Source organism: Hypanus sabinus, chromosome 10 (genome assembly GCF_030144855.1).
Source record: "Hypanus sabinus isolate sHypSab1 chromosome 10, sHypSab1.hap1, whole genome shotgun sequence".
NCBI lineage: Eukaryota > Metazoa > Chordata > Chondrichthyes > Myliobatiformes > Dasyatidae > Hypanus > Hypanus sabinus.
Window position 1 is genome coordinate 30187527 of NC_082715.1, and position 144179 is coordinate 30331705.

Genomic DNA, 144179 nt, shown 5'->3' on the forward strand with positions numbered 1-144179 from the left:
ATAGATGCTGCCTGGCCTGCTGTGTTCCACCAGCATTTTGTGTGTGTTGAAAGGAAGTTGAGGACTGCATAAAAACCAAGGAAAGGGCATATAAGATAGCAAAAGAGAGCGGGAGGTTGGATGATTGGGAAGCTTTTAAAATTCAACAAAAGCCAACTAAAAAGCTATAAGAAGGGAAAAGATGAAATATGAGGGCAGACTAGATAATAATATAAAGCAGGATATCAAAAGTTTTTTCAGTTATATAAAGTGTATAAAGAAATTATAAGTCAGTTAGCTTAATCTCTGGTTGGGAAAGTGTTGAAGTCTATTATTAAGGATGAGGTTTTGAGATACTTCAAGAGTAATGATAAAATAAGTCAATGTCAGCACGGTTTCTGTAAATAGAAATCTTGCTTGACAAATCTGTTTGAGTTCTTCAAGAAAGTAAGAAGCAGTGTGAACAAAAGAGAGGTAGAGGATGTCATTTACTTCGATTTTCTGAAGGCATTTGATAAGGTGCCACACGTGAGCCTGCTCAACAAGATAAAATCTTATGACGTTATAGGAAGTATACTGGCATAGATAGAGGAATGGCTGACAGGCAGGACCCAGCAAGTGGGAATAAAAGGGGCATTTTCTGGTTGGCTGCCAGTGACTAGTGGTGTTCCTCAGGGGTCAGTATTGGGACTGCTAGTTTTCACATTGCTTGTCAGTGATTTTGATGGCTTTGTGACAAAGCTTGTGGAGGATATGAAGATAGGCAGAGGTGTAGGTATTGCTGAGGAAGCAATGTGATTGCAGCAGGACTTAGACATATTGGAAAAATGGGCAAAAAAGTGGCAGATGGACTACAGTATTGTGAAATGCATGAAAATGCATTTGGTAAAAGGATCAATAGTGCAGACTATTATCTTAATGGGGAGAAGCTTCAAGCATCAGAAGTGCAGAGGGACTTAGAAATCCTCATGCAAGACTCCCAGAAGTTTAGTTTACAGGTTGAGTCTGTGGTAAAGAAGGCAAATGTAATGTTGGCATTTATTTCAAAGGTATAGAATATAAAACCAAAGAGATAATGCTGAGCTTTTATAAGACACTAGTCAGGAAGCCAAAATGTTGAAATCTGGTGTGCACCCCTGTGATATATGTTTCATGAATATGGTTTCCTGTGTTATGGATTCCAATTCAAATGCAATAAGCAGCATTATGTTGCAGTACTCACAGGGCTGTTATGAACTAAACTCCCAAATTAATTCACTCCATTTATCAAGACGAGTTAATGAAGCCAGTGAACATCTGACACTGAAAAACAGTGTAACCAGCGTGAAGTCAAAATGAAAGAGTTACCCATTTACAACAGTTGAGATGAACTATATTTTTCTTTCGGAATTGTGAGTCTTTGGAGTTCATCTTCAAGTGGCACTGGAAGCAGAGTCTGGATTTTTTTTAAGTTAGGGATACACGCAGTGGTAATTTTATGTAGTGCATCTGCTCATTAATGCAAATATCTAATCAACCAATCATGCGGTAGCATCTCATTGCATAAAAGCGTGCAGACATGGTCAAAAGGTTTGGCTGTCATTCAGACCAAAAATCAGAATGGGGAAGAAATGTGATCTCAGTGACTTTGGCTGTGGAATGATTGATAGTGCCAGGTGGGGTGGTTTGAGTATCCCAGGAGATCAGAAACCGATGATCTCCTGGGATTTTCATGCACGGCGTCTGTGCAGTTTACACAGAATGATGCAAAAATTAAAAAAAAATCTGGTGAGTGGCAATTCAGTTCTAATGAGAGAGATCAGAGAAGAATGGCGAGATTGGTTCAAGGTAACAGGAGAACTACAGTAACTCACATAACCATACATTACATTGGCGGTGTGTGGAAGAGCACCTCTGAATTCACAACACTTGGAAGCTTGAAGTGGATGGAGTTCAGCAGCAGAAGACCACAAACATACACTCAGTTGCCACTTTATTAGGTAGAGCAGGTACCTAATAATGTGGCTACTCTGTGAGAATTGATTCATGCCAAGTTAAGGAATGAAAGATTACTAGGTTTGGTGGAATAGATCACAGAACATAGAAAATCTACAGCACAATACAGGCTCTTTGGCCCACAATGCTGTGCCGAACATGTACTTACTTTAGACACTACCTAGGGTTACCCATAGCTCTCTACTTTTCTAAGCTCCATGTACCTGTCCAGGAGCCTCTTAAAAGACCCTATCATATCTGCCTCCACCAACATAGCCGGCAGACAATTCCACGCACTCACCACTTGCTTTGTAAAAAACTTAGCCCTGACATCTCCTCTATGCCTACTTCCATGCAACCTTAAAACTGTGCCCTCTCATGTTAGCCATAATGTGGAGATGAAGTTAGTATTAGATTAACTATGATTTTATTCATTGATAGAGCAAGTTCTAGGGAGCTGGTTTATATGTGTGGGTTTATATATTCTAAACTTTCACTACTTTCTGTCCCTGATTGGACATCAGAATTCACCTGCTTGTTGTTGATTATTGTTGCTTTTCAGTCCTTGTGATGTTACTGGATGACTGTGGAGGCCAAGTCATTGGGTATATTTATTGCGGAGACTAATAGGTTCTTGATTAGTGATGGTGTCAAAGTTTACAAGGAGAAGGCAGGAGAATGGGTTCAGATGGATGGATAATATATCAGCCATAATGGAATGGTGGAACACACTCGATGGGCTGAATGGCCAAATCCTGCTCCTACATCTTATGGTCTTACTTTTGGAATCACTTTACTAAGTAAATGAAGTTACAGTTCCTTCTCCTGTTCTGTTGGATAACCTGTAGAGGGTGCTGTTGTTTCCTTTTCACTCTTCCAACTTGCAATGCCAAATATAGGCATGGAACATACAAGAGCAAGCCTAAGCAGCTGACAACATTTAACAGTCACACAATGAGGACCTATCTCCTTTTTTGCCTTAAGATCATTATTATTAATTTGACACCATATATTGACGGTTGTCCTCTGGAATAGGAATTGGGTTATTATTGTCTTATGTAGTAAGGTATAATGAAAAGCTTGAGCTGCATAGTGTTCATGCAGATCAATTCATTACACAATACACTGAAGAGGTACAAGGTAAGACAAAAGAAAGTGCAGAATAAAATGTATTAGCCACAGCAAAAGTGCAGTACAGGTAGATAATAAGGTGGTAGATTGTGAGATCAAGAGTCCATCTTGGATTTAGTGTTCAACCTTAAGAAGAAACGGAAAAAAAAGTACTCCTTTTTTTTAATAAAATTTTATTTGTTACACACTGATCATCCCAAACTTCTGCACTCTAATTCCAAATGTATTATAAATATAGAAATAGATCTTCTGATGCTGTAGATTCATGTTTTATTTATAAAATATAGTTTATACATATAAAGAAGCAGTGCTCTAATTTTCCATTGTGTCCTGAATAAAAGTAGCATTCTAATGAGGTGTGCTTCAAAAAACAGGAATTAATAGTATTCATTTTGTAACTTATGAAGTCATCTTAGTGTCCAAGTATACTGACCATAGTTTGGTACCTTGGCCATCATCCTCATTGTGAAAAAGAAACTGGGGTTAGTGTGTCAGTCATTTCAGATCAATACAAAAATTTTAAATTACTTTTCAGATTGCACAACATCGGTGACATAACCATCTCTGTCTGCCATCCTGGACATATCAGCGTACAGGTGCTGTGATAAATTCATCCACAAGCCTGCTTCATCTGCAGAACTGGCCCTTAATAAAGATAGCTTTTAATTAATCATTTAATAGTAAAATTAATGAAGAGTTTCCTTGCAGTTCCTCTTAACAGATCCCAGCTGTGTGGATAGATGGGACTTACAATATGCTTCAGCCAAAGCCATGCCTGCAGGGTGACTGATAACTTGAAGGAATTCCTGGTGGATCTTTATTAACGTCTTTCCTATGTGACTTTTTTCCTTTTTTTTCTGTCCTTCAGTTTTAGAATTCCAACTAATGAACTCAACAGAATGAGACTGGTTAGATTTCTATTTCAGTTTCTTTCCACTGGGCAAGATGTGTAAGAAACATCGGCCCTGCCCACACACTGGGTGCATTGATGGCTTCCAATGCGGCTGAGAAGCCTACTTCAGCTCATCATAAGGAGGGTTTCCAAGCAAGCATTGGAACCTGATTAAGGCTGATCCCCACAATTAATTTGTTTCTCTGCCTGTCACCAACACCTCTGTGACAGTAGAGAAGGCACAGCAGTGTCTGTCGTATCTTTGAAGTTCATAGACAGCAAATCCACCTAAATGTTGCTGGGAAACCTTTACTCGTGTGTAATTGAGAGCATACTGACCTACTGCATGGTACACCTGTGGTGAACTATGTGCCTGTCTGGACATGCCCCCTGCTGACTGCTCCTCTGGCTCCTCCCACAGGCCCCTGTATAAAGGTGATCTGAGGCCTGACGCTCGGCCTCAGTCTCCAGGACATTGTATGATAGACACTCACTCCTGGTTCCTTCTTCCAGTCAATAAAAGCCGATATCTCGCCTTACGTCTCAGTGTGAGTTATTGATAGTGCATCAATTTTATTGACTGGAAGTTTTAAAACATGGAACCCGTTTTGCGTCTGGACCGGTTGGATTTGGACCCTCAAGACCCTGACGCAGCTCTCGCTTTTGAACTCTGGCTTGCATGCTTCCAATCGTACTTGGCGGAGCTTCGTGTGACTGAACAGAATTCGTTATGCACAGAATCCTACTCTCGAGGGTCACCCCCAAAGTTTACTCCATTATCCGGGACCTGCCGACCTACGAAGGGGCACTGGACGCCCTCAAAAGACAGTACCTGCGGCCGGTGAACACCGTCTACGCAAGACATCGTTTAGCTACCTGGCAACAGCGGCCTGGCGAATCGTGCGCTGAGTTTCTCCGAGCACTACAGACACTCGTCCGAGCTTGTGACTGCAAGACGCTCACGGCAGAACAGCATGCGGGGCTGCTGGTGCGAGACGCCTTTGTGACGGGACTGAGGTCAGTGTACATGCGCCAGCGACTGCTGGAAAACTCAGACCTTACCTTAAGCTCGGCGATAGAGACGGCCAATGCTCTGGAAGCTGTGCTGCATAACTCCGACGCTGTCCAGTCACGCGATTCCCCACCGGTTCCGTGGACTCCTCAGACCCCGCCACCGCCGGTTCCCGTGAGCGAATTCGCCAATGCCGCCGCCAGTCACGATTCCACGAGTTCCCCGACCCTGACCACGGCGGTGGCCCGTCAGAAGCCCGTGTGTTATTTCTGTGGCCATAAAAAAAATCCTCGACGACGCTGTCCAGCGCGAGAAGCGACCTGCTCCAGCTGCGGAAAGCGGGGCCACTTCGCCAAGGTCTGTAAGTCTCAACCTCGAGCGGAGTGCAGCGCTGCGGGTGAAACGTGGGGGCCGCCATCTTGCATGCCCGGATGTGGGCGGCCATCTTTGTCGACGTCAGCATGCCCCGCCCCCGGCCCTCCGATGCTTACCGGGTCTCTGGCCACTGTAACTCTCGACCAAAGCGCCCCACACCAGCTTGCAAGGTCCATGATGGACATCCGGGTGGAGGGGCACAGGACTAGATGCCTGTTTGACACAGGCAGCACTGGGAGTTTTATTCACCCGGACACAGTGCAACGCTGCGGACTTGCAACGCGGCCGGTCAGTCGGAGGTTCCATTTGGCTTCTGGGTCGCAGTCCACAGACATCCGGGCGGGTTGTGTAGCGACTTTGGTGGTGCAAGGCACAGAATATCGGAACTTTGAGCTGCTGGTCATGCCTAATCTGTGCGCACCTGTGCTATTGGGGCTGGACTTCCAGAGCCATCTCGAAAGTGTGACTATGGTATACGACGGGCCCCTCCCACCACTCACTGTCAAGAATCCTCAGTTTTGTGGGACTTCTTCACATACCCTGCTACTGACCACACACACACACGGGCACACACATCCCATCCAGAACCAGGCCGACAGCTGCGCTACTGACACCACTTGCAGCCTCTCCACTCTCAAGGTCCCTCCCCCACTGCTGTTCGCCAACCTGACCCCCGACTGTAAACCTGTGGCAACCAAAAGCAGGAGGTACAGCGCGGGGGACAGGGCCTTCATTCAGTCGGAGGTGCAGCGGCTGCTCAGGGAGGGGATCATTGGGCCAAGCTCAAGCCCTTGGAGGGCCCAGGTGGTTGTTGTTCAGACTGGGCAGAAAAATAGGATGGTGGTGGACTATAGTCAAACCATCAATAGGTTTACGCAGCTTGATGCATACCCCCTACCCCGCATCGCGGATATGGTCAACCAGATTGCTCAGTATAAGGTGTACTCGACAATAGATCTGAAATCCGCTTATCACCAGCTCCCCATCTGCCCAGAGGACCGCCCCTACACCGCCTTCGAGGCGGGCGGCAGGCTCTATCACTTCCTGCGCGTCCCTTTCGGTGTCACGAATGGTGTCTCTGTCTTCCAGAGGGAAATGGACTGGATGGTGAACCAGTACCAACTGCAGGCCACATTTCCCTATCTGGATAACATCACCATCTGTGGTCATGACAGGCCAGATCACGACGCCAACCTCCAACGATTTCTCCAAGTGGCCGCAGCTCTGAACCTTACTTATAACAGGGACAAGTGTGTGTTTGGTACCACCCGCCTTGCTATACTTGGGTATGTCGTGGAAAACGGGGTTATTGGCCCTGATCCCGACCGTATGCGCCCCCTGTTAGAGCTCCCTCTTCCCACCACTCTCAAGGCCCTCAGACGGTGCCTGGGTTTTTTTTCCTATTACGCCCAATGGGTCCCCCATTACGCAGACAAGGCTCGCCCCCTGGTCAAGTCTACCTCGTTTCCCCTCTCTGCTGAGGCCTGCGCGGCCTTCAACTGCATTAAAGCGGACATTGCCAAAGCTACGATGCATGCAGTGGACGAGACCGCTCCCTTCCAAGTGGAGTGTGATGCCTCCGATTTCGCTCTGGCTGCTACCCTCAATCAGGAAGGCAGACCAGTAGCATTCTTTTCTCGCACCCTCCAAGGCTCCGAAATTCGGCACTCCACGGTGGAGAAAGAAGCCCAGGCCATAGTGGAGGCTGTTAGGCACTGGAGGCACTATCTTGCTGGCAAAAGGTTCACCGTGCTGACCGACCAGCGCTCGGTTGCGTTCCTGTTCAGCAACCAACAGCGGGGCAAAATCAAAAATGATAAGATTTTGCGGTGGAGGATAGAACTCTCCACCTACACCTATGATATCCTGTACCGGCCTGGCAGACTCAATGAGCCCCCTGCTGCCCTATCCCGGGGAACATGTGCTAGCACACAGCTCGACCAGCTGTACACCCTTCATGCACAACTTTGCCATCCGGGGGTCACCCGATTTTACCATTTTGTGAAAGCTCGGAACCTGCCATACTCCCTGGAGGACATCAGGACGATGACCAGGGACTGCCAAATTTGCGCTGAGTGCAAACCGCACTTCTACCGTCCTAACACGGCACAACTTTGTCAAGGCCACCCGCCCTTTTGAACGACTGAGTGTTGACTTTAAGGGCCCCCTTCCCTCCACTGACCGCAATGTCTATTTTCTCAGTGTTATTGACAAGTACTCACGGTTCCCCTTTGCCATCCCCTGCCCCGACACCACTGCCACGTCCGTCATAAAAGCCCTGCGCCAGCTCTTCACTCTGTTCGGGTATCCCTGCTATATCAACAGTGATAGAGGGTCCTCCTTTATGAGTGAGGAGCTGCGCCAGTACTTGCTAGCTAGGGGCATTGCTACCAGTCGGACCACGAGTTATAATCCCCGGGGTAATGGCCAGGTGGAGCGGGAGAATGCCACAGTGTGGAAGGCCACACTTTTAGCCCTTAAGTCAAAAGGGTTGCCGGTCTCTCGATGGCAGTAGGTCCTCCCTGAGGCACTGCACTCTATCCGCTCTCTGTTATGTACGTCCACCAATGCCACCCCTCACGAACGCCTATTCTCTTTTCCCAGGAAGTCTGTCACTGGGACCACCCTACCAGTTTGGCTGACGTCCCCGGGGCCAGTGCTGCTCCGGAAACATGTGAGGAGCAATAAATACTCCCCGCTGGTAGAGAGGGTTCACCTTCTACATGCGAACCCCCAGTATGCTTACGTGGTCTTACCTGATGGGCGGGAGGACACGGTCTCCATCCACGACCTGGCACCCGCAGGTGCAGCAGACCACTACCCTGAAGGCTCTCCGGTAACTATGAACCCTGCACCAGAAGTGACACCGTGCTCACCAGGCCCTACACAGACTCCTCACGACACTTGTATACCAGGCATTTCGTACGCATTTATACCAGGCGCCTCGCACATGCATGAGGGATCACCAGCGCCTAGTGGACAAGAACAAGCGCAACCTCTGTCCCCTGTGCAATCACCAATGTTGCCGGCATCTATGCGGTCACAGCCGGTGCTACGTAGATCGCAGTGACAGATTCGACCACCTGATAGACTTGACTTGTAAGAAACTTCGCCACATGAGGACTCTTTCAAACGAAGGGGGGGTGAATGTGGTGAACTATGTGCCTGTCGGGACACGCCCCCTGCTGACTGCTCCTGTGGCTCCTCCCACAGGCCCCTGTATAAAGGAGATCTGAGGCCTGACGCTCGGCCTCAGTCTCCAGGACATTGTATGATAGACACTCACTCCTGGTTCCTTCTTCCAGTCAATAAAAGCCGATATCTCGCCTTACGTCTCAGTGTGAGTTATTGATGGTGCATCAACACCAGCTGCAACAAGATCAACCGTAAAGCTCTTCAATGAGTGATTAGGACTGCACAGAACATCACTGGGACATAACTACCAGATATGGAAACTATCTACAAACTCACAATATCTACGGCGGGCTTGCAAAATCGCGATGGACTCATTTCACCTGGTAATGATCTGGTCAGCTTCCTACCATCGGGCAGGAGATCCAGAAACATCTTTGCACTAACATTCAGAATGAAAAGCTGCTTTTCCCCAGGGCTGTCCTGCAACTGAACAATGGCCTCCCCCACCCACCCACACTCTTCGTCCACAGGCATCATGGGCAATCTCTAAGCTCAATACACAGGCATAATTCTTGATGCTATTTTATATTAATCATTGCAAGAGCATGTGGACCGCTTGAATGAGGCACCCACTGATCCTTCTTATTTTAGAGTTGTTTGTTTCTAATTCCGTTGTAACTAGATGTCACTCTAAGTAACTCAAACGTTATTTTAAATTTAGTCATCATGTTTTTAGGAATTGAATTTCCGATAAGCTATTTTGCGCTGAATGGAATAATCTTGTCCTCAGCAATGTCAATAGAACTCTAGCTAACTCTTCCATCGGGCCCATAAATCTTATTCCTCTATAATTATGAGCCCTCAAACTTTCCACATTGCCTCTTTGCTACCCACTGAGTTCCTCTTACCCAGCAATTTGCTCCCACTACCTGCCTAACCTTACATTCCCCAAAATCCTCCTAACATTTCCATCATTGATCCCTTTGATGACCAAGAAATAATTGTTAACTTAACCTCACCAGTTCCCACCCCCAAAGCATTTGATTGCATCCCAACACTAAGCCCCAACAGCCATTCATTGTCTTGAAACCCCTTCTGATACCTGGCCCACAGATCCCAACATTCCACTGTCTCCAGTCCTAGCTCTCCCCCTAACTTTGCGTGATTATCATTGTATGCTCCATGCTGCTGAGGTTCCTAGTCGCAAGGGTCCACCACCATATAGTTATTTAATGTACCTTTTCAAAAGCTGATAACATTTTAACATCAGATTTCCTCCTCTAAGCTTCAGGCTAATTGCCTGATCTGCTTCCTGCTAGATGTTAACGTTTTGGTATTTGTCCCCTCAAACTCAAGTTCACTTATACTGTGGATTCTTGACCTTCATTTCTGGGAGCCCACCATTAAAATATTTTGCAGGGTAGAAGAACAAAAGGACTCCAGATAACAGAGAGTGGTTGATTGATACTTAATTTTATTGGCTGGAAGCACAAGAAGGGAGGAATAAGCACAGAGAGTAAGCTGAACCGCAGAGAGGTGCAAACAATAGAGAAATATCAAATGTTGTTATCCTGTATGAACTTAAATTCAGTTTATTAAAACCAGTACTTTCATTCTGAACTGTTTGGTAACAAAAGCATCTGATTACATTGATGTAGCCATTACTTCAGTACTTTGTATATGTACAGTAGCTTTCCTCACTCTGGGTTTTTGTGCTGTGTAGTAGCAGCATTCATTACAATGGCTTAATGCAATCCAAGCTGTCATTTGAAAATTCATAGCCTGTAATCTTAAACATTTTGGGGAAAAAAAAGTATTTGTGAATGTGAACCTTACTGCCAGGCCCACTAGATATTGTGGCACGTTGGACATGATGTGTTCGTGCTCCCTGAAATGATCAGCCCACCATTACATGATTGGTACCTCCACCTACCTCTCTAATGGAGAGCGTCCGACGCAGGGGCTTAGCTTGAAAACATTACGCTTACAAGCATTATCGCTTTATTTTTCTTTCTTCCAAATTGCGCAAGTTTTAGTCAGGGAAGTTCAGCTGTACAGATGCAGCACTGGAAAGTCCATCATTTTGGAAAAACCACAGAGGGTGTAAATAAAATTACTCTTATGAAAATAGTAATTACAGGCCTCAATGATAAAAGCAAAGAAGTAAAATACCATAGTGTGTGGATTAGTCAGGAAACTGTGATATCTGCCTGAACAGTAACTTTGCTATTCATTCAGTGTCAGAACCATTTTATTAAATGCATTATCTCAAAAGTTATCTCTGTCAAATATAAGTTGACTAAGCAGACCCAAAAGTCAACGTTTTCAAGTTATGAATGCAGAGCAAAGTGAATTAATGAACTGCAGCTACTGCCACTTATGCATTGAGAAAATCATTCTGCAATGAATAATATTACAATATAAATATTTTATGTAGGTAGATGTTCATCTATTAAGCACAGATTTTAACAAATTGTTTGGGCCAATATGAGATTGAATGGGATCCATCACATGACTGTGGTGGTCTCTTGCTGCTAATCGTGGTCTCTTGCAGCTAATAAAATTGATGCACCATCAATATCTCTCAGAGACGGGAGGCAAACGATAGGCTTTTATTAGCTACAAGAGACCACGATTAGCAGCAAGAGACCACCACACAACATCCTGGAGACTGAGGGAGGGGCAGTGTCTCCAGTCACCTTTATACTGGGGTCTGTGGGAGGAGCCACAGGAGCCATCAGCAGAGGGGCGTGTCCAGACAGGTATATGTAGTTCACCACAATGACCATCATGGAACTCCCCTGCCAGACTGTCCATGTTTAAACATTGTTGTTCAACTAGAAATGCTCCCCTTTCACTATGAGCTCTTGACCTTTGAAAATAGTAACCCTTCTACTGCTGAGGTGGACACTGAGACCAGTGTGACAATTCCATCATTTACTTCAGGAGCCATTAGGTGGATGAATGGGCTTCATGGGCTGGTTAGGTCTGCTCTGGAAACGGGGATGGATTGCATCATTCCTTATGACATCATTGCTCATGACTTATAATAAACCAATTATGATCTTTGGCAGAATATTGGTGGATTAATTCAGTCACTAAATATTTTAATACAAGGTCTGATTACTCACCAGGAAGTTATAGAATATTATAAGGAATTAAGGAATTAAATACAGTATTCCTCAAAATTGCTCATCGACAGCATTAATGTTGAAATTTGAGCTCTGTTTACAATTCAGGATGGAATGCCATACTTGCATTCAAAGTTTTCTTTCAACCTTTATACCCCGAGAAACAGATGGGCCAGTTTGCACTATCAAACCGTCAGTCACATCGATATGGCTATGGAATATTCATTGTTTTATGTTTAGAAAGTGTTCACTGAAAATGGGTTATTACTACATTGTCATTGATTGCAATCACTTTAAGTAGCTAACATGGCCGAGCTTAATGTGCATCCAGTATCATCAAATCACTAAATAATTACGCTGCTGGTGTTAGTATTCAGATTATTAAGAATAATAGATTTTCTTTTGATAAATATCTTCCTGTCATGCTAAAGTTTCAATAATATTTATATTGCACATTGGTATTGCTATGTAATAACACTTACATTGACAGAACACTCCTTTACTTAAGAAAAGATATAGAATTTCATAAAAGTTTAGAAAAGTACTATTAAGTAGACCAACAGAACATTACAAATATATTAACATGCATATGTGAAAGATCACACTGTTGTCAGTCTTATAGGGAACAATACTGAGATTCAGAGAGTGTGTAATTCGAGAAAGAACTGTAGCTCATGAAAGTAAGTGAATATTTCCTACACAAGGATACTTACTTGTCTGAGGGGAGGATTTTGTTTTGGTTAAACTGATACACTATTTCTGAAATAGAAATATTTTGCAATAAGAAGCATGGTGGATTTTATAATGTAGTATTCACAGTTTACTTCCAACAATCTATCTTTGCAATATTGCTCAAAAGTTGGTACCAGAAATGTAACATATTGCAATTTCACTGATGATATGGGCTTTTAGCTTTTCTTAACTTGCTGGCGGCAGTCCTTTCAGCTGCCAAGGCTCCTTCCTCTTCTCTCCTTCAAAATACTTCTATTTTTTTTCCTTCGTTCAAGTTTTTGGACAATTGCCCTGATATCTTTTTCTCTGGCTCAGAGTCAAATTGTGTTTCATCGCATTCTTGTGAAGTGATTTGATTATGTTTTTTCTGTGTGGAAGAGATCACACAGATTCAGGCGGCTGCTGTTGTTATCGACATATACAATTTATGAAGTTATTCTTGTCTTTTGCAGAAGCTCGTTTCTCAGTTATTTATAGTAAAAAACTTTGAGGTGCTAATGGCAACAACATTGATACTGTTTTATCTAGTTGCAGTGAAAAACAGTTATTCCTTTTAAAAAACTTGCAAATTAGGACAATTTAAAGTACAGATTTTAACTTGGCTAACCGAGCAATATTAGAGTGATGTGTAGATGAAGTTGAAATTACAGCTCCATTTGTGTATTTATGGGCCATGATACAAGGGTGAATTACATTGCTGAATACAATCAGATCCTCTAACATGCAAATGAGGAAACACTGCTTGGCCAATTATCTCTGACTATGGAAAGGCAAAAGTTTTATAGTATTTTCCTACTCAGAGCCTGGTGAAGGGCTTTGTTCCCGAATAACGTGGGTTGCCATTACTGTTCACCTATTCACAACAACTTCCCCCTCCATTCATGCCCACTCTCCCAATGCCGTTCATGCACCCCACCTGTCTGCTTTCCGGACTTCAGTCTTCCCAGTTCTGAAGAATTTCATTTGGATCCCTTTGAGGCATTACACAGTCAGTGTCACTTAACCCATCGGGTTTATGTCAGCTCCATTATTCCCAGCCTCTCTCATTATCCCTGCAACTTATTCTCTGTCACACATGCCCATGATCTCTCCTTCGATTCTTTTTTGCCATTTACTGACACTATATCCTAACTTACAAAGCCAACTCATTTTCCGACACATCTTTGGGATTTAGGAGGAAACAAGTACATGCAGACAAATCTGACATTGTCACAGAGTGAATTCACAAATTCTGTGGAGACAGTTTCCGAGGACAGGTTCAAACCCAGATCCCAGTGAGACCACAGTGCTAGTTGCTGTACCACTGTGCCACTTCTGATAGTCCTGGCTTTTCAAATGAACATTCTGTCTGCTAGATTCCGTGAATGGAATTAACAGTTATCCCCAAATCATTTTATAGCTGCTTATTGTATTGTAGTATTAGATTCTTTCTTAATGTATAATGGATTTTTGGCGTTTAATTGTCATGCTGCAGAATGTCAGAACTTCTGGTGAGGAATTGTATGTACCACTAGTTATAGCAATGCTGCTGATATTGCTGATATCAACACTAAAACTGTGTACAACATATAAAGGGACATGGCTACAGAGCATAAGGTGCATGCAGTATAAACATTCATTATTAGTCATGTGGTGATTTAATATATGATGCATATTTAAGATTTCCTAAAGTTAGTTAGGTCTATTACATTTGTAGGAGTGAACTGGTAATGGATCCAGTTATTTAGTATATATTTAAATATCTAACTAGGTTAACAATGATTGCAGTGTTCATTAGTTTTCAGTTAATCCATAAAATAGTTAACATTATTTTTAGAATAGCTTTCATTTAATATGCTGCATAGTCTAGAACTACTCATAACGCATCTTTTTTAAAATGGATTATCATGGTATACAGTGAGGTTTATCAAAATTTGACCTGACCATTGTCCTTTCTCCATCCATTATATAAGTTTCTGCAAAGTATTCTGCAAAATACTACTTACACCATTGTTAATTTCCTGGAAGGAATAGTACTCACAGAATGGTACAGAGCACAGAGTCAATTTAGTTTTTCCAATTAGTGTCTCTCACCATCAAGAGGGATGATAGATACAGCTGTCAACAGTTCTATCAGTGTTTGTAACTATACTGCCTGTCTGTAGAAGGGAAGTTAAGAACTTATCTAACTGCAGCCAGAAAGGAACAGATCCAAGCAATTAGCAGATATCTCCACTGGACATAATCACTGTAGTACGTTAGAATCAAAGAAACAAGCAAAAATCCTCTGTTATTCAATGGAATTAACTGTTTAGATGCTTCAATGCAGTTAAAGAATAAAGAGGGATATCATGATGCGACTGCAGTGTAAACAGAAAACTGGAAGTGGAGATGACAAAATGAGAGCAGCTGGATTTAAAAGCTCCAGAATTCCACAATAGGGATCCAATTCACAACTAAACCACTGCTTAATTTGTGAACAGTTTCCTAACTTTGTGATGCCGATGCATTTGTCATTAGAGGACCCAGCCAATGCTAACCGTATTGTTTGTTGATGAAAAAATTCACCAGGGGGTGAGAATTGTTTAATTAGAATCTTGCATTTGATTGCTTACCTGCACTGCACTAACTCTATAACTGTTACACTTTGTTCTACTTTTTAATTGTTACCTTGCTCTACCTCAATGGACTGTGCAAAGATTTGATCCATACATTCTTAGGAAGCTCCCAAAGCAATAATTTGTTGCCTTTGCCACCTGGTTAGTCAAGAATGGAAGGCAGGGCTATTGAGAAGCAATTGAGGAGAACAGTATGGTGAACTGTATGCAAGTCAAGCTTTTCACTGTATATTGGTATGTGTGACAATTATAAACAAATCCCAATAAACTAACAGTTACAATTAGCCTGCATTAACATAAGGTTAGATGGCATTTCTTGAAAATAAAAAGATCATGGCTTAGTCAGGTGCTAGTAGTCATGCAGGAAACAAGTGTAGTCTGGAAAACGTTGAAAAACAGCATAATATAGGAGAGAGCAGTCTGCTCCTGTAACTTTTATAGAAACATAGAAATCTACAGCACATTACAAGCCCTTTGGCCCACAATGTTGTGCTGGCCATGTAACCTACTCTAGAAACTGCCTAGAATTTCCTTACCACATAGCCCTCTATTTTTCGAAGCTCCATGTATCTGCCTCTACCACTGTTGCTGGCAGTGCATTCCATGCACCTACCCACTCTCTGTGTGAAAAACTTACCTCCAACGTCCCCCTTGTCCCTACGTCCAAGCACCCTAAAACTATGCCCTCTTGTGTTAGCTATTTCAGCCTTGGGGAAAAGCCTCTGGTTATTCACACGATCAATGCCTCTCATCTTCTTATACACCTCTATCAGGTCACCTCTCATCTTCAGTCGTTCCAAGGAAAAACGGGCAAGTTCACTCAACTTCTTCTCATGAGGCACGCTCTCCAATCCAGGCAACATCCTTGTAAGTCTCCTCTGCACACTCTCTATAGTATTCACATCCTTCCTGTAGTGAGTTGAACAGAACTGATCACAGTACTCCAAGTGGGGTCTATATAGTTGTAAAATTGTCCCACGGCTCTTGAACTCAATCCCATGGTTGATGAAGGCTAAAACACACCATATGTCTTCTTAACAACAGGGTCAACCTGCACAGCAGCTTTCAGTGTCCTATGGACATGGACCCTAAGATCTCGCTGATCCTCCACACTGCCAAGCATTTTACCATTAATATTATATGCTGTCTTCAAATTTGACCTACCGAAATGAACCACTTCACACTTATCTGGGTTGAACACCATCTGCCACTTCTCAGCCCAGTTCTGCATCCTATCGATATCCCACTGTAACCTCTGACAAACCTCCAGACTATCCACAACACTCCCAACCTTTGGGTCATCAGCAAACTTACTAACTCATCCCTCCACTTCCTCATCCAGGTCATTTATAAAAATCACAAAGTGGAGGGGTCCCAGAACAGATCCCTGTGGCACACCACTGGTCACCGACCTCCATACCTTCTGTGGGCAAGCCAATTCTGTTTCCACAATGCAAGATCTCCTTGGATCCCATGCCTAATTACTTTCTGAATAAAATGCCTTTTACTGAAATCCATATACTCGGTAAACTACCTCCACTGCTCTACCTTTGTTACATCCGCAAAGAATTCAATCAGGTTAATAAGGCATGACCTGCCCTTGACGAAGCCATGCTGACTATTCCTAAACAGGTTATGTTTCTCCAAATGCTCATAAATCCTGCCTGTCAGGATCTTCTCCAACAACTTGTCCACCACTGAAGTAAGATTCTTTAGTCTATAATTTCCTGGGTTATCTCTACTCTCTTTCTTGAGCTAGGGAACAATGTTTGCAACTTTCTAGTCCTCTAGTCCTTCTCGCGTCCCTATTGATGATGCAAAGATCATCGCCAGAGGCTCAGCAATCTCCTCCCTCAATTTCCACAATAGTCTGGGGTATATCTTGTATGGTCCTGGCAACTTAACTAACTTACTACCTTTCAAAAGCTCCAGCTCATCTTTTTTCTTAATGTCTATACACTCAAGTGTTTCAGTCCACAGTAAGTCATCCTCACAGTTTCCAAGGTGCTTTTCACTGGTGAGTACTGAAGCAAAATATCCATTAAGTTCTTCCACTACCTGCTCCGGCTCCATGCACATGCTTCAACTATTGCTCCTGATTGGTCCTATTCTCATACTGTTCATCCTCTTGCCCCACACGTGCTTGTAGATTGCCTTGGGGTTTTCCTTAATCCTGCTCACCAAGGGCTTCTCATGGCCTCTTCTAGCTCTGCTAATTTCATTCTTGAGCTCCTTCCTAGCACCCTTTGCAATTTTCTGAGTTCTAAATCAGTAATCAGGAATTTTGCTTGTTGCATTGTGGTCCTGGCAGTGAATATGCAACTGGAAAGCCTGTCGATACATATCGAAACAGTAGTGTGAGCAGCTTGCTGTGAAGGTCAAGTCCGAACTCTTCAAGATAATCAGTGATCTCATTCATAGCCTCAAGGTCAGTTAATGAATCTACAAATGTCATATCTACAAGCTAGAGATTAATCTGCTCTACAGGCCTTTGACACTGCTCAATACCTCCACCTCTTTTAAAGAGGAAAAATAACCTTTTAAGAAAAATATCTTTAACAGTCTTGCACACTTTGAGCTCTGCAAGCCCCACAACTACAACATGCAGCTTTCGCACATTACCGAGACAGACTACACAACACTCACTGACAGATTCCCCTTAACTCCGCAGGATAAGATGAAAAATAATCTCTGTCTGCAGGACTGTGGAATTTGTGACAAAGTTGGCATTTAATAGCAGGAAACTGCCTCTTATTCCATACTATTGTTAGCCAACATCATAGAGACAGTGGATGTGTTGGGAGAGATCACTTGTTAACACATGGAAACTAATTCCACATTTGGATATGGGAATGCAATGGTGAGCTTGTTTACGATAAAGATTATTTATACATCTTGCATTGTAATGATGCAGGCTTTGCTTTTGCTGTCTGGTTAGTCATGGATGGCGGGCAGACTATTGAGAGGCAATGGAGGAGAATGGTATGGTGAACTGTATCAAAGTCAAGAAGGAGATAAAAGGGAGTGATCATGGGAAAATGTTATTTGTGACTGGTCAGGAGAATTTCTGCACTATGACTTCAGACAGCAGAGTTTCAAAGTAAAAAGTTTCAAGAGATTTTAGATGATCTCAGGAAGAAACAATCTATTCGATTTTTGAAGAGTAACTTTCAGCAATCGGAACATGCTGAATAATTTAGTAGAACAATTGCCTAATTTGTGATAAAATGAAGAACAGAGTAATGAGTTTGAAATTACTTACTCTCCTTTTGAGAAAAACCTTTACTTAGATGATTTCACACAGTGGAATAGGGAAAGAAAAGCCTGGCAAATGCAACTAGGGAACAGAGAGCAGTTATTCAAATTGTGACCAGAGGCATTGAATTTCCATGAAGGACATAAGTCGGCTTCACATGAGCCAAGTAATGAAAAAAAACAAAGGTCCACTATTCATATCATATGAATAATAATTTAAATGTTTTTAAATAAATGGTATTATAAATAGTTTGTGAGACTAAGAAATTTCTCATTATTTAAGTGTCCTGAATAACATAATTTTCAATTCTTTTGCTGTTGAAATAATAAAGTCTATTGCAAGATAATGCTGTCATCATACTTGCATTTCCTATTGCAACTATTGTGACGAAAAGCAGAGAAAAACAGCAGGAGAGAGAATATACCTTAACAACAGAACTATTGATTCTGTCCCAAAACCAGAAAATTCCTGTTAAAATTTCTGGTGTAGAACATTTGTCAATGGAGACAGAATAAGTTAACAATGAAGTTGATGAATCTTCTGTATCTGAAATATTAATTTATCTGTGTTTTACACATGCTTTATTTGATCTGCTGGTTGTTGAGTGTTGACAACAGTTTTGGATTTAATTTCAGAGCTCTACCACCTTTCTTAGCAATTCTTAATTATTTCTTTTAGATCTTTTTAATAAATGGCATGTACATTAATGACTGTTAAGATAATTATTTTCCATTTGAGTGCATCATATTTTGCAAGGTTCATTAAATAATAAGCTAACCATTTTGAAAATTAGTTAGTGGACGTTATTTTTGCAACAAGATGTGTGAACTTAATGAGACTAATAGTACCTTTGCTGAAAGATAATGAATGCACGATCAAAAATATATGGCGTGTAGTTTTTAAAAATCTGTAGTAAAATAATGGCTAATTTCCTCTCACACAGACCTCATGTTTATCAAGTAGACTCACAATCTTCACTGCCCTTTGGCATAGCTACAAGAGGGAAGAAAGTGAGATGTGTTGTCTACTGTAATCAGCAGTAATTATCCAAAATTCACATTAAATTTTAATGCTGTGGAAGACAAAGCTAGTCTTCCTGACACCTTCGTGGAAAACATTGGTGCATAAGGCTTTGCATTGTGAATGTTCTCTTATAACTAGCTTTTTCCCCATTAATGAAATTCTTCATTGATAGTCCTTTTGCGTGACATTCATGCAAAGAGAGTATCTTTCCTGTGCAACACTTCTCAATCTGTCCAATGTTTTTCCATTCCAGTTCAAAGCATCAAATACTGAAGGTGAAAAGATATAGCACGTGGCTGTTTGTACTTAAACCTTCAAATTATAATTGATAATTTACCAATTATTTGTATTTCACTTTTAATGCACCTTTAGTGTTAGGTGGAAGAGATCTGTTCTTTTGAAATCTTTTCCTGATTGTCTGTTTAATGATAAAACTTCGCAGATTTCCCATGCTTCCTTTGTTCTGACCTATTGGCCAGCACAAGCTCTTGGGATTGAAGTAAGCTCAGACCTTAGCAGGGAGTCAAATCACCTGCTATGTGGCTCTGTCTGATACACATTTTTTCCAGTGATATTTTGTTCAGGTGCTCAGACCGTGGTGACATGATCAACCATTCCTGAGTTATCTCGTACCTCCACAGATTCGATCTCCTCTTTCCTTTCTGCACGCTTCCTTTTCTTGTGTCTTTTCTTAGATGGAGGAAAAAATGTTAAAAAAACAGGTAATATTACAAAGCAATGTAGCAGTGTGCAGGTGACTGTGAGGAGTAAGCATTTGAACAGTGTGAAGGTCAAATTCGAAGGCACAAAAAACAGGGGCAGTAACCCTAAAAGAAAACAAATATTACTCTGCAAGATGGCTGCTCCATTCCATTCCAAAGAATTTTTGATACATTCAGTCCTGGTGCGTTCTTTTTCTAATACAAATGTAAAGAGCAGAGGTGCACAGTGATCTATGGCATAGTTCAAAGAGTAGATAAGGCACAAGATTGATACGCTGTCCATATCTACCTTCCATAGTGTCATCAGTCCAACCACACCAAATTCCATTGAGGTCACACTAAGTATCACCCAAACGTTACCCAGTGCATTGATAACCAGGAAAATAGTTAGCAGCAGGATGACCAGGACACTAACACTGGAGTTCAGGACTGGCGAAGTGATTGAAGAACTATATCGATCCATGAAAACAAAAGTCGGGTTGAACACTATGTATTTTATTCGAGAAATGAGGGAGTGTTTCCTCAATGTTTCCAGCAAATCAATCATTTCATCGTGAATATTCTCTGCCGTCCTAGCCACCATGTACATCCGGGAAGCAATGATATCTACTTCCTCTGATGTCTTTGAGAAAATTATGTCATCCATATAGTTTTGAAATTCTGGTTGCTTCAGAAATGAATTGGCCAGAATATTGATGAAATTGCTTTTGGTTAGTACTGTGACGTTGAGTTTTTTTAAGTATTGTAAGTAGTGTTCAATCCACGAAATTCTGATGAACCCCCTGCTGATCACACGCAGATCCTCCTGTATTGTTATGTTCCAGTACTCTATTGGCTCATAGATATAAAATCCTATGACTGGACTGTAGTTGCTGAAGTATTTTTGCTGGGTTATTGTAAAAGAAACACTTTGTGAGTCACTTGCAAGCACATTAAGAAGATTTGATCCATTACTGATTTGTAAACATCCCATAAAGGAAAACGACACATAAATCAGGTACAATAACACAACAAAAGGCTTGACATAGGTATTAATGATCCATTCAGTATAATGCTCCCTCAAAAACCGCTGAATGAAATGTTTCTGGTACGGATCACATTCATGAGAGCTGGGCTGCTGAAATCCGTCATTCATCATCGTTTTAAACCAGACCGGCCTGGAGGCCAGGTACTCTGGTGAAGGAATTCGGCAGCAAAATATACTGTGGTAGCGATTCTGTTCCAGTTGTCCAGCAAATACCAAGCACGAGCCATAAAAGGAGAAGACATAGAAATAGTTCACGAGAACAGTGACGCACATGTTCTGACAGAAGATTTTAACAGATTCAACGTTTGTGAACGGGCTTGCACCCATCCCAAACGTGATGATGTAGAGTGAGCTTGTCATTGTGTAGGACACCATCACATCTGAATAGGCAGCAGCTATTCTTTCCTTGAATGGCAAATCCTCTTTTGTTCTCCGCCATCCAGCGAGAAGCTCGAATACTCCTTTAGTTCCGTGGCCTTTTAGAAAGTAGAAAAGTAGAATTGTTAGCATATGAGGACGTAATGTGAACAAGTACTTATGGTGATTTCATAGATATTAATCCTGCTTGTTTAGTGTGAAAAAAATTAATTACAGTTTTATGCCCTATCCAGATGCGTAAGTCTCAACCATTAGTAATGGTACCGTAAAAAATTGACTAATATCTTCATTGCTTTTAATTTATCTGCAAGAATGTGAATTGCTTAGTTTTTAATATCATAATAGAAAATGAGGAACGAAGCTGAAATGTCAATGTGACATTCCTGCAGTACAACAAATGATATGTTGCCTGACCTGCTGAATTCCTCCGGCATTTTGTGCATGACACAATGGTCTGCACAGATTCTTCCTTGGGACTGGGGGGGAAGGAAACACTTTTAAATAATATTGACCTTAAACTTCTCTGAAGGAAAATTGCTCAGTCACAAGACTGCATGCAATCTTTATCTCATCAGTGTAATCAGGGGCAGTTAATGAAGTTGTGCTTCTTGTAATCAGCAATAGTTATTGCTGGTATTTTTAACCTGTTCAGGTCCTGCCAAGCTCATCTGTGGTCCACAACAAGATCACCAGTCACTATCAAGACATACATATTCGCAATGTGTATGCTTCCTTTACCTACTCACTCTGTCTATATTCTATTAAGGCCATAAAAGCAGAATTATAAAAATGGGAAATTCTGTAGATGCTGGAAATCAAAAGCAACACCCACAAAATGCTGGAGGAACATTGCCTCTCTCCGGTGCTCCTTCCCCCTTTTTTTTCTTTCATAGTCTTCTATCCCTTTCAACAATCAACGTCCCAACTATTTACTTCAACCCAGCCCCTTCTGGTTTCACCTATCAGCTCGAATTCTCTTTCCCCTCCCCCCACCTTTTAAATCTACTCCTCAGCTTTTTTCTCCAGTCTTGCCAAAGGGTTTCGGCCCGAAATGTTGACCATTCTCTTTTCCGTAGATGCTTCCTGACCTCTCTGAATTTCTCCACATTTTGTGTGCATTGCTCGGATTTCCAGCTTCTGCAGATTCTCTCTTGTTTTTGCTGGAGGAACTCAGTAGGTCAGGCAGCATTTATGAAAATGAATAAACAGTTGAAATTTTAGGCTGAGACCCTAATTCAGCAGAATTAGACTATTCAACCTAACAAGACTGCTTCGCCATTTCATCACGACTGATCCATTTCCCTTTCAAACCCAACCTCCTGTCTTCTCCCCTAAGCTTTCATGCTGTGACTAATCAATCACCTATCAACCTCCACCTTAAATGTACCCAGTGCCTATGGCAGTGAATTCCACAGATTCACCACCCTCCTCATCTCTGATCCAAGTCTGTGACCTTCCGTCCAAGACTCCCCCATTATAGGATTCATCCTCTCCTCTTCATATGCACTCTATCATGGTCTTTCATCATTTGATAGGTTTCAGTGAATCTCCCCATTCTTCTAAATTCCAGTGAGTACAGGCACAGAGCCATCAAATGATCCTCATACATTAACCCTTTCATTCCTGGAATAATTCTCATGAACCTCCTCTGAATTCTCTCCAAGGTCAGCACATCCTTTCTTAGATAAAGAGCCTAAACTACTCACAATGTTCCAAGTGTGGCATCACCAGTACCTCAGCATTACATCCTTGTTTTTATATCTTAGTCCTCTCGAAACAAATGCTAACATCGCATTTGTCTTCTTCAACACCAATTCAACCTGCAAGTTAACCTTTAGGGAACCCTGCATGAGGATTCCCAAGGCTTTTTGCACCTCATATTTTTGAATTTTCTGCATATTTATAAAATAGTCTATGCTTTTCTTTCATCTACCAAAGTGCATGCCCATATACTTCCCAACATTCTTCCATCTGTCACTTCTTTGCCCATTATTCTAATCTGTCTAGTCCTTCTGCAGCTTCCCTGCTTTCTCAACTCTATCTGCCCCTATCAGCTGCAAAGTTGGCCACTCAATCTTCCAAATCATTAACATATAACGTAAAAAAAGTGGTCCCAATATTGATCCCTGTGGAATACCACTATGCTGGAAATCCAAGGAATGCACACAAAATGCTGGAGGAACTTAGCAGCTCAGGCAGCATTTATGGAAAAAAGGTATAGTCGACATTTCTGGTCGAGACCTTCGGCTAGTCACAGGCAGCCAACCAGAAGAGGTTCCTTTTATACTCACTCTTCGTCTCCTGTCAATCAGCCAATCCCTTATCCATTTTAGTTTCTTTCCTGTAACACCGCAGGATCTTACCTTGTTAAGCAGCCTCATGTGTGGCAAATTGTCAAAGGCCTTCTGAAAATCCAAGTACAGAACACCCACAAGATGTTGTGGATGACAAAGATTCTTCTTTGTCTAACCTGCTTGTTATTTCCTCAAATAATTCCAAAAGATTTCTCAGACAAGATTTTCCCTTAAGGAAACCTTGCTGACCATGGCCTATTTCATCATCTGCCTCCAGTACGCTGAAATCTCATCCATAATAATCGACTCCAACATCTTCCCAGCCACTTAGGTTAGGTTAACTGGCCCATAATTTCCTTTCTTCTGCCTCTTTCTCTTCTTGAAATGATATTTGCAAATTTCCAGTCATCCAGAACCATGCCAGAAACTGTAGATTTTTGAAGCATCATTACTAATGCCTCCACAATCTCTTCAGCTACCACTTTCAGAATCCTTGGGTGTAGTCCGCCTGGCCCTAGAGACTTATCTACCTTTATGCTTTTCAGCTTCCCAAGCACCTTCTCCCTAGTAATAACAATTGAACTCATTTCTGCCCCCTGACACTCTGAAACAGCCAGAATACTTCTAATGTATTCCATAGTCAAGATGGATACAAAATTCTTATTTAGTTCATCTGCCATTCCCTTGTACCCCATTACTATCTCTCCAGCATCATTTTCTGATATCTCTGCTCACTTCTTTTTTATTCTTACCTTCATATTTCATCCTTTCCCTCCTTATGGCCTTTCAGTTGCCTGCTGTTAGTTTTTAAAAGCTTTTCAGTTCTCTAACTCACCACTAATTTTGCAATTATACACCCTCACTTTTGTTTTTACGTTGACTTTGACTTCCCTTGTCAGTGACACTTACATTATTCTTCCTTTAGAATACTTCTTCTTTGGGATGTATCTACCCTTTGCCTTATGAATTTCTCCCAGAAACTCCAGCCATTGCTGTTCTGCCTTCGCCCCTGCTGGTGTGTGCTTCCAATCAACCCTAGCCAGCTCCTTTCTCATACCTCTATAATTACCTTTACTCCACTGTAACTCTGATACTTCTGACTTTTGCTTCTCCCTCTCAAATTGCAGGGGAAAGTTGATCATATTATAATTACTGTCTCCTAAGGCTTCCTTTACCTTAAGCTCCCTAATCTCAACCATTACTTAGTGATGTCCCCAATGCCATACCTACAAATCTCTAACTGTGCTACCAAATCATATACCTTATTCAATATGCTATAATATAATTCAATATACAATTATAACACATTCAGCCCAGTATCCATCCCCCTTTACGATTTTGTCCTTGTGATACACTGCAACTCATTCCACTGACCGCAATTTTGCCTTATCATCTGCCTGTTATTCCTGACAGTCTCATTGTACACAGCACCCAGTTGTATACCAAATACCCTATCCTCAACATTATCACTCTGGTTTGCTTCCCTCTGTGAAATTAGTTTAAATCCTCCCCAGCAGCTCTAACTTAAGGATGGTGAGTGTTTAAATCCACATCTGTAGTTACTGTAGATATTGCAAGGATATAGAAACATGTTGGAACTTTTAGTTGAAAACTGCAAATAGTACATTATGTGAATTTTCAGGCTTTGAAGTAAGATCAAAAGATATCATCCGGAAATGGATTTTATTGGAAATAATTGCAGATTTTGATGTACAGATGCAGAGCAAAAGTTTGACTCCACTTCACTGATTCATTTGATGCCTACATCCCACCCGTTACCTCTCAACTTGCCCCACAACCCATCCAAATCCAAATAAGTTTTCTTTCTGTGCCAAGCTATTCCATTGAGCTTTGAAGCCTCCCCCCACCCCCATTTCTTTGGGACAGTGAAGGAAGCGGAAAGATGACAGAATAAAGAGGTTGGGGGAGGGGAATGAGGCTAGCTGGAAGGTGATAGGTGAAGCCAGGTGTGTGGGAAAGGTCAAGGGCTGGAGAAGAAAAGATCTAACAGATGTAAACAATAGGTTAATGGGAAGGAGGAGGGAACACAGGGGGAAGTAATAGGCAGGAGAGAAGAACAATAGAAGGGGGGGGGGGGGAATTAGTTCACCGGAAGGAGAAATTGATATTCATACCATCAAGATGGAGTGTACTCAGACAGAATATAAGGTGTTGCTCCTGCACCCGGACACAAGAGGAAGCCATGGATTGACACCGTCAGAATGGGAATGGGAGTTGGAATTAATATGTTTGGTCACCTCAGTGGCCACTTTATTAGGTACACCTGCTTGGGAATGCAATAATATGACAGTAGCTGATTGAGAAAAGTAGACAGACATGGTTAAGAGGTTCAGTTGTTCACATCAAACATCAGTATGGGGAAGAAATTTGATCTAAGTGACTTTGACGGTTGAATGATTGGTGCTAGACAGGTTGGTTTGAGTATTTCAGAAAATGCTGATCTGGGATTTTCATGCACAGCAATCTCTAGTTTACAGAGAATGGTGTGAAAAAAAGAACAGAAAGCATGTAGTGAACTGCAGTCATGTGGGCAAGAATGCACGGCTAATGAAGGGAGAAGTGATCCGAGCTGTCAGGAGGCAACAGTAAATCAAAGAGCCATGCATTACAACAGTGGTGTGCAGAAGAGCATCTCTGAATGCACAACAGCAGCAGAAAATCATGAACATACACTCAGCGGCCATTTTGTTAGGTACTGGAGGTACATAATAAAGTCGCGACTGAGTGCAATTCTACAGCAGCAAATGTAGTTTTAAGTATGAAGCTTTGCCTTTAGCAGATTCTATTCTGGCATTATAGTGGAACATGACAGATAAATCCTAAAAAATAAGCTGAATAGTTCTGCTCTTTTTATTTACCACTTACTGGTGTGACCAAGGAAATGAAAGAGCTAAATGTGGACAATTTCAGGGAAGTTTGCATGGGAATAATTTCTCTGCTTCAATAAGGCTTACAAAGACATTCTCTGGAGGAGGCTGCTGCCTTGATCTATATTAATGGCTTGATCTTCAGTGCAAAGACCTTTTCAAAATTTGCAGATGGCACAAAACTTTGAAGACTGGTAAGAAAAGGAAGCTCATGATACACTTCAAAAGGATATAAATAGACAGGTGGAATGGGCAAACATATGCTTGATAAAATATGAAGTAATATATTTTAGTAGGAAGATGATTGACAATTAAACAGAGAAGATTTCAATTCTAAAGAACTGAGAGACCTGGGAGTACTTGCTTGCGTGAATGACTGAAGGTGGCTGGCAGATTAAAAAGGGAATTAAAAAGGCTTATGTACTCCCTTGGATTTGCAATCAGATGTACAGAAGGAACCAAATGTTGTCTTGATCCACTTTGAAATGTTTTGGCCCCTGCTGAAATGCTGGATTAAACCTCGCTAGAGATCTATGGGCGGTTCCGTACAGATGCAGCAGCATCAGCGGTTCTTTAATTCCATATCTGCCTCGTAAGCTACAGGCTCAGTGTAAGGTGTTGGGGCAGATATGCAGTTAGTCAGGTCACTTAGCTGTTGCATTGTACGTATCCAAGTTTGTAGATCTTCATGGAAAAGTTGTGAAGCAGTCGTTTAATTTTTGACAGTTCAATTGATATCTAGATTTATTCAAAGCATTAATTAGGTTAAAGTATCTTTCATTGCAAAAGTGTAAAAAAAGTCAATGTATTTTATCTGCTAATAAGTGTCACACAGCATTGGAGATGGTTAGGAATGGGGGAGGAGCCACAAGCTGGTGGAAGGCCATAGTTAGGGTGTGTGGGGCCTGGAGTTTGTTCTATCTGCCTGCAGCCTGTGCTCTCTGGTGGAACAGACACGGCAACAAGGTGATGAAGGCAGCAAAAGATAAGTGCAACTGCCAGCATCTTACATGGAGCACAAAGGCTGACTTGAGTATGATCCAGCTTACCATGTCTGCTTTGATATCAGGGCAGACGCAGGGTAGGAGGGAAGAAATGGGAACAGAGACTAACTTGGATTGTCTTCACTTAGAGCCAATCTGACTCAAAGGGAAGTCCTGTAATTATTCCTGATACTACTCAGGATTCCAATCTGCTTTAGCTATATAAGGATCTAATTAATATACTATGGGTGATATTGTTCATTTATCTTGCCTTAATGGCAACTTCAAATATTGTCATATGCCATTATAATTGTAATATGCTGTTAGTCAAGCATGCGATAAATTGGCTTTACAACAGTATTAATGGATAAGAATTGTATTACATAATAAATCACTTCTCTAGTGGAACCTTTTCTAGAATGACAGAAGTGATATACAGTGTATGCAGCATTAGTTGTAAACAATAATTGTCTCTTTAAGGCCATCACTACCGTGAGGATTATATCATGTATAGAAATGTATCAGGTATGACTGTATAGAACGCACCCTATCCAGCTGCATTGGTGGGGCAATTGCTCTGCCTGTGTCTGCAAAAACCCACTGAGAGTTGTGGACGCAGCCAAGCTCCATGGAGTCTGTTTACACTTCTCACTGCCTTAGTAAAGCAGTCAATGGAATCAAAGACCCCATCAACCTGGAACATTCTTCTTCTCAAAGTTCAAAGTAAACCTATTATCAAAGTTTGTATATGTAACATGCTGTAAGGTTTCACTGCTAAGGGTAATGTAATGGCTTCTCTGTAATGTTCCACTGCTGAGGTAATGGTTTCTCTGTAGCAGCAACGTTTGGGTTATGACTAGGGATAACGGGAATTTGAAACTCAGTGGCTAGCCAATGGGAAAAATGTTGTTCTTTCTTGTGTGTCTAGGAGTCGGGTTTTTTGCGGTCTTTTGTCGAGGAGAGATGAAGAGGGAGGATGCATGTGGAGAGAGCTGGTAGACCACCGGACGGAGTGGACTGAGATATGAGGGTCCAAAGGTCGGCGACATTCAGAGGAGATCGATGGGGAAAGCATGACTACTGAATGAGCTCCAATGGGGAATTTGACTTTGGGCTCTTTTTTTGTTTTGTTTATTTTCATTAGTAATCCTATATTCAAGTTAAGATTCATAAAGTCTATCATTTAATTGCTTATGGTGTACTGTCTGGTATTTGGCATTGTGGGTTTGTAACTGGGGGTTACACAACATCCACACAAGCATGATTCCCCAGTTTTGCGGGGTCGAAGGCTGTTTCCCCTTGATGAACACAAGCTGGGTGAGCCTGAGGGTTACATATATATACCATATACTACCCTGAGATTCAATCCTTTTTCAAATATTTACAGGGCAAATATACCAGAATTTTATGAAAAACAGACAAGGACTGACAAACACCAATATGAAAAAGAAGACAAACTATGTAAATAAGAATTATTTGGGTTTCCTCAGCGGCTTGAGCAGGGCATGACTGCGCAAGTGCATGGATGCCAGCTGGTGAGAGCAGCGAGAAGAGTTTAAAAGGAGACATTCTTATAGAGTGGGTGAGAGAGTAGAGGGCGACAGAGTGGGAAGGCTTTAGCTCAATGAAGCGAGGTAGGTTGCCTGAGTAGCATGCAGACAGGAAGTATGAGTGTGAGGCTGGTTTTCTGTGCTCAGTGTCAGATGTGGGAGGTCCGGGAGACTCCCAAGCTCCCGGACAGCCAGATCTGCAACAAGTGTGTTGAGCTGCAGCTCCTTAGGGACTGTGCTAGGGAACTGGAGATGCAGCTCGATGACCTGTATCTGGTCAGGGAGAGTCAGGAGGTGATAGAGAGGAGTTACAGGCAGGTAGTCACACTGGGGCCTGTGGAGACAGATAAGTGGGTAACAGTCAGGAGAGGGAAGGGCAAGAGCCAGATGCTCGAGAGTACCCCTGTGGCTGTACCCCTTGACAATAAGTACTCCTGTTTGAGTATTACTGGAGGAGAATGGCCTACCTGTGGGAAGCAACAGTGGCCGTACCTCTGGCACAGAGTCTGGCCCTGTGGCTCAGAAGGGTAGGGAAAGGAAGAGGATGGCAGCAGTGATAGGGGACTCTATAGTTATGGGATCAGACAGGCAATTCTGTGGACACAGGAAAGAAGCACGGATGGTAGTTTGCCTCCAGGTGCCAGGGTCCAGGATTTTTCTGATCGCGTCCATGATATCCTGAAGTGAAAACAGCCAGAGGTCGTGGTACATATTGGTACCAAAAACATAGGTAGGAAAAGAGAGGAGTTCCTGAAAACAGACTACAGGAAGTTAGGAAGGAAATTGAGAAGCAGGACCACAAAGGTAGTCATCTTGGGATTACTTCCTATGCCACGGGACAGTAAGTATAGGACAGTGAGGTGGAGGATAAATGCGTGGCTGAGGAATTGGGGCAGGGTGCAGGGATTCAGATTCCTGGATCATTGGGACCTCTCCTGGGGCAGGAGTGACCTGTACAAAAAGGATAGGTTCCACTTGCATCCCAGGGGGACCAGTATCCTGGTAGGGAGGTTTGCTAAGGCTATCTAGGAGAGTTTAAACTAGAATTGCTGTGGGGGGGGGGGGTGGTGGGAACCAAACTGAAGAGACTGGGGAAGAGGAGGTTAGCTCACAAATAGAGAAAACTTGGAGACAGTGAAAGAGGGAGGATAGGCAGGTGATAGAGAAGGGACTCGTTCAGACTGATGGTTTGAGATGTCTCTATTTTAATACAAGGAATACTATGAACAAAGCAGATGAGCTTAGAGTGTGGATCAGTTCTTGGAGATATGATGTTGTGGCCATAGAGAGACTTGGATGGCTCGGGGCAAGAATGGTTACTTCGACTGTCAGGCTTTAGATGTTTCAGAAAAGACAGGGAGGGAGGCAAAAGAGGTGGGGGCGTGGCACTGTTGATCAGAGGTAGTGTCACAGCTATAGAAAAGGTGGAAGACCATATAACAATCATAGCATGGAAACAGGCCATCTCGGCCCTCCTAGTCCGTGCCGAACTCTTAATCTCACCTGGTCCCACCTACCCGCACTCAGCCCATAACTCTCCACTCCTTTCCTGTCCATATACCTATCCAATTTTACCTTAAGTGACACAACTGAACTGGCCTCTACTACTTCTACAGGAAGCTCATTCCACACAGCTATCACTCTCTGAGTAAAGAAATACCCCCTCGTATTTCCCTTAAACTTCTGCCCCCTAACTCTCAAACCATGTCCTCTAGTTTGAATCTCCCCTACTCTCAATGGAAACAGCCTATTCACGTCAACTCTATCTATCCCTCTCAAAATTTTAAATACCTCGATCAAATCCCCCCCCAACCTTCTACGCTCCAATGAATAGAGACCTAACTTGTTCAACCTTTCTCTGTAACTTAAGTGCTAAAACCCAGGTAACATCCTAGTAAATCATCTCTGCACACTCTCTAATTTATTGATATCTTTCCTATAATTCGGTGACCAGAACTGCACACAATATTCCAAATTTGGCCTTACCAATGCCTTGTACAATTTTAACATTACCTCCCAACTTCTGTACTCAATGCTTTGATTTATAAAGGCCAGCGTTCCAAAAGCCTTCTTCACCACCCTATCTACATGAGACTCCACCTTCAGGGAACTATGCACAGTTATTCCTAGATCTCTCTGTTCCTCTACATTCCTCAATGCCCTACCATTTACCCTGTATGTTCTATTTGAATTATTCTTGCCAAAATGTAGAACCTCACACTTCTCAGCATTAAACTCCATCTGCCAATGTTCAGCCCATTCTTCTAACTGGCATAAATCTCCCTGCAAGCTTTGAAAACCGACCTCATTATCCACAACACCTCCTACCTTAGTATCATTGACATACTTACTAATCCAATTTACCACCCCATCATCCAGATGACTTATGTATATTAAAAACAACATTGGGCCCAAAACAGATCCCTGAGGCACCCCGCTAGTCACCGGCCTCCATCCCGATAAACAATTATCCACCACTACTCTCTGGCATCTCCCATCTAGCCACTGTTGAATCCATTTTATTACTCCAGCATTAATACCTAACGACTGAACCTTCTTAACTAACCTTCCATGTGGAACTTTGTCAAAGGCTTTGCTGAAGTCCATATAGACTATATCCACTGCCTTACCCTCGTCAACATTCCTCGTAACTTCTTCAAAAAATTCAATAAGGTTTGTCAAACATGACGTTCCACGCACAAATCCATGCTGGCTACTCCTAATCAGATCCTGTCTATCCAGATAATTATTAATACTATCTCTAAGAATACTTTCCATTAATTTACCCACCACTGATGTCAAACTGACAGGTCTATAATAGCCAGGCTTACTTCTAGAACGCTTTTTAAACAATGGAACCACATGAGCAATACGCCAATCCTCCGGCACAATCCCCATTTCTAATGACATCTTAAAGATCTCCGTCAGAGCTCCTGCTATTTCTACACAAACTTCCCTCAAGGTCCTGGGGAATATCCTGTCAGGACCCGGAGATTTATCCACTTTTAAATTTCTTAAAAGCGCCAGTACTTCCACCTCTTTAATTGTCATAGGTTCCATAACTTCCTTACTTGTTTCCCACACCTTACACAATTCAATATCCTCCTCCTTAGTGAATACCGAAGAGAAGAAATCGTTCAAAATCTCTCCCATCTCCCTCGGCTCCATACATAGCTGACCACTCTGATTCTCTAAGGGGCCAATTTTATCCCTCACTATCCTCTTGCTTTTAATATAACTGTAGAAACCTTTTGGATTTACTTTCACCTTATTTGCCAAACCAACCTCGTATCTTCTTTTAGCTTTTCTAATCTCTTTCTTAAGATTCCTTTTACATTCTTTATATTCCTCGAGCAATTCCTTTACTCCATGCTGCCTATATCTATTGTAGACATCCCTCTTTTTCCGAACCACATTTCTAATATCCCTTGAAAACCATGGTTCTCTCAAACCTTTAACCTTTCCTTTCAACCTAACAGGAACATAAAGATTCTGTACCCTCATAATTTCACCCTTAAATGACCTCCATTTCTCTATTACTTCCTTCCCATAAAACAACTTGACCCAATCCACTCTCTCTAAATCCCTTCGCATCTCCTCAAAGTTAGCCTTTCTCCAATCAAAAATCTCAACTCTAGGTCCTGTCCTGTCCTTCTCCATAATTATATTGAAGCTAATGCTATTGTGATCACTGGACCCGAAGTGCTCCCCAACACATACATCTGTCAGCTGACCTATCGCATTCCCTAACAGGAGATCCAACACTGCCCCATCTCTAGTCGGTACTTTTATGTATTGTTGCAAAAAACTATCCTGCACACATTTCACAAACTCTAAACCATCCAGCCCTTTTACAGAATGAGCCTCCCAGTCTACGTGAGGAAAATTAAAATCTCCCACAATCACCACCTTGTGTTTACTACAAATATCTGCTATCTCCTTACACATTTGCTCTTCCAACTCACGCTCCCCATTCGGTGGCCTATAATACACTCCTATTAGTGTTACTACGCCTTTCCCATTCCTCAGTTCCACCCAAATAGTCTCCCTAGAGGAGCTCTCTAATCTATCCTTCCAAAGCACCGCCATAAGATTTTCTCGGACAAGCAATGCAACACCTCCTCCCCTGGCCCCTCCTACTCTATCACACCTGAAGCAACTAAATCCAGGAATATTTAGTTGCCAATCACACTCTTCCTGCAACCATGTTTCACTAATAGCTACAACATCATAATTCCAGGTATCAATCCACGCTTTAAGCTCATCCAGCTTTCTTACAATGCTCCTAGCATTAAAATAGATACATTTAAGATACTCTCCACCTCCTCCTCTCTTTTCATCCCTAACAATGCATTCAAATTTATTATCCTTTTCTTTCTTCTCCCCTACATCTTTGGGCTGAGTGCATCCCTTCTCCATCACCTGCCTTTCCTCCCTCACACACTGTCTATTTACTTGCTCTACTGGTGAACTAACCTCCTCTCCCATAGTTTCCTCAAATTGAGGGATTGTCTATGGAGTCTCTGTGGGTGGAAGTTAGGAACAGGAAAGGGTCAATAACTCTACTGGGTGTTTTTTATAGACCATCCAATAGTACAGGGAAATCGAGGAGCAGATAGGAAGATAGATTCTGGAAATGTGTAATAATAACAAGGTTGTCGTGGTGGGAGATTTTAATTTTTCAGATATTGATTGCCATGTCCCTAGAGCAAGGGGCTTAGATGGGGTAAAGTTTGTTAGGTGTGTTCAAGAAGGTTTTTTAATACAATATGTAGATAAGCCAACAAGAGGAGAGGCTATACTTGATTTGGTATTGGGAAATGAACCCGGTCAGGTGTCAGATCTTACAGTGGGAGAGCATTTTGGAGATAGTGATCACAATTCTATCTCCTTTACCATAGCATTGGAGAGGGATAGGAACAGACAAGTTAGGAAAGTATTTAATTGGAGTAAGGGGAAATATGAGGCTATTAGGCAGGAACCTGGAAGCACAAATTGGAAACAGATGTTCTCAGGGAAATGTACAGAAGAAATGTGGCAAATGTTCAGGGGATATTTGAGTGGAGTTCTACATAGGTACATTCCAATGAGTCAGGGAAAGGATGGTAGGGTACAGGAACTGTGGTGTACAAAGGCTGTTGTAAATTTAATCAAAAAGCTAGGTAATTATAGAGAGCTAGAAGATTATAATGCTAGCAGGAAGGTGCAAAGGAAGAAAGTGGGACAGCCAGAAGGGGCCATGTGAAGGCCTTGGCGGACAGGATTAAGGAAAACCCCGAGGCATTCTACAAGTAAGTTCAGAGCAAGAGGATAAGATGTGGGAGAATAGGACCAATTAAGTGTGACAGTGGGAAAATGTATATGGAACCAGAGGAGATAGCGGAGGTACTTAGTGAATACTATGCTTCAGTATTCACTACAAAAAAGGATCTTAGCAATTGTAGGGATGACTTACAGTGGACTGAAAAGCTTGAGCATGTAGATATTAAGAAAGAAGATGTGCAGGAGCTTTTGGAAAATATCAAGTTGGATAAGTCGCAGGGACCAGATGAGATGTACCCCAGGCTACTGTGGGAGGTGAGGGAGGAGATTGCTGAGCCTCTGGCAATCATCTTTGCATCATCACTGGGGATGGGAGAGGTTCTAGAGGATAAGAGGGTTGTGGATGTTCTTTCATTGTTCAAGAAAGGGAGTAAAGATAGACCAGGAAATTATATGCCAGTGAGTCTTATTTCAGTGGTTGGTAAGTTGATGGAGAAGATTCTGATGGGCAGAGGCATAATATAATTAGTAGTAGTCAGCATGGTTTTGTTAAGTACAGGTCATGTCTTACGAGCCTGATTGAATTTTTTGAGGATGTGACTAAACACATCGAAGAAGGAAGAAGAGTAGATGTAGTGTATATGGATTTCAGCAAGGCATTTGACAAGATACCCCATGCAAGGCTTATTGGAAAAGTAAGGAGGCATGGGATCCAAAGGGACATTGCTTTGTGGATCCAGAACTGGCTTGCCCACAGAAGGCAAAGTGTGGCTGTAGATGGGTCATATTCTGCATGGAGGTCAGTCACCAGTGGGGTACCTCAGGATTCTGTTCTGAGACCCCTACTCTTTGTGATTTTTATAAATGACCTGGATGAGGAAGTGGAGGGATGGGTTAGTAAATTTACTGATGACACAAAGTTTAGAGGTGTTGTGGATAGTGTGGAGGGCTGTCAGAGGTTACAGCGGGACATTGATAGGATGCAAAACTGGGCTGAGAAGTGGCAGATGGAGTTCAACCCAGATAAGTGTGAAGTGGTACATTTTGGTAAGTCAAATATGATGGCAGAATATATTATTAATTGTAAGACTCTTGGCAGTGTGGAGGATCAGAGGGATCTTGGGGTCCGAGTCCATGGGACACTCAAAGCTGCTGCACAGGTTGACTCTGTGGTTAAGAAGGCATACAGTGCATTGGCCTTCATCAATCATGGGATTGAGTTTAGAAGCTGAGAGGTAATGTTGCAGCTATATAGGACGCTGGTCAGACCCCTCTTGGAGTACTGTGCTCAGTTCTGGTCACCTCACTATAGGGAGGATGTGGAAGCCATAGAAAGGATGCAGAGGAGATTCACAAGGATGTTGCCTGGATTGGGGAGTGTGCCTATGAGAATAGGTTGAGTGAACTCAGCCTTTTCTCCTTTGAGCGATAGAGGATGAGAAATGATCTGATAGAGGTGTATAAAATGATGAGAGACATTGATAATGTGGATATTCAGAGGCTTTTTCCCAGGGCTGAAATGGCTAGCATGAGAGAGCAATCGTTTTAAGTTGGGTAAGTGTTTTAAGCAGAGAGTGGTGAGTGGGTGGAATGGGCTGCTAGCGACAGTGGTGCAGGCAGGTATGACAGGGTCTTTTAAGAGACTCCTGAATAGGTAAATGGAACTTAGCAAAGTAGAGAGCTATGGGCAAACCTAGGTAATTTCTCAGGAAAGAACATGTTCTGCACAGGTTTGTGGACAGAAGGGCCTGTATTGTGCTGTAGGCCTTCTACTCTACATTTCTAATAATACTGAAAACACAAGTTGTAAAGACTTCTTGAAAGTGAGTCTGTAGATCATAGAATCAGTTCTTCACCCCCCTCCCCCTTGGGCAGAAGGTACAAGAGCATGTACCACCAGTGGCAAGAATAGCTTCTATTCTGCTGTATAAGACTATAGTCATCCAGTATGGTAAGATGGATGCTCAACCTCACAATCTACCTCATTATGTCTTGAACCACATTATCTACCTGCACTACACTTTCTCTGTCATTTTAACGCTCTAGTCTGCACTCTGGTATTGATTTCCCTTTGCACTACCTCAATGTACTGATGTCATGAAATGATCTGTACGGATAGCAAGCAAACAAATATTTTTACTGTACCTCAGTGTACAAGGCAATAAGAATCAAATTTACCAATCCTCTAATTTAATTTAACCTGTGACAAGCCAGTTTTTGGGTTGTAACAAAATTCTGTTGGAACTTCCAGATGCAGTCTGTGAAGACATTTTATTAAACAATGGAGTTTGAACTGTTGGTGTCTCTTGTGTCTGTGGATTCATTGTTGAAGGGTAAGAACTAATTGAGCAAACTTACTTTACAAATGAAATCCTAAGAACTATCTGTCCAATTTTCTGTCCGATATTCTATTTTACTTCAACTTTTTGTCAACAGTTACCTCAGAAGAAGTTTATTGCAGTTTATCTTCTGAAGTCTATTCATTGTAATTTAATTGAGGACTGTTCTAATAACGTAATTACCAAGTCCTATGTGAGCTTACTTAAATATACTGTTGGCCAGAAAGAACGACAGTCTACAAATAAGTGAATTCAAATGAATCAAGGACAGTGGAAGCAGACAGACTAACTGTCTTTGCTCTTGCCGCGTGCTTGGGGATGGAGGCTGCCATTTTCTGAAGAAGTTCTATTCTCCATTTTGTGAGCTTGACATGCTGGGCTTGATCAATGTTTTAAAGAAGACACAATGATATGTCAGATAATCTGCTAGACTGGAGATCATTTCCAAATAAGAAGTTATTTGTGAGATGTTCTTTGGTTGAATATAGGTTTGTGAATGTTGGAGTTGGTGCCTGCCTGGAGTGATTCCAGCTCATTGCTGATTGAGAACAAACAGCCATAAATTATCGACTGTCACTTGATGGGAAGAGGGCAATAAATGGATCCACGCGTGAATCTGCAGATGCTGCAAATAAATAAAAGCACAAAATGCTGGCAGAACTCAGCAGGCCAGAGAGCATCTATGGGAGGAGGTAGTGACGACGTTTCAGGCCGAAACCCTTCATCAGGAGTGAAGTAACCTGGGATGGTCGAGGGGGGATATGAAGAGGGAGGAGGGATGAAGTAGAGAGCTGGGAAGTGATAGGCTGAAGGGAAATGGGCTGGGGGAAGGTGGAGAATTATGGGAAATAAAAGAGAAAGAAAGGTAGGGCAGGGGGGAGATTATAGTGAGGGGGGAAAAAGAGAGAGAAAGAGAACCAGACTAAAATTATAGATAAGGATGGGGTAATGGGGAGGCAGGGGTATCAATGGAGGTCTGTGAGTTGAATGTTCATGCTGGCAGGTAGGAGGCTACATAGGCGGGAGATAAGGTATTGCTCCATCAACCGGTGTGTGGCCTCATCTTGACGGTAGAGGAGGCCATGGACAGACATGTCGGAGTGGGAGTGGTCTGTGGAATTGAAGTGTGTGGCCACAGGGAGATCCGCCACTGCTGGAGGACTGAGAGCAGGTGTTTGGCGAAACGGTCTCCCAGTCTGCGGCGGGTCTCCCCAATGTATAAAATGGCCACATCGGGAGAACCAGATACAGTATATCACCCCAGTTGACTTGCAGGTGAATAAATGGATGCTGGTTTGGAACAGAGCCAATAACAAGGTGTTAAAGGACAGACGCATGACCTTTACAACAATACTACTTTGGCTTAGCTCTATGTCCATTAATGGTTAACATACAAAATATACCATAAGACCATAAGATTGAGGAACAGAATTACGCTATTTGGCCCATTGAGACTGCTCCACAATTTGAATGTAGCTGATTTCAAAGTTCAAGGTAAATGTATTATCGAAGTACATATATGTCACCATATACAAGCATAAGAAACATTTTCTTATGGACATACTCAATAAATCTATAACGTAATAGCAATAACACAATCAATGAAAGACTGCACCAACTTGGGTGTTCAACCAGTTTGCAAAGGACAACAAACTGCAAATACAAAAAGAAAAATAATTACAATAAATAAATCAGCAATAAATATTGAGAACATGAGAGGAAGAGTTCTTGTGAAACGGAGACATCTCTTTCTCCCTTATTAGGGAGAGAGAGAACCTGTGTCATTTCTGTTGCTTTTGATTGGTGGCAGGTACCGATGCTTTTTTTAACCAGTGGGGGGAGGGGGAATGTTGCTTGCTGCCCTTACATGTGGGAGGGAGGGAAGTTGGGGAGGACATTGGGGTTCTAACATTTAACTGTCATTCATTCTTTGGGGTACTCCTCCGTTTTCGTGGATGCTTGCTAAGATAAAGCATTTCAGGATGTATATTGTATACATTTCTTTGACATTAAACATACCTTTGAAACCTTTTAAAACTTTGAATACGAGTCCATTGTTTGTGGGAACATTTCAATGATGAGGCAAGTGAAGCAGAGTGAAATTATCCCCTTTGATTCGAGAGCCTGGTGATTGAGGGGGCTAACTGTTCCTGAACATGGTGGTGTGAGTTCTGAGGCTCCTTTATCTTCTTGTTGATGTCAGCAGTGAGAAGAGAGCATGTCTTTTCTGGTGGGGTTCCCTGATGATGGATGCTGTTTTTATATAGATGTGCTTGATGATGGGGAGGCCTTTATCCATGATGGACTTATCATTCTCAACCCCATTCTCCTGCCTTCCCCCCATAACCTTTGGCGCCTTTACTAATCAAGAACCTATCAACCTCCGCTTTAAACGTACCCAATGACTTGCTCTCCACAGCATTCTGAATTACTAAATAACTGAGATCTAAGGCGTGACATTTCCCAGGACAGATTTGTCGAAGGAGCCTGTTGGACCTTGAGTTGTGGGGCTTGGAAAAGTGACGCGGAAGACTGTAACATTGGAACAGTGAGTTGCTGATTTTCGCTCTCCTTGTTGCAGGAACGACCTCCCTGTCCCTTGCTGGGAGGGCCTGCCTGAGATAACAAAATGCTGGTTTGGGAATGGTAGTTCAATGGACTTTGGATCAATAGACTCTTTGGTACTTCTGCTGCTGCTCGCATGGTGGGAGAGCTGGTCGTTGCCTCTGCTGGTGTCGATGGCAATGGAGAGCGATCGATTCTATTGCTGCTACTTGTGCAAAGGGAGGGGAAGGGGACTTTGATGTTTCTATCGTTCTGTAGGATTGCTATACTTAGTGAACTTCTGGGATGATGACGAACTTCACATTGTATACTGTATACATACTCTGATATTAAATGTACCTTGAAACCTTGAGTCTATGGGATAGAAAACAGGTCCCAACTTCCACCTACTGTACAAGGACCTGCAACCATAATTATTATCATTACCAGTCTAGATGGGTTTGAAAATAACAATAGGACAGATGTGTTTTGGTCTAGACACTAATATGCTTTATGAAGTTGAAAATTGAGATATTCATCACTATTGCCATCAAGGAAAGAAAAAGCAATAAATATTAATAGGATGTGTGCTGTTGAAAGATCATTGATTTGAACATCAACTTTCTTTCTGTCCCTCTCATTTGGTCATTTGAATTGGGAGCAAGTTACAGCTTGTGATTCAGCTGGGAGCTCAGAGAATTCGACCGTGTAGGTAGGATTTAAGCCTACCTGGTCAATACCTGTGGAGGAGGGGGAACTGCGCAGGCGCGAGTGACGTCAGCGTCGAGCGTGCACTTTAAAAGGCAGGACTTCTTTTCAGAGCGGGCAGCGGAGTCCGTGGAAGCAGAGTCCTGGGCTTTGGCTAAGTGGGCTTCGGCGTAAGGGGACTTCAGTAAGCTTGTGTGATTGCTCGCTGAGGGGAAGAAGGTAAGGTCGCTAGGTGCTTTTTAGACTTATTCTATTAATCCAGTTCAGGTATGGGGGAGACAGTCAGAGCAGTGGTGTGCTCCGTATGCAGTATGTGAGAAGTCAGGGTCAACACAGTTGTCCCTGATGACCACACCTGCAAAAGGTGCGTCCAGCTGCAGCTCCTTTCAGCCCGAGTTAGGGAGTTGGAGCGGGAGCTGGATGAACTACGGATCATTCGGGAGGCAGAGGCAGAGATAGATAGGAGTTATCAGGAGGTAGTCACACCAAAAAACCAAGAAGTAGGCAGATGGGTGGCGGTCCAGAGAGGCAGGGGGAGCAGGCAGAGAGAGCAGAGCACCCCTGCGGCCATTCCCATTAACAATAAGTATACCGTACTGGATACTGTTGATGGGGATGACCTACCAGGAATGAGTTGTAGTGGTCCTGCCTCTGGCACAGAGGTTGAACCCTCAACTAGAAAGGGGAGAAGAGAAGAGAGCGATAGTTTTAGGGGATTCTATAGTCAGGGGGGCAGATAGGAGATTTTGTGGGGCAGATCAGGAGTCTCCGATGGTACGTTACCTCCCTGGAGCCAGGGTCCGGGACATCTCAGATCGGGTGCAGGCTATTCTTGAGAACGAGGGCATGAACCCAGATGTAGTGGTCCATGTAGGGACCAACGATGTAGGTAAGGTGAGTGAGGGGGTCCTGCTTAGAGAGTTCAGGGAGTTAGGAGTGAAGCTGAAAGGCAGGACCTCCAGGGTGACAATCTCGGGATTGCTACCTGTGCCACGTGCGAGTGAGGCGAAGAATAGAATGATTATGCACATTAATATGAGGCTGAGAGCATGGTGCAGGAAGGAAGGGTTCAGGTTTTTTGATAACTGGTCTTTGTTCCAGGGACATTGGGATCTGTTTCGAAGGGACGGTCTACATCTGAACCGGAGGGGTACTAACATTCTTGCAGGAATGTTTGCCAGTGCTGCTCGGGGGGGTTTAAACTAGATGTGCAGGGGGCAGGGATCCAGATCCAGAGGGTTGGTCAGAAGGAGCATGGGGTTAAATGTGTAGAAGGTTTGGGTGATCTTGAGAAGGTCATCAAAATTCAAGGTGCAATTAGCCCGATGGAAGTTCAAGGAGCTGGGTTAGGTACAATAGACAGTGTTTTAAGCAAAGAGAGGAGGAATGGGCTAAGAATTCTATACTTGAATGCGCGTAGTGTCAGAAATAAGACAGATGAGCTTGAAGCTCAGATGAAAATGGGGAACTACGATATTGTTGGGATAACAGAGACATGGCTGCAAGGGGATCAGGCCTGGGAATTGAGTGTACCAGGGTATACGTGCTATCGTAGAGACAGAAATATGGGAAGAGGGCGTGGGGTGGCCCTGTTGGTGAGGAATGAGATTCAGTCCTTAGCAAGAGGTGACTTGGGAACAGGGGAAGTAGAGTCTGTGTGGATTGAGCTGAGGAACAGTAAGGGTAAAAAGACCCTAATGGGTGTTGAGTACAGGCCCCCAAACAGTAGCGTGGATATTGGGTACAAGTTGATTAGGGAGTTAACATTGGCATGTGCTAAAGGTAATGCAGTCGTTATGGGAGATTTCAACATGCAGGTGAACTGGGAGAATCAGGTAGGTGCTGGACCCCAGGATAGGGATTTTGTGGAGTGTCTAAGGGATGTATTTTTGGAACAGCTTGTGCTTGAGCCAACCAGGAATGAGGCTATTTTGGACTTGGTGATGTGTAATGAACAGGAATTGATAAGTGATCTTGAAGTAAAGGAGCCATTAGGAAGTAGTGATCATAACATGATAAGTTTTTATCTACAATTTGAGAGGGATAAGGGCAGATCAGAGGTGTCAGTGTTGCAATTAAATAAAGGAGACTACGGAGCCATGAGGGAAGAGCTGGCCAAAGTTAAATTGGCGGATGCCCTGGCAGGAAAGACAGTGGATCAGCAGTGGCAGATATTCTTGGGGATAATACAAAAGATGCAAAAGCAGTTCATTCCAATGAGAAGGAAGGATTCAAAGAGGGAGAAGGGGCCACAGTGGTTGACAAAGGAAGTCAGAGATTGTATAGCATTAAAGAAAAAGAAGTATGACAGGGCTAAGATGAGTGGGAATACAGATGATTGGGAAAGTTTTAAGGAACAGCAGATCTTAACTAAAAAAGCAATACGGAGAGAAAAAATCAGGTATGAGCTCAGTCTAGCCAGGAATATAAAAGGGGATAGCAAAAGCTTTTTTAGCTATGTGAAGAGAAAGAAGATAGTTAAGAACAATGTTGGCCCCTTGAAGAACGAATTGGGAGAAATTGTTATGGGAAACAGGGAAATGGCAACAGAACTTAATGCGTACTTTAGATTTGTCTTCACCAGGGAGGACACAAGCAATCTCCCAGATGTATGGATGGGCCAGGGTCATAAGATATCAGAGGAATTGAGACAGATTGACATTAGGAAAGAAACTGTGATGAGTAGACTGGTAGGACTGAAGGCTAATAAATCCCCGGGTCCAGATGGTCTGCATCCGAGGGTTCTAAAAGAGGTGGCTCAGGAAATTGTGGATGCATTGGTAATCATTTTCCAATGTTCCTTAGATTCAGGATCAGTTCCTGAAGATTGGAGAGTGGCTAATGTTATCCCACTTTCCAAGAAGGGAGGGAAGGAGAAAACGGAGAACTATCGCCCTGTTAGCCTAACGTCAGTTGTGGGGAAGATGCTTGAGTCCATTATTAAGGACGAAATAGTGGCACATCTTGATGGCAGTAATAGGATTAGGCCGAGCCAGCATGGATTTACCAAGGGCAAATCATGTTTGACTAATCTGTTGGAGTTTTTTGAGGGTGTAACAAGGATGTTAGACGAGGGTAAGCCAGTGGATGTTGTGTACCTAGATTTTCAGAAGGCATTCGATAAGGTGCCACATAGGAGATTGGTGAGTAAAATCAGAGCTCATGGCATTGGGGGCAGGGTTTCAACATGGATAGAAAACTGTTTGGCAGATAGAAAGCAAAGGGTAGCAGTGAATGGGTGTTTCTCGGACTGGCTGGAGGTGACTAGTGGGGTACCACAGGGCTCTGTATTGGGACTACAGCTCTTTACGATTTATGTCAACGATTTAGATGAGGGCATTGAAAACTATATCAGCAAGTTTGCTGACGATACTAAACTGGGTGGCAGTGTGATATGCGAAGAGGACATTAGGGGAATACAGGGAGACTTGGATAGGCTGGGTGAGTGGGCAGATACTTGGCAGATGTCATTCAATGTGAATAAATGTGAAGTTATCCACTTTGGAAGCAGGAACAAGAGGGCAAAGTATTGTTTGAATGGTGTAGAGTTAGGTAAGAGAGAAATGCAAAGAGACCTAGGAGTCCTAGTTCATCAGTCAATGAAGGTGAATGAGCAAGTGCAACAGGCAGTGAAGAGGGCAAATGGAATGTTGGCCTTTATTACAAGGGGAATTGAGTACAAGAGCAAGGATGTCCTTTTGCATTTGTACAGGGCCCTGGTGAGACCACACCTGGAATATTGTGTACAGTTTTGGTCTCCAGGTTTAAGGAAGGCCATTCTGGCAATTGAGGAAGTGCAGTGTAGATTTGCTAGGTTGATTCCTGGGATGGCAGGGCTGTCTTACGCAGAGAGATTGGAGAGATTGGGCTTGTACACGCTGGAATTGAGGAGATTGAGAGGGGATCTGATTGAAACGTTTAAGATAATTAAAGGATTTGATAGGATTGAGGCAGGAAATATGTTCCAGATGTTGGGAGAGTCCAGTACCAGAGTGCATGGATTGAGAATAAGAGGTCAGTTATTTAAAACAGAGTTGAGGAAGAGCTTCTTCTCCCAGAGAGTTGTGGAGGTGTGGAAAGCACTGCCTCGGAAGACGGTGGAGGCCAATTCTCTGGATGCTTTCAAGAAGGAGCTAGATAGATATCTGAAGAATAGGGGAATCAAGGGATATGGGGACAAGGCAGGGACTGGGTATTGATAGTGAATGATCAGCCATGATATCAGAATGGCGGTGCAGACTCGAGGGGCCGAATGGTCTACTTCTGCACCTATTGTCTATTGTCTATTGTCTCTGTCTACAGATGCCGTCTGACCAGCATTGCCCTGTTTTAATTTTAGATGCATAGGGTCACTGATATTACCAGGACCCAGGTCAATGCGTTGTGCCTGCATTGCCAGGAGACCATTTCAATCGGACTGTGCATGAGCAGATTATCAAATATAGAAAGCCCCGGGTCAGGGAAAAATATGCTGCAAGTATTCATCATTTGAAATTCAGAATTCAGCTGCACATATTATATTCAGGAGTGATATTATGTTGATTGATGTCTGGTGGATGATACAGCCTGTTCCCTGCGGTCCATAAATTATGGACTGACCTAGAATGACCCTGAGAATCATGGAGCAGCATCACAGTCAGCCAGGTGCCTCTAAACAGAGCTCTTATATGTATTCACTCACAGGTGCAGACATCACCGCCAAGGCCAGCACTGGTTGGCCACTCCGAATGGGTACATTTCTTCTCAAACTAATCCTTCTTATTACATTCCACTTCCCCCTTAATCCTGATCTTACAAAACACAGATGGAGGAAATGTGTTTTGTTCATTTCCAATATCCAAATGCTCTCCCCACACTCCCACTCCGACTCGTACCTCACGTACCCTTGAGCCTTTCACCTCTCGGAAACCTGGTAGGGAATGGTGAGGAACTAGTAGTGACTAAGTCACATTGTCATGTGGTTTCATATTCTTCACCCGAAGCGTGGGCATTGACACGACAGATAACTCAGAGGAAAACGCTGGGTAAGATGCAAGGGGTGACACAGCAGCGTAACGATCAGCATAACACTTTACAGCAACAGTGACATGGGTTCAATTCCCGCCACTCCCTGTAAGGAGATTGCACGTTCTACCCATGGCCACATGGATTTCATCCTGCTGGTTCAATTTCTTCCCACAATTCGAAGATACATAGGTTGTTTGCGGCAGTTTGGGCTCATTCAGCTGGGTCTGCCAGCACAGCTCCAGAATGGTCCAGGCAGCCAAAGTATTGCTTCAGAATGTTAGTGATCAGCACTATTAGAGTCCGTAGGGCAGTAGCCACTCTTTGGCTAGTCACAGAGTCACAATGGAGCTGCCACAGTGGACTGCCACTAGCTATAGTCTGGTATGATATACTCCCTCTGATGACACCCCAGCTGGCCAGTGACGAAGAGAAGTTCTGCTATAGGGCTGGTGGAAGTTCTAGTGGAGTTTCTGCTATAGGACTGGTGGAAGTTCTAGTGGAGTTTCTGCTCTAGGGCTGGTGGAAGTTCTAGTGGAGTTTCTGCTCTAGGGCTGGTGGAAGTTCTAGTGGAGTTTCTGCTATAGGACTGGTGGAAGTTCTAGTGGAGTTTCTGCTCTAGGGCTGGTGGAAGTTCTAGTGGAGTTTCTGCTCTGGGGCTGGTGGAAGTTCTAGTGGAGTTTCTGCTCTAGGGCTGGTGGAAGTTCTAGTGGAGTTTCTGCTCTAGGACTGGTGGAAGTTCTAGTGGAGTTTCTGCTCTAGGGCTGGTGGAAGTTCTAGTGGAGTTTCTGCTATAGGACTGGTGGAAGTTCTAGTGGAGTTTCTGCTCTAGGGCTGGTGGAAGTTCTAGTGGAGTTTCTGCTCTGGGGCTGGTGGAAGTTCTAGTGGAGTTTCTGCTCTAGGGCCGGTGGAAGTTCTAGTGGAGTTTCTGCTCTAGGGCTGGTGGAAGTTCTAGTGGAGTTTCTGCTCTAGGGCTGGTGGAAGTTCTAGTGGAGTTTCTGCTCTAGGGCTGGTGGAAGTTCTAGTGGAGTTTCTGCTCTAGGGCTGGTGGAAGTTCTAGTGGAGGTTCTGGTATAGGGCTGTGTCGCTTTGTTACATGTACATCGAAACATACAGTGAAATTCGTTGTTTGTGTCAACAAGCAAACAGTCTGAGGAGGTGCTGGTGCTAGTCCACAAGCATCGGGTGTCAACATGAGCAAGCGTACAACTTACTTATCCTAAACCTAAGCTGTACATCTGTGGAAAGTGGGCGGAAACTGGAGCACCCAGATGAAATCCACACAATCACAAGGAGAACAGACGAACTCCCTACGAACCCCTGACCACTGTAAAGAGTTGTGCTAACCACAATGCTACTGTGTTGCCCCGCTCTCCTGGTATAATTAACCACTTGGCATGATTAACTTATTATTATTTAATTATTTATGGTTTTATGTTGCTATATTTCTTCACTATTCTTGGTTGGTGCGGCTGTAACAAAACCCAATTTCCCTCGGGATCAATAAAGTATGTCTGTCTGTCTGTATAACATCCTAATGTCCAAGCATTCCATCTGTCAGCTACCTCTAACAAGGGAGAAAGAGAAATATTCAGATCTCCAAATATTCATTGAGCCTCAGCTTCTTTCCATAAAAATGGATGACAAATAGGTTTAGTTTGATTGCACTAACAAGACCAAAGTCTGTGCTGAGGATCTCAGTATGCTACTAGTGCCCTGGGAATCAGGGCTGCTGAACCTAATTTGTAGTCAGCAGCCTCCTCTGCTCCTTTTCTATCAAGCTAGATTAGTAAGTCAAACTACATGAAATTGATTATGTTCTCTAATTCTTGTCATGCTCCTGTCCCTTGTTTAGTTGCCTCTGTTATGTTAGCCTGTGTTAGGCATTCTTGTAAGGCAGCACAAAGACAGTGATGAGGCATTCAATCAAACTAGCTGAGAGGCATTTCATCGGCATCTGCTCCTGCCTCAGCCCGCTGCTGCATTTTACTGCCAAAATTAACGACTGCATGGACGGGACCAAGACTTGGTGCACATCATTCATCCATGATTTTTATGCTAGTTGCTGTTCTAGTGAATTTGCAAATGAATGAATTAAGCATTTTATATTTCAACCTAGCCAGTGGGTGTAAATCATTTCATTGATGTAAAAGAGGCACTTCTCATCCCTTGGAATGAATATGACTTGTTACATTGTTACACTAAAGCTCTGTATTACTCTGAAGATTACTGTATTTGATTTATTTGTACTCTGGAATGTGGCTGAATATGAATCCTAGCCTAATCACAGGGCAATTTGCAATGACCAATCCTACTAACTGGTACGTCTTTGGACTGTGGGAGGAAACTGGAGCACCCGGAGGAAACCCATGCAGTCACGGGGAGAACATACAAACTCCTTACAGGCAGCAGGGGGAACTGAACCCAGTGTGCTAACCACTGCACTACCATGTCGTCCCAGTCTTGCAGTCCTGCAGTTTCTGCTTGGTGTTGTGGTAAATAACCTAAATAGGCATTAGCTGAGACAATGTGCTGTAGCTTTCCCAGTGTACTTTTTCCTTAAACAGAATGATCACCTCATGAACGTAGCTCATGTTTGTCTTGCAAAAGAAAATGATGGAAATAACTTTGAACTAATTCTGCACGAGTGTCATGGTTCTTTGCTGTATTACCAATAAACTGTTGCTGTGCTGACTGCACCTCATCAATTACAAGACTTGAGCAATGAGTAAACACCAAGTTTACTCTAGTGGCTATACAAAATTTGTGACAAAGCAATTAAGCAGTTATATCACATTTTCAGCAAATTTAATAAATGGATATATATTTTTGATCCTTTACAATAATGCCTTCTAATCTGAAGGTCTTTGGGTAAAAAGACACCCTGTAGCAGTCTTTTATTGAAGCCACTGAAAAATGCGAATTCTATCAGCATTTTAGTCATGCTCCTTTCTGGCAGCAATTCAAGTACTGCAGTGCAGGAGGAAATCAGCACATTCCCAAAGAAGTGTGCCACACAGGAAAGCATACCGTGTTTCTACCAGCACTAATTTCCTGCCAAGATCCCTTCAAAGATACTTTAAATATTACTGATCAGCAAATGAGAATCAATGAAAATGATCATGGATATCTTGAAATACTACTTTGATGACTATCGCAGAGCGTGTTATTGCTAACAGCTGCCATTTAATTTAATTTCATCACAATTCAAGAAGGGATGACAGAGATGACAGTGGGGCCTGTATTCTCTCCTGCAACAATGATGGTTTTGATAGCCCCAAATAATTGCTCTATCTATGACTGAGGCGTTATGGTACACACCATCAAATTTTACTGCATCTTCACTTTTTCATGATACAGAGGCTTCTTCCATAATATCAACAATTTCTCTGTCAAATATGAATACAATGCTTCAAGTCAGTAACCTTTTTAAAGCATCTTTGTAACAGGGATAATGAGGCCAATTATTATTGACATCCTTAATTGCCTTTCAGAAGATGGTAGTGGGCTACCACCTAAACTATAGTGGTTTATTTAGTGAAGTTATGTTTTGGTGCTGCTTGTTAAGCTCTTCCAAGAATTCAATCCAATGTAAATTAAAGATGCTAATGTATCTCCAATTCAGGACACTGCCATAAATTGAGAGGAACTTAGGGGTGGCAGAGTCACCATGCACCTGCTGTTTTTGACAACACAGTAGTCCATTTGGCCCAACAGGTCCATTCTGGCTCACACTATGTGATCACATCAGTTCCACTCTCTCTCAAAGGTTCAGTTATTATCAAAGTACACACTCTGAAATTCTTCAGTTCTCCGCGCAGCCAAGAAACCAAGAAAAAACAATCATCAAACACCAAATCCTATCTCCCCGCAAAAAAATAGACAAAAATGGATCAGGGGCATCAACCCTCCAAAACCCCTCCTCCTTCAGAACAACCAACAAAATGGATCAAGCACATCGACTCCCAAATCCCCTCCCAGCATAAAAAATAAACAAGATTAGGCAAAAAAACATGGAATATAAAAATGAAAAGATTGAAAAATAGAGTCTATAGTCCAAGTCTACAGTCAAAACACAGAAAGAAACCTGGGCAACACTCTCTGGGCGCAGTGGTAGGTTCTCTCCTCTCTGGTACAGAGCAACCTATAAAAAGGCAAACAGCCAGCGTCCCCCCTCTGCACTCGCTTCGATGCTTCAATCTCCCTCGTCACTTTAATGGAAGCTATTATCAGCTAAGTGGGGTCAAAGCTCGGCCCGAGCGGCATCCTGCAGTCTTCTCACCGTGTGGTTCGCTCGCGCTGCCTCTGCCTCCCGGAATCCTATCGGAGACCGCCGAGCGCTGATGCACCCAAACGATCTCCAAAACAAAACACTGGCTCCAACAGTTCCAGGCTCACATTCAAGACAAAAAACACACATAAAAGACATGAACGAAGTGAAAAAGATGCTTTCATGATCTATCCAGAAGATGTCGACCAAAGGAGCATTGCACACAAGTGCCATCTTGACCTTCATTGTACCCTTGCAACTTAATCTCCACACATGTCCATTAATCCCAAGAGATAAGTTACAACAGCCCTTTAACTGGATGAACACAATGATTGGACCATGGTTTAAGAGCCAGGCCAAATTGGAAAGATCTCGTACAGTCTGAATCAAGCCGGCAGAGTCCTGGCCACAAAGTGTATCGACATGAAGGTAATGAGAAAGCTTGGTGCTGAATCTCTTGTTTTGGAGTAGTCTGAATCTGACTGGTTCTTGTTGTTACAATATGTACATGATTGTACCAACTCAGCTGGGCCACCCTGTCCAACCAGTCTGCTACAGGGACTTCCCAGTGTCAAGCTCAACGACATACCTAGTGATCAGCACTTCAAACAGTCTTCTATGAATTCTCTCAAAACCATTGTGAGAACCTTATCAAAGTTTTGGAACTTGTATTCATGTCAAACAAATGTAATTTTAGAGAAGTAATGATCAGCAATTATTTTTGTTATCATTCAATTAATTGTTTTCCATTCAGTGTTCGGTTTGAATATTTTTAATATTGGTTTCTAAGTTTGTATTTTTCTTATTGTTAGAACAGAATTTCACCAAGTGGTTTAAATTTATTAAAATCAATGAGAAGATAGACATAGCGTGAAATAACGTAACAACATTTTTAAAAAATTTAAAAATTAATAATTTTCAAAATGAGGGTGTGAAGAGTGATGGGGATTTTATGCAATGGTTTGAGGAATTCATGTGTTTTACAGGCTAATCATTAGACTCTGAGCTGTAGCCTTAAAAAACAGACAAGACAGCCTCTTGCCTGTAACTTTCCAGAATGAAGAGTGTGTGAAAAACCTTTTGAGTATCAGATTTGTGGGGATGGCGAGAAGATCTGAGCAGAGGCAGAACTGATCATTAGAAACTGGGGAAGAGAAATGAGGTAAAGGATGATACCTGAGAGGAGGAAGCAATTCTGAGGAGTGGTTGGTTCAGTCAAGGTGAAGGTTACCGAGGAGCTCAGGGTGTGATTGCACCAATTAGTGTGTGGATTTGATCAGGGACCATTCAGGATGGAGAGATTCGACTAACTCAGCAGTGAAGAGTGTTGGGAATGATTATGAATACTAACATCTAGAGAAGCAAATAGAGAAGCCTCATAACGTGGGCTAGGTATGGATGGGCACTCGTATAACACTGGAATAATCCTCATTCCTTAGTATCTGCTCTGTTTCAGAGGGAAGGTTTGCACTGTGTGCATGCTTCATATGCAGGCTACATGCTTGCACTAATCCTCACCCAAAGTTGTTAAGCATGTCAAGTGACCTTCCTCAAATGCTCTACCAATGCACAAAGGTCCAAACCGTGATAACGATCGACATTCCAATCTGTAACCTACAATCATAATTGCAGATGGAATACAGCACCGGGCAGTATATAGTCATGCACTTTAGTAGAAAGAAATGAAAGGGTTGACTCTTTTCTAAATGGAGAGAAACTATAAAAATCTGAGGCGCAAAGTGATTTGGGAGTCCTTGTGCAGGATTGCCTAAAGGTTAATTTACAGGTTGAGTCTGTGGTGAGGAAGGTAAATGCAATGTTAGCATTCATTTCAAGAGGACTAGAATATAAGAGCAAGGATGTAATGTTGAGACTTTATAAAGCACTGGTGAGACCTCACTTGGAGGATTGTGAGCAGTTTTGGACACCTTATCTTAGAAAGGATGTGCTGAAACTGGAAAGGGTTCAAAGGAGGTTCATGAAAATGATTCCAGGATTAAACGGCTTGTCACATGAAGAGCGCTTGATGGCTTTGGCCCTGTGTTCACTGGAATTCAGAAGAATGAGGGGTGACCTCATTGAATCCTAGCAAATGGTAAAAGGCCTTGATAGAGTGGATGTGGAGAGGATGTTTCCTATAGTGGGAGAGTCTAAAGCCAGAGGTCACAGCCTCAGAATAGAGAGGCCTCCTTTAAGAATAGAGATGAGGAGGAATTTCTTTAGCCAAAGAGTAGTGAATCTGTGGAATTTGTCGTCACTGGCAACTGTAGAGGCCAAGTCTTTATGTATATTTAACACAGAGATTGATAGATTCTTGATTGGTCACAGTATGAATGGTTGTGGAGGAAAGGCAGGAGATTGGGGCTGAGGAAAATCGAATCAGACATGATGAAATGGCAGAGCACACTAGATGGGCCAAATGGCCTAATGCTGCTGCTATATCTTATGGTCTTATGGGCGTATAATCGTATGCTATGCATTAAATCATAAACACAAGAGGTTCTGCATTTGCTGGAAACCCTGACTGTTTATTCCCCTCCATAGGTACTGCCTGACCTGCTGAGTTCCTCCGGCATTTTCTGTGCATTCTATGCAGTAGACTTGTTAGACCCATTTTATTTAGATTTGTTGACCTCATTCTAAGTTACACACTGCTACTTCTTCCCTGCATGCTATGGACAGAGAGCCTGATTAAGCAATCTGTTAGTGCAGGCAAATTCACAAAGTAAGATGCTTACTGCATAGTGTAACAGTATGGTACCAAAGAAAATACCTAATGCAGGGAATGAAAGTGTAGGTCTTCTTCCATGTCTTCCAGATATTTCTACTCTTCAACAACATGGCCTAGACACTATTTCCTCATTGCATGCTAATAAACGTAACCAATTAAACAATAGACATAGTACTTTGAAGGCTGAAGCTGCCTACAATTTAAAAATCCTAGTGCTACCGAGTATTTCCCATCTTGAGTGAAGTTTCACTATAAATATTAAACTAAGGAAAACTTTCAGCTCAGCCCTACCCCAGATTGGTAAACAAGTTCTATGCGTTATAACAAACCAAATCTAATGCTTCCATTTCCCACTTCAATTGAAAAATACAAGGACATTTTTATCTTCCCCAGCCTGAACACTTTGAGGCACATTAAACACCACAAATCCAGAACGATTGGGACATGTGCAGAGCTCGATTAGTGATTTTGCTGAATCACAGGGGGTTAGATTAGGATTAAATAAATAAGCACCTCTGACCACTGAATGATCAACTCACCCTTTGATAATAAAGAAAAAAGAAATGACAGATGAAAAGCAAGTGAAATTTTTTGAAGTACAGTGCAGGCAAAATGTCTTACAAGTTATTTGTATTTACTTACATCAGAAGCTTGTTTATTGCCACTTCCAAAGTGAAGAGCAGGATTGTACAACTAAGCAGAGTTACATGTCTGAAAGTGGGGAGTCATCAGGATAGTCTTGTGTTTCATCTTGAAAGACAATTGAATCTTCAAGACCTGATGGTGGTGATGAAGTTGGCACAACATCTTCAAGAACTGGTAACGGGGGTGGCAGCAATCTGGGTGAGCAGAAGTTGGTGGCACCGAATTTTCAAGTGTTGGCTCTTGCCTTGCACTTCTCTCAGCTATTTTTGTGCACATATCCTGCAAGCTAACCTGCTTCCTGTATTTTGGTCTTTCTTTCGTTAGTTTTTCTTGAAACGCATACACACTCTTTATTTCTTATTCAGTAATAAAGCTGCATTGCTTGAGGCCTTTTGTCCATTTGTCTGTGTTGTAGGCCTGTTCGGGACTTAAATTTTCATACATACTCTTAGTGAACTCATTAACAAACTCAATAGTTGCTTCCTTGTCTGCTGACCGATTTTCACCACACTGCATGAAATTCTGATGCCAACAGGCTCAATAAACTGATTAGAAAGTCTGGCTCTGTTATAGGGGTCAAATTGGACACGCTGGAGGCAGTGGTAGAACAAAGGCCCCTACAGAAAATCCTGGCAATTCTCGACAATATTTCTCACCCTCTGCGTGCCACCTTGGCTGAACAGAGGAGCACTTTTAATAGTAGACTAAGACTCTGTGCTGCTCCAAGGGCTGTTATATGAGGTCATTCTTACCCTTGACCATTAGGCTCTAAAATGAGTCAACCTACAGTCAGGGAAGTGAAGACCTGCTCCTGTAAGACTCAAAGACAGGATGCTCAAAGAACCTAATATGAATATAGAAGATTAAAGGGTTTTCTAAGTGAGGTGTTTAGGTGACTGCGAAGACTAGCTATTGTTTTCTGGAGGGATAATCCACAAGAGGAACTCATTTCTTTATAATTAGAACTGTACCATGGCAATAGTAAAAGCACTTTTTTATAAAGAATAATGGAAAACAAGAATTCTAATTTCCAGGAAACCATAAATTCAGGAAAGATGCTCATATCAAAATTGAATTTAATGATTTTTTGCTATGCATGAGAACAAAGGGTTAATGTGGATAAATGGATTTAAAGTATAAATCACTCATTATCCAATCCAATGGTGAAATAGAGTACAGAGGCTGAATGTTCTTTTATTATTGAAGTACATCTTCCTTTTTTTTTAAAATGGGTCTGGATCCCTCAGCTCTGAATTTGAAATTACCATGGACAGTATTTTGGTAGCTTCTTTCTTCACTCTCTTGAGAAAACGGAAATAATTGGCAATGTAAACTATTCTATCAACAAAAGCACACGATTCCTGGAAGAGATTACAGAACTGACTGGTTTCCTTAAAACTGTTGTGGCACTCACCTGTGGCTAGTCGCATGATACAATGTTGAAACAAAAAAAATTGAAATAAAACTGGCAAATGCTGGAATTGTTTAGCAGTTATGAAGCGGTTCATACATGAAATATTATGGCTTAATACCATCAATCTTACCAGCTTTGAAATCAAAGTTTCTCTTTGAACAATGCTGGTAGGATTCATAACATTAAAGGAACAGCTACTGTCCTGAAACCAATATTATATATGCGAAATGGCATCTAGAGCTCTTTAACAGTTTTCTTAAACTTTTGAAACACTGGTATAATGGGTATATTTAATACTTTGCATGCAGCAATAATAAATATGATGTTAATTTCCACTGATGCAGCATTTTTACCCTAATGCGTTACAAGGATCTACTACCAAATGAAAAAAAGGGTGACATTCAAGTTCAAAGTTCAAAGTACATTTATTATCGAAGTATGTATACTACTACAATCTTGAGATTTGTCTCCTTATGGGCAGCCATGAAACAACCACAACAGAAACCATTAAAAAAAGATCATCAAACTTATGGTGAACCACATATACCTGTCTGGACATGCCCCCCCCCACTGACTGCTCCTGTGGCTCCTCCCACGGACCCTGGTATAAAGGCGATTGGAGACACAACCCCGGCCTCAGTCTTCAGGATGTAGTATGGTGGTCATTTGCTGCTTGTTCTTTCTTCCAGCCAATTAAGCCTATATCTCGCCTCACGTCTCCGAGAGTTATTGATGTTGCATCAAAACTCCCAGCGTTCAGAAAAGAAAAACAAATTGTGCAAACAGTAACAATAAGCAAATATCACTTAGAGGTGAAGTTCACGAAAGTGAGTCCATAAATATTAGGGTAGATGACCAAATGTTTGATCACCTATGCTCTGTCCGCCAGAGGAAGCAGGATCTCCCAGTGGCCACACATTTTAATTCCACGTCCCATTCCCATTCTGATATGTCTATCCATGGCCTCCTCTACTGTCAAGATGAATCCACACTCAGGTTGGAGGAACAACGCCTGATATACCGTCTGGGTAGCCTCCAACCTGATGGCATGAACATTGACTTCTCTAACTTCCATTAATGCCCCTCCCCTTCTTACCCCATCCCATATATATTTAGTTTTTTTTCTCTCTCTGCCCATCACTCTGCCTGTTCTCCACCTCCCTCTGGTGTTCCCCTCCCCGTTTCTTCCTCCATAGGCCTCCCATCCCATGATCCTTTCCCTTCTCTAGCTCTGTATCCCTTTTGCCAATCACCTTTCTGGCACTCAGCTTCACCCCACCCCCTGTGGTCTTCTCCTATCATTTTGCATTTTCCCCTCCCCCTCCTACTTTCAAATCTCTTACTAGCTTTCCTTGCAGTTAGACCTGACGAAGGGTCTTGGCCCAAAACGTCAACAGCGCTTCTCCCTATAGATGTTGCCTGGCCTGCTGCGTTCCATCAGCATTTTGTGTGTGTTGTTTGGTCAGAGAAGTGGGATTTAATAATTGTTTTAACAAAGGAGAGGTAGAAAGGGGCAGAGGCTTAATGAGGGAATTCTACAATTCCCTTGGTAGCTAATAGAGAAGAGATTAAGTTTGTAGATGATCAAAAACTCAGAAAATTGTGAGAGAACATTATATTACACTAAGAGCCCTTTGGCTCATGGTGTTGTTCCGAACTTTTAACCTAATCCACAATCAATCTAATTCTTGCCTTCTACATACTCAAAACTCACCATTTCTTTTTCATCCATGTGCCTTTCTTTGAGTCTCTGTCTCTGCCTCTCCAACCATACATGTCAGTGCATTCCAGATACCACTCTCTGTGTAAAAAATCACTTCTGACATTTCCCCTAAACCTTTCTACACTGAGCTGTTAGTCCTCTGCTATCAGTCATTTTTGCCCTAGTTAATAAACACTGGCCATACCTCTTATACACCTCTAGAATAGAATAGAACCTTATTGTCGTTGATCAAGACAATGCGATTGCGGTACTACTCCAGTCCATGTAAAAGAGGCATTTTACAATGCATTGCAGTATGGCTAAATTAAAAAAAAATGTATTTACATGCAACAAATGACTTCGATAGTCCATGACACTCAAAGGACATTGGCAAGCCGGAGAGTAGCATTATTCAGCTGCACAGCAACTCTCGGGAAGAAGTTATTCTTCATTCTTACTGTCTTGGGTAAGATGTTTCTGTATCTCCTCCCAGATGGCAGGAGATTGAACAGACAGTGGGATGGGTCTTTAATGATGTTATGAGCACGCCATAGGCATCAAGAGTTGAAAATTGTCTCCAGGTTCGGTAGTTAAGTCCAAGTGATGTGCTGAGCTGCCCTAATCACCTGTTGGACTGCTTTGTGATCTGTCTTGCTGCAGCTAGACACCACTCTACCATTCCGTATGTCAGTATGCTCTCTTTCACACATTGTCAAAAGTTGGCCAGCAAGTTTTGGGCTAGATTAGCTCTCCTTAAGAACCTCAGGGAGTATAGTTGATGTTGTGCCTTTCCTACTATCAAGATCGTGTTGATGGATCAAGAGAGCTCCTTCGTTTTGTTCATCCCAAAAACTTGAAATTGGAGTTCTTTTCTATTATCGCACCATTTGTGAATAGTTGGACTTGTTCAGGACCTCTTACCTTTATGAAGTCAATTATCATTTCTTTTGTCTTCTTGATGTTGAGTGATAGGTTGTGGTTCCTGCACTAATTCGACAGTTTCAGCACTTCCTCTCTATATGCAGATTCATTGTTGTTTGTGATTAGGGCAATTACAGTTGTGTCGTCTGCAAATTTGATGATTGAGTTTGTCACATGAGCATTGTGCCAAGCTTGGCTTTCTAACATAGCGGCTGATAATTCTATAGATCAAACAGTTGTTTTTAAGTAAGCTAAGCTTCCAATCAATATTCTTTGTTTAGCTTCTTGTAAATGGGAGCCAGTCTTTAGTACCCAGTCTGAAACTAAAAGGACATCATTGTACACAGACAGTACCATTTATAGAACACAAACTGCTGGCCCACTGCACCGGGAGGGGGGGGGGGGCGGGGAGGGGACTGCTCAAGAGATGTAGTGTAAGACAATGGGGATATGTTATTTGGCCTGCATCAAACCAGGCAACACTGGCTAAATTATTTATTCCAAGGAAGCGTGTAGACCAGATTGACACCATCACTAAGCACATCATTCTATTAATAGTTGCAAGGTTTGTGTACTAAGAGAGTAAACATTCACAACATTAATATTTGTGTTTTGAAACTCTGTCGCCTAAAGATTTTAGTCCATCTCTATGAAAAGATATCTGAAGAAATATCATATGTGTGTTGAGTAACCCAGATGGAAAAAGCAGACAATAGAAATTTAAGACAGCAGTAAAGCTTGTTAGGAATGGTCAAGAAACATCAAGAAGAATGACAGAATGATAGGGTGAATTATAATACAGTCCTCTGTCTTTGATTTCTGTGATGAACAACTTGTTTATCTGCAACTTGTTGGAAGGTCTTTTAAGCTTATTGTACCTATATTTTGGAAATCCTTTGTGTTTTAGAAATTGTTTGGAATTTGGAAATTTTTAAAGATAGAACATATTTGAGAGCATTAAATGTGTTTTAAGAATTTTGTCTGGATATTAAACATGTATTACTTAAAAATAAATGAACTGTGTTTAAACTACTTTGTCAGCTGGAAGCATCTCCTCCTTGGTAGCAATGGGGGATACGTCACTCAAATAAAGGTTATTGGCAGCTAAACTTGCCATGGAGCATAAACAGGGAAGAGGTCTAGCCATTGAAGAGAAGGTGGCTACTGTATAACCTCCCTTTCGCCAGGCTATGCATAGCTATCTACATTGGCATAAGATTGTTGTTTGTGTTTAGAACTTTGTGGTCAGAAAACCCAATACCATTACAAAGCCATCCTGTCTATGTCCTGTTTTAACCTACAACAAGCTTTTATACTATCTACAATACCACCATGTCACATACAAATTTACTAACCCACTCTTCCACTTCCTCATCCAAATCACAAAGAGCAGTGGTCCCAGAATAAATTCTTGTGGAACAACACTAGTCAGCTAAGTCCAGGCAGTATACACTCCATCTACTACCATTCTCTACCTTCTGTGGGCTAGCCAATTCTGAATCCCCTCTGCCAAGTTTCCATGGATCCCATGTGTCATGAGTTTCTGTATGATTATACAGGTTATTCAGACAATTATACAGATAGAGAATCATAACAAGTCCAGTCCCACTTTGCTTGAAAATATTGAAGAAAAGATCTTCTTAACTCTACCTGTCAACTCTACCAGAGATGCTTCCCACCATGATGCTCTAAACAACTTTTATGTACTCTTTGAGGCATGCAACACAACAACAACAACTGTGAGAGCTACACTTCTCCTCACCTCTTCCAGGTGAACAGCCACTGTCTGTAACAACAGTAGATGTGAGAAGAGTCCTGCAGAGAGTCAACCTCCAAAACGCTGCTGGACCAGACAACATCCCAGCCGTGTACTCAGGGAGTGAGCACACCTGCTCACTGATGTCTTCAAGGACATCTTCAACACATCACTCGTCCAGGCTGCTGTCCCAGATGCTTCAAATCAGTCATCTTCATCTTTGTACCAAAAAATTCTCCAGCTTCAGAACTACCTGGTAGCACTGACACCAATTACCATGAAGTTCTTTGAATGGCTGGTAATGGCACACATCAAAACCTCCATCTTGCCACACTGGACACTCACCAGTATGTTTACCAACAGAACTGCTCTACAACAGATGCCATAGTGTCTGTCATGCACACTGTGAAAACAAGGACACTTTTGTCAGAATACTGTTTCTGGATTTCAGCTTGGCATTCTGCACTACTGTCCCACAGATCTTGGTGAACAAACTCTTACTCCTTGGTCTAAATACACCTCTATGCAACTGGGAGTTGGACTTCCTAACCAACAGTCCTCAGATAATCAGGAAGTACAACAGCTCCTCCCTCCTCATCATCCTCAGGGCTGTGTGCTTAGCCCACTGCTATACCCTGTGCTCAAACACAATTGTACAATTAGCAATCGCACTGATAAGTTTGCTGATGGCACCAGAGAGGTGGGGCTCATCATCAACAATGATGAGACGGCCTACAGAGAGGAGGTGTAAGAGCACGAGGCCTGGTGCTAGGCAAACAGCCTATTCCTCAATGCCAATAAGACAAAGGAAATTGTTACGGACTTCAGGAAAACTCACACCACTCACGTCCCTCTATACATCGATGGTACAGTGTTGAGAATGGTGAGCAGTTCTCTCATCATCCCAGAACACATCAAGAAATCACACCAATCCCTCTACATTCTGAGGAGGCTGAAGAGAGCCGGATTATCCCCATCAGTACTCACAATCTTCCACTAATACTCAGCTGAGAGCATGCTGCGTCACTGCATTGTATGGAAACCACACTGCAGCAGACAAGAAGGCTCTATAACAGGTAGTGAGCACCAGCACCGGGTCTTTCCACCATCATAGATATATACAGAAAGGTGCTGGAAAAACCTGAGAAATATCAGGAAGGATCCCACCCACCCTGTTCATGGAGAGTTTGCCCTGCTTCTATCAGGGAAGAGGTTTTACAGCATTCACACCAGGACCATCAGACTCAAAAAACAGTTACTTCCCCCAATCCATCAGGCTGATCAACACCCATTGTCCCACACCACCAGGACCCACCCCCCGCCACCAATTTATCAGTTCATTTCAGAGTCACCTGTGCCAAACATCTATATCTGTATACAAGTAATCTTAAGTATTTGTACACGTTTGTACATATTGTGTTTTTATTCTGTTTTTTTACGCTTATTGTGATTTTTTTTTTGCTGAATTGGATCCAGAGTAACAGTCTTTTCATTCTCTTTCACACTTGTGTACTGACTATAAACAAGAAACAAAATTAAATGACAATAAACAAACTTGAATCTTGACTCTTGACTTTGAATCTTATGTTTGCTAAAGTAATCAATACCAAGTTCCACAGGAGAAACTCAGCAGGTCGGGCAGCATCCGTTGAGAGAAGCAGTCAACGTTTCAGGTCGAGACCCTTCGTCAGCATCCTGATGAAGGGTCTCGACCTGAAACGTTGACTGCTTCTCTCAACGGATGCTGCCCGACCTGTTGAGTTCATCCAGCATTTTTGTACATCTTGATTTGACCACAGCATCTGCAGTGTACTTTGTGTTTCCACAGAAGAAATTTGGCCAGTCTCCTCTGACTTCCCTCACTAACAAGGCGATTTTGCCCACAGAGCAGATGCTCACTGGATCTTTTTTCTGTTCTTCACACCATTCTCTGTAAACTCTAGAGACTGTTGTGAGTGAAAATCCCAGGAGATCATCAATTTCTGAAATACTCAAACCACCCCATCTGACACCAAGAATCATTCCATAGTCAAAGTCATTTAGATCACATATCTTCCCTGTACTGATATTTGGTCTGAACAACAAATGAATTTCTTGACCAGGTCTGCATGGTTTAATGCATGGAGTTGCTGCCACATGATTGTCTGATTAGATATTTGCATAAACAAGCAATTGTATAGATGTTCTTAGTAAAGTAGCCAGAATATAATTTATTACTTTTTCCTGTGGATGTAAAGTGGGATGTTGTTTTTCCATAGTGCAGCCGGGGCTATTTACAAATTACGGCACTGAGTTATCCTATGGAAAATACTGTTCATTTTTTCCCAGAAGTCAATCAAAGTAAATTATACACATAAGCGCCTGCATAGCCCCATACATCCTTGCATTATTCATTTTCTTAGTGGATCTATAGTCTCCCTCTTTGCATATCAAACAACTCTTTGCAAAATACCTAGCAATATCTGGCTCATCATGGGGAATCTATTATCAAATTAGTTTCTAAAAGGTTTGCTCCACCTTATGATTTGCTTTATCTTGCACCATTTCCTGATTGCGACATTGGGCAAACATCAGTTTCTGCTGCTGTTGCTCTGTTGTCTGTGGTAGGGGTGCATCCTTGGAAGGCAGCACTCAAAGTGGGGATGAGGACACACTCTCGGGTGAGTCCTTAGTCTGAGGTGTGGACTCTGCCTGGGGGTCAGGGCTCAGTCTGTGAGAAGGGGTTTAGATTTGACCTGGTACTGCAAGTGCAGGATAGGATGAGGACACAGCTTGGGGTAGGGAGGGACAGTCCCTTCACAGTCTATTCTGTCCACAGGTGAGAGGGCCTCCTGGAGCAAGGGTTTAATCCCACAGTGGTGGTGGGTGAGGGTTAGTTGGAATTGTAGTCTCGTTCCTCAGGTGAGGGGTCTCTCTGGAGTTGACGGTCAGTCTGCAGTTGAGAGGTTAGTGTAGGGTAAGGGGTTAATTGGTAGATCAGGGGTCAGTCTGGAGCTAATGGCTCAATTTGGAAATAATTCATTAGTTCAACTCCACCCTGGGACATAGTTAATGCATTTAATATCGTAACATTTGACTTGTAACATTGAGTGTGATGCAAATCGTAAGCACAAGATTCTGCAGATGCTGGAAATCCAGAACAATCCACAAAAAAGTGCTGGAAAAGTAAAGGTTTTTATTCTGGTGACTTCCCTCTTTTACTGTAGTCCTGAAGAAGGGTCTTGGCCTGAAACATTGACTGTTTATTCATTTCCATAGATGCTGCCTGACCTGCTGAGTTCCTCCAGCATTTTGTGTGCGCTGAGTGTGATGGTTTGGTTAAGGGTGGATTATCTGGTTGTGACTAGATTACTATGGCTATCGATAAGTTTAATACAAAGCCTCCCTAATATTGTTCCTCTCTCTCCATTCTGGGCTATCACTCCGCTGTTTTAGCATGACTTAGTGCCCCAATTATATTGTGGGCATGGACTCAAAGGGGAATACAAGAAGAAGCATTTCACCCAGAGCGTGGCAACAATCCGGAATTCACTGAATATGTGCATCACTGAGAACTTTCAAAAGGTATTGGGCAGGCAGGAGAGAGTAAACTGCAAGACTGTGGGGAAAACAGCAAGGGATTTGGATTGTATGAATTGTTCCCAAGGGAGATAACGTGCACCTTAAAGACAAGTGGCCTCCACCTCTGCAGTAAGAGTTCCATACTTCTCAATTAGAAGAGAATAACTTATTTTTATAAAATTTCTCTCTATTTGTCATAAGATGAGCTGGCTTGAGCTATTCTGATGTGCAGGAATCTTACGCTGCTAGTTTTGGGTGCTGTCGTTGACCTGCCGCTATCGAGCTCCTGGACAGATTTCACTGATCTGACTCTGCAGCTTGTGGAATTTTTCGGCTCTTCTTCTATGTCTTATTTGTTTCCTCTTTTTTATTACTTGCACAATTTGTCCCCTTTTGCATATTGGATCTTTGTTGATCCTTGTGGATTCTGTTGTACTTCTTTGTTTTATGGGTGCCTGCGGAAAAATGTATCTCAAAATTGTATATGGTATACATACCGTGATAATAAATTTACTTTGAATTTTGAACCAGTGGGCCTTTTATTTCAATGTTGAGGCATGGTGAAAAATTCATTGCTTTGGACAAGAAATGTTTGGTTGTTGGAGTAGTGCTGGGAACAGAATTGGACCGGAGCTTGGTAGGGTGGGTGTTAGTGTGGAGGGATGCTAGTCTGAAGATCTGTTAAAGGGCCAAATAAAAATCTGTTAAAGGGCTTACTTCCATTGCATAATGATTTACAATTTGTTATGGAAAACATTGTAATGAAATCAATCATATGGAGAACAATCACTGAACAATTTTACCTTTAACAGTAGAAATGAGTTAATATTTCATTTCTACTGTTTAAGACTGAAAACTAAAGAAACAGCCATATAACTCATGTATCTTTTCTGAAAGCCTTAGTTTATGAGGAACAACCTGTCAGAAGGAAATACTTCTTAACAGCCACAGTGCTGGATTCCTCAGGTATAGTATAAGATGATAAATGAAGATATTATTCATGTAATATACTCACAGAAAGAAATTCACTTCAGTCCTCCAACTGTATTTTACCCTGTTAGAAGATTATTATCCAACAAGATAGTGCCTTTCTATTCCTCCCAGACATGACTCTTACCTAACAGGCATGGAATTACTTCTTGCTAACAAAATGTTTCAACTTCATATGCCCCATGGATCCACAAAGCCAGTTGCTAAATTGTCACACATCATCTGCACCACTAACATGACGTTGAAGATTGGATTCTAGCCTCTTAAACTAAAGGTACATCTAATCAAATTGAGAGTCAAATAACTGATAAATACCAACATCAAAATTCATGAATATTACTGGCCACAAAAACCTAAAGATTGACAGTAAGCCATTCTTACAGTAAGGAAATGAACCATTCCTGCTTGACCCTGGGTATGATTTCTTTGCTGAGATGCAGTAGGTAAAAACATATATATATAGTATATTCCTTATTTATTTAAAATAAGGCAATATACAGTAGTTTCTGCTCTTCAATGTCCAAGCATACTTTTTGAAATGGTATGTTTTGAGGCAGTTCATGTTTGGGCACTATAGTGTCCACAATTCTCAAAGCATTATCCATAACACAACAGATAATGATGATGTGTGGAGCTGGTAGTTAACTTCAGGAACTGTTAGATAATGCCTAAAGTTTGTTTGCTGGCTTGGTGCAATTTAAATTGTCACAGAATTGTTTTCAGTGCTCTTCAGGGGAATTTTCCTTGGGGTCCTGACTAATAATTATTCCTCAACTAATACCTGAAGCAGATAATCTGCTGATGATCAGATTTCTGTTTGGGGCATCTCGCTGCATGCAGTTTGACTGCTCCCTACCTGGTTACAACTCAACTTCAAAGAGCCTAATTGACTACAAAAGGCATTATAAATATCAAAAACCATTTTTGAATTAAAGTTGTATTTTGATTAAAGTTGATAGTGGGCAAAGAAATCTCACAGCAGTGAAAAGTCAGAAGTCAGATTTCTAGGTCATGCATGAACAGTTTTAGACCATCCCGTTTCACAGGCGGTGAAGAAGGTGTCTGACCTTCAGTCGGGGCATTAAGTATAGGAGTTGGGACGTTATGTTTCAGTTGTAAATTACAGTGGTGAGGTCACTTCTGGAGTATGTTATCCAGATTTAGTTACTCTGTTATTGGAAAGACATCATTAAGATAGAAGAGGATTAGCTGGCCCCACCTGTCCAACAATCCCTTTGATTTGCCCCCTCCCTCACCACCATCAGGCAGGAGAGGCAGGAGAACACAAATGGTTAAGTTGGGAAATGGCTTCTTCCCCTAGGTTGTAAGACTACTGAACTCACTGCCACCACCCAGCCCTCATCGTGTATGAAGTGCCAGTAGCATTATACTGTGCACTTTTTAACTTGTATCATATATGCACCTGGTTATTTGTTCATTTATTTGTGGTAACACTTTATGGGTTATGTCCATGAGTTATATATACTGTGTTGTGTATCTTGGAAGGAGGAACATTGTCTCCTTTGACGGAATACTTGTGTATGGTTGAATGACATTAAATTTGAACTTAAAGTTGAAGAAGATTTATAAGAATGTTAAGGGTTTAAGTGATAGGGAGATCTTGAGTAGGCTGGAACTTTAGTTCTTGGAGTATGGGAGATGGATGGGAGACCTTATGCAAATATATAAAATCATGAGTGGAGTAGACAGGGTGAATGCATGCAGTAGTTTTCCCAAGGAAAGGTAATCAAAAACTAAATGGCATAGGTTTAAAATGAGAAGGGACCTGAGGGGCAACTTCTTCATGTAGAGGATGGTGTATATTTGGAACGAGCTGCCAGAGGAAGTGGATAGCAGGTACAATTACAACGTTTAAAAAACAATTGGACAGGTACATGGATAGAAAAGGGTTCAAGGAATATGGGCTAAATGTCTGCAAATTGGATCTGGTGTTATTGACAACTGCACACCCTTAATGAAGTCCTCACTCTTGCCAAAACAGGGAACAAGCACTTCATACTTCCTGGACAACAGTAATGTTGAAGTCTCCCCAAGACAGTAGCACAGAAGTTACTGCGACACTAATAGAGGTCAGGGGTCAGAGTTTGGAGTTCAATTCCAACAGCATCTGTAAGGAGCTTGTATGCTCTCCACTTGGAAAGTGTGGGTTTCCTCTCGGTCTTCTGGTTTCCTCCCACAGTCCAAAGACATATCGGTTAGTAGGTTAACTGACCTTTGTAAATTGTCCCATGACGAGGCTAGGGTTATGTTGGTGGTTTCTGGGCGGTGCAACTCGAAGGGTTGGAAGGGTATATTCCGTACTGTATCTCTAGATAAGTAAAGTATAAAACAAAATACTCTCTAGATCCTTCTACTTGCCATGTTTGCATTCATGCTTCCCTATGCCTGACCACAAATTAAAGTTGAGGTAATTAATTAAGGGCTGTGTCTTCCCTGGATTGGTGTAACTCCACCAGTATCAAAGCAGCCCACTTAACTGAAACCCATTCGTCTCCATGAGCACTCCCTCACCACCATTGCTGGAATGTGTGTTCTCAAAATAATACATTTACCCTGGCTATGATGACAGCATATTTCAAACTCATCACATCTATCACCAAGAAGGACTCTTGAAGACACCATGACCTACAGATTCACCTCTGAGTTATTTACAAATGTGACTTGGAATCTAATCGACTTCGTAACATGGATGACTCGGGCTGCTGGGCCTGCTTCCATGCTGTATGATTCTGTGGCTCATGATAACTGAGTCTAAATCCTGGACCTGGTGACCCTAACACACAGGGAGTGCCTATATCAGAAGGATCATAATCATTGAATAAGAACTTAATTATGGATGGGTAATAAATGCTGGCATTTCTAACTTCATCAGTACCTTGAGACATAATCAAAAGTAATGTGCAGGCAACATAATTTTGAAGTACAAGCAACATGGCAGCTCATAATTGTATAACATCAAATATGATTATCTAATGAATTTTACACAGGAGAAATTAGAAGGGTTGCCAACTGCTCATCCATGGAGGAAGGATTCAAAGACCAGATAACTGGTGGAAAGAAAGAGAAAGAGTTTGAGACTTTAATTAGGTAAGTCCAAGTAGTTACAAGATTAGGACGTGGTCACTTAAAACTGAGGTGCATAGGAATGTCTTCTTGCGGTGGCAAATCTGTGGAATTGTCTATTCCGTGGGTTGTGGAGACGAGATCACTGGGAGTATATCATTGGAACTATATAAAATCCTTGGAAGCGTTAAGGCTTCAGCAGATTCTTACCATTTCAAGAATTATATATTTGAATTGATTCAAGTTCATTTACATAGTTATCAGCGTGCACAGTTTTTATTTAGGCAAGCTAAGGATTGTCTTCAATGAGTTGCTATCAATACAAATTCCTTCAATAGCATTTTAGAGAACTGATCCCTTTGGTAGAAATGCCAGCATTCTTTAAAATAAAGATGCTAAAGATGTTGTAAATTTGACATAAAAACAGAAGTACTACAAATATTCAGCTGGGCTGGTTATATTCCAGTGAGTGATGTTTCAGGTCAATAGGTTTTCAAGGTGAATTGTTAGATTATTGACATGAATGTTAAATAATTGTCACTTCCCGGTGATGCTCTCTGACTCACCGTGTATTTCCACCATTTTGAGTTTTAATTACAAACTATCTTTGGTTGTTTACTGTTTACCAGTGGGAAAATGACAAATGTGTTTCTACCTGGCAAGTTGAGCTGTGGTGATCTATTTGATGCATGAGTACTATAAGCTGGCTAATGCAGCAAATTTATCAATAGCAGCTTCAAATGAAGTAGTGCATAAATTTTCAGTGCAGTTATAAGAAGGTTGGTTACAGAATACTTGAACAGTATGGTGCTACAAGTGATTAAAGGTAATGGTACTTATACTGGTGGTAGTAATGATGATGGCAATTGTATATGGGAAACACAGTGAGAGAATTGCAGCCTAGTAGCCTAGAAATTCTGACTATATTCTCTCAAAAGTGTTACATTTCCCTCCTGTTCTTAGGCTATTTCAGTGGAAATATATTTAAACAATCTATGGACTCACTTTCAAGGACTCTTCATCTTATGTTCTCAATATTTATTGCTTATTTATTATTATTATTATTACAATTATATTTGGTTTGTATTTGCACAGTTTGTCTGCCCTTTTGGATGCATTCATTGATTCTCAAAGGTTCAAACGTTCAAAGGTCCATTTTAATGTCAGAGAAGCATATACAATATACATCCTGAAATGCTTTTTCTTTGCAAAACATCCATGAAAACAGAGAAGTGACCCAAAGAATGAACGACAGTTAAATGTGAGAACCCCAAAGTCCCCCCCAGCTCCCCTCTCCCGTGCCCAAGTGGCAGCAAAACAACAATACCCCCTCCCCCCAGTAGAAAAGGTGCACCGGCTACCAAGCACAAGCATGCGCTCGGCGATAGCAAAGATACAGACCTTGCAGTTACCCCAAAGACTATCGCATTTCATCCAGCATTCGACAAACCACAGGTTCTCTCTCTCCCTAATATGTAGGCCTCCATTAGTCTCGTGAGACCATGGATTTGTGCCTTGGAAAGTTTCCAGGGCGCAAGGTTTGTATGGAAGACCAGCAGTTGTCCAAGCTGCAAGTCTCCCCTCTCTTTGCCACCGTCTCCCTAATAAGGTTACGGATAAAAGGCCAGGAACTGGGGCTGAGGAGGGGAAACAATGATCAGCCAAAGTTGAATGGCAGAGCAGACTCAACAGGCCAAATGGCCTAATTCTTCTCCTATGTCTTATGGCCTTCTGGTAATGTGTACACCGTGGTTCAGAGAAACATTGTCTTGTGTGACAGTATGTGTGTATGTGTATGTATGTATGTGTGTGTGTGTGTGTGTATATATATATATATATATATAGTTAGACAACAATTAACTTGACTTGACTTGAAAGTGACTGAACATCATTCTAAGGGTCCTTTAAGGTGATTCTAGGCAATCAGTGCAATCATAATTGGATTACTTAGAGATGAGATTTACCTTCTGATCTCAAGTGACATGTAGTTTATCCAGTTAGTGCCCTTAGTCTAGCTTTCCAGATAATTATCACTTTATCATAATATTGAGCTGCAATTATTTAAGCAACATCAAAGTATAAGTGCACATCTTTACTGGTCCTTTCCTTATTGATGTGTATTGAACTTGCACTTTTGAAACAAAGGAGCATCTTTCAAAGTCTGTATTGCTGCCTAGATATTTAAAATTGACTTCCATAATGGTTTGAGTGCTCCTTGTGGAATGTTAATGAGCAATAAAAGTTTGTCTTTCTAAAAGACTGATTTTTCTTGCTGTGTAATTTCCTTCAGCTTCTCAATTTATGTTCCTGCCTTGGGATTTCCAGTACTTAAAATATCAATAAGTGCAAGTTAAGGCAGCGAGGACAGATGAACTTTGGCATCTAGCAAAACAGATATTTCCTCAATGATAAATTCAATAAAATAATTGGATTTCAATTTTGACAGTGCAATAACAGAAGAGCATTTTAGTTAAATGTGTGAAGAATTAAACGGAGTGACTGAGTCATGAGGAGAAGACAATGGAGAGTGGAGATGAGAGCCAAGTTATCATTTAGCTGTAAGAGGCACATTACCATCTTTGTGTTCTGATGTGGCTGGCTGTAAGAAATTATAACCAGGTGGGGCTCTTCTGTACGTTGCCATCCTTGGATGATGTTTCCTTCATTCTCGACACAAGATCATGTATGTTGATCATGAATTAGTAGACATTATGAAGGGCCACAATGAAAATTTGAGAGAGATGATAATCAGAAAGTAATGCTTTGGGGTCAAACAGGGAGTGAAAGACTCTATTACCAAAATAAACCACATGGTGAAAAGGAGCTGAATTCATGTACCAAAGATATAATGTAATGCTTGAACTGAAATCTGTTTGCGTTTTGTCTCAATTCATCACTTGCAATTGGATTAGGAGTGTAGAAAGTGCTGCGGCAGTAGGTGCTTTCACTTCACCTGCACAGAAATTATTCTTTAAAAATGCAGTGAGGAGGCATGCTGGTTTAAAAAATATGCTAAGGAGACCATTTTTTTTTTGCAGAGTGATTTATGGATCAGTCTGCTTGACTGCATGGAAGTTTCAGTGCCTTTCCTTCCTTCCTGTGATCAAAACTCTGCCTAGAAAAGCCATGAGACAAACAGAAACAATGGATGATCCTAACGAGTCCTGGAGACGACACTGTAAAACATCTATCATCTGAACTCCAAATTTCTGAGAGTCCTAAATTACAGAAGCCAGCCTTGTTTCTGTCCAAGGCTGCGCCAGGCATCAGGCACCCATTTAGCTAATCCTATGCTAATCTTCACATTCCCGCATTCTCATCAGCACTCCCCGGATCCTATCAATCACCTACATACTGGAGTAATTTAATACATAGACAACTGACTTTCCAACCTACTTGCCTTTGGGATGTGGGAGGAAAGCAGAGAACCCAGAGAAAGACAGTCACTCAAAGAGATTGTGTAAATTCTACACAGACAATCCAGAGATCTGAAAGGAACCTGGAATCAAATGGAGTTGAGAGGTAGCACTTGTACAAACTGTGTCACCATATTATTAGAAACCTAATGGAATAGATATTTTGCTTTCTGTGGAAGCCTCAAAGCATCTATTTTCGTCCACCGCACCCCCCCCTCCCAAGATTAGTTACTGAAAAGGTGCCATTAGTCAGCATCGAGCAGAATTGTCAGCAAGAAGCAATCTGGAGAAAAAGTAGTATTGGTGACACTTGTGAAGTGGTCTATAATATGGCTGATTAAATGTAATTTTTTTTCACGTTTAGGATGTTTGACTATACATTTGATCTGAATTCAAACTATTCGCCTCTTATATGAGGTGTATACTTGCTTGCGGCCTGTTATGCTGCTGAAGTTTAAGGCAGCAATGAAGATCCTCCATCCCCAGCGGAGTTCAGGGCTTCTTTCATTGTGTCAATAGCTTCCTCTCAGTTTTCACTACTGTCAGTCATGCAAGTCCCAGGTGGAGACTCAGGAATTCCATCACACTCAAATGTAGATGGATTTTTCATTCCTGTTTCAGTAACAATTTTGTTTTGCCAGTCAGGGTTGTCAGCCCTGAACCCCCAAACCTGGAGGACTGGTGGACCACCCTTAATCTGTCCTCTACTCTTTGGCATGGTGACCTTACTAAGAGCCAAAACATAAACCCCGACTCCAGCCAACATAGCTGTCTGAGTCATTGAGGCACACAAGCCTCTAAACCTTACAACAAGGTCCTCTTGGAGGCATGAGGTGTGTATTTGAACTTCATTCCTCTAAGTCCACTTTCATTTCAATCCAGTTTTTACAAGTTTCAGGGAATAGGTCTGTGATTTCTGATTGGGTACTCAAAGCAATTAAGTTAGGTTGAACATTTGGGTAATGACTAACAAGTGCTGTTCAATAAAGGTGGCATTAGTATGGCAGAGGTGGGTTTGAGGGGAAGACTGTTCAGGTATGTGTCAGTGTTTAACGCGCAGATGGACGGGAACTCAACTGCTCCTCCAAACGTGTGAAATTCCACACACTGATATGGAAAGGAAAATGGAGCAGTTGAATTTAGAAAATTTCATGTTTAGGAATTGAACACTGGGCTTCATTAGGAAAAATCCAGCAACTTGTCATGTACATTGATGCTGCCCATTAATCAATGCCAAGCTAATTTTGGTTATACAAAGGTCCACAGTTAAATTTGGCACTGGGAGACAATCAAGGCACTTTTGATGTATGCAAACCCTGGTTCTCCTTGACTTTATTATTACACTGGCCTTTGCCAAGAGCAGATACAATATTCAGCTGATTCATCATTCATTATGCTTTAACATGCGTCAATTCCTTGAGTGTCTTGGCCTCAAACTTACATTAAGTGAGTTACAAAGTTAAGTATGATTTTGGACTGCTAAGATTACAAATTATTTGACCTGGTGTGAACTGGGGGACTGCTTTATCGAGCACTTCAGCTCCATCTGTAAAAAAGTGGTTTTCCCAGCAGCCAACCATTTTAACTCCTATCCCCATTCCCATTCCAAAACATTAGCCTATGGCCTCCTCTTCTGCCATGATGAGCGTCAACTGTTTATTTATTTGCATAGATGCTGCCTGATCTGCTGAGCCTCTCCAGCATTTTGTGTGTGTTGTTCTGGATTTCCAGCATCTGCAGAACCTCCTGTGTTAATGAAATATTTATCTTAAAGTTCAGGTGAAACTGTAAATTCCAAAATCAAATAATACCTTGATGTCTGTTAGGGATGCTGGAGCTGTGAAAGTATGGATTAAATGAAATGAGAAGTCTTCAGGAAATTAAACCTGTTTGGGTAGGTGGAGCTCGTCAGCCTGGGAAGGCAGTCCATCTAAGAGAGGGAAAACTCTGATTTCAAACCTCCGCTGCCTTGCGGCCATACCCACTCATGGGAGAGGCTTCGGGAGTAAACCCTGAGGACAAATCCGGAGCTGGAGTCCCTAAGGCAGTCCGACGTTGCCTTCAACCTCACTCTAGCAACTCCTGCGACAACACCGGTGCCAAGCTGTATCAGCCCTTGCCCTTCCCTTGGACAATAGCAGTGGCATGGAGAGGGGAGACTTGCTGCTTGGGCAACTGCCAGTCTCTCATACAACCTTGCCCAGGTCTGTGCCCTGGAGAAGACTTTCCAGGTGCAGATCCATGGTCTCGCGAGACTAACGGATGCCATACACAACTTAAGTTCCAACTGATCAATTGTGGAAATGCTACAATGGTGCTGTAATATATGCCAACATTTGTGGACTGCTCCTGTCGTTAATGTAAATGTCACATTTTTCTGTATATTTCAATGTGTACATGACAAATGAATCTGAATCAGAACCTATTTTGCGGCTAGTCACTGTGTGTGGGACATCCATTGAAAGTAAATAAGGAAAGAGAATAGATGAATTTTTCAGCTACTATCGCATTGTTAAATACATACATACCTCCGGCACTTAAGGCACAGTTCAGGACCGATATGTTTTGAACTTAACCTTCTGGTTAATTGTATATTGATCTACAAGTGTATATCCCTCAACATTGTAACAAAAGAAGTACATTTTGAGTGTCTGCAACTTGTACACATAGGCTTTTGAAACTGACACCAACATGGAATATTCAAAGGGGTTGGGATGTACTGCCATTACAAACATGCAATTCTGCAAATTCCAAATGTTAAAGTGATGTAGGTGATTATAGCAATTGAAACAATAGTTAATCATTTACTGTTGCTTTATGTTGAAGAAGTATAAAACATGTCAGGAGAGTAACATTCTTTTAGATTCTCCAGGACTCACTCTCTCTCTCGGAGGTTTGCTGTGTGAAATAAGATTTTTATATTTCCCAGTTACAGCTTGTGTGGCTCAGTGTTAGTCAGTCACACAACACCCAAAATAAGATGTGTAACTTTAATGAATAATTTACAGCTGGGAAGTGCGACCCTTATTTTAGACCCATTGAATGTAATTACCTTTGCTCCATTCTGTGTCACCTAACTTAAATGGTTTGTTTCAGTCTGTTATGAATTTCAATGTCATGTGAAAAACTGGCACTGCTGAAATTTATGACCAGTAGTTAATTAAAATGCCGGAGGGTTTAATTTTTATATTTTGTAACCATCATAACATTTTAACTGTGCTTGATGCTTTTTGATAATGTATCTCAACAAAATTATTTGTCCTGCTGAAAATCCTGTCTGAAAATGTTTGGACTGTTGACTTGAAGAACTGTGAAAATGTTAATACAAGGGAGATGTAATAATGTAGCACAAACAAGTGAAATTCTGCAGATGCTGGAAATCCAAAACAGACGCAGACAAAATACTGGAGGAACTCAGCAGGCCAGGCAGCATCTGTGAAAATGGGTAAACAGTCGACGTTTTGGGTCGAGACCCTTCATCAGGACTCATCAGATATAACAATGTAGGTTAACCTTTCAGTGTGAACACTTAAATAAATGTTAGTAGATGTATGGCCAATGATTATCTCAATAGTAGATGGTTAATAATTTTCAGAAAGGAAATTTATGACTGACAAAACCAATTTCATGACTATATAAAATTCCAGCTACCAAAGTTGCTGCACAAATTCGGATGGTTGGCCAATATCCAAGCATGTTTACTTACTAGACTAGATGCCTGAAACCAAAATGGAAGCTCATACCACTGCTTTGATGTACACTATATGCAGCTTTGATATCTGTAAAGCAGAGTCATTGAAGAGCAGAAGTAACGATGGGAAGATAATGCAAGTATTTCCGTGAGCAGAACCAAGCCTTGAATGTTTGCCCTGTTATTTCGAGCTGATTTCTAACTGGCAATTGCTCTTAACTTGTAACAAACAAATTGAATTGCAGTTGATACTTTTAATAGTACAATCCTGAAACATTTAAGCGATTTTAATATTGGTAAAACTATTGATTTTTGTTGACATTACACTGTGAAATTGATAGCAATACTAAAGTTGAACACCTCTTTTAAATTGTCATTGATAGAGATATTGTAATGGCTGAAATCCACTTAATCAAAAAATCAACATTCCAGAGTTAAATGAAAATAAACAAATTGTTTGAACAACAGTAAATTCATTGAAGGTATAATGCCAAATTAAAAAGAAACACCTAGACTTGACTTTTTAAATTAATGAGTCAACAGAATATACTCCAGACATTAAAGCTGAGTGGTCAACACTCAGGATGATCCAGAATTGCTCCTAAAATGAGAAGCTGGATGTATCAATGTGTAACCTCCAACACACCCAGTTCTTCTCCACTGCAATGTGCAGGTAAAGGAATTATGAACATGTTGATTGATGGAAAAGCAACAGTCTGCAGTACTCGTATTAACTGCCATCCAAAATTAAGGTCAAAAGCTAACAACCAACACATCCCTGCCCACTGTGGACATGTATGGATTTTCACATTGGCCTCAAAAGCCATGTCAGTACCCATTAAACTAGAAGATCGTAAGACATTGGAGCAGAGTTAGGCCATTTGGCTCATTGAGTCTTTTCTGCCATTCAATCATTGCTGATTCTTGTTCCCCTCCCCAGCCCGACTTTTCGGCCTTCTCCCCATAAACACTGGTGCTGTGTCCAATCAAGAACCTATCAATCTCTGCTTTAAATACACCAAACGACCTGGCCTCCACAGCCGCCTGTGGTAACAAATTCCACAATTCCACAAAACCGTTGTGGAAAAAGTTCATCATCAATTTTGCGGGACTGCCTAAAAATATTTCCATGGCAAGATGTTGTCTACAAAATTACATGAAATCTAACACAATTGTTAAGAATTATTGAATTCTTCAAATATGGTTCCAAACAGTGAAATGTTGTTGCAGAAATGTAAATATACATACGTTGACTTAATAATGGTTAGAGGATTATTATGACTTGTTAGTGTGCGAGAATCCATTATGTGTTTTAATTCCTAAAATATCTGTACAAAATTGTTAAAATGAAATAAAGCAAGAGCATAAAATAAACACTTACTCACTTTAAGAAAAGTACTAACTATTGACTGGTGCAAAGTGATTGGAAAATATTAAATAATGCTTGATTTCTGATCCCAATTGAACAATGAATCTTTACTGTACAGCCAAAAAGCTGAGGATATGAATATATTCAGCATTGTTCTCTGATGTCCTGATGAATTCTTATCACTCACTCTCGTTATCATTACATAAATATATCACATAAAATTAGCTGCAAAATTTACGACATTACTGACGTGACTGCTCTTTAAAGTGTTTTAGTTAAATGCTTTGGGACATCTTGAAAGGACCATAAAACACATTCTATTTCTTTCTTTCTTCACAGGTTGGATATAATCTACCAGCCACTCAATTATAATTTTCCAAGACTTGTCAAGTAGTTTTATTTTATTTACTGAAATTATATTAGGAAATCTTTAGATTTTTTGCACAAAAATGACTTAGGGTAGTTTTACACCTCATGCAATATTAATAATAATTCCCTTCATTGTAAGAGAATAATTATTAATCTTGATAATTATTTCTGTATTTGCACATTGGTTGTTTATTCATCTTTGTGTGTAGTTTTTCATTGATTCTATTGTATTTCTTTGTTCTACTGGGAATGCTTGCAAGAAAATGTATCTCAGGATAGCATATGATGACACATACATATTTTGATAATAAATTTACTTTGAACTTGGAAAACTTTGCTCAGAAACCACAAAATAAATAATTTATGATACTTGATCATGAGTGAAGCTTCTGGGTTGCAGGAGAAGGCCATTCCTTGGAGCTTTGGGATGATTCAGGGTCGACAATAAGGACACTTCTCAGAATGATGACTGAGTTTTTCTTTGTCAATAGGAGAAATAAATAATGGAGACAAGAAGGCATACAGGACCAAGGCAGACCAGCTGAATGAGTGGTGTCACAACAACCACATTGCACTCAACATCAGTAAGACCACGGGATTGATTAGGTACTTCAGGAAGGGGAAGATGAGGGAACCCATACCTGTCCTCATCAAAGAGGTAGAGAGGGTGGACAGTTTCAAGTTCCTGGGTGTCAACATCTCTGCAGATCTATCCTGCATCCAACATACTGATTCAATAGCAAAGGAGGCCCAGAGAGGCTATACTTCATTAGGAGTTTGAGGAACTTGCAATGTCACCAAACACTCTCGCAAATCTCTACAGATGGACCATTGAGAGTGATCTAGCTGATTGCATCACCATCTGGTATGGAAAATATGGGAAAAAATCTGCAGTAAGTTGTAAACTCAGCCAGCTCCATCATGGGCACTAGCCCCCCCAGGATCCAGGACCCCTTTAAAAGGTGATGCCTCAAGAAGACAGCATCCATCATTAAAGACCCCCATCACACACGACATTGCTCTTGTCATTGCTACCATCAAGAAGGAGGTACAAGAGCCTGAAGACGCACACTCAACCCTTCAGGGACAGCTTCTTCCCTCCACCATCATATTTCTGAATGGACAGTGAACCTATGAATACTAACTCACTAATATTTTTTTGCTCTTTGTGCACTACTTACTTAATTTGTTTTTAATAAATATTTCTTATAGTTTTAAAAATATTATGTATTGCAATGTAGTGCTGTCACAAAACAACAAATTTCATGACATAGGCCTGTGATATTAACCTGATTCTGACTCTGTTAAAGAAATAAGCACACTTGTAGTTCCATGTAATTGATTTAAGGAAGCTGTCAATGTTGAAGAAATGGTGAATAGCATAAGGTTGAACAGCACAGAAATGGACCGTTCAGCCCATCACACTTATGCTGATCTTTATGCCCCATCGACACTAGTCCCACTTTCCATATTACGTCTAAATCCTTCGATGCATTGCCTATTTAAGTACCTGTTCTAATGGCTCTTAAACATAGTATTGTATCTGACTCCACTACGTTCTCTCGCAGCAAGGTTCAGATATGAAGAAGTTCCCCTGAAATCTCCTTTAAAACTCCATCCTCTCACCTTGCACCTATGCCTTCAGGTTCCTGATACACAGCCTCCAAACCTTGTGGTTTGAGCATATTCAATAGAACTCTTGGCCAAAATTTACTGAGACAAGGAACTCAGTGCATTCCTTATTTAAATGCATTCGCAGTGAAAGTAGTTGCTTGGGGTGCAAAGTGACCCATCAACTATTCATAGGTTACTAGTAATAGCTTCTATACTTTCTTATACTAAATTCCTTTGCTGAGTTAAGTCAGAATGATCACCATCAAAATACATTTTCTCAGTGCAGCATGCACAGCCAATTTCAGTATGTGAGGCTATATGGATGTCCATAGGGAATCTGTAATTCTTTAAGGCAAGGACAAAATGAGTTTGACATAATTTGACTGGACAAACACATCAATGATGCAAAAATCTATGTGGGTGTGTTGTAGCTTTCTTTGTATCATTCTGTGAAATGTGAAATACAGTGCACAACAGGGAAATTTAACTGGGGAGGGCTAACAAATAAATATAATTTTAGAAAAAGAGGAACTTTTGCTCTTCTGGTACATATTTATTATAGAAAGGATAGGAATTGCAATAATAGGTAAGAGATTAGACTATCTAAAGGTGAGTTTGGAGTCTTTGAATGTAGTTTGGCCAAACATGTGAACATATCGGATTGAAACACTTTCAATGTTTTCTGCTGGTCTTGAATAGATAGTTGAAGAATAATTTTATTTATAATGAACCTTATTGTACTGGAAGGATTTGCCAGCTATGCAAATTGGTGAAACGTCAAACGACAATATTGCTTACAGGGAGCATTATCATTTAAGTGTACAAAATACCCTGCCACAAGTTAAATTTAATGAGTATTCTAAACAGAAAAGAGTACAGTGCACACAGTTATAATCCTGAGTTCTGATAAATAAAAATAAGGTTTGTCTGATTTTTAATTACGTAAGTATAGCTAGTAAGTGATGCTGATTTAACAACACTCCTATTTAAGTTAATGGGTCCATCATGGGCACTAGCCTCCCCAGCACTGAGGACATCTTCAAAGGGTGATGCCCCAAAAGGTGGCATCCGTCATTAAGGACCCCATCACTCAGGACATACCTTCTTCTCATTGCTACCATCAAAGAGAAGATATAGAGGTCTGAAAACAGGCATTCAATGCTTTAGGAACAGCTTCTTCACACACACACACACACTATATATATATATATATATATCTTATTGTAATTTATAGTATTTCTTTAAATGCACTGTACCGTTGCGGTAAAAAAACAAATTCCGCAATACATGCCAGTGATATTAAACCTGATCCTAATTCGGATTCTGGCTGGAAAATCAAATTAAAAGAAAACATGCTGAATACTTGTTCTAACGCTTGGGAAACTGTATTTCTGTTTACCCTAAAGGAAATAACATATTCTCCATATTCTCAGTGAAACCTGCAGTAGATCTCCAGTAAAGCAATTACTATAGAAGTGGAAACTTCATCTTTCTGTGCCTTTCCTACAGGCAGAAAGGATGAAAGTCATCTTCAGAAGAATCACAAAACAGGCAGCAATAATATGCCAGTAATCCACAGGAACAAAATTGATGCAGAGATTGCTAATTCACGATCACCCAATAACCCTAAGTAACCTGTAAGCTGTAACCCTTAAAATGAACTTTCTATTAATTTCTATCCCTACGTATTCTCTGACACAAGAGATTCTGCAGGTGCTGGAAATCTGGAGCAACAAACGCAAAACACTGCAGGGACTGAACAGGCCAGGCAGCACCTATGAAGGGAAATGAACAATCGATGTTTTGGACAAAAATCCTTCACCTGTCCTGATGAAGGGACGCACCCTGAGACATTGACAGTTCGTTTCTGTTCATTGGTGTTGCCTGACTGTTGAGTTCCTCCAGTATTTTGAGTCAATTGCTCCATCATATTCTCTACCGTCTACTAAATCTTGCTCTTCTGATGCAAATTGTGAAACAAAACCACTTGTGAGTTTTATATAGTATGGCCTTGTTCCTCTATCAAAAACTATCCTTTATATTCACAGGAAGAAGAAAAATTCTAAATCGAAGCAACAAGACATTTTGCCGTTGTGCTTTAACTGGTATTATAAATCTTTGAATTCTGTATGATAAGTATTTTAAATTTACATCCACTTTGGACTGAATGAAAAAAATAGGGGTAGTATGTAGACATGGTACATGAAGACCTAAAATTAAACCCTAGTAGATCATAATCACAAGAGATTCTGCAGATGCTGGAAATCCAGAGTAATACACACAAAATGCAGGAGGAACTCAGCAGGTCAGGTAGCAGCTATAGAAAGCAACAAGGAGTTGATGTTTTGGGCCAAGATCCTTCAAGAGCCCTGAAAAAAGAGTATTAGCCTGAAACATCAAATCTTTTCCCTTTTCCGTAGATGCTGGCTGACCTAGTGAGTTCATCCAGCATTTTGTCTGTGGTGCCTAGTGGATTTTCTTTCCTGTGAGCTATTTATCTAATGTTGGCCAAATAACTGAGCAATTAAAATTTTCAGTCAATGCATATGTTCAAATATCCAAAGATTTGGCCAGCATTTTAAGCATTAGAGTATATTTAACACGAGTCATAAAGTTTACTTCTTATCATTAGTGGAGGAGCAATTGTATTGATAATTACCCATGGCAAAGAAAGGGATTCCCAGCAGAGTGGAGTTGTATTTGCCATCTGTGCTGATGAATATCCCTGCTGCAGTCACAGTGGAAAGGCAGATTGTGATCATTCCTAGTAGTCCTAGGAAAGGTTTACTGCGAAGGCAGTCCTTCATTGAGCTGGTGAGAGTGGCTGCAATTAGAACCAACACCAGGCTCACCACCACCTCCGTTCTGGCCACAGCATTGGTCTTATAGAAGTCCTTCCATAGACCGGAAGATGTCAGAGGATACAGCTTCAGATCATTGTGCTCCTGTTGAAATTTTAGCACGAGCTGACAGAATTCAGTTTCCCATTTCTCTGCAATGTCTTGTAAAGCAGAACCATAGCTTTGCAGGTAGTAGGTAATCTGTACCGCACTGGCTGACTTGACCTGGTGTTCTCTGCTGTTAGGGATGAAGATCACACCTCCAAGCTGATGCCCAATAAACGTCACCCTGCCGTCCTTTAATGATAAAAGGATTAAATTAATGTTAACTCTCAGTTCATGAAATCTGTACAAATTTTCATCAGCTATATTTCAGCTAAATTATTAACAGTATACACTATTACTTAAACAATGGGGATTTACAGTTATCAAGTTAAAAATAAAATAAGTAATTCAAGAAATACAGAGTCTTGAAAGAATAATTAATTCTGGTTATATGCTGCAGTTGTGTAAGAGTGAATCTAGAAACTATGCAGTAGTTTTATAATGAATTCAGCATATTCTGGGCTAGAGAGGATTTTAGGGAATAATCAACTTCCTTGGACATTCTTTCTGACTTCATCGATAAACCGTAATGAGAGGAAGAGAGAAGTCATTTCTTCCTGAACTACTATCATAATGCCACTGATTGGATGCCAAGCTATCCCTGAAATCTCACCAGTTCTGTCTAATATTTGTTTTTAATTTTATTTAGACATTCAGTACGGTAACAGACCCTTCTGGTCTAACAAGTCTGTGCTGCCCAACTACACCCATGTGATCAATTAATCTCCTAAACTTCATGCCTTCGGAATGCAGGAGGAAACCAGATTACCCAGAGGGAGCCCATGCAGTCATGGGGAGAACACACAAACTCCTGCTAGTCATCAGTGGAAACTGAACTCCACTGCTGGCCCTGTAATAGCGTGCCACGCTACCGTGTCCAAATGTATGCTCAATACAAAATATTCTAACATAAAATAAGCATACTAGCATTATTACTGAGATCATATCCCAACTGCCATTAAAAGTGAATACCAAGCAAAGTAATACAGACTATCAAAGTCAAGCTGCTCTCCCTGAAGAACAACAATACGTGTTATTGCCATTTCCTCTGAACCTATTGGATAGGTTGTCTGCTGGTGCTAGTGGGCTGAGCAGTGGCAGATAGAGTTCAACCCGGAGAAGTGTGAGGTGGTACACTTTGGAAGGACAAACTCCAAGGCAGAGTACAAAGTAAATGGCAGGATACTTGGTAGTGTGGTGGAGCAGAGGGATCTGGGGGTATATGTCCACAGATCCCTGAAAGTTGCCTCACCGGTAGATAGGGTGGTTAAGAAAGCTTATGGGGTGTTAGCTTTCAAAAGTCGAGGGATAGAGTTTAAGAGTCGTGATGTAATGATGCAGCTCTATAAAACTCTAGTTAGGCCACACTTGGAGTACTGTGTCCAGTTCTGGCCGCCTCACTATAGGAAGGATGTGGAAGCATTGGAAAGGAGATTTACCAGGATGCTGCCTGGTTTAGAGAGTATGGATTATGATCAGAGATTAAGGGAACTAGGGCTTTACTCTTTGGAGAGAAGGAGGATGTGAGGAGACGTGATAGAGGTGCACAAGATATTAAGTGGAATAGACAGAGTGGACAGCCAGCGCCTCTTCCCCAGGGCACCACTGCTCAGTACAAGAGGACATGGCTTTAAGGTAAGGGGAGGGAAGTTCAAGGGGGATATTAGAGGAAGGTTTTCCACTCAGAGGGTGGATTGTGCATGGAATGCACTGCCTGAGTCAGTGGTGGAGGCAGATACACTAGTGAAGTTTAAGAGACTACTAGACAGGTATATGGAGGAATTTGAGGTGGGGGGTTATATGGGAGGCAGGGTTTGAAGGTTAGCACAACATTGTGGGCTGAAGGGCCTGTAATGTGCTGTACTATTCTATGTTCTATGTAACTCGCAAGCAACCACTTCCACTATAGGTTTTTCTGAAAAAATTTTGGGAGCAGATTGGGAAATGTTATTGCTGCCCCAAACACATTTTCAATTGCAGAACATTAAATCATGGATCTCTTAAATCTTAGTTTTCTTATAAAAATACTTCCATTAGTTTGTTCCTGCAATCAAAAAATTTCTAGCGTACATTTTTCTTTTCACTATTTCATGATACTGCATGTGAATAAAAACCAATTTATTTCAACTGTTGTAATAATGTTATTAAAATAAAAAAGAGGTACATAAATATCATTCATTCAACTTAGTCACTTGCTACAAATATTTCACTGTCTATGTGAAGTACCTTTTACAGAAACCAATATGCTCATTATGATAGAAAAATGCTGGTAATGGTGGAAATATGCAAAATTATTTTGATATAACTTCGAACCACTTGAATGACAAGTATTACAAATAAAATTGTAGATGTTTGGGGAGTAGCGATAACGTACAGATTGACAGATAATAAACCGGTAAATTGTTTTATTATTGCTACACTTACTGAGGTTCAGTGAAAAGCAAGCCTTGCACACCATTCGTACAGATGAAATCATTACCGGGGTTCACTGAGGTAAAACAATAACAGAGTGTTACAGTGCAGAGAAAGTGAAATTCTGGTAGACAGTAAGGTGCAAGTTCACATCAAGGTAAATTGTGAAGTCTTAGGTTCATATCATCGTGCTATGGAACATTTCAATAAGCAGTGTAGAAAGCTATATTTGAGCCCGATAGTACATGGAGCTTAGAAAAATAGAGGGCTATGGGTAACCCTCATGTACATGTTCAGCACAGCTTTGTGGGCCGAAGGACCTGTGTTGCACTGTAGGTTTTCTATGTTTCTATTTGGTTTTAGGCTTTTGTATCTTCTGCCTGATCGGAGGGAGGAGAAGAATATTTGGGAGGGTGGGATCTTGCTGCTTTGTTGAGGCTGCAGGAAGTGTAGAGTCCATGGAGGGGGGACTGGTTTCCATGATGTACTGAGCTGTGTTCAGAGCCCCCTGCAATTTCTTGTGGTCTTGGGCAGAGCAGCGTCCATTCCAAGCCACAATGCACTGGATAAGATGGCTTCTATAGTGCATTGATAAAAATTGGCACTGGTCAAAGGGCACATGCCAAATTTCCTTCATCACCTGAAGAAGAAGAGGCATTGGACGAACTACTCTGAGGTTCATGCCTCAGAACTTTGACCTCAGCACTGCTGATGTAAGCAGGGGCAGGTTCACCATTCCCTTGCTGAAGTCAATGACCAGCTCTTTTGTTTTGCTGACATCGAAGGAAATGTTGTCATGACAATATATATACTTTATCCAATATATAATTGGGTTAATATACCTTGCACACACAAGTGCAACATTAAATTTAAAAAGACGTGTGACATTTTCAATGAAACCTTTTCCTGGCCTAATTTCAAACTATTTTGATGAGACTTAAAATTATCAGATATATATGACAATTGGAAAACTTAAATGTTCCTCTGTATGTTGAGGTATGGTCCCAAATTGTCATTCTGATGTAGCGATCAGAAAGGCTATACCTTAACAATAGTCAAAAAAATAACATACCAGAGTGCTTCTCAAAGAATAGCACTGAAGCACAATTATAAATGTCAACTACTAGCATTATGATCATCGATGTTTGACTCATTATGGTATTTTGCTCATGTTTTCGAAGAATACTTAGCTTTCTTACCAATATTAGATGTTTTTATAGCCAATAAAACAGAAGAATTTTAATTGGAAAAAGAAGACACGAGAGAAATTATTTGAACTCAATCAAACAGATGTTGCAGAGACAAAATATTTTTCCCCAGTGTGTAGGTTAGCAATTTTTTTTCATGTTACAAAGGAGATTAATGATAATTTTTGTGCACAGAAATAACATGTGAATTTAAATTGATACAGCTGTCAAAATTTTTATCAATATATTTGTCTTTAATGTCTGAGATTCAAGCTGTTCACTTTAAATGCAGATTTTTAGTAAAATGTTTAAGCATTTGTGTGTTTAGGTATTTGATGGACTGTAAACATAAAATACAGAGATTTGCAAAGATGTCCAAAGATAGGTAAAGCAGATAGTGAAAAAGAAAAAAAAAGAAGAATTATATAGTATCATTTGTTACAGCAGCTCTGAAAGACTAAAATAAAAGCTGGCATGCTGTAACTACTCGATAGGCTGAGCCAACAGAGTATTTCCAGGACTTCTAGCTTACAGCTATTTTGTTTTGTTACACCATAAAATAAAAATTAATTGAAAGGAAAACAAGGGAGCCAGGAGATAATTTGTGTCTGTTCATTTTTATTTTAAGTGAGGTGTGGACGTATGATGTGGTGATGTGATGATGCATGTTGTTCATGTCTTTTTACATATAATCTGTAATGAAGTATATTTACAATACCACTCAAGTATTACTGAAATATTAAATACACAACATCAGTCACTGTGGATATTTTGCTCGTGAAGTGTTGAAAACCTTACTGCACTCAGTGGCACCTCCTGTACTTAATAAAGTGGCCACTGAGTCTATATTCATGGTTTTCTGTTGCTGTAGCCCACCTACTTCTTTCAGAGATGCTCTTTTGTACACCAGTGTTGTAACATGCAGTTATTTGAGTTTCTGTCACCTTCCTCTCAGATTGAACCAGTTTGGCCATTCTCCTCTGACCTCTTCCAGAGTAATGTAATTGGTGGAAATGTACATGATTTACAACCACTGACATTGAGTTGGGATTTGGTTTAACAGGCTGGTCTGACATAATAACGTAATTACGTAAGGTACTGTTACCATGCTCTGTGTTCAGTATTTCGATTGCAATAAATGATTTGTTATGGTTTCTCTTAAACATAAAATGCCTCTCACCATTTTATTCACAAAAACCTACACTCTCTCATCAACAAGGTGTTTTCACCCACAGAACTATTGTCCACTGGATGTTTTTACTTTTCCACACCATTCTCTGTAAACTCTAGAATCTATTGAGTGTGAAAAACCCAAAAGGTCATGAATTTCTGTGATTCTCAAATCACCCCGTCTGGCACCAACAATCATTCTATGGTCAAAGTTGCTTAAATCACATTTCTTCCCCATTCTGATGTTTGGTCTGAACAGCAACTGAACCTCTTGACCACGTCTATGTGATTTCATGCACTGAGTTACTGCCACAAGATTGGCTAATTAAATAATTGCATTAACAAGCAAGTGTACAGGTATACTTAATAAAGTGGCCACTATAAAAGCATTCTCTTCTCAAAAAAATCAATTATATCAGAAATACTATTAATCACTTTTACATTAATCATTTTATTTGATTTCTGGAAAAGGAAAACATCAAAGGAAAAGAGTCTTGTAATGTTATTTCTGCATCATTCCTTAGTCAATCAAAGTCACATGACAAAACCAGGCCTCATAGATTATCCTCTTGATTTCTCATCTTCCTGAAACAGTATAATTTGAAAGATTTGAGGCAGTCAATGAAGCAGAGAAGTGCAGGCCAGCATCTATGGAAATTAATAAACAGTCGACGTTTTGGGCCGAGACCCTTCATCAGGATTACCAATCTATGGATTCATTTCCATAGATGTTGCCTGACCTGCTGAGTTCCTTCAGTATTTTCTATGAGTTTGCTCTGGACTTCCAGCATCTGCAGTATCTCTTATGTTTCTGTATTGGAAGGTAACTGCTATTTTCTCCCCTAGATAGCTGTATACAAACTTCAGATTAAAATTCTGCAAATTATATACAGCAGATAAACTGGTTTATTTGTTCACTGTGGAGTTCTGACTAATTTTGAAGCAAAATGGGTTTTCTCAGTGTGAAAGCACTAACTGGATTAATTTGAGAACTCATAACACTGCAATCCAGGTTTGGAATTAATTCATATAACCATATAACAATTACAGCACGGAAACAAGCCATCTTGGCCCTTCTAGTCTGTGCTGAACGCTTACTCTCACCTAGTCCCACCGTTCTGCACTCAGCCCATAACCCTCCATTCCTTTCCTGTCCATATACCTATCCAATTTTTTTTAAAATGATGATATCGAACCTGCCTCTACCACTTCTACTGGAAGTGGTATAATTCAATGTATAAAACTCCCATTATAAACACTATACATTCTGCAGATGCTGGTAATCCAGAGCAACACACACACAATGCTTGAGGAATTCAGCAGGTCATGCAATGTCTATGGAAGTGAATAAACTGCTGATGTTTTGGAATAACACCCTTCTTTGGGACTAAAAATGAAAGGGGAAGCTGTCAGAATAAAAAGGTGGGGGACGGGAAGGAAGACAAGTTGGAAGGTGATAGGTGAAGCCGGGTAGGTGGGAAAAGTAAAGGATTGGAGAAGAAGGGATCTGAAAGGAGTGGAGAATGGACTGTGGGAGAAAGAGAAAAAGGAGGGGCACCAGGGGGAGGTGATAGGCAGGTGAGGAGAAAAGGTAAGAGGTCAGGGTGGGGAATAGAAAAAGAGGGAAGGGTGAGGGAAAATAAAAAATTACCGGAAGGAGAAATCGATGTTCATGCCATCAGGTTGGAGGCTACCTAAACGGAATATGAGGGGTTTTTCTTCAACTCTGAGGGTAGCCTCAGGTTGGCCAAAGAGGAGGCCTCGGACTTACGTGTCGGAATGGGATAGGAAATAAAATGTCTGGCCACTGGAAAATTCCACCTTTGGCGGATGGAGTGGAGGGGCTTGACAAAGTGGTTCCCCATTTTACGCCAGGTCTCCACAATGTAGAGGATGAGCACCAGATCCAAAAGACAACCCCAGAAGATTTGCAGGTGAAGTGTTGCCTCACCTGGAAGGACTTTTTGAGGCCTGAATGGAGGTGAGGGAGGAGGTGTGGGGACAGGTGCTCCCAACTCCATCAGCTTCTTCCCCTTTGCCATCAGATTTCTGAATGGACCCACCAACACTACTGCACCTTTTGCCCTCTTCTTACATTACTTCCTTATTTTTCATATTTCTTATTGTAATTTATATTACTGTTTAATGTATTGCACTATTCTGCTGCTGTAAAACAACAAATTCTGCGACATACGTCAGTGATAATAAACCCGATTCAGATTCTGATTCTGAGATGGTTCAAATCTCTGAGTAGTTCTCACTTTAAGTACGCGCTAATGGGAAAGTTTTCATTTGTTGTAGTGTCATTTTGCAGAAATTCCATTGCAGTAGTCAACATCCATAAGGAAAGACAATAACTTATGGTAACAGAGGCAACCTTCACATTGGAGGCTGTCAGACAAATGCATTCAAACAAAATAAAATGAACTCCTTCCACCTGCTGCATGCATTCTCTAACTTTGGATGACACTGTGTTGTCGCATTGCAGCTTCGGCAATCCAGTTCTGCTTCCGACCTGCGCTGCTGTTCGTCTGCATGTTCTCCCTGTGGCAGGATGGGTGCCCCTCAGTCAAAGGCATGCTAATTGACTACTCTAAAATACCCCAGGTGTTGGAGGGCAGTGGGAGAATCCTGGATTGTTAATAGGCGCGTATGAGTAAGTATGTTATGGAGAAATAAGTAGGAAAGGGATTGACGGGATTGTTCTGTGAGTTAGTATAAATTCAATGGGCTGAATGGTCTAATTCACAAGAAAATGTGAAATGATCATATGAAAATAAGTTGTTTTTAAATAACTATTTTAAGTTTATTTCTTGAGAAAAAGCTATTTTTTTCCAGCCAGAATTATAAAAGCGTTATATTATAACAACACATTTAGTCCACTGGGTCCATGACAGCTTCCAAGGAACAATCCCCTGAATACCATTCCTCTTCTTTTTATTTCCTTTATTAAATCCACAATTCATTCTCTCTCCCACATGCTAATCAAATCCCTTTTCTTTTTATTTTGGCATTAAGCCACACTAGATGTGATTTATAACTGTTAATTAACTTATCAACACGTTTCTGGGATGTGGAAGGGAACGGGAGCACCAGGAGACGACTTCCCAATCACATGCATTCTCCTCACTGACAGCAGCCAAGGTCAGAATTCAATGAAGCAGCAGCACTAACCGCTGCCCCGTCACTATAGCAAAGGAATTCAGCACATTTTTTGACGTTCCTCTACTATTTTTAAAAAAGGACCGGTGTATTCAGCATTTTGATTTGGCCAGACATAATTTTTGCAGTAACTGACAATTTGGTTTTGATGTTACATTACAGGTAACAGAGAGGGTGGGATGGCTCAATTGGAAAAAAACTGAAATCAAATCCGTAAAAAGAGGTGATGTAGGTTTGGAAGATCCTTGCATGTAGAGTTAAGAGACTGCAAGGGCAAAAAGACCCTGATGGCAATTATATACAGGCCTCCAAATAGCAGCCAGGTTGTGAGATCAGTCCTGAAGAAGAGTTTCGGCCTGAAATGTTGACTTTACTCTTTTCCATAGATGCTGCCTGGCCTGCTGAGCTCCTCCAGCATTTTGTGTGTGATGCTTTGGATTTCCAGCACCCGCAGACTTTCTGGTGTTTGTAATAAAAGTGTCGACTATTTTCTAAATGGTAAGAAAATTCTAAAATTAGAAGTTCAGAGGGACTTAGGAGTGCTCATGCAGGATTCCCTAAAGGTTGAGTCAGTGGCAGGGAAGGGAAATGCAATGTTAACATTCATTTAAAGATAGCAGGAATACAAAAACAGGGATATAAAGCTTCTTAAGGCATTGGTTAGACGGCACTTAGAATATGGTGAGTAGTTTTGGGCCCCTTATCTAAGAAAGGATATACTGGGATCGGGGAGGGTCCAGAGGAAGTTCACAAGAATTATCCCAGGAATGAAAGGTTTAACATATGAGGGGCGTTTGATGGCTCTGAGCCTGTATTTGCTGCGGTTTAGAAGAATAAGAAGAGATGATAAAGTAGCAGAGCAGACTCGATGGGCCGAATGACATAATTCTATTTCTATGTTTTATAGTCCTTTATTGGCCATTGGTTAGAGTAGCACTCCAAAGGTTTAAATGTTACCCCAGTAATTCCATTGCATAATATTGGCAAACACTGTGATGCAGCACAGAATAGATAAGATGCTAATCAAGGGCCTGTCTGACCTCCACTTCAAAATAAAAGGTCTCATGACAATATCTGAAGGAGATTGACAGAATTGTCCTGACATCCTAGACAACATTAACCTCAAGAATCACTGATTCACAGAATGACATAGCACAGAAGAAGGCCATTTATCCCTTAGTACCGTTATAGGTCATTGGTCGAGCTAACCAGCTAAAGTCACTATTTGGTCTTTCTCTAAGGCCCTGTATTTTATATATTTTTTGCTTCCAGCACTTTATGTAATTTACCTTCAAATGTAATTATTGAATCTACTTCTAATACACTTTCAGGCAATGCATTCTAGATCACAAAATGCTTTGTACAAAATTGTTTTCTTCTATAAATTGTGCGCTTTGATCTATTATCTTAAATGCATGTTTTCTTTCTATTTTCTGATGTCCCTTTCCATTATTAATGTTCCCTTTTTATTTACTCATATCAAACTGTTTCATTATTATATGCAATCTTATTCAACCCCCTAACCTGTGCTATTTTAAGAAGAGCAACCCAGTTTCTCCATTCTCCCAATGTGGAAGAAGTGGATTACTTGTGAAATTCATCCTGTAAACATCCGTAGACCATTTTGTTATGGCCTTGTAGTCTCCCTGAGGGTGTGAGGGCTGGAAATAAACACAGCATTCCAGCAGTGACCTAACTATCCTCTAAAAAAGGTTCAGCATAATTTTGTTGACTTTGTACCATATGCTTTTGATGTCTATACTTCTCACTGCCTCAGTAAAGCAGCCAGCATAATCAAAAACCCAACCACTGTGGGTATCAGGGGTAGATTTAACAAGATGTTTTTGCTCACAGAACAGCCACTCGCTGGATGCTTTTTTTTTGTTTTTAGCACCAATCTTTGTAAACTCCAGAGTCTGTTGTGCGTAAAAATCCCAGGAGATCAGCAGTTTCTGAGATACTCAAGTCACCCTGGGCAGCACCTAATTAATTAGCTTGTTTAGTTCGGCTTTTTTCTTAAAAATGTGCAGGACGCACTTCGGCTAGCACTGCACATCTGGGGGGTATTGTCTCAAGGACAGTTTCTACCCTACAGTTATGAGATAACTAAATAGTTTCCTAGTATAAAGTTAGAAGTTCTCAAGTTAGACTCTTGATCTCACAATCTACCTGGTTAGGACCTTGCACCTTACTGCTTATCTACAATGCACTTTCTGTGTAGTTGTTATACTTTTTATTGCATTGTTATTGTTTTACTTTGTTCCACTTAAATGCACTGTGAGATCATCTAATCTGCATGAACAATATTCAAAGCAAAATGTTCACTGTTTCTCTGTACATGTGACAATAATAAACCAATTCAAATTCCAATTCTGTAGAGTCAAAGGTTAATATGATATGGGACAATATCAACCTTTCACCTCGGTCTCCTATCTCATCACTCCCTTTCTCCTTTTCTACTAGCCATCTCCCTTCTTTGAGGTTTTCCCCCGCAGATGTTGCTTGACTTGCTGAGTTCCTTTAGCAAGTTGTTTGTTGCTCCAGATTCCACCACTCTACCCTCAATCCTTCCTTACCCCCAGCACTTTCCCCACCCACCCTAGCAGTAGAAGTAACACATTGTCCTACTCACTGCCATCCAAAGACCTAAGCAGTCCTTCCTGGTGAGGCAAGGGTTGACATGCATCTCCTCCAACCTGTCTACAGCATTTGGAGCTCCTAATATGGCCTCCAATACATGGGGATGCTAAATGCAGACTTGATGACCATTTTGCAGAGCCCCTACATTTAGTCTACAATGGGCATTCTGAGCTGTATTTGCAGACCATTTCAACTCCCCTTCCCTTTCCCACACTGACCTGTCTGTCCTTTGCGTGCTATACTGCCAGGATGAAACCCAATGAAAACTGGTAAGGCAACATTTTATATTCCTCTTATGTAGTCCACAACTCAATGGCATGAATATTGAGTCTTCTAATTTTAGTTATGCCTTGCTTTTTCCTTTCCTTCCCCTCTTCTCATCTTACCCCCACCACGTCCTCCAGTCCTTCAGTTTTTGTCCCCTTTCCCATCTCGGCCTAAACCTTCCTTCACCCTCCTGGCTCCATCAACCAACTTTACACACAGGTGTCCACTACCCCACCCTCCTTCTGGTCCCAACTGTTGTTCACCTCACCCCTAAAGGGTCTCATTCCCAATGCCTTTACTTCCGAATCCAGCTCTGGTAGTCCATTGTGTTCCTGCTTGCTGCCTGCTATCTCCACACTCCCCTCCACCCATCTTGCTCCATCTGGTTTTTACCCTCACTCATTTTCTTCCCTCTTTATTCTGCCTCCAATCATCATTCACCTTCCACCATCTCCCAATTTCAACGCTGCTCACCTTCGCTACCTTGTGCTACCTTCCCGTCATCTCACGCACCTCCTTAGTCCACCAGTCACCTCAGAAGCCTTTCTCAGCACTCACCTTGTCTTCCTTGAATCAATCACTCTCAGTTCTGATGCTGGGTTTCAACCTGAAATGCTTGCAATTCCTTTCCTCCCACGGCTGCTCCTCAACCTGCTGAGCTCCTCCAGCATATTGTTTATTGTTCCTTCCCTCTATTCCCAATCTGATAAAAATGCTAACTCACTTTCCCTTGCCACAGATGCAGCCTAGCCAGACAAATTATTCCAGGGTTCTTTATTTATATTTCATGAGTTTTTTTAACCAGACTCCAAAAAGTTATGTATTGTCTGTTGGGTCTCTCTGTTTCATTGGGGTACTCAGGCCATTTGGCATCTCGTCATTCTTCCTTTCAAAGAGTATCATCTTGCAGTAAGATAATTTTTCTATGTGTCAGTCCACTTTGGCCCATGTTCGCCTCAAAATTATTCTGCACACGTCAATATTTTGTAGCAACACATATAAATTGCTGGAGGATCTCAGCAGGCCAGGCACCATCAATGGAAAAGAGTAAACAGTCGACATTTCAGACTGAGACCCTTCATCAAGACTTCATCATTATTTTGTACATTTAAAAGATTTTCCTGCCATCAGCAAACCTTGAAATTGTTCGTGCAGAGGGCCTTTACCAGTCATTGTCTGGATTGGCGTGTAGATGGAGGAAATTCACCTCCTACCTCCCAGAGTGTAAACCTCTCTCCCCTCCCTCTCTCTCTTAGGAAATATTACATCAATAACGCTGGAATCCAAGTGATCCCATGACCTCTAATCTTGCCAATAAATTTTAATGGTAGTTTTAATGAAAGCCAATAAAAGTGATACTAGCTGCACTAGCCTCAGTGGCCCTCCATATTATTTATTTAGTGATACAGCATGGTAACAGGCCCTTCCAGCCCAATGGGCCATGTATCCAACTACCCTACTAACGCATACATCTTCAGAGTGTAGGAGGACACTAGAGATCCCGCAGGAAACCCGCATGGTCACAAAAGAGAACGTACAAACTCCTTATAATGGTGACAGCAATTGAACCCGGGTCACTGGCTACACAAGCCGTTATGCTACCTTATCAACATTTCTAAAACCAGAAGTGGTAATTAGCGAAAGGAGTTAAGTTAAATGAAATTGATGTTTGAACCTTTACAAAATTATCCAGACAACCATGTGCTGCATGTTGCTTCACTCCAGGCAGTTCACCTAACTGAAATGTACAGTCCGATAATCATCAGTGGGCTTTGAGTACATCTTGGTCAGAGGTGTTACAGGACAGAATGATAAAGATCAATGGAATGGGATTTGATTGTGGCTATTATAAATACAGTGAGGCTGGGAGGATTCTTGTTTATAAAGGGAGTGCTGCAAGTTAAAAATAAAATTCGTTTTTGATGGCAGCCTCTGTATAGATGAACTTTTTAGTGACGGAAGGGGGTGCATATCTCAGTAGGCCTAAAGATTATCCAATCCAGTCCCTGGTCTATCGTTTTACATATCCTTGGGCACAATTCTAACATTGGTTCTTTTGGGACCAGTTTTACATTGATAGAACTTTATAATATACACTGTATTCATTGTCTCTATGTCACAGTTCTTCTAGTGTTGTTAACAAGACCACAATGTGTGCAAGTTGGGTGTTGTCATCCCCCATCACAAGAGTGACATTACACTTCAAAAACAGCAAATAAGTTTCTTAGGATATCATAAACCCATGGAAGGTGTTATTACCATTGAGGTTACACATCAACAAAACACACCAGGGGAAAATCATTTGAAGATAATAAAAAAACTTACATAGTAGAATGTTTTTCCAATTTATGTTAAATTTAAAACTACCGCAACAGGAGTGGTTTGGCTATTATAATACTTTACAAATTGTAATGAGCTTGCCTTCACATTTATTATCTTTATTACTTTGAGATTCAAGGGTGTCATTAACATTTTTCACTCAGTATAGTAAAAATTCACAGATGGCATGTTTGGATGTTGGCATGTATGGTTGCATTGAGATGAATTTAGCAGACATTGATTAATTGAATACATTCAGTGGAGGGAAGATGTACCTTTGAAAAAGAACCATTGCTCACAAATATAGTTGGCAAGAATAGCAATGTTACACTTAGAATAACAAAAATCTTGCCTGCTGTTAAATAGGTAAAGTAAGTACACCAGTCTGTGAGTTTCTTTAATTCACTCATAAGCATGGGTTGGCACAGTTGTTTATTTTTGCACGGTAAAGTATTATAAAGCAAGTTGAAATTCAAAGCATCTATTTCTCTGTTTGTTGTACTGTCTGTGAAGACACTCAAGAAGGCAATACCTGTCTACACAATAAGAATTTTCCAATGTGGGATTATGCTCTTTTGTGACTGGACATTGTGCAACAGTTCAGAAACATATTAACTATGTTGAACAACAGCAATTTCTAGCAACACACACACAAAATACTGAAGGAACTCAGGTCAGACAGCAACTATAGAAATGGATAAACCGTTTGTCATTTTAAGCTGTTCCTCAGAACTGAAATAGAAGGGGGAAGACGCCAGAATAAAAAGGTGGAGGGAGGGGAAGGAGGCTTGCTAGAAGGTGAATCCAAGTGGTTTGGGAAGGTAAAGGTCTGGAGAAGAAGGAATCTGATAGGAGAGGAGGCTGGACTATAAGAGAAAAGTGACCCAAGGAAGGTGATATGCAGGTGAGGAGAGGTAAAAGGCACAGTGGGGAATAGAAGAGGGGAGGGGGTATTTATTTTTACTGGAATGAGAAATTGATATTTTTTGGAAGCTACCCAGATGAAAGATAAGGCCAATTTCTAGCCTTATATTTCAAAATTAAGTATGAAATGTAAATTAAACTAAATGGTTGATTAATATTTAAAGTTGCTAAATCAGCATTTTCCAAGTCCAGATTATGCACCTTCCATCTTCAGATTTGGCAGACAACTATTGATCACTTGAAATATGGTTTCACTTTGTATTTATGAATAGAGTGGTGAACCAGTTGAAGGGAAGAGAGGCCCAATTTCCTGAGGAAAGCAACTAGAAGTGGGTAAAAACTAATTGACTGAATGCACTGAAACAATTGAGTGAACGGGTTTAAAGGTTGATTGAGTTATTGAAAGAGGAAGATGTGTATTGCAATCTGAGGCTGCAGGAGTTAGATAAGTGGGTGACTGTCAGGGAAGGGAAGGGAAGAGCTCAAAGAGTAGAAAACTCTCCTGTGGCCAACCCCCTCAGTAATTGTTCTCTCGTTTTGGATGCTGTTGAGGGGGGTGGGGGGGGGGTGACCTGACAGAGGACGACTACGGCGATCAGGTCTCTGGCACTGAGCCTGGTTCCATGGTGCAGAAGGGAGAGAAGAAGATGAGGAATGCGGTAGTCATAGGGGATTCCATAGTGAGGGGAACAGGCAGGAGGTTCTGTCAGCCTGATGGAGATACCCGCATGGTGTGTTGCCTCTCAGGTGCCAGGGTATGAGATGTCTTGGATCAGGTGCAAGGTATTCTGAAGGGAGAGGGTGAACAGACAGAGGTCTTGGTACACGTTGGTACCAATGACATAGGTAGAAAAAGGGAGGAGGTCCTGAAGTGAGAATGAAGGGAGTTGGGTAGGAAGCTGAAAAGCAGGACCTCCAGGGTAGGAATCTTAGGATTGCTGCTTGTGCCATGCGCTAACAAGCACAAGAATAGCATGATCAGGCATATTAACGTGTGGCTGAAAGACTGAAGGCAAGGCTTCGGGTTCCTGGATCACTGGGGACTGTTCTGGGGGAGGTACGACCTGTACAAAAAGGACAGATTACACCTGAACCAAAAGGGGTCCAATATCCCAGCAGGCTAGTTTAATAGAGCTGTTAGGGAGGGTTTAAACTAATTTGGCAGAGGGATGGGAACTGGAGTGATAGGGCCGAGGAAGGGGAAAACAGAAATAAATCAAAGATAGCATGCGACAGAGATTATCGAAAGGACAGGCAGGAGATGAGGCATAATCACAGCCAATGGGATGAGTTACAGGGCAATAGAGGTGTGGTACAGTTAAAACAGAAAGCAACAAATACTAGACTGAAAGTGCTATATCTGAATGCATGATATATCTGATGATCTTGAAATTCAGAGACAGATTGGCAAGAATGACATTGTGGCCATCTCTGAAACTTGGCTAAAGGATGGCTGCCATTGGGAGCTGAACATCCAAGGATATATTGTATATTGGAAAGATAGGTTAGTAAGCAGAGGGATTGGTGTGGCCCTGCGTATCAGAAATAATATTAAATCATTAGAAAGGGATGATGTAGGATCATAAAGTGTAGAGCCTCAATGAGTTGATTAAAGAAATGGCAAGGGAAAAAGGACCCTAATGGCAGTTGTATACAGGCCTCCAAACAGCAGCCGGGATGTGGATTACAAATTACAACAGGAGATAGAAAAGGCATGTCAAAAGGGCAATGTCATGATAACCGTTGGGGATTTTAACATGAAAGTGGATTGGGAAAACAAGGCCAGTACTGGACCTCAAAAGAGAGAATTTGTAAAATGTCTAAGGGATGGCTTTTTTGAACAGCTTGTTGTTGAGCTCACCAGGGGACTGGCTGTGCTGGATTGGGTGTTGTGCAATGATCTGGAGGTGATAAGAGAGCTTAAGGTTAAGGAACCCTTAGGGAACAGTGATCATAAAATGATCAAGCTCACATTGAAATTTGAGAAGGAGAAACTAAATTCCAATGTGTTGGTATTTCAGTGGAATAAAGGAAATTACAATGGCATGAGAAGGGAACTGGCCAACGTTGACTGGAAAGGGACATTAGCAGGAAGGACAGCAGAGTGGCAGTGGCTGGGGCTTCTGTGAAAAATGAGGGAAGTACAAGACAGATATATTCTGAATAAGAAGAAATTTTTGAATAGAAGAAGGACACTATCATGGCTGACAAGTGAAGTCAGAGCCAAAGTAAAAGCAACAGAAAAGGCATACAAGGAAGCCAGAGCTAGTGAGAGGATAAAGGATTGGGAAGCTTTTAAAAACTTGCAGAAAGAAACTAAAAAGGTCATTAGGAAGGAAAAGATGAATTACGAAAGGAAGCTGGTGACTAATATCAAAGAAGATATTAAAAGCTTTTTTAAGTATATAAAGGGTATTCTTCACAGTGGAAGACACCTGCAGTATACTGGACATTCAAGAGTGTCAGGGGAGTGAAGTATGAGTAGTGAAAATTACAACTGAGAAGGTGCTCAGAAAGCTTAAGGTCTGAGGGTGGATAAATCTCCTGGATCTGATGGAATGCACCCTCGGGTTCTGAAGGAAGTAGCTAGAGAGATTGTGGAGGCATTAACAATGATCTTTCAAGAATTGATAGATTCTGGCATTGTACAGGATGCCTGGAAAATTGCGAATGTTACTCTGCTATTTAAGAAGCATGGGAGGCAGCAGAAGGAAAACTATAGACCTGTTAACCTGACACCAGTGATTGGGAAGTTATTGGAATCGATTGTTAGGGTTGAGATTACAGAGTTCCTGGAGGCACATGACAAGATAGGCCAAAGCCAGCATGGTTTCCTGAAAGGAAAATCCTGCCTGACAAACCTACTGCAATTCCTTGAGGAAATTACAAGCAGGGTAGACAAAGGAGATGCAGTAGATGTGGTTTACTCGGATTTTCAGAAGGCCTTTGACAAGGTGTCATACATGAGGCTTCTTAGCAAGTTAAGAGACCATGAAATTACAGGGAAGTTACTAGCGTGGGTGGAGCATTGGCTGGTCAGTAGAAAACAGAGTGGGAATAAAGGGATCCTATTCTGGCTGGCTGCAGCTTACCAGTGGAGTTCCACAGGGGTCAGTGTTAGCATTGTTCCTTTTTATGATGTATGTCAATGATTTGGACAATGGGATTAATGGATTTGTGGCTAAATTTGCTGATGATACAAAGATAGGTGGAGGAGCGGGTAGTGTTGAGGAAACAGAGAGCCTGCAGAGAGACGTAGATAGTTTAGGGGAATGGGCAAAGAAGTGGCAAATGAAATACATTGTTGGAAAGTGTATGGTCATGCATTTTGGTGGGAGAAATAAATGGGCAGACTATTGTTTAGATGGGGAAAGAATTCAAAATGCAGAGATGCAAAAAGATTTGGGAGTCCTTGTGCAGGATAACTTATAGGTTAAACTCCAAGTTGAGTTGGTGGTGAAGAACGTGAATGCAATGTTGGCAATTTCTAGAGGTATAGAATATAAGAGCAGGGATGTGATGTTGAGGCTCTATAAGGCACTCATGAGAACATGTTTGGAGTATTGTGTGCAGTTCTGGGCTCCCTGTTTTAGAAAGGATATACTGACATTGGAGAGGGTTCAGAGAAGATTCACAAGATTGAAAGGGTTACCATTTGAGGAATGTCTGGCAGCTCTTGGGTTGTATTCCCTGGAGTTCTGGAGAATGAGGGGGGATCTCATAGACACAATCCAAATGTTAAAAGACCTGGCAAACACTAGGAAATCTGCAGATGCTGGAAATTCAAGCCACACACACAAAATGCTGGTGGAACACAGCAGGCCAGGCAGCATCTATAGGGAGAAGCACTGTTGAAGTTTCTGGCCGAGACCCTTCGTCAGGACTAACTGAAAGGAAAGATAGTAAGAGATTTGAAAGTAGGAGGGGGAGGGGGAAATGCGAAATGATGGGAGAATACTGGAGGGGGTGGGGTAAAGCGGAGAGCTGGAAGGGAGATTAGCAAAAGGGATACAGAGCTAGAGAAGGGAAAGGATCATGGGACGGGAGGCCTAGGGGGAAAGAAAGGGGGAGGGGAGCACCAGAGGGAGATGGAGAACAGGTAGAGAGATGGGCAGAAAGAAAGAAAACAAAAGGGGGGGGGTAAAAGCTCAATATATCAGGGATGGGGTAAGAAGGGGAGGTGGAGCATTAATGGAAGTTAGAGAAGTCAATGTTCATGCCATCAGGTTGGAGATTACTCATATGGTATATAACGTGTTGTTTCTCCAACCTGAGTGTGGCTTCATCTTGACAGTAGAGGAGGCCATGGATAGACATATCAGAATGGGAATGGGATGTGGAATTAAAATGTGTGGCCACTGGGAGATCCTGCTTTCTCTGGCAGACCGAGCGTAGGTGTTCAGTGAAACGGTCTCCCAGTCTGCGTCTGGTCTCACCAATATATAAAAGGCCACACCAGGAGCACCGGACACAGTATACCACACCAGCCGACTCACAGGTGAAGTGTCGCCTCACCTGGAAGGACCGTCTGGGGCCCTGAATGGTGGTGAGGGAGGAAGTGTAAGGGCAGGTGTAGCAATTGTTCCGCTTACAAGGATAAGTGCCAGGAGGGAGATCGGTGGGAAGGGATGGGGGGGATGAATGGACAAGGGAGTCACGTAGGGAGCAATCCCTGTGGAAAGTAGAAGGGGGGGAGGGAAAGACGTGCTGGGTAGTGGGATCCCGTTGGAGGTGGCGGAAGTTACGGAGAATTATATATTGGATCTGGAGGCTGGTGGGGTGGTAGGTGAGGACAAGGGGGACCCTATCCCGAGTGGGGTGAGGGCAGATGTGCGGCAATTGGGAGAGATGCGTTTGAGAGCGGAGTTGATGGTGGAAGAAGGGAAGCCCCTTTGTTTAAAAAAGGAAGACATTTCCTTCGTCCTGGAATGAAAAGCCTCATCCTGAGAGCTGATGCGGTGGAGTTGGAGTAATTGTGAGAAGGGGATAGCATTTTTGCAAGAGACAGGGTGGGAAGAGGAATAGTCCAGGTAGCTATGAGAGTCTGTAGGCTTATAGTAGATATCAGTAGATAGGCCGTCTCCAGAGATGAAGACAGAAAGATCAAGAAAGGGCAGGGAGATGTTGGAAATGGACCAGGTAAATTTGAGGGCAGGGTGAAAGTTGGAGGCAAAGTTAATAAAGTCAACGAGCTCAGCATGCGTGCAGGAGGCAGCGCCAGTGTAGTTGTCAATGTAGCAAAGGAAAAGAGGGGGATGGATACCCGTATAGGCTTGGAACATAGACTGTTCCACAAAGCTAACAAAAAGGCAGGCATAACTGGGACCCATAGTGCCCATGGCTACACCCTTGGTTTGGAGGAAGTGGGAGGAGCCAGAGGAGAAATTATTGAGAGTAACAACTAATTCCACTAGACAGATGAGAGTCACAGTAGAGCGGAATTGGTTAGGCCTGGAATTCAAAAAGAAGCAAAGAGCTTTGAGACCGTCCTGGTGGGGGATGGAGGTATATAGGCACTGGTGAAAATAAGGCAGTGGGGGCCAGGGAACTTAAAATCATTGAAAAAATTCAAAGCGTGAGACGTGTCACGAACATAGGTGGGAAGGGATTGAACAAGGGGGGATAAAACAATGTCAGAGTATGCAGAAATGAATTCGATGGGCCAAGAGCAAGCTGAGACAATAGGTCTACCTGGACAGGCAGGTTTGTGGATCTTGGGTAGGAGGCAGAAATGGGAAATGCGGGTGTGGGAGCTATGAGGTTGGTGGCAGTGGATGGGAGATCCACAGAGCTGATAAGGTTGGTGATGGTATAGGAGACAGTGGCCTGGTGCTCCTTAGTGGGGTCATGATCAAGGGGTAAATAAGAGGAGGTGTCAGAGAGTTCTCACTGTGCCTTGGCCAGGTAGAGGTCAATCCACCAGATTACAACAGCTCCCCCCTTATCATCAGGTTTTATAGTAAGGTTGGGATTGTCCTCACCTACCACCCCACCAGCCTCCAGATCCAGTATATTGTTCTCCGTAACTTCCGCCACCTCCAACGGGATCCCACTACCAAGCATATCTTTCCCTCCCCCCCTTTCTGCTTTCCGCAGGGATCACTCTCTATGTGACTCCCTTGTCCATTCGTCCCCCCCATCCCTTCCCACCGATCTCCCTCCTGGCACTTATCCTTGTAAGCGGAACAAGTGCTACACCTGCCCTTACACTTCCTCCCTCACCACCATTCAGGGGTCCAGACGGTCCTTCCAGGTGAGGCAACACTTCACCTGTGAGTCGGCTGGTGCGGTATACTGCATCCAGTGCTCCCGGTGTGGCCTTTTATATATTGGTGAGACCCGACGCAGACTGGGAGACCGTTTCGCTGAACACCTACGCTCGGTCCGCCCGAGAAAGCAGGATCTCCCAGTGGCCACACATTTAAATTCCACGTCCCATTACGATATGTCTATCCATGGCCTCCTCTACTATCAAAATGAATCCAAACTCAGGTTGGAAGAACAACGCCTTATACAGTGGCTGGGTAGCCTCCAAATGGATGGCATGAACATTGACTTCTCAAACTTCCATTAATGCCCTCCTCCCCTTCTTACCCAATCCCTGATATATTTAGTTTTTCTTCTCTCTCTGCCCATCACTCTACCTGTTCTCCATCTCCCTCTGGTGCTCCCCTCCCCCTTTCTTTCTCCCTAGGCCTCTTATTCCAGGATCTTTTCCCTTCTCCAGCTCTGTATCTCTTTTGCCAATCATCTGTCTGGCTCTCATCTTCACCCAGCCCCTCCGTTCTTCTCCTATCATTTTGCATTTTCCTCTCCCCCTCCTACTTTCAAACCTCTTACTATCTTTCCTTTCAGTTAGTCCTGACAAAGGCCTGAAACATCGACAGAACTTCTCCCTATAGATGCTGCCTGGCCTGCTGTGTTCCACCAGCATTTTGTGTGTGTTGTTAAAAGACCTGAACAGATTAGATATGACAAAGTAATTTCTCATGGTAAGGGAGTCTAGGATAAGAGGGCACAGCTTTAGGATTGAAAGACATCCATTTGGAACAGAGATGAGGAAAAATTACTTATGTGATTTCTATTGTGAATCATATACCTGTATTTCCATTTTGGTTCATGGAAGTAAACCACGTTTTCCATGTCCATCAATGACCATACAAAGCTGAAGTAGAAACTTAGAAGAATTTTCAAAAGGTGTGCAATGCATTGTAGGTGTGGTAAATTGAGAAGAAAGTAGTAGTGTGGATGGGGCACTATGTGGAAAGGCAGTGGGTTATTCATCTTGTAATAGGAGTAAATAAATAGAATATAAGTAAAGAGAAATCAGTAAATGAACATAAAAACACCTCAGGAAATCTGAAATAAAAAATAAAACAAAACATGGAAACATGCTCAGGGAATATTCATGAAGAATGAGAAATATACTTTCTCTTTTGAACTTGGAAAGGGAAAGGGTGTGGTGAAGGATGAATAGGACAAAAGGAATAACTATGATAGGGTGAGGACTCTACTATCATGTTGATAAACTGTAGAAGCTATCTGGCTGAAAGGTTAATGAAGGAAACTACAGGGCTGGAAAGGTGTAAAGAATATGAAATGCTGATGGATAACTGGCAAGCTCGAACACTAACAGGGGGAGCGAGCTATCTGAAATTGCTGTATTATTTAGTCTGGAAGGATGTCATAAGCCCAATGCAGAGGAGGTGCTGCCCTCAACATTACATTGGGTCTCATTAGAACAGTGCAGGAAGATACTAAGTCAGAGAGCAGGTGGGATGGGGAATGAAAATGACAGGCAGCTCAAAGCTCAGGATCAGTAGTGAATGAAAGTGCTCCGCAAAGCACAAAGGAAGCAAATGTGAGTATCCGAAGAGACTATGGTTTGCTAATTCCTAATTCACAGCAAGTAAGCATACAGCTACTACAAGTAAGTCAGAAGGCAAGTGGCATGTTGGCCTTCACTGCAGGAGGTTATAGTATAAGCGAAATCTTTCTACTAGATTTGCTATATTTGATTTCCTGGATGATAGCATTGCTGTATGAAAAACCACTAGATAAGATTGGCCTGTAATTACTGGAGTTCAGTAGAACAGTAGGCGATTTCGTTAAGGCATACAAGATTCTAAAAGGAACTGTCAAGATAGATTCCGAGAGGTTATTTCTCCACTCTGGAGATTTGCGAACTGGGAGGTATAATCTCAGCATAAAGTCTCTTTAGAACAGAATCATAGAGTCATTGAAATTATGTAAAATTTATGACATTGGAGGCCATTCTACCAGCAAAAAAGAGCTGTCCAATCTAATCTCACCTTCCAATCTTTGTTCTTGGCCCTGAGAGTCACAATTCTTCATTTGTTCTATGATCATGAGAATCACAATTCTTCATTTGTTCTATGATCTTGTGAGTCAAAGTTTTTCATTTGTTCTATGATCCTGTCAGTCACAATTCTTCATTTGTTCTATGATCCTGCGAGTCACAATTCTTCATTTGTTCTAGGGCCCCGCAAGTCACAATTCTTCATTTGTTCTATGATCCTGCGAGTCACAATTTTTCATTTGTTCTAGGGCTCTGCGAGTCACAATTCCTTATTTGTTCTATGGCCCTTAGAGTCACAAATCTTTATTTGTTCCATGGCTCTGTAAGTCACAATCCTTCATTATTTCTATGGCCTTTTAAGTCACAATTCTTCATTTGTTCTATGATCCCGTGAATCACAATTCTTCATTTGTTCTTGGCCCTGTGAGTCACAATTCTTCATTTGTTCTATGGCCCTGTGAGTCATGATTCTTTATGCTCACACCCAACTACTGTTTAACTGAGACAAGGGTTTTTGTTTCACATTGTCTTGGGCTATGTTCCAGACTCCTAGTATCCCTTAACCATCTCCCCTCTAATCCCTCAACTAACACTTTAAAACTAGGCCCCATGGGTTTTGACCCAATGGCTAAAGAGAAAGGGAGTGAAGGGTGACATTACTGGTCAAGGATACTATTACAGCTACAGAAAGGGTGGGTAATGTAGCAGGATCCTCTTTTGAGTCAGTATGGGTGGAAGTCAGGAACAGGAGGGGAGCAGTTACTCTATCGGGAGTATTCTATAGGCCTCCTGGTAGCAGCAGAGATACCGAGGAGCAGATTGGGAGGCAGATTTTGGAAAGGTGCAGAAGTAACAGGGTTGTTATCATGGGTGACTTTAACTTCCCTAATATTGATTGACACCAATGGTTTAGATGGGGCAGTTTGTTAAGTGTGTCCAGGACGGATTCCTGTCACAGTATGTTGACAGGCCGACTAGGGGGAATGCCATACTAGATTTAGTATTAGGTAACAAACTGGGTCAGATCACAGATCTGTCAGAGGGTGGGTATCTGGGGGACTGTGACCACTACTCTCAGGTCTTTAGCATTATTGTGGAAAAGGATAGAATCAGAGAGGACAGGAAAATTTTTAGTTGGGGAAGGGCAAATTTTGAGGCTATAAGGCTAGAACTTGCGGATGTGAATTGAGATGATGTTTTTGCAGGGAAATGTGCTATGGACATGTGGTTGATGTTTAGGGACCTCTTGCAGGATATTAGGGATAAATCTGCCCAGCGAGGAAAATAAAGAATGGTAGGATGAAGGAACCATGGGTGACAAGTGAGGTGGAAAATCTAGTCAGGTGGAAGAAGGCAGTTTAGGAAGCAAGGATCAGATGTGGCTATTGAGTAATATAGGGTAACAAGAAAGGAGCTTAAGAAGGGGCTGAGGAGAGCAAGAAGGGGGCATGAGAAGGCCTTGGCAAGTAAGGTAAAGGAAAACCCCAAGGCATTCTTTAATTATGTGAAGAACAAAAGGATGACAGGAGTGAAGGTAGGACCGATTAGAGATAAAGGTGGGAAGATATGCCTGGACGCTGTGGAAGTGAGTGAGGTTCTTAATGAATACTTCTCTTTGATATTCACCATTGAGAGGGAACTTGATAACAGTGAGGACAATATGAGTGAGGTTGAAGTTTTGGAGCATGTTGATATTAAGCGAGAGGGGATGTTGGAGTTGTTATAATACATTAGGACGGATAAGTTCCTGGGGCCTGACGGAATATTCCCCTGGCTGCTCCACAAGGTGAGGGAAGAGATTGCTGAGCCTCTGGCTAAGATCTTTATGTTCTCATTGTCCACGGGAATGGTACCGGAGGATTGGAGGGAGGCGAATGTTGTCCCCATGTTCAAAAAAGGTAGTAGGGATATTCCAGGTAATTATAGACTAGTGAGCTTTACGTCTGTGGTGGGAAAGCTGTTGGAAATGATTCTTAGAGATAGGATCTATGAGCATTTAGAGAATCATGGTCTGATCAGGGACAGTCAGCATGGCTTTGTGAAGGGCAGATCGTGCCTAACAAGCCTGATAGAGTTCTTTGAGGAGGTGACCAGGCATATAGATTAGGGTAGTGCAGTGGATGTGATCTACGTGTATTTTAGTAAGGCATTTGACAAGGTTCCACACAGTAGGCTTATTCAGAAAGTCAGAAGGCATGGGATCCAGGGAAGTTTGACCAGGTGGATTCAGAATTGGCTTGTCTGCAGAAAGCAGAGGGTCGTGGAAGAGGGAATATATTAGGATTGGAGGGTTGTGACTAGTGGTGTCCCACAAGGATCGGTTTCGTGATTTTTATTAATGACCTGGATGGTAAAAGGGTGGGTTGGCAAGTTTGCAGACGACACAAAGGTTGGTGGTGTTGTAGATAGTGTAGAGGATTGTCAAAGGTTGCAGAGAGACATTGATAGGATGCAGGAATGGGCTGAGAAGTGGCAGATGGAGTTCAACCCGGAGAAGTGTGAGGTGGTACACTTTGGAAGGACAAACTCCAAGGCAGAGTACAAAGTAAATGGCAGGATACTTGGTAGTGTGGAGGAGCAGAGGGATCTGGGGGTACATGTCCACAGACCCCTGAAAGTTGCCTCACAGGTAGATAGGGTAGTTAAGAAAACTTATGGTGTGTTAGCTTTCATAAGTCGAGAGATAGAGCTTAAGAGTCAGGAGGTAATGATGCAGCTATATAAAACTCTGGTTAGGCCACACTTGGAGTACTGTGTCCAGTTCTGGTCGCGTCACTATAGGAAGGATGTGGAAGCATTGGAAAGGGTACAGAGGAGATTTACCAGGATGCTGCCTGGTTTAGAGAGTATGGATTATGATCAGAGATTAAGGGAGCTAGGACTTTACTCTTTAGAAAGAAGAAGGATGAGAGGAGACATGATAGAGGTATACAAGATATTAAGAGGAATAGACAGAGTGGACAGCCAGCGCCTCTTCCCCAGGGCACCACTGGTCAGTACAAGAGGGCATGGCTTTAAGGTAAGGGGTGGGAAGTTTAAGGGGGATATTAGAGGAAGGTTTTTCATTCAGAGAGTGGTTGGTGCGTGGAATGCAGTGCCTGAGTCAGTGGTGGAGGCAGATACACTAGTGAAATTTAAGAGACTACTAGACAGGTACATGGAGGAATTTAAGGTAGGGGGATATATGGGAGGCAGGGTTTAAGGGTCGGCACAACATTGTGGGCTGAAGGGCCTGTACTGTGCTGTACTATTCTATGTTCTATGTTCTATCATCTTCGTCATTAAGTGCTGAGCTGTATGATATAGATAATCATTTCTCTACAGATGCGGTTTGCCATTGTCTTCTTCTGGGCAGTGTCTTTACAAGATGACTGGCCCCAGCCATTATCAATACTCTTCAGATATTGTCTGCCTGTTGTCAGTGGTTGCATAACCAGGACTTGTGATATGTACCAGCTGACCATTGTCATATTGTCATATGACCATCTAACACATGCTTCCATTGCTTCACATGACCATGAATGGTGAGAGGGACGGCTAAGCAGGTGCTACACCTTGCCTAAGGATGACCTGCAAGCAAGCAGAGGGAGGAGCACCTTACATCTCCTTTGGTAGAGATGTACCTCCACACTGCCACCCAGCTAAAGAAGGAGAACCTTTCTATTACTCACTGGGGCTTCCATCATTCTGTAGAACTCAATTCTATCTCTCCTCATCTTCCTCTGTTTCCAAGGATACAATCCGTCACCCTAGCCACAATTTTCCTGCAACATCCTTGAGAATCGCCCCTGCATCCTCCCCAGTGCATTCCACCTTCTCTGTATGGTGATGACAGGATCTGTACACAGTACTTAAGCTGCAGTCTAACTCATTTTGTATCCAATTGTCGGTTAATCTCCCGGCTTTCATTTTTGATGTCTTGATTAATAAGTAAACTAATTTTTAACCAGCTAAATGGTGAGTCTTTCTGCCTTTGATGATCAGTAAATGTTAAGCTCAACGTTCCTTCGTGCCACTGAATATTGTGTTATTTATTGTATATTTCCTTGCTTTGCTGACCTTTCTCAAATATACTACCTCATGTTTCTCTTTATTAAATTCTGTTTGCCATTTTTCTGCCCTTCAATCAGATCGCTTATAGGAAAATAGATAATTTATAATTTCCAGAAGTCTACCTTTTCCCTCTTCACTAACAACCACATTGCCAATTTGCTAGATCATCTGCAAATTACTTCTTCACTCTCTTTACTTTGGACCGAAATCATTGACACACAGTATATTATGAACAGCAAGTGACTGTCTAATGAAACTCCTGGAATGTACAGGTAGCAGCCTTCCAATCAGCAAAATACTCATTTTTGAGTTGACAGAGCAATAACCAATGGGACGCTGCCAGCCTCCATGGTCTTCAGTCAAGACAGTTGTCAAGTAGCAATCCTCCTCAACAACCACCCTTTGCTACCTGATGCTGCCCCAATATAGGATCTCATTTGCCTCTCTCTGCTTGGTTTAAAGTTTGACCCAACCGGGAATACACATCTACTCACATTAACTACAATGCTGGTATCACCCCACTCTGCAAATATATAATATTCATTGAGAAGTTTACCTCTACCCTCTGACTCTACACGAAACTTAACTTATTAGTACCCAGTACAGCTTATTATCCTCTTTCTCTTTAAGTTCTTATGAAACATTTCTGGATTTTTCATGACTTTACTTTTATTACCTTTCTTAGTTTCCTTACTTTTTTAGTTTCATTCCTACATTTTCTATGTAGCAGAAAGTTTGGCAGCTGTTGCGTTCTATATAGGCTTCCTACTGTTGCCCTATCCTATGTCCTATGTTACTTGTTACCTGAAGCTTCTCGGTTTGTCAGTCTCATCCCTATTTTCTATGGGATTGCCAAATCCCTCAACCCTTTGAATCTCTAGTTTAAAGACATCCGTTGCTCCAAGACTGACTCACCTTCAAAAAGCTGATTCGTGTTCAACGTTGCCCAGTCACTCTTGTACGAGGAATATTACCTTGCCTCATCTTTGCCCTGATTAACCTTGTCCTTCTGTGCATTAAGATCACTGGCACAAGAACAAGAGCTCACCGATGCTCTTTCAATCTGCTCAACTTTGTTCATTTAAATTAAATCCAGAATTGCCTATATCGCATTCCATATTCTACTTAAAGAAGTTCTCCTGAATGCAATAGAAATGTCATACCTTCTATAACTATTATACTGATGGTATCCAAGTTAATTTTATGGTCATTGAAATCTCCTATCATTACTGCTGTAGTAACTTTTACCCATGTCAAAAATTTGCCTGTAAATGTGCGCTTCTATTTCCTTTGGATTGTTTGGAGGGCAATAGTAACAGTCCCAAAAACATAACACACACAAAATGCTGCAGGAGCTCAGCGGGCCTGGCAGCTTCAGTCTCGACCTGAAACATCCTGAAACATACTCTTCTCCATAGATGCTGCCTTGCTTGCTGAGTTGTTTCAGCACTTTATGTGTGTTGGTTGGATTTCCAGCATCTGCAGATTTTCCCTTCTTTGTGAGTCCCAATAGTGTGATTTTTTTTCTGTTCTTTAATTCAACCCATATAGCCTCATTTGATTATCATCCTAACAAGTTATCCCTCCCCACTACTGACTATTTATTGAGCCAATATTGCTAACCTCTCCTTTATTATGTCCCTCTCTATCTGATCTGTAATCCTCATAATCAGGGACATTGTGTTTTCAGTCCTGAGGCTCTTTGAGCTACATTTCAAAATTAGGATCAGAATTGAGTTTATTATCACTAATATATATTGAGAATTTGTTGATTTGCAGCAGTAGTAGTGATGGATATTCATTTCTTAGGCTGGGGGTCTCATATTTCATCAAGCTCACTTTCTACACACACGTGAGCTGCCACTTGTCAAAATCAAAAAAGTTGTAAGTAAACTTCCATCTAAAGTTGTTCAGCTGCTGGTTGTAAATGGGAGCCAGTCTTCAGTTCTTAAATGTAAATGGAAAGCAGTAATCAGTTTAAAGTTAAAACAAAGCACTGTCAATCGAGCAGCTTTGCAAACAAGCTCTGTAAAGAGCCTCAGACTTGCTGGCTCATACCATAAGGCTAACTGCTGAACAGGTGCAGTTGAGGACAACAGGTTATTTAATTTAGAATGCTTCAAACCAGCCAAGCCGACTAAGATGCTTGGTTCAAAGAAACTTGCCTACCATATGGAAACAAACACTTAGCATATCAATAATTGATCTATTATTGTTGGGAGTTTTATGTTAGAAGTTAGATTTATAGCATTAGTGGTGGAAAGCTGGGAAATGCACCTCCAAAAACCTTTTAGCCTGTTTGTGGAAAAAGAGTATCTGTAGAAATATCAATTTTGTGTGAAGTCACCAAAGTGGAAAAGAAACTGTAAATGTAGAGAGCAGATTAGGCTTCTTAGGAATGGGTTAAGGAACACCAAGAAGCATGAAAGAAACATGGGGTGAACTAGAGCCCAATTTTCTGCCTTTGATTTTTGTGATAGGTGACTCATTCATCTGCATCATTGTCATGGCCTTTTAGATTATTACTGTACCTGTGGTTTGGAAATCCTTTGTGTTTTAGAAATGGTTTGTAATTCAGGAATGTTTAAGATAGAAATCCTCTGTGAGTTTTAAATGTGTCTAAAGAATGTTGTTTGGATTTAAATGTGTGTCACTGAAAATACAAATGAATATCCATCACAACAGAGGATGAGAGATGACCCAATAGAGGTGTACGAGTTGATGAGAGGCATTGATCGTGTGGATAGTCAGAGGCTTTTTCCCAGGGCTGAAATGGCTAGCATGAGAGGGCACAGTTTTAAGGTGCTTGGAAGTAAGTACAGAGGAGATGTCATGGATAAGTTTTTTTTTACACACAGAGTGGTAAGAGTGTGGAATGGGCTGCCGGTGATGGTGGTGGAGCCGGAAACGATAGGGTCTTGGATAAACAATAGACTCCTGGATAAGTACATGGAGCTTAGAAAAGTAGAGGGCTATGGGTAACCCAAGGTCATTTCTAAGGTAGGGACATGTTTGGCACAGCTTTGTGGGTGAAGAGCCTGTATTGTGCAGTAGGTTTTCTATGGTTCTATGTTTTAAACTACTTTGTTAGCTTGAAGCATCTTCTCCTTGGTAGGGAGAGGAGACCCACTGCTCAATTAGTAGGTATTGGCATCTAAACTCGCTTTGCAGAATAAACAGAGAAGTGAACTAGTATTCGATGATTGGGTAATTACAGTATAATCTACCTTTACAGAGAGTATTTGTGGGTATTTATGTCCAATAAGGCTTAAGGTCTTCGTTTTGGTTTAGAACTTTGCCGACAGCAAATCTAATGTAGTTATACAATACAGTAAACACAATAAATTATGCAGATGTTAGAAATCCAGTACAAAGCAACACACACAAAATGCTGGAGGAGCTCAGCAGGTCAGGGAGCATCTATAGAAATGAAAACCAAGAGCCTTCTTCAAGACACAATAGAGTGCAATACATAAAATATAACCAGACAGTAATACAAATCTAAATCTCTGGATTATAAGCCACAAAAAGCCATAGATATTTTGTCACTAAATATACTGATAGATTTTTAGGCACTACAGTAATGGAAATCAGGCAGAATGGATGAGGTACAGGATGGCTAAAGTCATATTGAATGGCAGAGTGTGCTCAAGGGAATGGATGACATCTATTGGTTTTTATACACAAAATGCTGGTGGAACACAGCAGGCCAGGCAGCATCTATAGGAGAAGCACTGTCGACGTTTCGGGACTAACGAAGGGTCTCGGCCCAAAATGTCGACAGTGTTTCTCCTATAGATGCTGCCTGGCCTGCTGTGTTCCACCAGCATTTTGTGTGTGTTGTTGCTTGAATTTCCAGCATCTGCAGATTTCCTCGTGTTTGTTACTGGTTTTTATGTTTGTTCTTAACATGCAAAATAAAGTCACAAATTCAACATGGTTTACTAACTGTGCAGCATCACTGATTATTGTTCTGCAATTAATTCAGTGGAACTGACTCAAGTTTGAAACATCACTTCCCTTAACTCAGGTCATATGAACTCGAAAGTGAAGCAAATATGCATTAAGGTGAATACATTAAAGCAGCAAAGGAAGGAAACAAGTACATTACAGAAGCACGGGAGAGGATTAACAACACGAAGACTGCAGAGGCACGTGAGGGGCTCTGCCTTTCTGCGCACAGTACAGTTGAGGTTTGATTAACACTGAAATAATAATGGTGCTCATCCAGTGTTGGTTTGCACAAATAAAATGTTAAATAACACACAACCATCACAAATCTGATCTGTGCAGAGAACTGAATTCCAATTGCCTTCAGTTAGAGGAAGGAATGCTTGTAAACTTGCTGAAATTTATATCTTGTACTGCTACTGAAATAGCTCATTGGATTGAATGACTAGTAGGATATCAATCACAACTCTTGCCCATTCAGCTTTATGAAGATATTTTACCTTTATTTTCATATGCAGTACAAAGAATAATTGTTTCTGGCTAGGGATAAGATAACATGCTTCTAATAATTAAAAAAAGTAAGTAACCCATTTCTTATCTTGGAAATAATGTTGATGATAAATTTTGAAGAACTGATACTTTACATACCAGCAGTTTTGTCTTCAGATATTTTAGCCTGATTTTTATTTGTCTCAAAGTAAGAGACTAACAGCACTCAAACCCTGGTTACAAGGTGAAAATAATGATTGAATCATGATGAAGCTTGAAACATCTACCTGAATTTATTTGGTGTTTTATGGCCATTGCTGTGGTGTATGGTGATAATATTGAATGGGGTTTTCACCACATCAGCTCAGTCAAAAAGCATCAGAAGTGTAACATATTCTGCACTTTATATGTTCTGATTCAGGTCATTAACCTACATGGAATAGGTAAGTGAAAGAAAATGACTTTATTTGTTTATTTTAATAAGCATTAATACTTTGAATGTGCATCAGGTAAGTTTGTTTTGTTTGCAGTTATTAATATTAAACCATTTTTAATTTTGCAATTATTTGAGTGCAAATATTTTACGTCCCTGCTATTTTTGGCAACATGATCCATTATTCTGATAGAATATGTAAGTTTTTGGCATTGTAATCAGTTTGCTGAAGAAGAAGAAGAAGAAGAAGAAGAAGCTAGACGATTAGCTTTATTTGTCACATGTACATTAAAACATCGGAACATATAGTGAACTGCGACACTTGCAATAAGATCAAGTCAGTGAGGATTGCACTTGGCAGCTCACAACTCACCAACCCTAACCCTACATCTTTGGAAATGTGGGAGGAAACCCAGCTTTGGATGAGTGTGTCAGATGTTAATACATATATAAGAACATGAAAAAAAAAACAAGAGCGGGGAAGGGACACTAGTGCAAAGAATTTTCATCTGTGGGCGATACCTTGAGGCTGAAGTCACCCATTACCCGAGTCCAAGAGTAACTGGAGTGTAATAGCTGAAGGTTTTGGACCATGTTATAACACCACATCAGGGGAATTAGAAATAAAAGAGTAGAAATTCATTCTCACAACTTTGAAAAATACAATATGGTGGTGTAGTAACAAATTGACAACAGGGTATATTTCCGAACAAATTTGTGTATGTTTTTCAGCCAATGAGAGATCATTTCTTGGTGATTGACATTATCTTCAGCAAAGGACATCACCATGTTACATAGAATCGTGAAAAATTAAGGCATTCAAAGGTGGCCATTTGGCCCATTAAATTCATATTGTCAAAATGGGGCCTATTTGTTATAATCTTACTTCTCAGCTCTCAGTCCATTGCTTCGATATTTTTTAAGTGCTTACCCAGGTACCTTTTTAAATGTGATGATATTCTCAGCATTGTGTGAACATGGAAATCTACAGCACATAACAGGCCCTTCAATCCCCAATGTTGTGCCGATCATGTAACCTACTCTAGAAACTATCTAGAATTTCCCTACTACATAGCCATTTATTTTTCTAAGCTCCATGTACCTATCTAAGAGTCTCTTAAAAGATCCTGTTGTATCCGCCTCCACCACTGTCGCTGGCAGCCCATTCCACGCATTCACCACTCTGTGTGAAAAACTTACCTCTGACATCCCCTCTGTACCTACCTCCAAGCACCTTAAAACTGTGCCACCTCATGTTAGTCATTTCAGCCCTGGGAAAAAAGTCTCTGGCTATCCACACAATCAATGACCCTCATCATCTTGTATGCCTCCATCAAGTCACCTCTCATCCTCCATCGCTCCAAAGAGAAAAGGCCAAGTTCCCTCAGTCTATTTTCAAAGGCACCTTCTTCAATCCAGGCAACTTTACATATATATGTTCTTGTATATGTATCCAGGAATCCTTCTACTTTAGATTACTGTCCATTGGCTATTGCCCTCTCTGGTGAAGGGAATGGCTGCTTTTGCACTACCCTGTCAAGGTCTTTGATAATTTCATAGGCTTCATTTATATCTCCATTCAGTCGTTGGTCTTCCAGACAAAGCAGCCCATTTCTAGTTGCTCTCTCCTGCAATGATCATTCTCCAGCTTTGATTACATCCTTGTTCATCTACGCCACATTCATTTAAAGTACCTCCTGTACTACTTTATTAAGTTACAGCAAACCTCCATTCTTTTATATTTCCTGTCAATAAAAGCAAGAATCTTTAATACTCTCTTGACCACTGCCTTATTAGCTTCAGGGATTTAAAGACACACAAACGAAGATCCCTCTATCTGTCTATTCTTTACAGTGTACCACTAGTTATTGCCAAGTCTCCCATCTTCTTTGCTCTTACAAAAACATTAGATCACTTCCCCAAGTTAAGTCCTCAACATTGGCACGTCATACAGTCTACAGTTTCCTTCCTCACTTATCAACCGCATTGTTAGTGTCATGGTCCGGTCCAAAGTCTGCATTCCAGTTCACAGTCCAGTCCACAGACTCCGGACTCTGGGTCCTCTGGCTGTCCCTCGTAACCATAGGCACCTGATGCTCATCTTGGGGCTGGGAATATAAGTGGCCCTGGGATTCAGTGGGGTTGGGGGTGGTTGTCTTGTCAAGATTTCCTGGGAGTAAATGGCTGGTGGAAGGCTAGAATGGTCACTTGCCATCTTTAGGCTGGGATGGAGAATTATTGCTACTTGGAGCCTTGCTCTCAGTAGTTGGAGCTGTCATTGTGCTATGGATTTGGCTGTTTCCCAGGCCAGCTGGGTGGCTATCAGCCACTCTGAGCTAGGTAGGGATCTGGTTGTTTCTGTAGCCAGCTGAGGTTGCTGGCTGTAACTGTGACTTGGAGCAACTCTGATGCAGAGATGGAGCTGTCTGTTGTTCTTTGGTGTTTGTCTCTTCCTGTCCTTGCCTCTGTGGGGTAAGTCAGGCTGTCCTGTTACCTGATGGATGGACTGGTCCCACCTTGGTTGAGTCCTGGCTCTGTCTATATACTGTCCAGTCTCATGTTAGTGTCTTGTTAAAGATGAGTCCTGGCTTGTTGATGGATATGTCCTGGCTCTGTTGATGTACAGTTCCTAGTCTGCCTCCAAGCTCCAGCCTCTGAGTTATTCAAGACCCCAGAAATCCAGGCCTTGTCATGTCTTTGCCTGGTTTGGGGTCTGAGCCTGAGTCAAGACCCAGGTTCTGGATCCTTGTCCAGTCTTGGGCTTGGAGTCCATGCCCAATTTCCTTGTTCACAGTCCCTTGTCCTGGTCCTGCTTCCCCTGCCTAGTCTGTGACCTGTCCTGTCCTTTAATTTTGTTCTGTCCTGTTCCTAGTATTTCAGTGTCTGTGTCTTGCATTTGGGTCCATTCCTGATGCCCCCCTTATGACAATTAGTTCTTTTATATTTTTGGAAATTCTCCTTATTTATCCAAATTAGACACATAGAAAAGCTACATCACAATACAGGCCCTTTGGCCCACAAAGTTGTGCTGAACATGTCCCTACCTTAGAAATTACCTGTATTTCTATATATAGGGCTTACCTATAGCCCTCCATTTTTCTAAGCTCTATGTACTTATCTAAAAGTCTCTTAAAATACCCTATCATATCCACCTCCACTGTTGCTGGCACTGGCAGCCCATTCCATGCATTCACCACTCTGAGTAAAAAATCTTACCCCTGACATCTCCTACATACTCCCCTGCACCTTAAACCTGTGTCCTCTTATGGCAATCATTTCAGCCTGGGGAAAAAGCCTCTGACTATCCACTTGGTCAATGCCTCTCATCATCATATACGCCTCTATCAGGTCACCTCTCATCCTCTGTTGCTCCAAGGAGAGAAGGATTATTGAAATTTAGAATGCAAAATGAAACATTTTTGTACCCTGTGGAATCCCAGTATAACTCCTGCTCTGTTACCCATAATCCTGATGAACACTCTTTTGTTCCCTGCCAAAGAGACAATTTTCCCTTGGTGTTTCTAATTTCCTCTTAAATTTTAATCATGCACATGAAAGGACTGGAGAAACTGAGTTATAAAGAAAGATTGGAAGAGTTAGGACTTTATTCCTTGGAATATAGAAGATTGAGAAGAAATTTGATAGAGGTATGTAAAATTATGAGGGGTACGAATAGGGTAAAAGCAAATGGGCTTTTCCCATTGAGATTGAGTGGGACTACAACTGGAGGTCATGGGTTAAGGGTGAAAGGTGAGCAGTTTAAAGGGAACGTGAGGGAAAGCTTCTTTACTCAGAAGGTCATGACAGTGTGAAATGAGCTGCTGGGAAAGTGGTTCATGTGAACTCCAGCTCAACATTTAAGAGAAGTTTGGATAAGTACATGGATGGCAGGGGTATGGAGGGCAATCGTCTGGGTGTAGATTGATGGGAGTAGGCAGTTTAAATGGTTTAGTATGGACTAGATGGGCTGAAGGGTACATTTCTGTATTGTACTTCTCTATGACTCTCTGACTCTACACCTTTACTACCCCCCTGGGCTTCCTATAATATTGAGCTCTCTGAATCTGTCAAAAGCTTCAGAACTTCCTTTTAAGCCACTGGGCACTGGAAGCCAGAAAAGCGTAATAATAGAACAAAGACAGTTCCAAGTATTTATCCAAAGGAAACTGCAGCAGAGAAAAACAGACACACATACAGCAGAAAACCAGTGAGATTGAGAGACATACTGGAGACATAAAGATGTGCACATACTGGAAAATTGTTCCCAGATCTGCCGAGATTTTTGACAAGCTGCAGAAGTAACTGAAAGATCAGTGCCAGGAGTGTACCCTTACGGGATTAAGGAGCTCAGAACATGGGATAGCACAATACTGGACATCAGAAGAATGAAAGATGACCTGATTGAAACATATCTAACGTTGAAAGGCCTTGATAGAGTGGATGTGGTGAGAATGTTTCCTCTGGTGGGGGACTCTAAGACCAAAGAACACAGCCTTAGAAAGCAGAGCATTCTTTTAGAATAGAGATGAGGAGGAATTTCTTTAGCCAGAGAGTGGCGAATCTGTGGAATTCTTAACACAACATCTGTGTAGGCTAAGTCATTGGGAATATTTAAGTTAAAGGTTAATAGATTCTTGATTAGTCAGGGCATGAAGGGATGCAGGGAGAATGCAGGAGATTGGGGCTGAGGGAAAATGGCAGAGCAGACTCGATGGGCCAAATGGCCTAATTCTGCTCCTATGTCTTATGGACTTCCGACTTTATAAACAACTGCAGGATTTGCTATCAAGCGTACGAGAATGCTACCAAGAGAGGGCAATCTACTGGTCTAGGGAACAGAAAGAGTCTCAGTTGTGAAAGCTGGAAAAAGTTAATGATGAAGCAATCTCATTTCTAATATTCAGGTTACTCCTGATCTGTTTGTTTGAGATGACATTAGTTGGCATTAGTACAGGCACTATGAGGAAAATAATTGTAGGGTTTCATTTTGAAAGGTAACATTATAGAAATTCTCTTGGTAAATTACTTTAGCTCAATAATTCTCCCTTCTAGTTCATGGCTTCCTATAATCCAGGCCACAGCAACAATGCTATGTTTTAAATGCACTTTTGTGATTATAAAAAAAAACAATGTTAATTATAGAATGTACAGACAAGACCTGCAGCCGATGACATTGTGCAGGCCTTTTAACCTTCAAGATCAAGCTAACCCAGCCATCCCACATAGCCCTCCATTGCTCTATCATCCATGTGTCTGAGTGTCTTTAAATGCCTCTGATGTATCTGCCTCTACTACCATGCCTTCCCTGGACCCACGATATTCTTTACTAAACTAATGTTCTTTACTCTGTGTAAAGAACATAGCTTTGACATCCCCCTATACTTGCATCCAAACACCTTAAAATTATGCAGCATTATATTAGCCACTTATGCTTCTATAAGGCTAAATTTTTTTTTGACTCTTTCCATTCACTGCTTAAAATATATGATAAAGTTAGGTCCTGAGAGACAAGTCACTTGCTCTGTTTTTCGAATTTCTTCAGCTGAAGGGTGGTGAATCTTTGGAATTCACTGCCACAGATTGCTTATGAAGGCAAAGTCACTGGGTTTATTAAAAGCAGAGGTTGATAGTTTCTGGATTAGTAGGGGTGTGAAAGGTTATGGGGAGAATGGGGTTGGGAGGGAAAATAAATCAGCCTTTCAGGAATGGTGGAGCATGCTCAATGGATCGAATGTTCTAATTCTGCTCCTATATCATCTGGTCTTATTGTCTTGTAAGACTGAAGGTAAAGCTGAGGGGCAGTTCTACTCTTTTGCAAGCTGTAAATGCTCACTGATACATCCTCAGAGGAAACAAGGCACAATGGATACAATTCACGTGTCCACTGCAGAAACATTATTTAATTGAAGCTTTTCTGCTTTGATTTCTGCTAAACGTTGAAGGAAGATTAATGCTTCTTATAAACATGCATATTTTTCCAAAGTTAAGTAAATTCTTCCATGTCAAATGTTACTCCACCCTGTCACACACAGTAATAATTGAAATCCTTCACACTAAAGCAAGTTAAAGTTTATAACCGATTACACAACATACTTAAATTATAAAAAAAAATCCTCCACATATGTATGTAATCCAAAAATGTCCACTTGTAATTTATGTACCAAGAAACTGCTCCCAATAGTAGCTTCACCGGCACAAAATTTGCACACTAACACTACAAGCCTGATTTCATGCAGAAAAGAACTCTTGATTGCTCCTTCTAGTATTGTAAGTTGACACTCAAGAGTTCTTTCACTTAATTGGGCATTCTTTTCTCATAATATCTGCGTGCACCACAACTGAATCAAATCATAAAGCTTTTTACTGTGCTAGATCTTGACAGCAAAAGTGCTTCTGCTTATTTAGACTATTGCAGTCACTACTTAAATTCTATTGCTTTCTCTGACCAGCAAAAACCACACTAACTGCATTAATGTTAAGACATAAGACCACAAAATATTGGAGCAGAATTAGGCCATTCGGCCCATTGAATCTGTTCCACCATTCCATCATGGCTGATTTATTATCCCATTCTTCTGCCTTCTCCCCATAATCTTTGACACACTTACTAATCACAAAACCATCAAACTCAGCTTTAAATATACCCAATGACGTGGTCTCCACAGTTGTCTGCGGCAATGAACTTTGCAGATTCACCACCCTCTGGCCGAACAAATTCCTCCTGATTTCTGTTCTAAAGGAATGTACTTGTGTTTTGAGGCTGTGCCCTCTGGTCCCACAGTAGTTGCTGCCACTCTATCTGGGCTAGGGGTTCCCACCCTGGGGTCCACGGATCCCTCGGTTCCATGGTCTTTAAAAAAAGGTGGGAACTCCTGATCTAGGGATTTCAATATTTAATAGCTTTCAATGAGCTGTCCCCTCATTTTTCTAAACTCCAGTTGGTGCAGGTCCAGAGGCACCGAATGCATCTCATACATTAACTCTTTCATTCCCATAATCATTCTCGTGAACCTTCTCTGGACCATCTCCAATGCCAGCACATTCTTTCTTAGATAAAGGGCCCAAAATTCATCACAATACTCTCAAGTGCAGTCTGATCAATGCCTTCTAAAGCCTCAGCATTACATCCTTGCTTTAGGTCTGTGGAGAAACCTTACATATGTCACCCATTACATGAATTATGAGCAAATGAATGCACAGCAGCAAACATTAGGCTTGTCATGAAGTTTTTCTAATGCTGCATTCAGCATACAATTAAACAGAAAAGCAAAAGTTTTAAATAATAATTTTCAGTGCAATGAAGTAATCAGTGTGTTGCCAATGAACTGAACTCCTTCATAACTATCCCCACAGGGCAATGTATTATTCTCAAATTAGGATTACTTAATACAAGTGTGAATGCGCTTGCTCTGAAGTTTAACTGCATGGTCAAGGCCAGTGTAACTCTCCAAGTTTAAGGTTCCTGTTTCATTAACTATCCTCCCAAGTCATTAAGTTATCACACATTCATGGTCTTCATTCGTTCATACTTTGGAAAAACGTTTGATAATATTCTGAATGATGTCTCCTCCTGAGTTGACCTAATCTTGTATGTGACCTAAGCCCTTTCCTACAGTGGGGAAGTCTGGGACCAGAGGACACAGCCTAACAATACAAGGACAGAAATCAGGAGGGAATTCTTTAGCCAAATGGGGGTGAAACCGTGGAATTCATCGACTCCGACTATTGTGGAGGCTAGGTCACTGGGTATACAGTAGTTAAAACGAAGATTGATAGGTTCTTGATTAGTAAGGCTCAGAAAGGTTTCTGGGAGAAGCCATGAGAATGGGGTTAAGGGGGGGGGGGATAATAAATCAGCCATGGTAGAATGGCGGAGCAGACTCAATGGGCTGAATGGCCTAATTCGGCTCCTATAACTTATGGTCTTATGGCCTGAGTGTAACAGAAAGTTTGTGATCAGTCACTTCCTTGAGAACAGTGAACTGCAAGGAAAGCAAACCCTTCTGTTTCAATATTAACATAGAAAAAAGGTATCAATAATCATCGCACGCCAACACCTCAAACGGTTCAGGTTAAACCTCGTGCTCTTTAACTGCACCGCCTTGATAAACAGTCTGATAACCCTTCAATGTACTAGGTCTCGACTTTCCCTTGTTCACGAAACAGGGACTTGTTTCAGTCCCGCACGCAAAGTTCAGGCTATGTTAGTTCGGCGAAGGTGATTGTTTACTTGCTTTTCAAGACTTAGATAGTGTCTCTTTGACAGTAGAATATTGACATTGGAAAGAAAATATAAAAATTATAGCTATCGTCGTGCAGTACATTTAAATATCAGTTTGCTGTTGTTTTATTCTGACTGTGCGCATCGTGTTTCCGTGTCACTATAGGCAGGAGAAATCTTAGATTTCCGAAGCACCTCTTGGGTACAAGCTCCTCCACACTTCTAATCCCCGCTACTAACTCTTCATTTACCTCATGTCCGAAATAGTTCGCCTGACAATTATCCCCCAGAAACTATGTCAAACTTCTCCTTCAGTCCTATAATTAGCATTTCTGCAACTGATTAGTGTTACTTTTTCCTCCGCTGACGGAAGACACGATTGTGAAGAGCACCAAGAGAGATGCCGGGATTTTTTCATTAGCGAGTCTGCAAATAAAGCGAACGGTAAAGGCAGGCAGGACGTGGCTGTGCGGGCTTGTTTCGCAACTCTACATCAAATATACAAAACATGTCATAAATGGCGGTCTAGTAATATGAACTATAGGCTTCACCTTTAATTCAGTGTTTGGGTAGCGCAGTGACTTCCTCGGTCCTGTATTATTAGTCAGCGCGGCTTGACTTAGGTCCTCCAGCACTTCGATGATATCGTCAAACACGCACCTCTTGTCTCTGTTCCGCAACATACAAATATGAGAGAAAGAATAACTGAAACCCGAGCCGTTCACTCGCATATCCAGCACGGCTTTATGCATCTGCAAGATCTGATCTGCTCTCTCCAGGATATCAGCGCCCGACAGAGAGGTGAGGACCACCCTTCCGTATTTGCCCGGGGTATGCAGAGCCGAGTACAGGTTGTTCTTGGACTGGTTGATGGAGAAAAGGCTGTTCACCAGGGTCCTCTCGATCTTGGCCAGGCTGTGCTTGGGCGCCACCAGCAACTCCAGGTCAGTTTCACGCTGAAATTTATTGAGGAAGGTCGCCCCGAACAGAATGGACAGGATGGAGGGCACTGTCAGGAAAAAGACGGGATGTCTGCTCACGAATAATCCCAACCAGTAAAAACATCCCTTCAGCCCTGAGTACACGACTTGCCGCAGCATCGTCCTCCAGCTCTCGCAGATCCCCCAGCCCTGGAATCTTTCTGTTAGGCTCATCTGACATCTGGCTAGCCCCCTTTTTTACATGTCAATCCACACCAATCCTTTTTGGGTAATACTCTGGGAACACTGCAGCAATTCGCAGCAGCCGGCCAACTATTGATCACTCAGGGCTTTTTTTTTTGTGTTTAAGGCCAGCCCTCGCTTCGACATTCAGCAGTAATAGTTTTATTTTCACCGCATCGCCCTCCAAACATGTGTGCATTAGGGAGCAGTATAGGACTGTTGGGAACGTTGTATAGGCGTACTTCAATTTGTGGACCTACTCGAACCCAGCGTGTGATTCTGAATGGGGGTGGACGCCGAGTGTCTATTTTTAGAGCCTTCCACACAACACTGGATCCCGAATGAATGGAGCATCCGGCACCGAACGAGAACCATTCATATCACGGGCACAGTCTTGGTGCAGTTCACTAAACCGGGAACAGTCGATTCCTGTTACATAAATGCTCGATCTGCAGGTTCTATGTTCCCCTATTCGGTCGGCGAAGTACTGTTTCCTGTGAGGATTTGTGTACATAGGTGATTTCGAAACCGGGACGGTAAAGGATCTTCGGGTCGTCTTCACTCGGCTTTGCTCGGTCCGTGCAACTGTTAACGAGGGTCCGGAGGAAGGGTTTTCTGTTTGGCTTTGCGTGGTTTTAATTTGCCGGACGGTTTTATTTCAAAAGTGACTGAAGTGTTTCTTAAAGGACGCTTAACGTTATTAACACAACACTGTCTGTGTCTAAAACTGTGTATTGGCTCGGTGAGATTTTACCAACCATATTCTATATTTTCTCTGTATTCCCGCCTTTCCTCGGGAAGCAGAGATTGTATAGCTGAAAGTATCACAATTGAATTGATAAAATGTTTTGAATCCACGATTGCTTAAAGGCTTATTTCATTTGCTTAATTGTGCATTCTAATTATTTTCGTATGAGGAAATAAATCAATGATATTCGCCTGAAATTAATGTTGTTGCTATCCAGCCCCTAAGGCACCTGGTAGTGCACTATTGTACTGTTGGTGTCTGACCGAGGCTGGGGGAGGGGGAGGGCTGCTCACACCCAGTATCCCCACCGCTAATCACTTTGCAGTTCACTTTGCTAGAAAGCGCATGCTTCTGATTGCCAGTCGGTATAGGATCAGGATTTTTCAGTAATCAAATGCTCGTATTTGTTTGCTGGTTTCAAAATTCCTTGCAGTGGTGCTATGTTCCGAAGTTAAACAACTGGGAATAAGGCAGAGACTTGCCCGGAGGGATGACAATGGGAAGTTTTTACGTGTTTACTGTACTTCAGGAAGTGGGCTAGCAGGTGCTCCCTCATATCAGACTCCTGCCGACGGCATCAGCTGATCAAGTCTTCTGGTTTCAGCTACTCTTCGGATGCCAAGATGATCCTTGAGAAGGGAATACACACAGGGGTTAGTCTCTGGACTCCCACAGATCTGAACCTGTTCTAGGCACCCTCCTGCAGTTCCCAGCTCTGCTGCTTGTCGTAGGGGGAGTTTGTCAGAAGTAGCCAGCTTCCTGCTGTCCACTGTCTTTTTTATGTTGGTCTCCCAATTCAATTTAGGGAGTGCATCAGAGGCTTTACTTAAACTGGCAACCTCCTCCTGCTCTAATCCCAGATGTTTTCCTGGAACCCCAGGTGAAGTTCAGCTCTACGTTAAGGGGTTCACAATCAGCCATTCTTTAACTCACAAGGGGCTTGAAGTCAGAGGCAGCAGCTGCCCCTGTCATCAATAGAGTCAGACGTCAAAGAAAATTAAGTATCATCTTTATTTGTTGCATGTACATGGAAACATAGTTATTTCGTGCCAATGACTAACACAGTCCAAGGACTATGCTGAGGGCAACCTGCAGGTGTCACCATGAAACCAGTGTCAACATGGCTTGCCCACACCTGACAGCCCTAACCCATATGCTCTTGGGATGTGGGAGGAAACGGGCAAATGAAGGAAACCTATGTGTTTGAGTGAACATATAAACTCCTTCTAGAAAGCAGCAGGAACCGAACCCCCGAATGGTTAACCCAGTGCCGTAAAGCAATTGCATTAACTAGATGCTGCCATGCTGAAGTTATCAAAATGAAAGTTAGAGAACACATGAGTGAGCCATTTAATCGCTCATTCCTGCAAAACCATTCAATAAGAACATGGCTGATCTTTGAGTACAGCATCACTTTCCTCACTAATCTTTAAAATCCAAAACTATATCTTAAATCTTGTTATTGATTACACTTTCAAACCCTTTTGGAAAGAGAATTGCAGATTCACTACAACTTGCTGAAGAAATATCTTTGCAGCTATGAAAGGTTGACTCCTTATTTTGATGCTGTGACTCCTGGGTTCAGACATACCTCCCATCTATCCCGTCAAACTCCCCTAGGAATTCTGTTTCTTCCAATGAGGTCACCTCTCATTTTTCTAAACTCCCTGAGCTTTGGTCTCATTCTGCTTAATCACTTCACATTGTACAAATCAGATTCGAATTCTGAGTTATCTGTCGCATGTACATCAAAACACACAGTGAAATGCATTGTTTGTGTTAACACCCAATGCCCCTGAGTTAATCATACTGGGTTTGCACAGGTAAATGAAGTGCTTCCCTACTCTGGCCTCCATGAATGTATCCATCTCACATTATAGAGTCATAGAAAAGTACAGCACAGAAACAGAACTTTTGGCCCATCTAGTACAAGCTGCACCATTTAAACTGTCTCCTCCCATCGATCTGCACTGGCATTCCATACCCCTATCATCCTCATACCTATTCAAACCTCTTAAATGTTGAAATCAATCTCGCATGCATCATTTGTTCTGGCAGCTCATTTCACACTTTAATGACCCTCTGAGTGAAGAAATTTCCCTTCATGTTCCCCTTAAACTTCTCAGTTTTCACCCTTAGCCCATGACTTTTGGTTGTAGTCCCATCCAACCTCAGTGGAAAAAGTTTGCTTGCATTCCCTCTATCTATACCCCTCATAACTTTGTATACCTCTATCAAATGTCCCCTCAATCTTCTACAATCTAGGGAATAAAGTCCTAACCTTTTCAACCTTTCCCTACAACTCAGATCCTCAAGTCCTGGCAGCATCCTTGTAAATTTACCCTTCAGTCTTTCAATCTTATTTACATCTCCTCTGTAGGCAGGTGACCAAAATTGCATACAATAATCCAAATTAGTCTTCACCAACTTCTTATGCAATTTCAACATAACATCCCAACCCCAGTGCTCAGTACATTGATTTATGAAGGCCTATATGCCAAATGCTTTCTTTATGACCCTGTCTACCTACAATGCCACTTTCAAGGGATTATGGATCTGTATTCTCAGATCCCTTTGTTCTACCATACTCCTCAGTGCCCTACCATTCACTGTCTAGGTCCAAATAAAGTGCAAAACCTCACACTTGTCTGTATTAAATTCCATCTACCACTTTTCAACCAGCTGGACAAGATCGCCACTGCAAGCTCTGGTAGTCTTTCTTGCTGTCCACTTGCTACACTAACAGTCTTGGTGTCATCTGCAAATTTGCTGATCCAGTTAACCATATTATCATCCAAATCACTGATACAGATGACAAACAACAAAGGACCCAGCACCGATCCCTGCGGCACTCCACTAGTCACAGGCCTCCAGTCAAGGAGGCAACCATCTTCTACCATTCTCTGGCTTCTCTCATAAAGCCAACGTCTAATCCAATTTACCACCTCATCTTGAATGCCAAATAACTGAAGCTTCTTGACCAATCTCCCATGCAGGACCTTGTCAAAGACCTTGCTCAAGCCTGTGTAGACAATATCCACTACCATGCCTTCATCAACTTTCCTGGAAACTTCCTCAAAACACTCTATAAGATTGGTTAGACATGACCTACCACCTAGAAAGCCATAAAGCATGCTGATTGTCCTTAATCTATCCCTGTCTATCCAAATACTCATATATCTGGTCCCTTAGAACACCCTCCAATAATTTTACCACTACTGATGTCAGGCTCTCCAGTCTATAATTTCCTGGTTTATATTTAGAGCCTTTCTTAAACTGTGGAACTACATTAGCTATCCTCCAATCCTCTCATACACCACATGTCACTAACAATCACCTCCTTTTCTGTTCAGGGTCCATGACCTTGCTGCTGTTTTGTCTCACTCTATAGACTCGGTGTCCATCTCCAAAGTAAATACAGATACAAAAAATCCAATTAAGATCTTCCCCATCTCTAATGGCTTCATGCATAGATCACAATTTTGATATTCTAGAGGGCCAATCCTTTTGCTCTTAATATATCTGAAGAATCCCTTAAGATTCTCCTTCATTTTGTTTGCTAGGGCAACCTCCTTCCTTGATTTAGTCTTCCTGGTTTATTTCCTAAGTGTTCTCTTACATTTCTTATACTTCTCGAGTACCTCATTTGTTCCTACCTACCTATAATTGTACAGGCAGGCAGATAGGACCAGTAAGAGTAGAAACTGGGGAATTTGGCAGATCATTGTGTGGCTGAGAAGCTGGTGCAAGGGGCAGGTTCATTTTCGTGGATCATTGGGATCTCTTCTGGAGGAAGCATGACCTGTTCAAAAGTGATAGGTTGCACCTGAACCCAAGGGGGACCAATATTCTTGCAGGCAGATTGGTTAGAGCTGTTGGGGAGGATTCAAACTAATTTGGCAGTGAGGTGGGAACCAGAGTGAAGGGACTCAGGAAAAATGGATGGTAAAAAAGCAAAAATAGCATGCAGTCAGACTGTTTGGAAGGGCAGGCAGATGATAGGACATAATTGCAGCCAGCAGGGTGAGAATCAATGCACTAGGGATGCAAAATCAAAAAGGGTAACAAATACGGTACTCAAGGTGCTGTATCTCAATGCATGGAGTATAAGAAATAAGGTGGATGATCTTGTTGCACGATTACAGATTGCTAGGTATGATGTTGTGGCCATCACTGAATTGTGGCCGAAGGATGGTTGTAGTCGGGAGCTGAGTGTCCGAAGTTATGCGTTGTATTGGAGGGATAGGAAGGTAGCCAGAGGGGGTTCCGTGTCTCTTCTGGTAAAGAATGGCATCAAATCAGTAGAAAGATGTGACGTAGAATCGGAAGATATTGAATCTTTGTGAGTCAAGTTAAGATACTGCATGGCTAAACTGACATTGATTTCAGTTATGTACAGGCCACCCAACAGTAGCTGGGATGTGAACCACAGATTACAACAGGAAATAGAAAAGGCGTGTTAAAAGGGTAATGTTGTGATAGTCATAGGAGATTCCAACATACAGGTCAATTGGGAAAATCAGGTTGGTGACGTATCTCAAGAGAGTGAGCTTGTTGAATGCCCATGAGATGGCTTTTTAAAGCAGTTTGTTGTTGAGCCTACTAGGGGATCAGCTATACTGAACTGGGTGCTATGTAAAGATCTGGAGGTGATTAAGGAGCTTAAGGTAAACAAATCCTTAGGAGACAGCGATTGGAATATGATTGAGTGTGGTGAACTATGTGCCTGTCTGGACACGCCCCCTGCTGACTGCTCCTGTGGCTCCTCCCACAGGCCCCTGTATAAAGGCGATCTGAGGCCTGACGCTCGGCCTCAGTCTCCAGGACATAGTATGATGGACACTCACTCCTGGTTCCTTCTTCCAGTCAATAAAAGCCGATATCTCGCCTTACGTCTCAGTGTGAGTTATTGATGGTGCATCATTGAGTTTGACTTAAAATTTGATAGGGTGGAAGTAATGTCTGATGTAGCGGTATTTCAGGGGAGTAAAGGAAATTACAGTGCTATGAGAGAGGAGTAACATAGAAACAGAAAACCTACAGCACAATACAGGCTTCGACCCACAAAGCTGTGCGGAACGAAGTAAACTGGAAGGAGACGCTGACGGGGATAACAGCAGAGCAGCAGTGGCATGAGTTTCTGGGGGAAATGATGAAGGTGCAGGATAGTTGTATTACAAAAATGAAGAAATACTCAAATGGCAAAATAATACAAACATGGCTGACAAGAGAAGTCAAAGCTAATGTAAAAGCAAAAGAAAGGGCATAAAACAAAGCAAAACTTTGTGGTAAAACAGAAGATTGGAAGCTTTTAAAATCCTCCAGACAGCAACTAAAATAATCATTAGGAGGGAAAAGATGATTTATGAAAGCTAGTTAGCAAACAATATTAAAGTGGATAGTAAGAGCATTTTCAAATATGGAAAAGATAAAAGAGAAATAAGAGTGGATATAGGACTGTAGAAAATGAGGCCAGAGAAATAATAACAGGGTACAAGAAGATGGTAGATGAATTAAATGAGTATTTTGCATCAGTCTTCACTGTGGAAGACACTAGCAGATGTTGAAGGGTGTGAGGGAAGAGAAGTGAGTGCAGTTACTATTACAAGGGAAAAGGTGCTCAAAAAGCTGAAAGGCTTTTAAGTCACCCAGACCAGATAAACTGCACACTAGTGTGACGAACGAGGTAGTGGTGGAGATTGTAGAGGCATTAGTAATTATCTTACAAAAATCATTGGACTCTGGCATGGTGGCAGAGGACTGGAAAATCATCACTCCAATCTTTAAGAAAGAAGGAAGGCAGCAGAAAGGAAATCATAGACCAGTTAGCCTGAACTCAGTGGCTGGGAAGATGTTGGTGTCAATTGTTAAGGATGAGGTGATGGAGTACTTGATGACACAGGACAAGATCATACAAGGTCAGCATGGTTTCCTTCAGGGAAAGTCCTGCCTGATCAACTGGTTGGAATTCTTTGAGGAGATTACAAGTAGGACAGATAAAGGGGATGTAGTGGATGTTGTTTATTTTGACTTTCAGAACACCTTTGACAAGGTGCCACCCATGAGGCTGCTTACCAAGTTAAGAGCCCATGGTATTCCAGGAAAGTTACTGGCATAGGTAGAGCATTGGCTGATTGGTAAGAGGTAGCAAATGGGAATAAAAGGATCCTTTTCTGGTTGGCTGCCAGTAACGAGTGGTGTTCCACAGGGGTTAGTGTTGGGACCACTTCTTTTTATATTGTATATCAATGATTTAGATGATGGAATAGATGGCTTTGTTGCCAAGTTTGCAGATGACACAAAGATTGGTGGAAGGACAGGTATTGCTGAGGAAACAAATAGGCTGCAGCAGGACAGACAAATTAGAAGAATGGGCAAGAGAGTGACAAATGAAATACAATGTTGGAAAATCCATGGTCATGCACTTTGGTAGTAGAAATAAATGTGCAAAATCCAAAAATCTGAAATACAAAGGGATTTGGGAATTCATGTGCAGTACACCCTAAAGGTTAACTTGCAGGTAGAGTTGGTGGTGAGGAAGGCAAATGCAATGCTAGCATTCATTTCAAGAGACCTAGAATACAAGAGTCGGGATGTAATGCTGAGGCTTTATAAGGCATTGGCCTTTATAAGGCCAGGCCTCACCTTGAGTATTATGAACAATTTTGGGTTCCCCATCTAAGAAAATATATACTGGCATTGGAAAGGGTCCAGAGGAGTTTTAAAATGGTGATTCCAAGAATGAAAGAGTTATCATATGAGGAATGTTTGATGGCTCTGGGTTTGTACTCACTGGAAATTAGAAGGATGAGATGGGGTCTCAATGAAACCTTTTGAACATTGAAAGGCCTAGACAGAGTAGGATGTTTCCCATGATGGGAGAGTCTATGACAGGAGGGCACAGCCTCAGGATAGAGGGGTGTCCATTCAAAACAGAGATGCAGAGAAATTTCTTTTGCCAAAGGGTGGTGAATTGTGGAATTTATTACCAGGGGCAGCTGTGGAGCCCAGGTGATAGGGTGTATTTAAGGCAGAGTTTAATAGGTTTTTGATTGGACATGGCATCATAGGTTTACGGGGAGAAAGCCAGGGAGAGGGGCTGAAGCAGGGAAAACGAATTTGCCATAATTGAATGGCAGAGCAAACTTGATAGGCCAACTGGCCTAATCCTGCTCCTATGTCTTATGGTCATGTAACTCCTTTTTTTTTCTTAACCAATGACTTGATACCTCTTGAAAACCAGGGTTCCCTAAATTGGTTATCTTTGCCTTTTATTTTGACAGGCACATACAGGCTTTGCTGTCTCTAAATTTCACTTTTGAAGTCCTCCCATTCACTAAGTACAACTTTGCCAGAAAACAGTCTGTCCCAATTCAAAGTTGCCAGATAGTTTCAGATTGGCCTTTCTGCAATTTATAATTTCAACCTGCAGGCAAGACCTAACTTTTTCCATACTTACTTTGAAACTATTGGCACTATGATTGCTAGATACGAAGTGTTCCCCGACACAAACTTCTGTCTCATTCCCTAATAGCAGATCACGAATCGCACACTGTCTCCTTGAGACTGCTACAAATTGATTAAGGAAACTTTGCTGAACACAGTTGACAAACTCTATCCCATCTAGTTCTTCTACTGTATGGGAATCCCGATCAGTATGTTGAAAGTTAAAATCATTTACGAAAACAAAATTATATTTCTTGAAACAGTATGCAACCTCTCTACAAATTTGCTCCTCTAAATCCTACAAACTGTTAGGTGGTCAATAATTTAGCCCCATTAACATGACCATACCTTTCTTATTCCTCAGGTCCGTCCATAAAACCACAGTAGACGAGTTCTCCAGTCTGTCCTGACTACCGTGATATTTACCCTGAGAAGTAATGCCTCCTGCCCTCATTTCATCCCTCCCTCTCTGTCATTTCTAAAACAGTAGAACCCTAGAGCTGCCAGTCCGGCCCATCCTGCAACCAAGTCTCAATAATTGCTATAATATCATAATTCCAGGTGTTGATCCAAGCCTGGAGCTCATCTGCCTTTCCTAGAAAACTACCTGTATTGAAATATACGCAGCTCAGGACACTGGTCGCACCATGCTCAATATTTGAATCCTGACCTTGAATGAGGTCGTAACAACATCTGCCTCCACAACCTCCTCACTATCTGTTCCGGGACTCTGGTTCCCATCTCCCTGCAAGTCTAGTTTAACCACCGTGCCACCCGCCCCGCCCCCCCCCCCCCATGCAACACTAGTAAACCTTGTCATTAGGATATTTGTCCCCCTCCAGTTCGGGTGCAATCTGTCTCTTCTGTCTCGAGCCCTGTGATCGAAAAGTCTGACGCCTTCCCTCCTACACCAACTCCTTAGCCACATATTAAAGTGTATGACCTTCCTATCTCTGGCCTCACTAGCACGTGGCATGGGCAGCAGTCCTGAGATCACTATCCTGGAGGTCATTCCCTTAGTGAACTCATTTTGCAGAACCTCGTCACCCTTCCTACTTATGTTATTTGTACCTACATGCCTCACACCCTTAACTGGTCATCCTCCTGCTCCAGAATGCTGAGGGTTTGATCCGTGAATCCCATACCCTAGCACCTGGAAGGCAGCATACTATCCGGGAATCTTGTTCTTATCCGCAGAACCTCTTTTCTGTCCCCCTAACTAGCAAATCCCCTATCACAACAGCACACTTCTGCTCAGCTCCATCGACCCTCCCTCCTTCCGTGTCACAGAGCCAGACTCAGTGCCAGAGGCCTGAATGCAGTGATTTTCTTCTGCCCTGATAGTATCCAAAGTGGTATACCTGCTGCCGAGGGGAGCGGCCACAGGGGTGCTTGGCATTGAACCCCTTTCCCCTTCCTGACTGTCACCCAGTTTCCTGTGTCCTGAACCTTGGGTGTAACTACCTCTCTGTATGTCCTATCTATCACCCCTTCAGCCTTCTGAATGATCCAGAGTTCATCCGGTTCCAGCTCCAACTACAGCTCAGTGCACTTCTCACTGGTGAAGTCCCACAACAGGAGCGATCAGCTATCCTGCCTGGCTCTAACTGTGCAACTATAAAGATGGAAAACAATAAATAAACTGGAAAAAACAATCAACCATTAGCATTTTTGCCTTATCTCACTCAAGGCTCGAAGAGCTAAACCCTTAAAATCCACACTTTAACACTGTCCACTCTAGCAATGGGCACTTCAACAATAGTGCAGGAGGACTGAGGAATAAGATTTAGGCCACCAAACTGCAAAAAAATCATTTGACGCCGACTTGACTATTGACCCTCCCAACCATTAATGGTGCTCTTGAAATATTCATGTGATGATTAGATGTCAGTTGCAAATACATTGAAAGGATATATTCTATACAATATGGGCAAATATGCTCTGTAATCTGGCTGCTTTCATAAGGATGGATAACAGAGAACCCATGCACAGGTAAAATCTATCCAGTGTTTGATAGGAACACCAAATCTAGATCTGGTATTGATGGTAAAAAAAATTAACTTGAAGGGTGCCGCTAAAATGTAAATGGTTTAAAATGTATTTAACTGTACCAATGCCCTTGAATTATTTTGATGACTTTTTAAAAAATCTAGTGTTTTCTCTATGTAATGACATGGTCAAAATGGTAGGAACTATAAACACAGAACCTGGGTTGATGGCAAGGTTCTCACTTGCAGCAAATCGCTTGATTTCCATGCCTACCCCCTGTGTATCTTATAATTTTAGTAGATAATCTAATCTAATAGTTCAATGATTTGCTGGTGAGGTAACAGCCTTTTGTTCTGGAAACAAGCTGATATCTTACTGCCCTGTTAAATGCTTAACAAATTTGAAAGCAGACAAATAAGTAACTTTATATTGCATTATGTTTAACTTAAGATGTATGAAGGCATTACATGGAATATAAAAGAGGGTAAAACAGTCAAGAACTCGAGATTTTTCTGACTGGCTGCTGCAAATTTCCTAATCAGTAACTTCAGTAATTTTCTCAGAAGAAAATGAAACTGGTTTAACTCTCCAGATTCTCTGAAGTTAAATATTCAGTAGAAACCTGATGATCAATGAACAGACAAAAACTGAATATGATGATAAAGAATCTTTCAAGTCTGCAAAGTATTAATTATAGTTCACCCAATCTCTCATGATTCTGTTCTATTTTCATAACAACACTGCATAGAGGATTAATGAACTCATTTTGTTTACTTGAAGGAAGTGAAAGTACAGCATCATTACCATGCAAGCACATTACAATTTATATGCGTTTCCAACTGGATTGCATCATTCAGGATGAATGGTAACTATTTAATGGAGTTAAAGGAATTTCTTTCAGAAAGACTACACAGACCTGGGAAATAAACTTAATGACTTAATTCTGAGAGTACCTGATGTGATTAGTTGATCCTCAGTTGCTTGAATATGATCAAGGGAATGCTTATCCCCTCTTAAAAATCTACATAGCACGATCCTCTAACAGTAGATGATTAGAAGAAGATGGGTTTTACTTGTTGCAAGTACATCAATACAAAGAGTGAAATGTATTGTTTGCATCAACAACTGACACAGTCGGGCAACCTTCAAGAGTCACCACACTTTTGTTGCCAACACAGCATGCCCATGATTCACTAATCCTAACCGTATGTCTTTGGAAAGTGGGAGGAAACAGAATGCCTGAGGGAAATGCATGCATGGAGTACAAACTCCTTACAGGCATTGGTAGGAATTGAACTCCAATCAGTGATTGCTGGCGCTGTAAAAAGATTTCACCTACAGCTACACTACCATGTCACATCCAACCCTGGAATCTGTTCATCTCTTCCACCTGGACAAGCAAAGTATTTTATAACTTTGACCCAAACATGCAATGACTGTCAGAGTGGATGCATTAATTTTATTTGAAAGGACATTATCCTCTGAGGAGTATAATGGCATACCTAAAATGACTTTATGACTATTTTTTACATCAATCTAGAAATATCTTCCTGATGCATGTTAGATTTGACACATTGAATGTTCTTCGTTGTTCCAAATGGAGGACAGAGATTACCTGTCAGAAAATTCCACCTGCCTGTCCCAGATAAGCAGGAATTTATTCAAGAGAATCTTGCTTTTAACCCAGAAGACATTCAATCCCAAGAGAACTTATGTAATTGCACTAAAACAAACTTTCTAAAAAAACACAGTAGAAGACCTATTTTCTCAAGTTCTAATTTCATTTTATTATTATAAGCACATTTATATCTCCATTCAGGAGAGATGATATTGAAGAAGTTTAATGAGTTGGTGCAGTGTATATGATAGGTGGTACGTAGTGCAGTCAGCAATTTTAAATTCCAGTGTCAAGCTGCTGTACTGTACTTGACCTCTCCACTCTTTGTCAGTGCTGGGCATCCAAGCTGCCCCATTTCATTCTATCTGATTTCCCCCATATCCCCATCCATTCCCTCAGTTTCTTCCACTTATGTACACACTAGGGGTAATCTATAATGGCTAATTACCCCACCAATCTGCACCTCCTTGGGATGTAGAAAAGATATAGAAATGTGCACGACCATTCTGTGACTTGTGTACAAGGACATCCAGATCCCTCTAATTCCATACATTGAGCAGCCTTTCATATTTTAAAATCTTTCCTAAAAAAGTAAGTTATTCACTTTGTACATTATTGGCAGTAGACGACCTGATTGCTAACTATCTGTAGAGAAAGCTGGAAACACTTAACTGGTCAAGCTACATGTGTGAAAAGAGCAACAATTTACATTTCAGGTTGAAGACTGATGAAGGGTCTTTGATCTGAATCATTGACTCTTGTTTCTTTTTTCCATGGAAGTTGCCTGACCTGCTGGGTAGACAGAATTTTCTGTCTTTATTGCAGTTTTCTGGCATCTGCAGGTATTTGATCTTCACTAACATGGTATACTTTTGCAGCTTCTTCCTCAAGGCTAACTTCCTTATAAATCTCCGCACTGTCAGTGAAACTGGGCACATTATATCCTAACTAACACATACAATATGCTGGAAAAACTCAGCAAGTCAGACAGCCTCCATGGAGTTGAATCAACAGCTAACATTTTGGGCCAAGACTCTTTATCAGGTGAAGGGTCTCAGCCCAAAATGTTGGCCTTTTACTCCCCTCCACAGATGCTGCCTGACTTGCTGAGTTTTTCTAGAACTTTGTGTGTGTTGCTCAGGATTTCCAGCATCTTGTGTTTGTTATATTCGGTTCAATTTTCTAAGTCATTATTACAGATTGTAAATGCATGCATTTAATGTCTTGCAGAAATATGAGTGTGAAAATGTTACTTATCACCAAGTGGAAAGAGGCCATTTAACCCATGCCATCCCTCAAATCGACAATCCTATCAACCACATTATTTCTCTGTCAACCAGAAAATTATGCTCTTTCAAATACCTAGAGACTCCCCTATCATTCTATGCCAGTTACTACACTACCAACAATATTTTGTGATGTGGAAAGAAACTGGATCATCCAGGGAAAACAATGTGGTCACAGGGAGACTGTAAAAGACTCAGAAAATATCTGAAGTCAGGATCAAAGACATGCAGTAAGTGCTACATCATCAATCTACCATAAATCTGTGTAAAGGATGGTCCACGGATTCCATAATGAAGAGGGCACAGTGGTGATAACAACAAAACCAAGTCTGCTGAAATCAGTCAGCAGATCAGACAGCAAGTATGGAGAAATGAAGAAAGTCAACAGTCCAGAACAATGACTGCAAAATGAACTGGGAAATAAAAAAAAACAAGCCTGTTTTAAGTTATACAGAAATAACAGAGGGAGTAGTAGTGAGAGACAATAGACAGTAGACAACAGGTGCAGAAGTAGACCATTCGGCCTTTCGAGCCTGCACTGCCATTCTGAGATCATGGCTGATCATCTACTATCAATACCCGGTTCCTGCCTTGCCCCATATCCCTTGATTCCCCTATCCATAAGATACCTATCTAGCTCCTTCTTGAAAGCATCCAGAGCATTGGCCTCCACTACCTTCCGAGGCAGTACATTCATCACCCCCATAACTCTCTGGGAGAAGAAGTTTTTCCTTAACTCTGTCCTAAATGACCTACCCCTTATTCTCAAACCACGCCCTCTGGTACTGGACTCTCCCAGCATCTGGAACATATTTCCTGCCTCTATCTTGTCCAATCCCTTAATAATCTTATATGTTGCAATCAGATCCCCTCTCAATCTCCTTAATTCCAGCGTGTACAAGCCCAGTCTCTCTAACCTCTTGCGTAAGACAGTCCGGACATCCCAGGAATTAACCTCGTGAATCTATGCTGCACTTCCTCTATAGCCAGGATATCCTTCCTTAACCCCGGAGACCAAAACTGTACACAATACTCCAGGTGTGGTCTCACCAGGGCTCTGTACAAATGCAAAAGGATTCCCTTGCTCTTGCACTCAATTCCCCTTGTAATAAAGGCCAACATTCCATTAGCCTTCTTTACTGCCTGCTGCACTTGCTCATTCACCTTCATTGACTGGTGAACAAGGACTCCTAGATCTCTTTGTATTTCTCCCTTACCTAACTCTACACTGTTCAGATAATAATCTGCCTTCCTGTTCTTATCCCCAAAGTGAATAATCACACTTATTCACATTAAACATCATCTGCCAAGTATCTGCCCACTAACTCAGCCTATCCAAGTCACCCTGAATTCTCCTAACATCCTCATCATATGTCACACTGCCACCCAGCTTAGTATCATCAGCAAACTTGCTGATGTTATTCTCAATGCCTTCATTTAAATCATTGATGTAAATCGTAAACAGCTGTGGTCCCAATACTGAGCCCTGTGGCACCCCACTAGTCACCACTTGCCATTCCGAGAAACACCCATTCACCATTACCCTTTGCTTTCTATCTGCCAACCAGTTTTCTATCCATGTCAATATCTTCCCCCCAATGCCATGAGCTCTGATTTTACCCACCAGTCTCCTATGTGGGACCTTATCAAATGCCTTCTGAAAATTGAGGTACACTACATCCACTGGATCTCCCTTGTCTAACTTCCTGGTTACATCCTCAAAAAACTCTAATAGATTAGTCAAGCATGATTTGCCCTTGGTAAATCCATGCTGGCTCAGCGCAATCCTATCACCGCTATCTAGATATGCCACTATTTCATCTTTAATAATAGACTCTAGCATCTTCCCCACTACTGATGTTAGGCTGACAGGATGATAGTTCTCTGTTTTCTCCCTCCCTCCTTTCTTAAAATGGGATGACATTAGCCATTCTCCAATCCTCAGGAACTGATCCTGAATCTAAGGAACATTGGAAAATGATTACCAATGCATCCGCAATTTCCAGGGCCACCTCCTTTAGTACCCTAGGATGCAGACCATCTGGACCTGGGGATTTGTCAGCCTTCAGTCCCATCAGTCTACTCATCACCATTTCCTTCCTAATGTCAATCTGTTTCATTTCCTCTGTTACCCTATGTCCTTGGCCCATCCATACATCTGGGAGATTGCTTGTGTCTTCCCTAGTGAAGACAGATCTAAAGTACTTATTAAATTCTTCTGCTATTTCTCTATTTCCCATAACAATTTCACCCAATTCATTCTTCAAGGGCCCAACATTGTTCTTAACTATCTTCTTTCTCTTCACATACCTAAAAAAGCTTTTGCTATCCTCCTTTATATTCCTGGCTAGCTTGCGTTCGTACCTCATTTTTTTCTCCCCGTATTGCCTTTTTAGTTAAGCTCTGTTGTTCCTTAAAAATTTCCCAATCATCTCTCCTCCCACTCACCTTATCTCTGTCATATTTCCTTTTTTTTAGTGCTATGCAATCTCTGACTTCCTTTATCAACCACTGTGGCCCCTTTCCCCTGTTTGAATCCTTCATTCTCCAGGGTATGAACTGATTTTGCACCTTGTGCATTATTCCCAAGAATACCCACCACTGCTGTTCCACTGTCTTTTCTGCTAGGATATCCATCCAGTTAATTTTGGCCAGCTCCTCCCTCACGGCTCCATAGTTTCCCCTGTTCAACTGCAACACTGACACCTCCGATCTGCCCTTATCCTTCTCAAGTTGCAGATAAAAACTTATCATATTATGGTCAAGTACAGACCAACATTGTGAAGGAAATAACACTTTAAAACACCAACTCTCTATCCTTCTCCACTGACACCACATGACCTTGATTGTTTATGATTGAAATTTCGAACATCTGCAATTTACTTTTCTCCATGTATCTGGGAGCCATATGGGCTCCTGTGGCAATGACCTTTACAGGAGTGAGGATCAGGTGAGAAGATTTTTAGTATTAGCTCAAATTCAGCCAAATGTAGGAGGATAAAGGAGAGTACTGGATGGAATCCATTAATGAAGAAGCAAAGCTGTTCTATCTCTCCCAGTAGAAAACAAAGGTGCAGAAAGATTGGATCTATGTGATGAAAATGAGGTTAGGTTGAGGAAACTGGAAAAACGCTGGGAGGGTGTTGTCAGAGTCACGGAGCTGAAGTGAAGAAAAAAAGATCAAATGTGTGTGTGTGAATGTTGAAAGAAGAAGAACTCAGATGCATTGAAGTTCAGATGTAACTCATGTATCTGCTGGAGCAAAGCTGTTTGTCATTCTTTTGGGGAAAATCATGAAGATGGCATGAGGCTGATATGCTGCAGATTCCCAGCAGTGGTGTCATGGTCCAGAGGTAAGTAGGAGGAGGAATCAGAGTCTTATTTCTTAGCCTGTGCAAAATAGATGACTCACCAAACAATATCTTCTTCAGGAGTTTTGCCACAATATTTTAGATTTAATTTTTGTTCTATAACTGGTTTGGAGTAGGAGACATAAAGTTATAAATCGAAGAGTGAGTCAGTCAGGTCTTCTTCGGTGCCTGGTCCCATGTTCAATATATATACAGTTCAATTTTATCAGCTCTGTTTTTCCACATCGTCCCATTTCTCTTTCTTTGGTTGTTGTAAGTAAATTTACCATCCTCAGTCCCGAATATGATCATCTTTTCATCACCCATAATCATCTGGGTTAAGCTATAGCAACGGTTCATAATTCAAAGAGAACAAATTTCTCATGTATTTTGAAACTGACTACTGCCTTATCCTGACACCACCGCTCCCCATCTCCCCATAATCCCATTCTAAGTTCTACACTTTTTGACAGCAGAGACATCCACACCCTATATACAAATTGTTCATCCTGAAAAATATATATCTTTAAATACTTAAATGAAATGACCTCTTACTCTGCCAAACCCCGAAGAGTAGTTGCCCATTTTATATGAGACAGAACAGATCACAGATTCAGGAATCTGGAATAACAAATAATCCACTAGTTGAACTCAGTGGATTGAGCAACATCTGTGGGGAGAAGGATATTGTCGAAACTTCAGCTCAAAACTCTGCATCAGGCCTTTTTAAGCGATCTTCCCTGGAATTAATCTAGAGAACGTCTGTAGCACTTCTGTCAGGCAAGTGAATTTCTCCGTGGATATGAAAACCAGCAGTCTGCATTTGTAAAAAGTGTAAAATTTATGTTTAATTTATACTTTCCTTGTGAATGTTGCTTATATGAAGCCATGTGCCTGTGATGCTGCAGCAGGTTTCTCACTGCACCTGTGCAGACACGTAGTTGTGCATATGACAATAGGCTCAACATTAACTTTGAGTGTGATCTCATCACAGCTCTGTGCAATTGCACCAAGGTTTCCTTACTTCAGTAGTCCAAAACATCAGCAATTGGGCTCTTATTCAATTTGCATAGTTTTAGTTCTATTTTATTGGTATAAACAAGGGTACTTATATTTGCAATTTCTTTATTACACTGTCAAATAAATCAGTTTGAGCGGCATGCCCTCTTCGTCTTGGTTGGTAGTAACGTTTAAATCTTTTATCTAAAGATATTAAATGGCAGGAGTCCATTCTGATTTGCTTGGTCTCACACTTTCCATGAGTTTATTTATGAATAGCATAGTTAGTGGTGTCTGTGCTGATTAAAGTAAAAAGAAAATTTACTTTGGATAGGCTTGTCCAAACTACATTACTAGTTTTGAAAGTATTTCCAAATTTTAGTCATCACCAGAAGAATGCTCATTCATCTTCAGCTCTCATGAGAGCTCAATAGCCTAGAAAATGGAGTTTACTTGTATATGATGCAGTAAACAGGTGTTAGACTGTACGGCATAGGTGCAGAATTGGGCCATTCACCCCATCACCCCTGTGACCCATGTTTCCATCCAAGGGGTCAGTGTGGAATTGGTGGAGGATTACAAATCCATGGGGATACGAATTGACAATAAACTGGGCTGGTCAAAGAACACTGAGGCTGTCTACAAGAAGGGTCAGAGCCATCTCTATTTCCTGAGGAGACTGAGGTCCTTTAACATCTGCTGGATGATGCTGAGGGTGTTCTACGAGTCTGTGGAGGCCAGTGGTATCATGTTTGCTGTTGTGTGCTGGGGCAGCAGGCTGAGGGTAGCAGACACCAAGAGAATCAACAAATTTATTCGTAAGGCCAGTGATGTTGTGGGGGTGGAACTGGACTCTCTGACGGTGGTGTCTGAAAAGAGGATGCTGTCCAAGTTGCATGCCATCTTGGACATCCACTCCATAATGTACTGGTTAGGCACAGGAGTACATTCAGCCAGAGACTCATTCCACCGAGATGCAACACTGAGTGTCATAGGAAGTCATTCCTACCTGTGGCCATCAAACTTTACAACTTCTCCCTTGGAGTGTCAGACACTCTGAGCCAATAGGCTGGTCCTGGACTTATTTCCACTGGGATAATTTACTTATTATCATTTAATTATTTCTGGTTTTATTCTGCTATATTTCTACTTTATTCTTGGTTGGTGCAACTGTAACAAAACCCAATTTCCCTCGGGATTAATAAAGTATGTCTGTCTGTCTGTCTGTCACGGCTGGCCCACCAACTGATCATGGCTGATTTATAATGTCCACTAATCACATTCTTATACCTTCTCCTGTAACCTTTGCACCCTTACTAATCAAGAACCTATAAATATCCCTTTACATATACCCATTGAGTTGGCCTCTGCAGCCATCTATGGCAATGAATTCCACAGATTCAACATTGTCTGTCTGGAGAAATTTCCCTTCAACTCTGTTCTGAAGGGATATCTTTTTATTCTGAGACTGTGTTACTTTTTGTGTTATCACTCAATCCAGATAACCCCCTAAAAGCCACAAGACTGGAAAAAAATCTTCTGAAAATTATTGAGGGGGTTTTCACCAGAATGTAGAGTTAAAACCTTACCTGCACAGTTCTCTTTGGCAGTTGCCTGTAGAGATGGTAACAGCTGCAACTTTGCGGCTGAGGCCTGTGGGAAGCAGATTTCAGCTTTAAAGTGCTCTTTGTATGGAAAGCCGAAGTATAACATAATAGGCTACTCTGAATGTGATGCAAAACCTGACGGCAGAGGGGCAAAAATGTGACCAGTTTGTGCAGCCACACCACATATTAACCTTCATCAATCCCCATTGAATCCAGTGCCAAGGGTGCCCCTGAGCCGCGGTCAATTCATTCTCATGACTACGGCACGGAATTCTGCTCTGCCAGCTGCTGCAAGTAGTGTAAATCCCAGAAATAATGTGTGAACTATACAGAGCATTAATACCTTAGGCTGGCAGAAGTAGACAGAGAGACATTAATGTCCCAGCAGGACTACTTAATTCATATCGCCTGCCAACTTGTCGAGGGTTTGCTCTTTATTTTACGTGGCATTTAAACAAAATTCATGGCTTGCATGCCATTGCTCCAGTTTTTGTCACTAAGACAAAAGTGCACGGCAAACACTTTGACGACATTATTTCACGCGCAAATGACGCTAGAAAAGGATGGCTCCCTGAGTTCTCTGATTCACATTCACAACGGGTACGATTTTTAGCAGGAAATGGCTGCAATCATATTTACACATGTTCAAACAAAAAGGTGCTACGGATCCATTACTAGATGAGTGGCTTACCCATTCCGGATTGATATTAGACTGGATTTAGTTGGACCTGGGGCAATTACTCTCAGCATCCTAGGATCAGGGAGATTTCCCACTCTGGATCAGTGTCCATCCACCCTCAGAAAGCTCCCACATTCGTATCTCTCAGTTGGCTGAAGTATTTCACATTAGATCTCCATTTATTGCAGGGATACCAACCAAAAGGAAAGAGAGTGAGAGAATTGTGTTGCTAAATGGGAAACATTAGATAATTAAACCACAAATATGAATTATCTGTTGGAGTATCGGATGTCTGCTTCCTATTACTGCTTCCAACTCTTTTACTTAAAGACTTATTTATTTTTCATGTGTTATGAAACACCATCTGCAATTATTGATGCAATGCTTTCTCAATCCTCTGCCAATATTTTGCCTTTTTGGCATTTAATATCATTATCATCTTCTGTGATGCCAAACCTGAGCTTCCTGACAGCACCTGCCATCTGCTTTGACATTATTACTTCCATGTTGTGTTATGTAATCGGTCTGTGTTACATTTGATACCTGAAAGGTTGGTTATGCAAGGGCATGAAATTCTGAATCGCTATAACAACGAACACATTTGACTTGGCCTGCAACTACTTCAGTCAATCCACTTCTAGAGTTGTAGTTTTAATGCACGGACTGATGTTATCTTTTCAAACCCTTGAGAGAATTTGGAAATTTTAAGCAAGTGTATGATTCACTAGATGTTAATGTGTTGCTCCCCATTATACCCCTGGCATTTAGGACAGCAATGAAACTCCTCTATCTGGAGAGGAATTCAGGGTTTCCTCCATCATGTCAGTAGCTTCCGCTTGGTTTTCACTACTGTCAGTCATGCAAGTCCCAGGTGGAGACTCAGGAATACCATCGCACTCAGATGTAAAAGGATTCTTCATTGCTGTTTCAGTAACAATTTTGCTTTACTAGACATGGTTGTTATCCCAGAGCTGAACCCCTGAAATTGGTGAATTGATGGACCACTTTTATCCTGGCCTCAAACTGTTTGGCATGGGTGACCCTAACAAGAGCCAAAGAATAAACCCTTGACTCCAGCCAACTTACTGTAGCTTTCCAAGTCATTGAGGCACTCAAGCCTCTAAACCCAATGACAAGCTTGTGGTTCTCTTGGAAATATTGTTAATGTATTGCATAAGTATTGCAAAGTATGACAAACTGCAAAATAATTAAAAATATTATTTCTGGTTCTGCCTACCATATCTGTTCATAATTAGAGCATTAAAATGTTTATGAAAATATTCATTTCTTTTATCTTGGAGAATCTCAGCTTTGCTAACAAGGTCAACACTCTTTCCTCAGCCCTAATTGCCCTTGAGGAGCTCATGGTGGCAAGCTGCCTTCTTGATCTCCTGCCTAATAAAGTGCCGCTGAGGACTTGTCAATCTGATTGGTCGTACAGCCAGCTCGATGAAATAATGGCAGTTATGTGCCAGGAATCTAAACTCTGTGGAAATCATCGAGATTGTTGAGCATTGCCAAGGTGTTATTGACCAAAATAACTGGACTAAATTTTCTCGTTGTATGGTGATTTTGAAGGAAATAATACCTGGCGTTGGTTCAGATTCACTGCCATAGACTACCTTAAACTAATATGTGTGAGTTTACGCTGCAAGAGCATCAGTAAGTGAACAATTCATACCTTGCAGAAGCAAAGGAACTGTCTGCATTGTGCCTTCTTTACATCCCTTATTTGTTTTGTGGCTGAGTTGGGTAGCCCTTGAGCCTTCATCTATCAGGTAGTTCCTTCTTTAAGAATTTATCAGGCAGAGTTTGTTGCTATTCTTATCCTGACCCCACTCTGTCTTTTTCTCGTCCTTTCTCTGCTGTCACTGTCCTTCGGATTCTCCCTGATGGTCCTGATTCTGTCAAAGCCCTACCCTTCAGCCAATCATGTGAATGGCCTTCCTCAATCTTCCTCATGGTTCATAAGTATGCACATTTTCAAGAATGAAGTTTAGTATTTGTTTTATGACATTTGATCCATTTTGCATCAGCTAAGTCTATTAGTGTTGACTGCCCGCAAGAAAGAATAAAGAATTAATGGTAGCATTATCCTTAGTTACGCAAACTTAAGAAAATCTGCAGATGCTGGAAATTCAAACAACAACACACACAAAATGCTGGTGGAACACAGCAAGCCAGGCAGCATCTATAGGAAAAAGTACAGTCGACATATCAGGTTGAGACCCTTCGTCCTATAGATGCTGGCTGCCCTGCTGCGTTCCACCAACATTTTGTGTGTGTTGCTTGATTATCCTTAGTAGTTGCCTTAGTAAACAAGATGTCAAAGGGGACCATGGACATGACACCCCCAGCTTGTTCAGCTTCCATTCCCCCATTCCTCACATTGGAAATAAAGCAAACCAAATGATTTCCCCTATCTAAATGTAGATTAAAGTCCCTCAGATGCACCTCTAATTTTGTGATTTGTGTTTATATTCTTAAAAATTTTCTTTGTCTGTGTACTCTTTCCATTGGACATCCTGGGATCCTGTATTTTTGTCATAATTTTATCTAAGACAATAGTGGCTTTGTCCATGTAATTACTGTTGCTAACTTCTTGAGTTTTTTCAGTATCATTCTGCTGAGCATGTCTGCTTTATGGATTCTAGCTCTCTGTTTTTTTACATCCTGTCAGAATGAGGGAGAAGCGGAATGCAGTGCAGAGGTTGATGCTCACGCTACGCACATGCAAACCATCTCAAAGTTTTAAAATACTCGTCATCCTAAACATGCTGCAAACTTTAACACACTTTGCCCACTCCGTCACTGCTCTTTCTGTCAGATTATGTGGCTGATACACTTAAACAAAAGTTTTAACTTATTTTTTTTTAAACCTGTTTCATAAAGTTGGTTTCTTCTTTCTTTCTAAATGTATTATCAGGGAAATTTAACTCTGCTATAAGAATCTGCAATAAAACTAATTTGTCATTACGATTGTGCATGTAAATTCTGGTGAAGGCATTTAAAAGTAAACAGAAATGGCAAGTATTTGCAAATGGAGAGATCAATATAAGACCATAAGACATAGGAGCAAAATTAGACCATTCAGCCCATAGAGTCTGCTCCGCCATTCCATCATAACTGCTTTATTATACCTCTCAACTTCATTCCACTGCCTTCTCCCCATAAACTTTGACCCCACCCTTAAGAATCAAGAATCTCTCAAGCTCCGATTTAAATATATCCAGTGATTTGTCTTCCACATTCATCTGTAGAAATGAATTCCACATATCCACAACCCTGTGCCTAAGGAAGTTCCATCTCATTTCTGTTCTAAAGGGACATCCTTCTTTTCTGAGGCTGTGCCCTCTGAGTCTAGACTTGCCCACTGCAGGAAAAATCCTTGTTCAATCGAAGTCTTGCAGTATTCAATAGGTTTCAGTGAGATATTTCCCTAAACTTCTTAACGCCAGTAAGTTTGTGCTCACTACATCAAATGCATCTCAAACATTAACTGTTTCATTCCTGGGATCATTCTTGTGAACCTCCTTTGAACTCTTTCCAATGCATGTACATCCTTTCTTATATAAGGGGCCCAAAACTGCTCACAATACTCCCAAGTGTGGCCTGACCAGTACTTTATGAAGACTCAGGGGATCTTGTGGTTGTTTGGCTGGTAGGAATAACTTCCACCATTGACCACTCAACTGAAATAAAATATATCGTTATTTTATTGATTTGATTTTCCTTTGTTCCCATGCAGGGGCCACTAATCTTATAAGGATGCATGTATTTTTACCACCTTGAGTTTAATTTTTTTAAGGCTTTATTGAGTTGTCAGGTACATTCATATAAATTTACCAGTGGTGCAAATCCTTTAACATTTGCAGTAGCATATGTAACCCGACATCTCTTTTAGATGAAAAACACGAGATAATCTGCAGATCTGGAAATGCAAAGCAACACACACAAAATGCTGGAGGAACGCAGCAGGCTAGGCAGCATCTTTGGAGAAGAGTAAACAGCCAGCATTTTGGGCTGAGACCCTTCATCAGGACTGGAAAGAAAGGGGAGAAGTCAGAGTTAGAAGGTGAGGGGACCATAAAAAGAACAAGGTAACTGGTGACAGGTGAAACCGGGAGAGGGGAGGGTGAAGTAAAGAGCTACAAAGTTGATTGCTGAAAGTTATAATGGGATGGTTAAGGGGGAATCTGATAGGAGAGGACAGAAGACCATGGAAGAATGTGAAGTGGGAGGAGAACCAGAGGGAGGTGATGGACAGGTAAGAAGATAACGTGAGAGAGAGTGAAACAGTGATGGGGAATGGTGATGGAAAAGAGGGTGGGG

The 144179-nt window shown here is 41.6% G+C and overlaps 1 protein-coding gene across 1 annotated transcript; it reads right to left on the reverse strand.

The window, feature by feature from the left end:
* Positions 1-19825: 19825 nt before the first annotated feature.
* ptchd4 (patched domain containing 4) lies at positions 19826-120116 on the reverse strand. The gene is made up of 3 exons (XM_059981243.1): positions 119514-120116; positions 79129-79606; positions 19826-21462 (listed from the first exon to the last, which is right to left on the reverse strand). The coding sequence occupies exons 1-3, from the start codon at positions 120114-120116 to the stop codon at positions 19826-19828; spliced, it is 2718 nt and encodes a 905-aa protein (XP_059837226.1).
* Positions 120117-144179: the final 24063 nt, after the last annotated feature.

Bases quoted from the DNA above. Each gene is read 5' to 3' on its own strand.
- ptchd4 (XM_059981243.1), bottom strand. From the start codon at position 120,116: ATGAGCCTAACAGAAAGATTCCAGGGCTGGGGGATCTGCGAGAGCTGG. The intron at 79,607-119,513 runs GTGAAGCCTATA...TTATCATTAAAG, and splicing joins ACCCAAACACTGAATTAAAG to GACGGCAGGGTGACGTTTAT. The intron at 21,463-79,128 runs GTAATTATCAAT...ACTTTCTAAAAG, and splicing joins AATCCCTTTCTTTGCCATGG to GCCACGGAACTAAAGGAGTA.